This window comes from Salvelinus alpinus, chromosome 6 (genome assembly GCF_045679555.1).
Source record: "Salvelinus alpinus chromosome 6, SLU_Salpinus.1, whole genome shotgun sequence".
NCBI classification, from domain to species: domain Eukaryota; kingdom Metazoa; phylum Chordata; class Actinopteri; order Salmoniformes; family Salmonidae; genus Salvelinus; species Salvelinus alpinus.
Window position 1 is genome coordinate 61,115,090 of NC_092091.1, and position 144,179 is coordinate 61,259,268.

General features: G+C 43.0%; 7 protein-coding genes, 3 long non-coding RNA genes and 1 other non-coding gene across 13 annotated transcripts; 8 read left to right on the top strand and 3 right to left on the bottom strand.

Annotated features, from left to right (window-relative positions):
- Nucleotides 1-14,908: 14,908 nt before the first annotated feature.
- On the top strand, nt 14,909-31,551 carry LOC139577610 (uncharacterized). Of its 2 annotated transcripts, XM_071404747.1 has the most exons (7): nt 14,909-15,432; nt 25,519-25,649; nt 25,850-26,023; nt 29,472-29,624; nt 30,003-30,114; nt 30,317-30,438; nt 30,979-31,551. In XM_071404747.1, the coding sequence occupies exons 1-7, from the start codon at nt 15,150-15,152 to the stop codon at nt 31,270-31,272; spliced, it is 1,269 nt and encodes a 422-aa protein (XP_071260848.1). In that variant the 5' UTR covers nt 14,909-15,149; the 3' UTR covers nt 31,273-31,551. The 2 variants fall into 2 exon arrangements, with proteins under 2 accessions (XP_071260848.1, XP_071260846.1); XM_071404745.1 differs by having other exon boundaries at nt 14,910-15,432; nt 30,317-31,551.
- LOC139577613 (uncharacterized) lies at nt 30,142-37,691 on the bottom strand. Its single transcript, XR_011675345.1, has 2 exons — nt 37,516-37,691; nt 30,142-30,484 (listed from the first exon to the last, which is right to left on the bottom strand). It is a non-coding gene; the product is annotated as an uncharacterized lncRNA (long non-coding RNA).
- A 595-nt stretch (nt 37,692-38,286) lies between these two features.
- Nucleotides 38,287-42,159, top strand: LOC139577612 (uncharacterized). Its single transcript, XM_071404749.1, has 3 exons — nt 38,287-38,747; nt 39,137-39,264; nt 39,442-42,159. Exons 1-3 carry the CDS (start codon nt 38,495-38,497, stop codon nt 40,702-40,704), a joined length of 1,644 nt encoding a protein of 547 aa, XP_071260850.1. The 5' UTR covers nt 38,287-38,494; the 3' UTR covers nt 40,705-42,159.
- A 1,039-nt stretch (nt 42,160-43,198) lies between these two features.
- Nucleotides 43,199-52,554, bottom strand: LOC139577614 (uncharacterized). Its single transcript, XR_011675346.1, has 3 exons — nt 52,363-52,554; nt 45,018-45,162; nt 43,199-43,433 (listed from the first exon to the last, which is right to left on the bottom strand). It is a non-coding gene; the product is annotated as an uncharacterized lncRNA (long non-coding RNA).
- On the top strand, nt 48,488-63,269 carry LOC139577609 (uncharacterized). The gene is made up of 6 exons (XM_071404744.1): nt 48,488-48,988; nt 54,928-55,058; nt 55,242-55,403; nt 61,190-61,348; nt 61,520-61,631; nt 61,834-63,269. The coding sequence occupies exons 1-6, from the start codon at nt 48,709-48,711 to the stop codon at nt 62,886-62,888; spliced, it is 1,899 nt and encodes a 632-aa protein (XP_071260845.1). The 5' UTR covers nt 48,488-48,708; the 3' UTR covers nt 62,889-63,269.
- An 8,582-nt stretch (nt 63,270-71,851) lies between these two features.
- Nucleotides 71,852-85,781, top strand: LOC139577608 (uncharacterized). Of its 2 annotated transcripts, XM_071404742.1 has the most exons (7): nt 71,852-72,392; nt 72,766-72,896; nt 73,081-73,248; nt 76,920-77,084; nt 81,315-81,426; nt 82,472-82,599; nt 84,683-85,781. In XM_071404742.1, the coding sequence occupies exons 1-7, from the start codon at nt 72,110-72,112 to the stop codon at nt 85,595-85,597; spliced, it is 1,902 nt and encodes a 633-aa protein (XP_071260843.1). In that variant the 5' UTR covers nt 71,852-72,109; the 3' UTR covers nt 85,598-85,781. The 2 variants fall into 2 exon arrangements, with proteins under 2 accessions (XP_071260843.1, XP_071260844.1); XM_071404743.1 differs by lacking the exon at nt 84,683-85,781 and having other exon boundaries at nt 82,472-84,390.
- LOC139577615 (uncharacterized) lies at nt 82,284-87,353 on the bottom strand. The gene is made up of 2 exons (XR_011675347.1): nt 87,230-87,353; nt 82,284-82,645 (listed from the first exon to the last, which is right to left on the bottom strand). It is a non-coding gene; the product is annotated as an uncharacterized lncRNA (long non-coding RNA).
- LOC139577611 (uncharacterized) lies at nt 87,315-94,904 on the top strand. The gene is made up of 6 exons (XM_071404748.1): nt 87,315-87,597; nt 88,037-88,161; nt 88,360-88,536; nt 90,294-90,455; nt 90,821-90,932; nt 91,073-94,904. The coding sequence occupies exons 1-6, from the start codon at nt 87,315-87,317 to the stop codon at nt 91,939-91,941; spliced, it is 1,728 nt and encodes a 575-aa protein (XP_071260849.1). The 3' UTR covers nt 91,942-94,904.
- Nucleotides 94,905-96,697: 1,793 nt separating this feature from the next.
- LOC139579090 (uncharacterized) lies at nt 96,698-102,994 on the top strand. Its single transcript, XM_071407347.1, has 3 exons — nt 96,698-97,181; nt 97,358-97,485; nt 100,361-102,994. Exons 1-3 carry the CDS (start codon nt 96,911-96,913, stop codon nt 101,585-101,587), a joined length of 1,626 nt encoding a protein of 541 aa, XP_071263448.1. The 5' UTR covers nt 96,698-96,910; the 3' UTR covers nt 101,588-102,994.
- Nucleotides 102,995-114,538: 11,544 nt separating this feature from the next.
- LOC139577623 (uncharacterized) lies at nt 114,539-134,080 on the top strand. Its single transcript, XM_071404759.1, has 6 exons — nt 114,539-115,043; nt 126,346-126,476; nt 126,681-126,827; nt 130,536-130,700; nt 130,998-131,106; nt 131,290-134,080. Exons 1-6 carry the CDS (start codon nt 114,764-114,766, stop codon nt 132,246-132,248), a joined length of 1,791 nt encoding a protein of 596 aa, XP_071260860.1. The 5' UTR covers nt 114,539-114,763; the 3' UTR covers nt 132,249-134,080.
- LOC139579879 (U7 small nuclear RNA) lies at nt 117,306-117,358 on the top strand. The gene has a single exon (XR_011675890.1). It is a non-coding gene; the product is annotated as a U7 small nuclear RNA (small nuclear RNA).
- Nucleotides 134,081-144,179: the final 10,099 nt, after the last annotated feature.

A 144,179-nucleotide genomic window follows, 5' to 3' on the forward strand; every position in this document is an offset into this window, starting at 1 on the left:
CTTTGGGCTTCTTGCGGTCAATTTGCAGTTGAGAAATGATTTGTAATTCTGTTCTGGTCCCCTGACCATCCGCTCAAGAAAAATAAATGGGCCCGCGGCTGAATCTTTTTGATGATCCCTGCTGTATACACCTCCTTGTGTTAAATATACTATATGAGATGTTATTGCGTAACACTAAAAGTATGAATTACCTAACACTGACAAAGTGTAATGGCGTCAGCACTTAATTTAACACTGAAAAGTTTAGAGCCATTACACACTGGCTGATTTTTAAAATTGTAACAGTGTTGTTTCAACACCGGTGAATTTTCTGTGTATAAATACCTCATGGTCCAAGTGCTTTTAATTTTCCAGTGCATGGGACACAATAGCTGTTGTGGCTAGCACAGTGTGGGGCTAGACTAGACATTGTGTTAGCGGTGGAAGAGAATGGCTGAATAAGTTGGGTAGCTAGCTAACCCTCTTTTGATGTAAAAAGCCCATCTGTGAGTGCCTGATCATTCAACTGTCTCAAAGCAGAACCTTGCTGTGAGATCTGGTTGTCTTTCTGTAATCTCAGCAACCCAGAACCAAAATCTCCTGTAACTATGTCAGCGACTAAATATATCTGTTCATGAGAGATTAGTCTTTATGTTAAACAGCAGTAACCTTATGGAAACCTACAACTGCAACAACTTGAATACAAAGCATTTAAAAAAACAGAGGAAGTATGCTATAGGCTTTGCTGACAGTGAAACTAACTTGTCAAGGTTAAAGCATTGACTATTTTGTTCTGGCTCATACAAGTGATCCATAGACTTAATTGTTTGTTCCATGTGTTTAAAATTAGACGTTGGCTGGAATTCAATTGAAACCACACTTACAACAAATATTTCAGTTGAAAAAAATCTGCAGTAAAACTGCAGTAATTGCAGTTGACTGTGATATTTTGAACGCAGTAATTGGAGAATAACTGCAGTTGAACTGTACAAATGTTATTTTGGATGCAGTATTTGCAGCATACTGCAGTTATACTGCACTCTGACTGCAATTATTTTTTGTAAGGGCATGCTTATGCAGTGTGTTGTGCACACACACTCTTATATAAGCTATAGTAGCCAGTGGTGTAGTGGAGAGTAAACAAGTAAAAGCAGTTAACCCACGTGTTTTGTGCACGACAGTTTACCCACCTTTAACGAAAAGACGCATTGAAAGTATTTATCTTTAAAAAAAAATGTTTTTACCGCAACACGATTTCCCCCCCACTACATCACTGATAGTAGGCTAGTCTATTATTACAGAACCCCAAAACATATTTATTCGTAGGAGGAAGAGATGCTGCCTATTTACCACAATGCGGGTTTGATTGAATTAACATCCATCTTTCATTGGAGGAGCCCACAGTGGCGTTGCCCTTTTAAGAGCGAACAGTTGTGGTGGTCCATAGAGGGGGCTACTTGGTCTAGAGCAGAGAACCACATTCACAGAGGAAACCGCAGTCGAAATGATGCTGCACACTGAGTGCCTTTGGAAGAGTACACATTTGTTCAATTGTTTTGGCTTTATCTTTACAAATATGATAGGCTACTGACTTATTCAAAATATCAAAACACACGATGTACATGAGCATAGTGCCCATCATCTTGAATGATTAACATTCGCTCATTAAATTAGCCACAGAAAATGTTGACCATTGAAATGAATAACTTGCGTCGTCTTTATTTGGGGTTTGTACAATTGACTTTGCATCGATCTGCAATTAATTTCAAAATTTGGCAACACCACACAAACAATATTGTGCTTCCTCAATTGCCTAAATACCTAGGCAACTTCTCAAAGCCATAACCTATATATAGTAGACTGCCTGTCTGTACGTCCCCATTATCCTAAAATTACGTGTTACAGAATACAGAAACACAGTTGTGTTGAAAACAAAGGCACGCCTGCCTGCCGGTATGCAACGTAGACAGCATAGTTGATGAGCGGAGGAGGATGGTTTGTCCGATAGTAACCTCGGAGTGAGAAAAGGAGGGGGTTACGTGGTTTATAATCAGTTAGCTATATATAGAACGGCAAATCATTCATTTTTATATCTGTACCGTGCCCTGCAATTATTAAATTATACATTTCCCTCCTGGACCTGTGAAAGTGTCCCTTCTTGTCTCAAAATACGCATCACTCATTCCCTTCTCTCTGTCTGATATTTTTCATACAAAACCAGCCATCAATGATCAGAACAATTCCTCTGAATCGCACATCGTTTATCGGATAATTATAACCATATAAATATAATCTATGAAATAAAAATGTTGACGAAAACATAATGAAGCTAAACACAAATGTTCGAATGTTGAGAAACCATTGCATCTTATCGAAAAGATAACGCTAGAGAAGAGAAACATCAACTCAAGTCGAGACCACATCCGCTTTGCATGAAAAGCAGCTTTGACCGATAGTAACCTCGCTTCGTAGCCGGCAGGAACTCGGTGAAAGGGGAATGATGTCATTGGGCTGTGGAGGAGAATATCATTGCTCGAAACAGCAGAATATCACGATGGCTACTTGGTTTTAGGGTAATATTTATAAGAACATGGTCATGTGTGATTTACTGCACAGAATGCTGCAATATGTTACTTTTTGGGCAACCCGAACAAATTGACAGAAATGTGAGCTATAGATAAGAAGCGGTAGATCTGTTCTAGTTGCGCTATTTCTACTCGACCATTCTAAGTTTCGTTTTTACATATTTTACTTTTGGTTTTGTATACCAGCTTCAAACAGCTGAAAATACAATATTTTTGGTTATTGAAAATGTGTTTCACAGCGGTTTAAATGGTACAATGAATATCTATACTATACTTGCTGTGTCACAAACTGAAATTAGGTGAATTATTTCTCCAAAGTTTTGTACATTTATTTAAAAAAAATCACATTTACATAAGTATTCAGACCCTTTACTCAGTACTTTGTTGAAGCACCTTTGGCAGCGATTACAGCCTCGAGTCTTCTTGGGTATTACGCTACAAGCTTGGCACACCTGTATTTGGGGATTTCTCCACAGATCCTCTCAAGCTCTGTCAGGTTGGATAGGGATTGTTGCTGCACAGCTATTTTCAGGTCTCTCCGGAGATGTTCGATCGGGTTCAAGTCCGGGCTCTGGCGGGACCACTCAAGGACATTCAGCGACTTGTCCCGAAGCCAACGACTTAGAGTCGTTGTCCTGTTGGAAGGTGAACCTTTGCCCCAGTCTGAATTCCTGAGCACTCTGGAGCAGGTTTTCACCAAGGATCTTTCAGTACTTTGCTCCGTTCATCTTTCCCTCGATCCTGACTGTTCTCACAGTCCCTGCCGCTGAAAAACATCCCCACAGCATGATGCTGCCACCACCATCCTTCAGCATAGGGATGGTGCCATGTTTCCTCCAGACCATAAAGGCCTGATTGGTAGAGTGCTGCAGAGATGGTTGTCCTTCTGGAAGTTTCTCCCATCTCCACAGAGGAACTCTGGAGCACTGTCAGAGTGGCCATTGGGCTCTTGGTCACCTCCCTGACCAAGGCTCTTCTCCCCCGATTGCTCAGTTTGGCCAGGCGCCCAGCTCTGGGAAGAGTCTTGGTTGTTCCAAACTTCTTCCATTTAAGAATGACGTAGGCCACTGTGTTCTTGTGGAGGTTCAATGCTGCAGACATTGATTGGTACCCTTCCCCAGATCTGTGCCTCGACACAATCCTGTCTCGGAGCTCGACAGACAATTCCTTCGACCTCATGGCTTGGTTTTTGCTCTGACATGCACTGTCAACTGTGGGACATTATATAGACAGGTGTGTGCCTTTCCAAATCATGTCCAATCAATTGAATTTACCACAGGTGTACTCCAATCAAGTTGTAGAAACATCTCAAGGATGATCAATGGAAACAGGATGCACCTGAGCTCAATTTCGAGTCTCAAAATTATTTAATCCATTTTAGAATAAAGCTGTAATGTAACAAAATGTGAAAAAAGTCAAGGGGTCTGAATACTTTCCGAATGCACTGTATACCAACATTTCGATATGCATAGATTGTTGTGGAACTCATACACTTGTGCAAGACTCTTTAAAGCCAGTGTCAGTGTTTGACTTTAACACGTGATAACAATATAACAGAACAGATTAACAGGAATAACATTTACTCTCATGGGTGGCCAAAAATAAACATCTGAAAGCCACACCCCAACTAAACCATGGCTCTAGCCTCCTGAGCTGACCCGCTGGGTGATATCTCAATAACCCGGCATCAATAACCCTGAATTTTCTAAAGAAAACAACCCAACTAAGTGACCCAACACCTGCAACCCAGAAGTTGGGTCAACCAAACAACCCAGCATTTTTTTTAGAAGGTAAGCTTCCTGTACTAGAGAAAAACTATATGGAAAAAGTAACTGGATCTCCTATGGAAAAACTAGGGTCTTCAAGGGAAAAATAATGTCTACTAGGGATGACAAAAAAACGTTGATATTCTAGCGAAAACTGGATCCACTAGGGAAAACAGATTCCACTAGTGAAACTGGATCCACTAGGAAAAACAGATTCCACTAGGGAGAACTGGATCCACTAGTGAAAACAGATTCCACTAGTGAAACTGGATCCACTAGTGAAAACAGATTCCACTAGTGAAACTGGATCCACTAGGGAAAACTGGATCCACTAGGGAAAACTGGAAAACTGGATCCACTAAGGAAAACCTCTACCTCAGCAGAAAAACATGAATCATCTGGAGACTTAAGCATCACATGCTCTGTGGTCGGTGTCATGAGAGCTGACGTCTATAGAACCAATGACTCAGTATTTACTAAGCACCTCCACTATGTTACATCAGCACACAAAGTTACTCGTTTGGTGGTGTGTTCAAACGTGTGTTAATATGCTTGACAAATGATGTTTTACTTTCTCACTCGTTAGAATGATCTTGATTAATCCCCCCGCACCAACATTCATACAAATAGCTGCTTTATTGGGGGAAAATGTACTTCCTATGACTGACATGTGTTTGTCTCACCCAGCAGTCACTGTAAGCCTATGCATTGATAAAGTTGTCATGGGGGTGTTTGACGTTAGTACGGTTTTGGAATCCTATAGGTATTATGTTGTCCAACATGTTGATAGTTTACGCCAAGTAGTATGTTACATGGCACTGTAAGACTAATTTACAATGTGCAGTACAAGCCTCCTCTTGATGTGGCTGACATTTCTAAAAAAGATTAGGAGCTATGAGCTGCATTCAAATCTATTATAGAAGCTGTTTAATACTTAGTGTAAAAATGTTTTTATCCTTTCTGGTAAAAAGCTTTGTAGAATTAATTAATGTACAAGGGAATATTATAGGAAATTGCTAAATTAATATACCTTATCAAATAAAAGCTTATGGAACGACACTATATTAGTTACTTTAATTATGGAAAACAAAACTGTAAAAGTATGAGCGTTTTGCATGAGAATGTGGATTTTCACGAGTAGTCCAAAAACAACTGACAACAACATATTTCTTTAAATCAGAACAACAGTTTTCAGCTGTGCTAACATAATTGCAAAATGGTTTTCTAATGATCATTTAGCCTTTTAAAATGATAAACTTGGATTAGCTAACACAATGTGCCATTGGAGCACAGGAGTGATGGTTGCTGATTAAATGGGCCTCTGTACGCCTATGTAGATATTCCATAAAAAATCAGCCGTTTCCAGCTACAATAGTCATTTACAACATTAACAATGTCTACACTGTATTTTGCCTTTTCTTTCAAAAACAAGGACATTTCTAAGTGACCGCACACTTTTGAACAGTAGTGTACATGTCATTATCCTCCCCATTTAAATTTGATACACTCCTACATATGTGTTCTGCCTGCCTGTCTGTGTCTCGTGCTTGCTGACCAACCAACCACCTGCAGCCCACTGCCACATAAAGGCCCATTCAATCCCAACAGCTGGCTACAACACTATGCTCTCTCTCTTTCTCTTTCTCTCCATCTTTCATGGTCAGAGTGGTGGTTGCCCCCTCGGTTTCTCATGACTCTATATCTGCTTGGCCTTGAGTACTTTTCTCTTTCAGTTGCTGTTTGGTCTAAACAGACAGTTGCTGTTGTTTCTTCTACCCCAGTGTGTTGGAGGGTAGGTTACCGCTGTCCCAACATGGGCCCCTGACCAACACTTTCACTGCGCTGCTGACTGCTGATAACCGCATGTTTCACTTCACTAACTGTGTGTTGAGATCATGAAAAACAACCGGTTATGAACCACTGAGGTCTCTGGTTGGAATGTACTCACTTCTCCGTTAGTTAGGGCCAGGAGTTTATCTGACCATGTGACCTGATCGGGAAAAGCTCTAGGGCATAGTTAAAGGCTGTACCGTAGGAGTTTTCCTGGTTGGGTCACAATGCTCAGGAAAAACTCCTGGTCCCTAGCAGAGTTGTTAAAAAAAAATTATTGCATAAAAAGATATGAAATGCACTGTATAAAATAAAATAAATACTGAAAGACTGAGCGTTCATTCTGTTCCCAAAGGGATCACCCAGTCTATGTCAAGCAGGCCCTTTGAAGTAGTCAGATTCAGAGGCTGACGATGTATGTATGAAAGACCTATTTTAGTTACAAACAGGGTTTCAATTACAAGATTGCTGGGGGTAGCTTGGTTGCTACTCTGGACAACCCTTTGCCCACTGTAATATTAACATGGGCATCCCTATAGATGCTGGAAAAACTATGCCCTATTTTTAGAGCACCTCGCTACGTAAGTATGACTGTATGTAATTCAATCCGTAGTATGAAATTAGTCTGGCAATGGACCAATCCTCAATATAGGTTGAATATAAATCTCAGGTGCATTCGGGAAAGTATTCTGACCCCTTAACTTTCTCCACATTTTGTTACGTTACATTTTTATTCAATTCTTTTTTTTTTATCCTCATCAATCTACACACAATACCCCATAATGACCAGTGGTGGAAAAAATACTCAAATATCATACTTGAGTAAAAGTAAAGATACCTTAATAGAAAATGACTCAAGTAAAATTGCCCCAGTAAAATACTACTTGAGTAAAAGTCTAAAAGTATTCGGTTTTAATTCTAAAATGACTTAAGTATCAAAAGTGAATGTAGTTTCTAAAATATACTTAATTATCAAAAGTAAAAAGTACGAATAATACAAAAATCCTTATATTAAGCAAACCAGATCGCACAATTGTATTTTTTATTTATGGATAGCGAGGGTCACACTGCCTGATCAGAGGCAGTAGAGATGACCAGGGATGTTCTCTTGATAAGTGAATTGGACCATTTTCTGTCTTGCTAAGCATTCAGAATGTAACAAGTACTTTTGGGTGCCGGGGAAAATGTATGGAGTAAAAGGTACATCGTTTTCTTCAGGAATGTAGTGAAGTAAAAGTAGTCAAAAATATAAATAGTAAAGTACAGACACCCCAAAAACCTACTTAAGTAGTACTTTAAAGTATTTTTTACTTAAGTACTTAATACCACTGAGAATGACAAAGCAAAAAAAGTTGACATTTTTGCAAATGTATTAAAAATATAAAAACAAATACCTTATTTACATACATATTCAGACCCTCTGCTATGAGACTCGAAATTGAGCTCAGGTGCATCATGTTTCCATTGATCATCCTTCAGATGTTTATACAACTTGACTGGAGTCCACCTGTGGTGAATTCAATTGATTGAACATGATTTGGAAAGGCAGGCATGCAAGGACACATTCTAGAATTCTCTCATTCTTCTATGATAATTGGAATTCCGCTGCTTGCGTAAGTGTGACTGACTGTGACACTACTGAATAGCATTTTCTCAGCCCCTCGACCTTGGGGGCTGAGCAATGGTGATAATGACTTGAAGGAGATGAGGCACCGCCTCAAACCCACAGCTGCCTGATAGCAGGCGGATCAATCCCACTGGAGAGCAGTAGCAACACACTCCACTCACTGCAGACACGTGAGGGAGAGGAAGGGGGAGCCAGTGTGCTAATACCCACCCCTTCCTTTTCAGAACAATGTCTCCCCTTTGAACATCAACCCATATATACATACATGCACTATATATATATATATATATATATATATATATATATATATATATATATGCTATATATATATATATATATATAACTATATATATATATATATATATATATATATATATATATATAAAGAGAGAGAGAGAGAACCATCTAAAACAAAGAGTAAAAGCCTATTGGTTTCATTACAATGTTGAGAAATGTGGGTTATTAGGCCTATCCCAAAATAAGAAATAAGGCTGTTTGTTTGAAATAAACATACGTACCTAGAGTCATATGCAAGTCAACACAACACACAGACATAGATAAGTATTTGATGCCATTAAACTAAAATATTACTTTTTACATCACTCTTACTAAATGTTATCCAGCACACCATCAATTATTAAGCATTATGTAGGCATATAAACTGTCCTAAATATAGTAGCCTACTGTACTTAAGTAAAACGAAAACTGTCCAAAAAAAATGGCCTAATAACTGTATAAATCGGAAAGTCAGTGGGTGCAATGCTGCTTCAGTGGGTGCATGCTGCTTCAGTGGGTGCATGTGAAAGGTTGTCATTATGAAAACAAATATTGAAGAAAAAAGAGAAGGATGTGGAAGAAGGAAGTGGGGCTCACAAAACAGGAAGCGGTCTGTACATAGCGTGTCTTTAACTGTGACCATTAGCTGTTACCAGCCAAATGACTGGCGGTTCATCAACGCAACAACGACCAACCCATGCTCAAGTCAAGTCCCTCTTAACTGTTTCTGTTATGAAAAACCCCAGAGCTCACAAGCTGATCCATCTATCATCTGTGGTATGGGATCTTAACAAACTGAAACATTCATCCTGAAATTGATTACTCGCGTCATTTTACAACATATTTTTCACTGCATGCGTATGTTTACATGTAGCCTCCAAGCCCATACTCTTACGCAGGGAAAGGATTCTCATTTTGAGCCAGACACCTTCGTGGGGAAGGGAACGTTTGGGAAAAGAGTCAAGATTTTCTCATTCATTGTCCTTATTTCAATGTATTGGTCTCTCGTGTCTGTTTCATCGCTCCTGAGGAGACAGTTGTCTATGCATAAGCGTTCCGAGAAGTTGCAATGTTCCTGAATCTCCGGTGACTCATTTAGCTTCCCAACAGGAATACAAATAAAAACCCTGGACCATTGCACCATCTAGTGGAGTATAGGGATAAATGGATTTCGTTTTTTGTACATTCAAGACCATAAAGGGAGGCCCGCAGTGACTGAAAAGCAGTCTGGAGCTCTTCAACAGCCTGAACCAGAGAAGGAGCACATGAATATATGACTGTATCATCTGCATATAGATGTAACTTTGCTGGTTGCATCCCATTTCCCAAATCATTAATACTAATTGAGAACAACATTGGAGCACACCTATATTAATCTCAAGAAAGCTAGACGTGTGATTGTCAGTATATACACATTGTGTTCTGTCAGAAAGATAATTCCTAAACCAATTTACTGCCCCTTCACTGAGACCAATGTTTCTGAGTCTAGCTTGCAACAATTCATGGTCAACTGAATCAAAGGCCTTTAATAAATCCACAAACAGAGCAGCACAATGTTGCTTTTTATCAAGTGCATTAATGTTGTAATTTGCCACTGCCATAGCTGCAGTTGTGGAGCTGTGCCCCGATCTAAAGCCAGACTGAACCCAGCTCAGTATGTTCTTTTCAATTAAGACGTTTTTTTAAACTGTGAGTTCTCTAGGGATCCATAGACTTTGCTTGCTTGTACTATCATAATGATATTTAAAAACACATCAGATAAAAACAGATCGAAAACTGATATCTTTATTTATATCACTTCCACATAATTGTACACTGTACAAATGGATTACTTTATAATATTGAGAAAAGGGCCTCCCGAGTGGTGCAGCGGTCTGAGCTACTGCATCGCAGCGCTTGAGGCGTTACTACAGACCTGGGTTTGATCCCAGGCCGTGTCACAGCCGGCCGTGACGGGGAAACCCATTAGGCTGCGCACAATTGGCCTAGCGTCGTCCGGGTTAGGGGAGGGTTTGGCCGGCCAGGATTTCCTTGTCCCATTGCGCTCTAGCAACTCCTTGTGGCGGGCTGCAAGCTGCAAGCAGACTTCAGTCACCAGCTGGACAGGGTTTCCAGGTTAAGCAAGCAGTGTATCAAAAAACAGTGCTGCTCGGCAGGGTCGTGTTTCGGAGGACGCTTGGCTCTCGATCTTAGCCTCTCCCGAGTCCGTAGGGGAGTTACAGCAATGGGACAAGACTAACTACCAATTGGTGATTAAAAGTGGTCAAATAAATAAATTATAATAAATAATGTTGAGAAACAATGACTAGGCAACTTGAAAATTGACTTAGGCCTAAAATAAGAAAAGTCAAGTGATTCATTTAAACCAACTAATTTGAAGTGACCATTTTAGGATGCCACGTATCCTAGAACGTCCAGTAAGTAGCCCAGGGCTCTAAAGGTGACTAGGGTCTTGTTTTTTCTCTGTGTGAGTGTTCCTCCCATCTTGTGACCGTGGGCTGGAAAACAGAAAACATGGAATTCCCAGAAAGGAAGCCTTGACCTTTGCTCTGAATTGTTTGTGACTACATTTAAAACAAGGGTTAACTAAACCAACCATTGGAGGGAAGCCAGTTCTGCTGAGATGACATGGCCTTGAGGTCATGCTTTCATTGGGGAAGAGATCCAAAAACAACCCCTTCTGTGGTCATTTCCTCTATAACCCTCCCATGGCACTGGGTAGTAGGTAGGAGTTGTCCTTAAATCAGATATTTTTCATCATCTTCCAGACTGACTGGTCTCTACAAACTGGGTCAGAGTGTATAACCTGCTTACGTCTGTTTAAGGGGGTAATTTACCACATACCCCTCATTAACCATTTGTTAACTTGTCATTTGAAACGGGGTTGCAAATACCTGTTTTTAGAGAGACAGTAAACCTAGGCAAGATAAAGGACAGATTAATATTTACCTTACTGAGGCGATGTAGAAATAGTCATAATATTACTTTTCTTTCTAAAAAATAAATAAAATAAAGGTATTCTCTGAGCTTGAAAGTTACTGATCATGACTAAGAGATTGAATGTGATAAGAAATTATATATATATACATATACACACACACAGTGTTGTAATGATGTACAAATAGTTAAAGTACAAAAGGGAAAATAAATAAACATAAATAGTTTGTGGCGAGACACAAGGTGGCGGGACACAATGCAGATAGCCCGGTTAGCCAATGTGGGGGAGCACTGGTTGGTCGGCCCAATTGAGGTAGTATGTACATGAATGTATAGTTAAAGTGACTATGCATATATGATAAACAGAGAGTAGCAGTAGCGTAAAAGAGGGGTTGGGGGGGGGGGCACACAATGCAAATAGTTTGGGTAGCCGTTTGATTACCTGTTCAGCAGTCTTATGGCTTGGGGGTAAAAACTGTTGAGAAGCCTTTTTGTCCTAGACTTGGCACTCCGGTACCACTTGCCATGCGGTAGTAGAGAGAACAGTTTATGACTGGGGTGGCTGGGGTCTTTGACCGTTTTTAGGGCCTTCCTCTGACACCGCCTTGTGTAGAGGTCCTGGATGGCAGGCAGCTTAGCCCCAGTGATGTACTGGGCCGTACGCACTACCCTCTGTAGTGCCTTGCGTTCAGAGGCCGAGCAATTGCCGTACCAGGGCAGTGATGCAACCAGTCAGGATGCTCTCGATGTTGCAGCTGTAGAACCTTTTGAGGATCTTGGGAACCCATGCCAAATCTTTTTAGTTTCCTGAGGGGGAATAGGCTTGGACCATGTTATTTTGTTGTTGATGTGGACGCCATTTTAAGTCTGCTTGAAATGTTTAAATTTGATAGGGAAGCTGAGAGGTCAAATATACTGTTTAGGTTTTCTACTGCCAAGTTTACACCTTGAAATATTTTGTCCAGGAAATTGTCTAGAAGGGATTGAATTTGTTGTGGCATTATTTATTTATTTATTTTCCTTCAATCTATAACATTTCTTAATATTATTCAGTTCCTTTGGCTTTGATGCTTCATGATTGAGCATAGCTCTGTACAAGTAGACTGTGATTTTGCTGTGATCTGATAGAGCATTCACAGTCAGTCCACTGACACCCCTACGAGACTCTGGGTTGAGGTCTGTGATAAAGTAGTCTACAGTACTACTGCCAAGAGATGGGCTATAGGTGTACCTACCGTAGGATGACCATCAAAGCCTACCATTGACTATGTACATTCCCAGCGTCCTAAAGAGCTGCAGTTGTGACCCGTTTTTGTTGCTTATGTCGTCTTAGTTGTGTCAAGGGGGGCATATGGGGGAGGGAATGCTGTCCAGGTAGGTGTTTGTCCCCTGTGTGCTGACGGTGTCAGGTTCTTGTCCAGTTCTGGCATTGAGGTCGCCACAGACTAGTACATGTCCCTGGGCCTGGAAATTGTTGATCTCCCCCTCTAGGATGGAGAAGCTGTCATCGTTAAAGTATGAGGATTCTATTAGGGGGGCATATAGGTAGCACACGAGGACATTTTTCTCTTATTAATCTCAAGCCAAATGTGAAAAGATCCTGACTCATTTAATAGAGTGGGTTAGGTCTGCAATGTACCAAATTAGCATACCCCCTGAGTCTCTTCCCTGTTTCACACCTGGTGATTTGGTGGATGGGACTACCAGCTCTCTGTAACCTAGAGGGCAACCAGTGCTAGGGGTGGTCTTAGCTGGTTGGGGTGTGGCTGGTGATGCTGTGGTCTGGATGTAGGTCCTTTTGGTGTGGGTTCTCTCAGTGCAGTTCCTTCGGGAGGGAGTCTTGCACGTCTGGGACGGTGTCTCGCTGGTCTCGGCGGGTTGTCCGTTGCTCCTGTGTGAGGTGCTGGGGCTACGATTGAGGGTGATGTCCAAAAGTTGGGATTGCTGCCATGTAGAGGTGGACCTGGTCGTAGAGGCTGTTCAAGTCCAGGGTGGAGTTGTGGGCTAAGTAGACATTAGGTTTTGAGGTACAGTCTCGCGAAATGCTTGCATTCACCTGCTGTATGGTGGCAGGGTGAAAGTATTTGTGGTAGAAGGGTCTCTCTCGCCCGCTCTCTCTTTCTCCTTTGCCAAGATAATCCATCCACCTGACAGGTGTGGCATATCAAGCCGCTGATTAAACAGCATGGTCATTACACAGGTGCCTTGTGCTGGGGACAATAAAAGGACACCAAAATGCGCAGTTGTGTCACACAACACAATGCCACAGATGTCTCAAGTTGAGGGAGCGTGCAATTGGCATGCTGACTGCAGGAATGTCCACAAGAGCTGTTTCCAGATAATTTAATGTAAATTTCTCTACCATATGCCTCACAACTGCAGACCACGTCTATGGTGTCGTGGGGGCGAGCGGTTTGCTGATGTAAACGTTGTGAACAGAGTGCCCCATGGTGGCGGTGGGGTTAGGTTATGCACAGGCATAAGCTACGGACAACAAACACAATTGCATTTTATCGATGGCAATTTGAATGCACAGAGATACCGTGACGAGATCCTGAAGCCCATTGTCGTGCCATTCATCCCCAGCCATCACCTCACACAAGATACTGACTGGTTTTCTGATCCAGACCCCTACCTGTTTTTTCAAGGTATCTATGACCAACAGATGCATATCTGTATTCCCAGTCATGTGAAATCCATAAATTAGGGCTTAATGAATTTATTTCAATTGACTCTTTTCCTCATATGAACTGTAACTCAGTAAAATCTTTGAAATTGTTGCGTTTATATTTTTGTTCAGTATGTATGACTCTAAAGACTGAGGTATAGACTTGGGAGGAGTAATTTTACATTTACATGTTTTTTTTTGTCATTTAGGAGACTTGAGCAACTTGTCATTCAGAGCAACTTACAAGAGCAATTGGGGTTAAGTGCCTTGCTCAAGAACACATTTACAGATTTTTGACCTGGTCAACTTGGGGATTTGAACTAGCTCCAGAAAGATTCCCGAGTTTCTGACTTGGAATTCCTAGTTGTTTTGAATGCTGGCATAAGTGTTTAGACACCGGACGCTAACCAATAACACAATTTCTCTTATTAGCGTCATGGCAGCAGCACTAGTTTCCCGGCAGCAACATTAAGACTTCCAGCTTTTGCCTTCAAAATAAAAGACTGCGGTAAAACGCTGTGTGTATGATACGAAATCAATCATTTTTGCAGCTTTGCATAGTGGATAATGTTAAAATAATAATAAACTAAAAAGAGAATGACTACTTTATATAAGATACATCATATTATAATGTGGTGCACATTGAGAAATGCTTGGAACTTGAATAAATGAATGTAAAGAACATAATATTCTACAGACCCTATTGATCTAGTACTAGAGTCTATATATGGTGTTATTTCTTGGATGATACCCAGCAAGCCCTTTCTACTCCACTCATTTCATTGCTCCCAATGCAATACACTGTAGGCCTATAAATTACATTATTGGCTTAGAGAGAAAAAATATTCTATGTGCCAATGTAAAAGTGGGGTTGGAAATACTCAGTAGGGTCTGTAGAATGTATGGTGTTATTTCATGGGGGACTGAGGTTGGTCCCAATGGAATGGGTGGAGCAAAAGGCCAGCAACACTCTGTATTATTCAGAGCCCCATTGAAATGACACAGAGCCCCATTGAAATGCGGCACCCAAAATAGTTTTCGCTCTATAAGCCAATATGTATTCCATTAACAGTGATTCACATTGGGGGCATTCATATGACTTTGGAACATGGTGCAAATGTCACTTAAATATGAACAAATGTAAATACATTCATGTTATTGACAGTTTTCTACTATTACTTGAAGAACCTTTATTTTGAAAAATGTCTAAAACAATGTGACCCGGAAGTATTTTACGTGCTGCTGACGAGACACTGACGTTTATCGTCACAGTGAACGGAAGTAAACAGTGACGAAGAACAATTTCCACGTTAGCGGTTTGATTTAGACGTTTATTAACACCATGGACATCTAAATTTGACTCATTTAACTGCACAACATCACATACTTACCCCAGGTTGTCTTTCATTCGCGTTGGAGACAGGACTTGGTTGATACATGTTATCTATATAACGCTAGCTAGCTGCTAATGTTAGCTAACAATGGCCAACTGTATTGTTTTTCACACTCAAATAGCCTCCATCATGGAGGTGCTAGCGAATGCAGCCGTGGCAGAGATCTGTAAACTCGTAGACGACGACTATGCAGTGTTTCGTTTGGAAATAAGTCAAAGCCAGAAAGAAATCAGGACATTGCGAAGGAAACTACAGCTACAGGAACTTAAGGTGTCACGGGAGCGCGCAGAGGGGACAATGCGAGAGCGCGTCCTTGCCAGTCGTCCCAGAAGTGTCAAGATCATGGACCGATACAGGGGAATGGCAAGAGGTACATTTTGCATAAATGCGCTGCATTAGTTAAATAAAACTAAATTGAATGAACATGAAATTGATTTCTACAGTATAGGCCTATACTGACCTATACTGTAGGTAGGCTATATATTTTTAATGCATTTACGGTGATACGGCCGCTACAGAAGTCAGGGCATTCATACCTCTTGCGTTTCGCGGAGCAGCACAGAGCTGTTGTGAAGGAAGTTGTATTCTATGGTATATTGGCAATCGCACAATTTAATGTACATCCCACCACCTACTGTGAGGGATGGAAACAGGATTCCCATAAATGAATAAAAATACCCATAAAAAAACGAAACTAAATCAAACAACTTTGCTGTTTAAAAAATTTAACCGATCTGATCCCTACTCAGGCTCAAGGGAAACTGGGAGGGCAGGTCTTCCGGCGCCAGTACCCCTTGCAAGTCTTCAGATGTAAAATCTTTAAGTCCCAAAAACGTTTCTGCCACAGCCACAATAATGTCCAGTTTCTTAGTCTTCTACGAGACTTATGCCGTACAGTTAATAACTGTGGCAATGACTACCACAAAATCCACCCTTTTAACACACAGTATCTTTTGACTGGCAGCAAATATTTACTACAGGCTGTGGTGCGTCCACTAACATATCTTCACTAGCATCCCTTGTTTTCTCAATTATTTTAAATCACCTCTGCATAGGAGATTCGATTGGCCGCTTTAACTACATCGTTCTTCTGTCCGTCTGCACACACTTGAATCATGGCCAAATCCTTTACAATTCTTACACTGCAATGGTTTGGAGATTAAAGCTCTTACAGCGTATCTTACATAACCAAGCTTCACACGCATATGTTGCTCTTTATCAAAAAACAACAGGACCGACAGACTTTGAACGAAGTTGTCAAGCAAGTGAGTTTGTGTTTAAACAGGACCTCTCGCCCCCACCTATAGTCAACCAATCATGTCAGTGCGGAGCTATACAGAGCAGTACTGAGCTCAATTTGGCCTTTGCATGCCTCCCGAGACTCCGCGATTGCGTCACACCGTCCATACGGATCCTCCGACCACATTTTCGGATCATGCATAAATTGTCTTAAGTCGGTTTCCCAGAAGCATCGTAAGGCTAAGTATATCGTTAAAACCTTCGTAGGAGCATTGTTAAATCTCCTTGCTGTTTCCCAAAACCATAGTTAATGTTGCACTTAAACGCTCATAATTTAACGCCTGCCTTAGCCAACTCGTAGAACAGCTGAGTGGGTTGTTAGATGCTTTTTTGCTCTCCAGCGTCACTTTATACACAGAAGATATATGTTATCCGTGACCACCGATAACTTCACAACGAAGTTGCCTATGTCTTTGCAATTGTTAAAATTGAGATGACTGCATTAAAAATATATAGCCTACCTACAATGTTAGGCCTATATGTTTCAATGATATTGAAATACATGTTCACTCAATTGAGTTTTATTTGTCTACTGTTTAATTTTTGCCTCAATATATTTAATATAATGTAGCCTAATGTGCTCAATGATCTTGATTGTATTGTGGAATCATGTTTATGTTAAGGTATGATTTGAATGGAGAAAACTGACCCGAGAGCAGAGCTGCCTTTCTTTCGATTCTACCAGTATCTACAGTTGAAGTCGGAAGTTTACATACACTTAGGTTGGAGTCATTAAAACTCCTTTTTCAACCACTCCACAAATTTCTTGTTAACAAACTATAGTTTTGGCAAGTCGGTTTTAACATCTACTTTGTGCATGATACAAGTAATTTGTCCAACAATTGTTTACAGACAGATTATTTCACTTATAATTCAATGTTTCACAATTCCAGTGGGTCAGAGGTTTACATACACTAAGTTGACTATGCCTTTAAACAGCTTGGAAAATTTCAGAAAATGATGTCATGGCTTTAGAAGCTTCTGATTGACTCAAATTATGTAAATTAGCCTATTGGAGGTGTACCTGTGGATGTATTTCAAGGCCTACCTTCAAACTCAGTGCCTCTTTGCTTGACATCATAGGAAAATCAAAAGAAATCAGCCAAGACCCCAGAAAAAAAGACCTCAAGTTTGGTTCATCCTTGGGAGCAATTTCCAAATGTCTGAAGGTACCACGTTCATCTGTACAAACAATAGTACGCAAGTATAAACACCAGGCGCAGCCATCATACCGCTCAGGAAGGAGACGTGTTCTGTCTCCTAGAGATGAACGTACTTTGGTGCGAAAAGTGCAAATCAATTCCAGAACAACAGCAAAGGACCTTGTGAAGATGCTGGAGGAAACAGGTACAAAAGTATATCCACAGTAAAACAAGTCCTATATCGACATAAACGGAATGGCCGCTCAGCAAGGAAGAAGCCACTGCCCCAAAACCGACATAAAAAAGCCAGACTACGGTTTGCAACATGGGGACAAAGATCATACTTTTTGGAGAAATGTCCTCTGGTTTGATGAAACAAAAATAGAACTGTTTGGCCGTAATGACCATCGTTATGTTTGGAGGAAAAACGGGGATGCTTGCAAGCTGAAGAACACAATCCCAACCGAGAAGCACGGGGGTGGCAGCATTATGTTGTGGGGGTGCTTTGCTGCAGGAGGAACTGGTGCACTTCACAAAATAGATGGCATCATGAGGCAGGAAAATTATGTGGATTTATTGAAGCAACATCTCAAGACATCAGTCAGGAAGTTAAAGCTTGGTTGCAAATGGGTCTTCCAAATGAACAATGACCCCAAGCATACTTCCAAAGTTGTGGCAAAATGGCTTAAGGACAACAAAGTCAAGGTATTGGAGTGGCCATCACAAAGCCCTGACCTCAATCCCATAGAAAATTTGTGGGCAGAACTGAAAAAGCTTGTGCGAGCAAGGAGGCCATACAAACCTGACTAAGTTACACCAGCTCTGTCAGGAGGAATGGGCCAAAATTCCCCCAACTTATTGTGGGAAGCTTGTAGAAGGCTACCCGAAACGTTTGACCCAAGTTAAACAATTTAAAGGCAATGCTACCAAATACTAATTGAGTGTATGTAAACTTCTGACCCACTGGGAATGTGATGAAAGAAATAAAAGCTGAAATAAATCATTCTCTCTGTTATTATTATGACATTTCACATTCTTAAAATAAAGTGGTGATCCTAACTGACCTAAGACAGGGAATTTTTACTCGGATTAAATGTCAGGAATTGTGAAAAACTTGAGTTTAAATGTATTTTGCTAAGTTGTATGTAAACTTCTGACTTCAACTGTATATCACCTTGATCTACAGTACCAGTCAAATGTTTAGACACACTTATGCACTTACTCATGGTTTCTGTATTTTTACTATTTTCTACAATGTAGAATAATAGTGACAACATCAAAACTATGAAATAACACATTTGGAATAATGTAGTAACCAAAAAAGTTTGAAACAAATCAAAATATATTTGAGATTCTTCAAAGTAGCCACCCTTTGCCTTGATGACAGCTTTGCACACTTGGCATTCTCTCAACCAGCTTCACCTGGAATGCTTATCCAACAGTCTTGAAGGAGTTCCCACATATGCTGATCACTTGTTGGATGCTTTTCCATCACACTTCGGTCCAACTCATCCCAAACCATCTCAATTGGGTTGAGGTCGGGTAATTTTAGAGGCCAGGTCATCTGATGCAGCCCTCCATCACTCTCCTTCTTGGTCAAATAGCCCTTACACAACCTGGAGGTGTGTTGGGTCATTGTCCTGTTGAAAAACAAATGATAGTGGGACTAAGTGCAAACCAGATGGGATGGCTTATCGCTGCAGAATGCTGTGGTAGCCATGCTGGTTAAGTGTGCCTTGAATTCTAAATAAATCACTGACAGTGTCACCAGCAAAGCACCATCACACCTCCTCCATGCTTCACCGTGGGAACTAGAGGTCGACCGATTAATCGGAATGGCCGATTAATTAGGGCCGGTTTCAAGTTTTCATAACAATCGGAAATCGGTATTGTTGGACGCCGATTTAGCCGATATAAAAAATATATATATATATATATTTTTTTACACCTTTATTTAACTAGGCAAGTCAGTTAAGAACACATTCTTATTTTCAATGACGGCCTAGGAACGGTGGGTTAACTGCCTTGTTCAGGGGCAGAACGACAGATTTTTACCTTGTCAGCTAAGGGATTCAATCTTGCAACCTTACGGTTAACTAGTCCAACGCTCTAACCACCTGCCTCATGAGGAGCCCGCCTGTTACGCGAATTCAGTATGAAGCCAAGGTAAGTTGCTAGCTAGCAATAAACTTATCTTATAAAAAACAATCAATCAATCATAATCACTAGTTATAACTACACATGGTTGATGATTTACTAGTTTATCTAGCATGTCCTCCGTTGCATATAATCGATGCAGTGCGCATTCGCGAAAAAAGACTGTCGTTGCTCCAACGTGTACCTAACCATAAACATCAATGCCTTTCTTAAAATCAATACACAGAAGTATATATTTTTAAACCTGCATATTTAGCTAAAAGAAATCCAGGTTAGCAGGCAATATTAACCAGGTGAAATTGTGTCACTTCTCTTGCGTTCATTGCACGCAGAGTCAGGGTATATGCAACAGTTTGGGCCGCCTGGCTCGTTGCGAACTAATTTGCCAGAATTATGACATAACATTGAAGGTTGTGCAATGTAACAGGAATATTTAGACTTATGGATGCCACCCGTTAGATAAAATACGGAACGGTTCCGTATTTCACTGAAAGAATAAATGTTTTGTTTTCGAGATGATAGTTTCCGGATTCGACCATATTAATGACCTACGGCTCTTATTTCTGTGTGTTATTATGTTATAATTAAGTCTATGATTTGATAGATCAGTCTGACTGAGCGATGGTAGGCACCAGCAGGCTCGTAAGCATTCATTCAAACAGCAATTTTGTGCGTTTTGCCAGCAGCTCTTCGCAATGCTTCAAGCACTGTTTATGACTTCAAGCATATCAACTCCCGAGATTAGGCTGGTGTAACCGATGTGAAATGGCTAGCTAGTTAGTGGGGTGCGCGCTAATAGCGTTTCAAACGTCACTCGCTCTGAGACTTGGAGTAGTTGTTCCCCTTGCTCTGCATGGGTAACACTGCTTCGAGGGTGGCTGTTGTCGATGTGTTCCTGGTTCGAGCCCAGGTAGGAGCGAGGAGAGGGATGGAAGCTATACTGTTACACTGGCAATACTAAAGTGCCTATAAGAATATCCAATAGTCAAAGGTATATGAAATACAAATCGTATAGAGAGAAATAGTCCTATAATTCCTATAATAACTACAACCTAAAACTTCTTACCTGGGAATATTGAAGACTCATGTTAAAAGGAACCACCAGCTTTCATATGTTCTCATGTTCTGAGCAAGGAACTTTAACGTTAGCTTTCTTACATGGCACATATTGCACTTTTACTTTCTTCTCCAACACTTTGTTTTTGCATTATTTAAACCAAATTGAACATGTTTCATTATTTATTTGAGGCTAAATTGATTTTATTGATGTATTATATTAAGTTAAAATAAGTGTTCATTCAGTATTGTTTTAATTGTCATTATTACAAATAAATAAAAAAAATCGGCCGATTAATCGCTATCGGCCTTTTTTGGTCCTCCAATAATCATAATCGTTATCGGCGTTGAAAAATCATAATCGGTCGACCTCTAGTGGGAACCACACATGCATAGATCATCTGTTCACCTACAGTACTCTCCATCTCACGAAGACATGGCGGTTGGAACCAAAAATCTTACTTTTGGACCCATCAGACTAAAGGACAGATTTCCACCGGTTTAATGTCCATTACTCGTGTTTCTTGGCCCAAGCCAGTCTTCTTCTTATTGGTGTCCTTTAGTAGTGTTTTATTTGCAGCAATTTGACCATGAAGGCCTGATTCACCCAGTCTCCTCTGTACAGTTGATGTTGAAATGTGTCTGTTACTTGAACTCTGAAGTATTTTATTTGGGCTGCAATTTCTGATGCTGGTATCTCTAATAAACGTATCCTCTGCAGCAGAGGTAACTCTGGTTCTTCCCTTCCTGTGGCGGTCCTCATGAGAGCCAGTTTCATCATAGCGCTTGATGGTTTTACAACTGCACTTAAAGAAACTTTCAAAGTTCTTGAAATTTTCCATATTGACTGACCTTCATGTCTTAAAGTAACGATGGACTTCTGTTTCTCTTTGCTTATTTGAGCTGTTCTTGCCATAAAATGGACTTGGTCTTTTACCAAATAGGATTATCTTCTGTATACCACCCCTACCTTGTCACAACGCAACTGATTGGCTCATACGCATTAAGAAGGAAAGAAATTCCACCAATTAGCTTTTAACAAGGCATACCTGTTAATTGAAATGCATTCCAGGTGACTACCTCATGAAGCTGGCTGAGAGAATGCCAAGAGTGTGCAAAGCTGTCATCAAGGCAAAGGGTGGCTACTTTGAAGAATCTCAAATATAAAATATATTTAGATTTGTTTAACACTTTTTTGGTTACTAGATGATTCCATGTGTTATTTCATAGTTTTGATGTCTTCACTATTATTCTACAATATAGAAAATAGTAAAAAATAAAGAAAAACCCTTGAATGAGTAGATGTGTCCAAACTTTTGACTGGTACTGTACAATAAGGCCGTGACAACAAAAAGACCACACAGTGGTGGAATAAATTCAACTACACATATGTTTGTTTCATCACAAAACCGGAGAGCAACATCCATCCACTGAAGTCCACAAAACAAATATTGCATGTAACAAACAGTTATATCACCTGCAGTATGGTGAAGCAATTTAATGTTTTCGACAGTTTACTAAACAACTACTGATTTAGAACCACAGAGTTACCACAAGTCAGCACAAAGACAACAGGAGCACTGCCTCCGCTATTCCATCACCATTTCAACTTAAACATTTAAACATCATCAAATCAACGAAACTATATATGCTTAGTTTAATACACTGAAAACAAACTTAAAAATACAAAAAAAAATGATTTAGTTCTATCAATGTTGCTAAATATCATACTTGTAGACTAGTTAAATGCCTATGCCATCCTCCTCTCTTTGATGTTGGCAAAACGGTCTATGGCTCTCTCATACAGCACGCTTTTAGTGCTACATAGCTAAAACGCTTGCTAGCCTGACTTCCTCACATGGGCAACAATGAACCAGCTAAGTTAGCTAGCTAGTTAACGTGAGCCTTCTAGGCTACATCTAGACTACATATTGACCTTCAATCGTCTCAGGCCAGTGGTACAACATTAATTTATGGTTAGATCTGAATCGCCATCATAATCATTGGCCTGTACAGAGAATTAAGTCAAAACCACAAGTCAAAATCCCCATCTCCATCCATGGCCAGTTTAGCGAGCTAGCTACTGAAGACCAGAAACAATAATGACGTTTTGCTTAGGATGTGATTTGATTGGTGTGAAGCCGAATCCAAACTGGCCTCCCTTGGGACAACCTACTGACAACTTATGCTGATTGGCTAATTATTTTATAAAAATGTTTATCAAGGGAGGCCAAATGCTTGCTGGCATCAATCAATCAAATGCTCCGGCGACAACATGTCATACTCTTTTGTTCCAGACAGCATCAGATACATGGGCTTCACATACTGAGACAGAGGGTCGCTGATTCCCTCGCTCGAATGATTTCTCCCGTGAAATTCAGCCCCTTGCAAATAGATGGAACATTTTGAAAAAACAGAGATGAAAGAGACCTTATTTTAACATTTACATTTTTTTATTGGTCAAATGTTTGGGGAAGCCTGGCTTCCCTTGGCGTCCATGAAAACACAGCACTGTATTTAGGCTATTGTTTATATGTGTATTTCACGCTATGTTGAGGTAAAAATCTGAGTATAATGCTTATGTGGATGACAAGCCCCAATACATGTCGATGTCATTGTCAGTTAAAACTACTTTGACGACCACCACCACCGCTTTCTGTATGCTAGCTATGCTACCAGTTTATACGAATGGGAGCTAGCATTTAGCAGTCTTTTTTTCTAAACCTGAAAAGTGACAACCTCTAAATGTTATGCAGCGAAAAGAGCCAAACGTATTCAAATTGGATTTGAGTAACCACATTATGGGCCTGTTACAATATATCAATCATGATGGATTTGACAAATATCCACGTTGTTAGATCAGATTTGTTGAATGTGCGCCAATCCAACTTCCTTCTATCCCCTACGGTCTGCATTCCATTGACCTCTTTACCACGTCTATCCCCATTACCTTCCCGATCTCTTTCCAGGAGTTCAAACACATTTTTGTGTCTTTTGAAATTCCTACATGAGGTATCATAAATAGTTATTTTTATTTGTGAACTTCTTCTGATAGCCTTTCATCAAAGTTGATAGCCTTTCATTGGTTGTCAAGGAAGTTGTCAAGGAAGTGAGTTTGTGTTTATAGTGGATTTACCACCCCCACCTACCGGCAAACAATCATGTCAATGTGGAGCTATTCGGAGCCCTCCACGTTGTTACAAAATATAAGAGGCGCATGGCATCGCTGTACGGAGCTCGATTTGGCCTCCACAAGCCTCAGAAATGCTCCGCAATTGCGTCACACCCTGCGTACGGAGTGTGGTGGTTAATTTCTTTACTATCAAATGAGAGACACACTTATCACACAAGTCAGAGTTATACTTAAACTACATCTTTAATAATAAGAGCTTTGCAATGGCAATGACTTTCAACGATTCACTATTTCTAATGATCCGTTGAGAGTGACAACACAATGGCTACTGAGATCTTTTATAGCAAAGATCCACCCCCTAGTCGACATAACAAACCACATATATTAGGAACAGTTCACAAAGTGAGACTTTATAAAGGAGAAAGGAGTATCCCGTAGCCAGATAGCATTCGCTATAAATTATCGTTCAGTTTGGTCTCTAAAACAAGGTTCTAATCTCGTTCCTGGTACTTCATAGCACAAAAACATCAACTCATCCAATGGCATAACTCAATTGTCAACTCTAGATACTCCCATCTCAAGTAAAACCCCTTCTTGACCCCACTCCTGGACAAGCTCACTGAGGGGAGTGAGCCTCTAGGTCATACACTATCCCAGGATAAGTGCAACATCAGAGATGACATACAATGGTTCCAGACACTGCCATACACCTCCCCCCAATGGCAAAGGAGGGAGTGACTTGCGCACAGACATTGTGGAGACAAGTAATTGGTTCCCCATTAATCACGCCATCCCTTCACATAGTTTAAGAATAGGTAAAGACACATTCACATACGAAGACAATGTTCCATCCTGACCTCTCCCCTCTCTGGGCCCCAGGTGACTGAGCCCCAGCTGAGGGAAGAAGTGCAACTGCCAACACCAGAGTCCAAAGGGATACATTCTAATAACAAGTATATCACATAAGCATATTATGCAGATAAGACATCTTAATTGTCTATGTTACCCAACTAATTCTGATTCATCCACCACAGGAGCCTTTGGATCAAGCATAAATTGGCTTTAAGCAAAAGTTGTCTCTACTTGGTGTTTTGGGAAATATGTTACATGTTAGGCCGTTGTAGGAAAGATGAACCGTTAAATTCCATCGCTATCGGGAAACCGGGCCCAGATGTGTTACCCAGAATTGGGTCTTGGTCAGTTTTTGGATAGTGTGCAATAATTCCCCTATCTTCCGCAAAGACACAATAGTATATTCTAACCAGATTCTTGATTGGGGCTACAGGTAGCCTACCGGATAAGAGTGTTGGACCAGTAACCAAAAAGTTGCTTGCTCGAATCTCTGAGCCGACTAGGGGAAAAATCTGTTGATGTGCCCTTGCGCAAGGCACTTAACCCTAGTCGCTCCTGTAGGTCGTTCTGGATAAGAGTCTGATAAATTACTCAATGTAAAATGATTTTTTTTACTGCATTTCAAATGATTTACTCAATGAAAACAATGTGATGCATGGAAAATAATACATCAATTAATAAATAGTGTATCAAGAAGTTATGAGAAGTATTACCTTACACCCTGGCCAATTATAGACAGTGTCAATAGTGTACAATATACTGTTGAGCATTGACAATACCGAACTTTAGCCCATCTTTCCCCCAATCACTCTCTCAGGTGAAGGACATCTCACTGGAGGCCACAGGAGCTTTGTGAAGCCAGCGGGACACAATACTTGGAGAGATGACCAACCAATCACTGTTGATGAGGGGAGTGGAACCTCAAACCAGCACGTTATCGTGATAGAGGTTAGTGTAATAGTATTACATCAAAATTACAGTACATCAAATGTGGCCAGTTTATTTCAAAAAGGCTCCCCTCAGCTATTCACTTACTTACATGTACATCCTTATTTATCTGCCATAGGGGAGCTTGTGAGACTTCCCCATGACATTGTTATCCAATTCAACTCATGTACCGATAATAGCCTCCTCTCTTCTTGTGTCAGTCTGCAGATATAGAGGCTGCAGGTCCTGGGGTCAAGCTGGAGAGGTCTGAAGGAGAGGAGGACCCACGGCACAGCAGAGACATCCAGTCTGTAACTACAGGGGGAGCTCCTGCCGCTCCAGAGGATCCCACCGCCTCACCAGCACAGCCCAGGACCAGACGCAGCATCACGGAGGTCAGTGGAACGCTGAACGCCGTCCTCAAGTCAGAGACAGTCACAGAGACTTTAACTGTAACACAAAGGCTTTTACCCACAGGATCTGACCACAGATCAGACCCAGAAAGACTGGAGCCACTGGGCTGTCCTTCTGCTCTCGGCTCAGAGTATTTACTTTATGGTAACCTAAGCCCGAGGACGGTTCAATCCCATCGGGACTCAGGTGACGCGTTAGAGACCGGCAATGATCCGTCTTGTTCTTACACTAAAGAGATGGACCGTAGCAACATGCCCTTGGGTTTAGAGACACAGACTGATCTGTCTCGAGAGGACTGGAACCAGTACAGTAGTAGTGTATACTCTGAAGGGTGCCAAGATAAGAAAGGAGAGGGTCTGGTTGTAGAGGAAGTGACTGTGAAAGTGGAGGGCGACGTTTCTCCCACATGGAATGCAGATAGTCACCTAGGAGATGGAATCTCACAGGGAAGAGATTTCTTAGATTACAGTGAAAGCTTAGAAACAAATACAAATGTTGCTACCCACTCATTTACATTTTTACATTTAAGTCATTTAGCAGACCACTCCCCTTTACACGCGCTCAGGCATCACGACCCAGTGTCCACGTCGATGGGGCCTTCAGATTCACACGGCCACGTCTTTTTCGATCAGGTGTTGAACTCAAACAACAGGGCTAGAGCCCAGGCTCAGGGAGGGGGAGCCACATCAGGATATAGTAAAGAGAAACGGTTCCTCTGCATGTTCTGTAACAAAGGCTTCAGTTGCTCCCAGAAGGTGGAGAGGCACCAGAGGGTCCACACAGGGGAGAAACCATTCAGCTGTACCCAGTGTGACATGCGCTTCGCCCAGGCTGGCCACCTGAAGAGGCACCAGAGGGTCCACACAGGGGAGAAACCCTACAGCTGTACCCAGTGTCACATGCGCTTCGCCCAGGCTGGTGACCTGAAGAGGCACCAGAGGGTCCACACAGGGGAGAAACCCTATAGCTGCCCCCAGTGTGAGAAGAGGTTCTCAGAGAGGAGCTACCTCAGGATGCACCAGCAGAAAAACCATTCCACTCTATAACATAGAAAGTAATCATTCCACTCAATAGCTTCTGACGTTTAGATCAAATCCTGCATTAAAGACACATTTTCATTGTTTTCAGCAGAAAAGACCCACAGATGCATTTGGAATATTCCTTGGTAGAATATTGCATCCAGACATTGTGTGATATGATATGCACTGAGTGTACAAAACATTAGGAACACCTTCTTAAAATTGAGTTGCATCCCTTTTGTCCTTAGAACAGTCTCAATTCGTCAGAGCATGAACTCTACAAGGTGTCGAAAGCATTCCACAGGGATGCTGGCCCATGTTGGCTCTAATGCTTCCCACAGTTGTGTCAAATTGGTTGGATGTCCTTCGGGTGGTGGACCATTCTTGATACACACGGGAAACAGTTGAGTGTGAAAAACCCAGCAGTGTTGCAGTTATTGACACACTCAAACCGACTACCATACCCCGTTAAAAGGCATTTTCGTCTTGCCCATTCACCCTCTGAATGCCACACATACACAATCCATGTCTCAATTGCCTCAAAGCTTAAAACTCCTTCTTTAACCTGTCTCCTCCCCTTTATTTACACTGATCTAAGTACATTTAACAAGTGACATCAATAAGGGATCATAGCTTTCACCTGGATTCACCTGGTCAGTCTATGTCATGGAAAAAGCAGGAACGTGTTCCTAATGTTTTGTACACTCAGTGTATAAGCCACATAAGCCTAAAAAGTCTGTTACATATTGTGTTTGTACTGTGTAGGCTATATGATGTTCACAAATGCTTGTTTCATTACCTCCAATCAACTACTTCACCCCCCCCCCCCCCCCCCCAAGACATGTTTAATGGGAAATGAATGCAGTTTATCAACTTCATGCAGATTTTTAGTTGAGACGTGTGTATGTGTGGTTTTCATATGGTGTATTTAAAACTTGTTTATGTTTAATAAACACAAAATGGGACTTTTCATCCTAAGACTTTCATTGAGATTCTCTTTAGTATAAATCACATCTGGACCCGTATCCACAAAGCATCTCAGAATAGATCCCAGCAGTTAAAATCTGTTTTAAGACTAAAATAACTCCCAGCTCAGAGTAGGTTTTAGGATGACGTCGAGACACTGCCCAGACAAACTCTGAGCTAGGAGTAAAATCAACTCATAAAAGTTTATCTCAACTGATAATCACGACATCCTGCAAAGGAAAGATAGTGATGACGCTCATTGACGTTGTTTGCAAATGATAGGGAATAACCAATCACAATGAGGCATCACAAGCTGTGAACTCCATAGCACTCTTCTACATCAAATGTTGCAATGGTAAAATGTTTGATATAATATTCACCTGACACGATCACTTTGCCTACTCTTAATTATCGCCTAATATGTTGGCATGAATAACCTTTCAATTTTTTTTGACCAATTCCCCTTTAACAACTTTTCAACTTTGAACTCCCGTTTATCAAATCACTTGCCGATAATGTTGCATACATTTGAAAGGTTTTTCATCGGACACAATCAAAGTTAAAATAATCCCTAAATGCTTTCAGTTGCCCAACTCACAGGCATGCCCGATTTAGGCTTTTTTGTTGCACTCCAAAGGGATAACATGAAATAGCATGATGTAGGTAATTAAATAATCTAAAGAAACTCCTACTCATCAGAGTAGGAGTAAAATTTATCTTCTCAGCACTTACGACCAATTTTCTACTTTGAGAGGCTTTTGTTGATACGGCCCAACAAAGAGTCTCAGAGTAAAAGTGCTGATCGAGGATCAGGTTCCCACCTGTCTACATAGTCTTATTCATTATGATCTAAAAAGGCAAAACTGATCCTAGATCAGCACTCCTCTGAGAGGCTTTGTGGATACAGACCCCTGATTTCACCCTATTCTACATAGCCCGACAGAGCATTATAACCAGACTACTTACTAATGATACCTACACATCCCCACACACTAACAAACACCTACTGTACACGTCAAAATAGTTCAGTCAGGTTTGTCTGATGATGACGTCATAGCTGACTCATATTTACCCGCAACATGATATTTATGTCCACCATGATGGGCTTAACAACAATGAAGTCATTCTGTAATTACAGTATAGGACTCAAACGTAGAACGTACACACACACACGATAACAAGGATTTTGTGTTGTAGATATGTGATAGTAGAGTAGTGGCCTGAGGACACACACCTAATGTGTTGTGAAAGGTAATGTAATGTTTTCATTGTGCTGAACCCCAGGAAGTGTAGGTCCTCCCTTGGCAGCTGCTAATGGGGATCCTTAATACATACAAACATAGTGGGGATTGGTAAACACTCCATGTTGAAAGTGTGTTTATTATCTGTGTGTACGTACCTGTGTGCGTATGTCTGGGTAATCTGTATCACCTGTCTCTTCCAGGAGGAGGAGGGTCCAGAGGTGTTGCTGGTGAAGGAGGAGGGTCTGGGCAACCCTGAGGGGACCATGGTCATGGAGGACAACCAGACTACACCTCCTCCTGAACCCACAGAGGAACCAACTGAGCAGCACAGGACCACACACAGTCTCACTGAGGTGAAGCCCACTGAACTACTGTCTGAATGTTATTATTTCAGGGCCTGTATCCACAAAGCCTCTCAGAGTAGGAGTGCTGTTCTTGGATCAGTTTAGCCTTTTTGGTCATAATTAATATGATTATATGGAAAGATTCTAGATCAGCACTCCTACTCAGAGATTTTATGGATACAGGCCCAGGTGTTGATTAGTTTTGTTAAAGTGTGGGACCCTGCGTTTGAATTATCCAACCATTTAAGTGTCAGGTGATCAAATCAACTGACATGTTTGCAGAGTACTCATATCAATCCCTCATTTCCCAATCAGAAAATGCTCCAGAGCAGGGTGCTCATATCAGATTTCTTGATCCAACATCCTCTCACTCTGTATCTCTTACAGTCAGTAGACATGGAGGATGGGAAGCCTGATCTGCTGCTGGTCAAAGAGGAGACGATAGAGGACAGACAAGAGAGCATTGACCTGCTGAGTGGACTAAAGATGGGGGAGCAAGGTAAGGGAGAAATACATATAGCCTACGTACAGTATGAGTACTTTATTTCTAAAACAATATCAATACAATTTGTATGAAATAATGAAATACGATGTATATCAACATAACAGTCATAGATATCGCCAGGCAAATAACATGCACAAAATCCATGTCTATGATTTTTGTTCTGTTGCTAAGTCTGGATTGTAACATTTGCCTGAAGGTGGCTGGCTGGAGGCAAACAGAGAAGACTGGGTGGCCATCTTGGATTCCCAGACTGGTGCCGCCAAGGGCCCAGAGGATGACATCACCGAGCAGGCCAGGACGAGAGGTGACATAGTGGAGGTCAGTGGATGGGACCGTGTCCTCAACTCTGGGATGGGGATCAACACTGTTAACCACAACCAGAAACAGACTGTCAAATACAAAACAACAACCGAACTTAGTCTCCATGACAACAGACTGGCTGAGACCAGGACGAGGTTTAGATTTGGTCCGCGGGGACGGGGAGGTGTCCGTATGCGGCAGGAGAGAACAGACACAGACTCTGCTAGTGATGCTCCGTCCTGCTCCTATAGTTGTGATTCAGAGAGACTGATGGCGCCTCAGGTTACCCCCCTAACAGGTGCTGCCTTCAGCCTGCCTTCTTTAGGATCTATCAACTGGAACATGGACCCTGCAACAACACAGACACTCCCTGGCCGTCCTCCTCACACTCTCCTAATGTTAAACCAGACCTCAGACAATGCCAGTGCCTCAACACTAAATGGCTACACAAGCCCATTGACAAATGACAGTAGTAGTAACTCTATCAGCAGATCTGGTGGCAAAGAGAAGTGCTTCCCTTGTTCGTTCTGTTGGAAAGTTTTCAGTTTCCACAAACAGATGGAGAGCCATCAGAGGATGCACACGGGGGAGAAACCGTTTGGCTGCCACCTGTGTGAGAAGAAGTTCTCCCACCAGCACCACCTGAAGAGGCACCAGAGGGTCCACACAGGGGAGAAACCCTACAGCTGCCCCCAGTGTGAGAAGAGGTTCTCCCACCAGCACCATCTGAAGACGCACCTGAAGGTCCACACGGGAGAGAGGCCATTCACCTGTACGCACTGCGGGAAGAGGTTCTCAGAGAGGAGCTACCTCAGGATACACCAGCAGAAAATGCACATGGCCCATGTATAGTAACATGTTATGTAGTACTAGCTAGTTTGTTTGTAGTTAATTCTGCTGGTTTTGGATGTATAGGGAACTGGTTTAAGGTCAACTGAGGAAAGAATGAGTATGATGAGGCAGAGTAAATGATATGGTGATGGTTGGTGTGATGGTGTCTGTAAAAATGCTTTACTTATGAAGAGTGACAACCTTAACCTTGTCCTGTTGTTTGATAATAAAGAAATTATATGCCTTAATTCATGTTTACTTGACATGTATAATTGTGTGCAATAAAAGTACTGTACTTAACGTTATGTGAGTATGACCATTTTGTTTAAATGAAATACAAAATTGACTCTGTACTGACTGACTTGTATATTTTTGTATCATTGTAGGGACGGAGTTTCTCTTCTCTGTCGAACCAAAACATTATACTTAATTTAAAAAAATATATACATACAGTGGGGAGAACAAGTATTTGATACACTGACGATTTTGCAGGTTTTCCTACTTACAAAGCATGTAGAGGTCTGTAATTTTTATCATAGGTACACTTCAACTATGAGAGACGGAATCTAAAACAAAAATCCAGAAAATCACATTGTATGATTTTTAAGTAATTCATTTGCATTTTATTGCATGACATAAGTATTTGATACATCAGAAAAGCAGAACTTAATATTTGGTACAGAAACCTTTGTTTGCAATTACAGAGATCATACGTTTCCTGTAGTTCTTGACTAGGTTTGCACACACTGCAGCAGGGATTTTGGCCCACTCCTCCCTACAGATCTTCTCCAGATCCTTCAGGTTTCGGGGCTGTCGCTGGGCAATACGGACTTTCAGCTCCCTCCAAAGATTTTCTATTGGGTTCAGGTCTGGAGACTGGCTAGGCCACTCCAGGACCTTGAGATGCTTCTTACGGAGCCACTCCTTAGTTGCCATGGCTGTGTGCTTCGTGTCGTTGTCATGCTGGAAGACCCAGCCACGACCCATCTTCAATGCTCTTACTGAGGGAAGGAGGTTGTTGGCCAAGATCTCGCGATACATGGCCCCATCCATCCTCCCCTCAATACGGTGCAGTCGTCCTGTCCCCTTTGCAGAAAAGCATCCCCAAAGAATGATGTTTCCACCTCCATGCTTCACGGTTGGGATGGTGTTCTTGGGGTTGTACTCATACTTCTTCTTCCTCCAAACACGGCGAGTGGAGTTAGACCAAAAAGCTCTATTTTTGTCTCATCAGACCACATGACCTTCTCCCATTCCTCCTCTGGATCATCCAGATGGTCATTGGCAAACTTCAGACAGGCCTGGACATGCACTGGCTTAAGCAGGGGGACCTTGCGTCCGCTGCAGGATTTTAATCCATGACGGCGTAGTGTGTTACTAATGGTTTTCTTTGAGACTGTGGTCCCAGCTCTCTTCAGGTCATTGACCAGGTCCTGCCGTGTAGTTCTGGGCTGATCCCTCACCTTCCTCATGATCATTGATGCCCCACGAGGTGAAATCTTGCATGGAGCCCCAGACCGAGGGTGATTGACCGTCATCTTGAACTTCTTCCATTTTCTAATAATTGCGCCAACAGTTGTTTCCTTCTCACCAAGCTGCTTGCCTATTGTCCTGTAGCCCATCCCAGCCTTGTACAGGTCTACAATTTATCCCTGATGTCCTTACACAGCTCTCTGGTCTTGGCCATTGTGGAGAGGTTGGAGTCTGTTTGATTGAGTGTGTGGACAGGTGTCTTTTATACAGGTAACGAGTTCAAACAGGTGCAGTTAATACAGGTAATGAGTGGAGAACAGGAGGGCTTCTTAAAGAAAAACTAACAGGTCTGTGAGAGCCGGAATTCTTACTGGTTGGTAGGTGATCAAATACTTATGTCATGCAATAAAATGCAAATTAATTACTTAAAAATCATACAATGTGATTTTCTGGATTTTTGTTTTAGATTCCGTCTCTCACAGTTGAAGTGTACCTATGATAAAAATGACAGACCTCTACATGCTTTGTAAGTAGGAAAACCTGCAAAATCGGCAGTGTATCAAATACTTGTTCTCCCCACTGTATATATTTTTTTTACCCCAATTTCGTGGTATCCAATTGTTAGTAGTTACTGTCTCATCGCTACAACTTCCGTACGGACTCGGGAGAGGTGAAGGTCGAGAGCCATGCGTCCTCCGAAACACAACCCAACCAAGCCGCACTGCTTTTTAACACAGCGCGCATCCAACCCAGAAGCCAGCCGCACCAATGTGTCGGAGGAAACACCGTACACCTAGCAACCTGGTCAGCGTGCATTGCGCCCGGCCCGCCACAGGAGTTGCTAGTGCGCGATGAGACAAGGATATCCCTGCCGGCCACACCCTCCCTAACCCGGACGACGCTAGGCCAATTGTGCGCTGCCCCATGGGCCTCCCGGTCGCGGCCGGCTGCGACAGAGCCTGGGCTCAAACCCAGAGTCTCTGGTGGCACAGCCTTAGACCACTGCGCCACCCGGGAGGCCCTATTATACTTAATTATTGTATCAACACATACAATTTAAGTCAGAAGTTTACATAGGCCTTAGCCAAATTCATTTAAACTCAGTATTTCACTATTCCTGACATATAATCCTAGTTAGGATCACCACTTTATTTTAATAATGTGAAATGCCAGAATAATAGTAGAGAGAATTATTTATTTCAGCTTTTATTTCTTTCATCACATTGCCAGTGGGTCAGAAGTTTACATACACTCAATTAGTATTTGGTAGCATTGCCTTTAAATTGTTTAACTTGGGTAAAACATTTCAGGTAGCCTTCCACAAGCTTCCCACAATAAGTTGGGGGAATTTTGGCCCATTCCTCCTGACAGAGCTGGTGTAACTGAGTCAGGTTTGTAGGCCTCCTTGCTTACAAATTTTCTATGGGATTGAGGTCAGAGCTTTGTGATGGCCACTCCAATACCTTGACTTTGTTGTCCTTAAGCCATTTTGCCACAACTTTGGAAGTATGGGTCATTGTCCATTTGGAAGACCCATTTTGCAACCAAGCTTTAACTTCCTGACTGATGTCTTGAGATGTTGCTTCAATATATCCACATAATTTTCCTGCCTCATGATGCCATCTATTTTGTGAAGTGCACCAGTCCCTCCTTTAGCAAAGCACCCCCACAACATGATGCTTCATGGTTGGGATGTTGTTCTTCGGCTTGCAAGCCTCCCCCTTTTTCCTCCAAACATAACGATGGTCATTATGGTCAAACAGTTCTATATTTGTTTCATCAGACCAGAGGACATTTCTCCAAAAAGTACGATCTTTGTCCCCATGTGCAGTTGCAAACCATAGTCTGGCTTTTTTATTGTGGTTTTGGAGCAGTGGCTTCTTCCTTGCTGAGCGGCCTTTCAAGTTATGTCGATATAGGACTCGTTTTACTGTGGATATAAATACTTTTGTACCTGTTTCCTCCAGCATCTTCACAAGGTCCTTTGCTGTTGTTCTGGGATGGATTTGCACATTTCGCACCAAAGTACGTTAATCTCTAGGAGACAGAACGCGTCTCCTTCCTGAGCGGTATGACGGCTGCGTGGTCCCATGATGTTTATACTTGTGTACTATTGTTTGTACAGATGAACATGGTACCTTCAGGCTTTTGGAAATTGCTCCCAAGGATGAACCAGATTTGTGGAGGTCTACAATTTTTTTTCTGAGGTCTTGGCTGATTTATTTTGATTTTCCAATGATGTCAAGCAAAGAGGTACTGAGTTTGAAGGTAGGCCTTGAAATACATCCACATGTACACCTCCAATTGACTCAAATTATGTCAATTAGCCAATCAGAAGCTTCTAAAGCCATGACATCATTTTCTGGAATTTTCCAAGCTGTTTAAAGGCACAGTCAACTTAGTGTATGTAAACTTCTGACCCACTGGAATTGTGATACAGTGAAATAATCTGTCTGTAAACAATTGTTGGAAAAATGACTTGTCATGCACAAAGTAGATGTCCTAACCGACTTGCCAAAACTATAGTTTGTTAACAAGAAAGTTGTGGAGTGGTTGAAAAATGAGTTTTAATGACTCCAACCTAAGTGTATGTAAACTTCCGACTTCAACTGTATGGACATTTTTTATTTTTTTTTATAAAAAAATCTGATGGTCCATATTGTTTGGTACTTGAATCACGGTGTTAAGAGGCTGGGAATGGGACCGATCCGCAACGGACCGAGACTCCACCACCACCACCACCACACAGAACACAACCAGTGGAGACAAACGGGAGGACTGAACAACCTCAGACCTGGTGGCTTTCTCCTACAATGGGTTTTGAGAAGGAGATAAGGAGAGGGCCCGAGGAGTAAGATATTAAGATCTTGCCAGAGGCTCCAGTCAGTGTTCCAGTCTGCAGCCCAGACCCTTCTCTTCACACTCAGTGCAGGGATGAAGCAGGGCCTGGGGCTGATAGAGATAGACCCTCCTGTTCCTATTATACAAACACCACAGTATCCATGATGAACAGAGCAGGTCACCCTGGGATTCAGCCTTCACAGAGAGTGGTGGGAGACCCCTCTGGTGGTAGTCTATCAGCAAGTCTGTCTTCTCCTTCAGGATCTTGTCTAATGTCTGGTAAAAGCATTCATAGAAGGTCTGGGCCTAGCCTTCCTTAACCTTCTCCCCAGGCTATTGCGCACAGTGCATATAAGCCTGGGATATCAACCACTCAAAGTTGGTTTTAGTGGGAGTGACCTACTTGGTAAAATATTTGTCATCATTGAATTTTAGCGAATCACACGACTGCGTGACTCTGTGATTGTGGTGTGCTAGTATACGGGGGAGTGTTAGGTGGAAGGTGTTGAGGGAGATGATTGGTTGGTAAATTATGCAGATTAAGCCAATACTATTGGAACCGAGAGATTCTCAGGTTGAGTTTGACGTTTTGGTCCACCAGACTCTTCGCACATTGGGTGTAAGTGTCTGGGAATGACATTAAGCCTTCCTCAGTTACCTCAAGGTTACTCCACCAACACAGACATGTTCAAGATGGACGTTCACAATCCCAACAACACTCAAACAATGGCTTGAGGTCAAGGAGGGAGCTCAAAGACTAACCACCTGAGGGTTGTGGCTCCTACTTCTGCCTCCTCTGGTGTCATTGGGTTCAAAGTGGGAGGCCGAGCATTTGGATGGACGCAGACAAGCCGTATGCCAGCCCTATGTGTGGGAAGCGCTTTGCTGAGGCGAACTATGTGGAGAAGCACAAGACTGTTCACACCAAGAAGGGGCCCTTAAAGCAGGAAAATGCATGAAGACGAAAAGGGCTGCTCTCTGGAAAAACGAGCAGTTGTTTAATCTTCTCGGTATAACAGTTAAGATAATGGGACAATTCTGACTACAATGCAATATCTCATCCCTGGATTGAGGTACGTTTTTTCCCCGAGCCATCTCTCTCACCAGCTCTGCTGTGTCTTCATCTAAATCGGGAAGCCTGTCTGACCCCAGTGCAGCTGTTAGCAAGCATAGGGTCGGAATCTATTCCAACTTGGATCAACCTGTGTCATGCTTTGCGCTCCGGAGTAGGGCGCTGCTCAGCATTGAGTGTAGAGGTGGATGAAATGAAAAATAATATTCCTGGTGTTTGTGACGCCTGCCGTTTGGTGAGACGTACTGTAGACCCGGTGGCAATGGTGAGACTGAGAATACCCTGTCTGTCTGGTTGAGCTTTGACACAGTTTCTTACTTGATAAAATCAGGTTAGGTTATATTTACTATTCTGTGAGGGCCTATGTTCCGAACCCGCTACGGTGCTTTAGGTGCCAAGGAATCTGACATGTTGCAGCAGTGTGGAGAATGGAGATTCCACAATGTGAGAAATGTACAGGAGGATGTAGTCAGAGGGAGTGTAAAGTTGGGATAGAGAAAGCACTTTGTGCCAACTGTGGGGGCGCCCATGCGGCTGGGGATTCAAAGAGCCCTGTGAGAGAGACGGTTGAGATTGCCAGAGTTTGAGTGGGGAGGAAAGTTTCTGATGCGGAGGCAGTGAAGAGAGTAGAGTATAGGCCAAGGGTGAGTGATACGACTGGGAGCCCCCTAAACCTTGATCATGACTCTCACTCCCATTACACATAAGTCATTGGACAAAGGCGTCTTCTGTAAGGGGGGGATTTGTTAAAAGCCCCGACGCTCGATCTGAACATAAACACGCGTCGCTTGCGGTACCGTTTTGGAAGCATAAGGACCTTATCTTTCATATCAGCAAGAAATCATTTTCAAAGAACAAAAGGTTAAATTGATACACACCCTGGTAGTGTTAGGGTTCCCACACGGCCATATCGCCACGTTACAGCGCTTGTTTAGGGAAAACAGCCAGAAGACAGAGGCAACCATCTGTGCTAATTAGCAATCTAGCGTGCTCCCAACACGTGTGTGTGTAAGCGTAACTCGGGAAATGTAGTTTCGTCGGATGGAAGCACCCATAGCTGCATGGATCTGTGCAAAACTGCTACAGTAAGTGTATGTTTTTGTTTCGAACGCCGTATTGCAAGCGATGATTATTGACGTTTCTAAACGTTAAAACAAAGCGTCGGGATTGTAGTGCACATGAGCCAGTCGTGGGCGAAGCTAACAGCTGAGAACTTTAGGGAGAAGGACGCCTAGAGTTTGAGAGTTAGGAGCCTCCCAGTGAATAGGCCTGGAGAGAGAAATCCAGAGAGGATGAGTTTCAGTAAGGTAGGATTTCTTGCGTTTATGGCTATGGTTATTGAATTGTACTGCACTGATGGGGCGTAAATCCCTGTAAAAAAATATGTGGTAGTGACAGCAGCAGAGACAAGTTGGGGTGTAAGAGTTTTTTTTTTCTGAAGATCTACAGGGGGTTTTAAGAGAAGGGGCTCCATCCTTCCCAGGCTGGAGTAGGATCTGGTTGGGCTGGTGTGTTTTTGGGGTATAGTGGTGTATATGTGCAGGGTTAGATGGAGGTGAGATAAACATATTTTTTTTAATCCTTAACACTTTTTCCTGTCAATGTGCAATTCACACTCCAACCTGTGAAAGGCAGCAATACGTAACAAAGCTATTCTGCTGGAAACTCACACGAAGTAAACGGAAGTGAATAAAGAACAATTTCCACGTTAGCGTTTTTATTTAATGTTAAAATATGACTAATTTACCTGCACAGCGTCACATACTTAACCCATATAGTGTTTCATTCACGTTGGAGACGGGACTTGGTTGATAGATGTTATCTATGTATGTAACGCAGACTAGCTAGCTGCTAACAATGGCTAACTGTGTGGTTTTTCACACTCAAATAGCCTCCATTATGGAGGTACTAGCGAATGCAGCCGTGGCAGAGATCTGTAAACTCGTAGACGACGACTATGCAGTGTTTCGTTTGGAAATAACTCAAAGCCAGAAAGAAAACAGGGCATTACGGAGGAAACTACTGGAACTGAAGGTGGCACGGGAGCGCGTCCTCCCCAGTCGTCCCAGTAGTGTCAAGATCCTCGACCGATACAGAGGAATGGCAAGAGGTACATTTTTCAGGAAAAAGGCAGAGGCTGCGTGGCCTGTCGCTCGGTTCAGCCCTGCAAGTGTTAAGATGTGTTACCCATGATTGCGTCTTGGTCAGTGTTTGGATAGAATGCAATGATTCCCCAGATTACTTAGCTACCTTGCCCAAAGACAATAGCATATTGTAACCAGATCCTTGATTTACTGTATTTCTTATTATTTACTCATTGAAAACAATGTGACAAATGGAACATAATCAGCCTACATCAATCAATAAATAGTATATCAAGAAGTTATGAGAAGTGTTACATTACATCCTTGCCAATTCTAGAGCGTCAATAGTGTACCATATATCGTTGAGCATTGACAGTAGCTTACCTCACCATCTCTTTTCCCCCAACACTCTCAGGTGAAGGACATCTCACTGGAGGCCATAGGAGCTTTGTGAAGCCAGTGGAGCACAATACATGGAGAGATGACCAACCAATCACTGTTGAGGGGAGTGGAACCTCAACCCAGCACATTATCATGATAGAGGTTAGTGTAATAGTGTTACATAAAAATGTGTTACTTTGTAAATGAAATTTACAGAAAGGCTCCCCTCAGTTATTCAGCTATTCATTTATCTGCCATATGGGAGCTTGTGAGACTTTCCTATGACATTGTTATCCAACACAACTAATGTACCGGAATAACCTCCTCTCTCCTTGTCAGTCTGCAGAGGCTGCAGGTCCTGGGGTCAAGCAGGAGAGGTCTGAAGGAGAGGAGGACCTACGGCACAGCAGAGACATCCAGACTGGAGGGACTGGAGCGCTCCCTGTAGCCACAGAGGACTCCGCCCCAGCGCAGCCCAGGACCAGACGCAGCGTCACAGAAGTCAGTGGAACGCTGAGCAGCGTCCTCAAGTCAGAGACAGACACAGAGACTTTAACTGTAACACAAAGGCTTTTACACACAGGATCAGACCCAGAGAGACTGGGGCTGGGGCCACTGGGCTGTCCTGCTCTCGGCTCAGAGTATTTACTTTATGGTAACCCAAGCCCGAGGACAATTCAATCCCATCGAGACGCAGGTGACGTGTTAGAGACTGGCAATGATCCATCTTGTTCTTACACTACAGAGATGGACCGTGACAACATGCCCTTGGGTTTAGAGACACAGACTGATCTGTCTAGAGGGGACTGGAACCGGTACAGTAGTAGTGTATACTCTGAAGGGTGCCTAAATAAGAAAGGTGAGGGTTTAGTGTTAGATGAGGTGACTGTGAAAGTGGAGGGCGACATTCCTCCCACATGGAATGCAGATATTCACTTAGGAGACGGACACTCACAGGGCAGAGATTTCTTAGATTACAGGGGAAGCTTAAAGACTAATCCAAATGTTGCGACCCACTCCCCTTTAAACGAGCTCCAGGATCATAACGCAGTGTCCACGTCGATGGGACCTTCAGATTCACATGGCTGCATCCTTTTCGATCAGGTATTGAACTCAAACAACAGGGCTAGAGCCCAGGCTCAGGGAGGAAGAGCTACATCAGGCAATAGTAAAGAGAAACGGTTCCTCTGCATGTTCTGTAAGAAAGGCTTCAGCTGCACCCAGAAGGTGGAGATCCACCAGAGGGTCCACACAGGGGAGAAACCCTTCAGCTGTACCCAGTGTCATATGTGCTTCGCCCAGGCTTGTGACCTGAAGAGGCACCAGAGGGTCCACACAGGGGAGAAACCCTTCGGCTGTACCCAGTGTCACATGCGCTTTGCTGAGGCTGGCAACCTGAAGCGGCACCAGAGGGTCCACACAGGGGTGAAACCCTTCAGCTGTACCGAGTGTCGTATGCGCTTCGCCCAGGCTGGTGACCTGAAGAGGCACCAAAGGGTCCACACGGGAGAGAGGCCATTCGCCTGTAATCACTGCGGGAAGAGGTTCTCTGAGAGGAGATACCTAAGGATACACCAGCAGAAACACCATTCCACTCTATAACATAAAAGTAACCACTCGATGGCTAGCTAAGTAAACAACAGCTGGAACGATCTAGCTAGCTGTAAAGTTTACATGTATCCCCACTAGCTGGCTACTAGACGACCAATATAAAGCTTTTTTTTCTCTTCTTATTTCTCCTTTTTAAAAAGGTATCCAATTGTTAGTAGTTACTGTCTTGTCTCATCGCTACAACTCCCGTACTGGCTCGGGAGAGACGAAGGTCGAGAGCCATGCGTCCTCCGAAACACAACCCAACCAAGCCGCACTGCTTCTTAACACAGCGCGCAGCCAACCCGGAAGCCCGCTGCACCAATGTGTCGGAGGAAACACCGTACACCTAGCGACCTGGTCAGCGTGCACTGTGCCCGGCCCACCACAGGAGTCGCTAGTGCGCGATGAGACAAGGATATCCCTGCCGGCCTATCCCGGACGACGCTAGGCCAATTGTGCGTCGCCCCATGGACCTCCCGGTCGCGGCCGGCTGCGACAGAGCCTGGGCTCGAACCCAGAGTCTCTGGTGGCACAGCTAGCACTGCGATGCAGTGCCTTGGACCACTGCGCCACCCGGGAGGCCCGGGTGACCCGGGAGTCCCGCAAAATGCCTTTTGTAGGGACCCATGGAAAGCAACTCTTGCCTGTATCAGGGATGGACACTAGTTATAATGTAGACCAATACTTTTATAGCTAACTACTAATACAACAGCCTAATTTATTACACATTGTTTTAATAAACTGGTTAGAATATGGTCAAATCATAATCTGTACCAAATGGATTGCCTATCAATTAGGGCTGGGCGATTTATATCGAAATAATTAGATTAATTCAAATTCATCTTTTTGCGCGATATTACAAATGCTTGTATCGCAGAATCGAGTTTTGTATTTTCCGATTTTATGAGCGGTTCTTTAGTATGCTTGTTCGCATGTTGTCTTTTTGGTCTTGTTCGCTCCTTCTGTGCTGTGCACATCACCATTTATACCAATGATCTGTATATAATGACGAGATGCTCATGTCTCCGCCCTAACAATGGGAGTCTTTGTCCCAAAGGGGGGAATGCAGGGGGACAAGCTTAGGTTCCAAATAAGCGCATAGAAACCCATTGGGCTTATTTTGGATAGATTTTGGCGATAGTGAAACCTCTCGCTTTGCCTCTTTCTCCCAAGCCCCTCCCCTACCAAGCACAACAATAAAGATGAGAGGTCACTTCTTCCTCTCTGACGAACGGTTTCAATTTGCTATTTGCATTTGCTCCAACAGAATCGGTCATATGGACATCGCAACATTTGAACCCTGTTTATGTTTCAGCTGCTCACATTTTTAGCAGAGCAAGCACTGCTAAAACGGATGTACCAATGAACATTCATTCTGGAAAATGTATGCTCAGTTTGTCGTGCACATATTACGGTACCAAGTACCGCTAGCAGCATTTTTGTCAAATAAAGATTGTTATACTAGCTGTTTAGTCTGTTTTATACATGAGCAATAAGCATAACACAATTCTATAAGGAATTGGCAACTCGTCATTCTGAGAAATAAGGTAGGCCACTTGACCTCAACATCTGAACAAGGTGGACAGACTAGCATGCCGTTCAAACAGTTGGAGACGGACAGAAGAGTGTGTTCATAACAAATCAACTGTTCTACCTCGTTAGCTGAATTCAGAGCTTGTGAAGTGATACCTAGATCCAAGTTGGCTAAACTTGAAATAGAAATATTAGCTGGCTACTCGCTAGCACGTGGGCTTGTGCTTGAGAGATTGTTTGAGACCTGTGTTCATTTTCTATAATGCCTGCTACATTATTAGTGAATGTGCATTATGCATGGGTCTGGTTAAATTTGTAACAAAATCACATTTTTATAGACAGACCTGAAAGCCAGTGATTACTGCAAAAAAACAGCAGGTTAAACTATTTTGATAAAATAATTTAATTATTAGTGGGTCTTATGGTTGTGGAAGGCTTATATTCAGCCAAGGTATAATTTCACACCTCTGAATTCATTATATTATTGCTGACTGTTTTAAATGTATTTGACCTTTTTTAAATTGTACAACAAAGCTTATTTAGAGAATATTAAAAAATAATTGAGAGATGCGTTTTAGGCCATATCGCCCAGCTCTACTATCAATACACATCTTACAATGTACACATATCATGTACTTCTACTATGTTCCATGTTATTTACTTCATCTATATATTACACTGTTGATGTTTATGGAGTACAACATGACTAGTTAGCTTGTATTCTCCGAACAATAACACCTGTGTTCCTGTACCAGAATGTGTATACTGTATTAAAGGTTGTAGCCAAGAGAGGAGGAAGTGGCGGCTTGTTAGAGCACAGACATGGTTCTAATGTCAGTGGTGCTCATGAGGAACCCTGTAACAATGGAAATGTCAATGTGGCCTCTGTCAAACATTGTAGCATTGGGAACCCTCAGTAGTCAATGTGTGATAGGATGCTGAGTGCAGGAGTAGACTAATGAATGTGGGCTTTCTGTACATTGTAATTTATTTTCCATTACATTATTTGCTCATCTTGCAATTGGTTATATAAACATGATCAGAACAGTCATTGATTGATAAACTGAACAAAACGTGGACCCATTGTGATGTATTTGTTTTTTTACAATTTCATCCGCATCCTCACTTTCTGTCAATATTACAATATTGCTGCTTGCTCAGCCTCTGTCCTTGGTCTGCATCACACAGCCTGGGAGTCCTCAGTCCTGTAAGACCCATGAAACACATAGTTAGGTTGTTTAATGGTCATGTCTGTCATGGATCCGGTCCATACATGACCAGTTTGCTGTTCTCAGTTTAGCCCAGAGAAGTTAGAATCAGGCATCTCTCTCTGTATACAGTCAAGACAGTGCTGTCGCGTTCCTACAAACTGTGTACATCAACACCCGGGTCAAGCCACCGATGATTGCACAGCCTCGTTGTAGTCCTAACACGACTCTACCTATCCTGACTCGACTCTATTTCACCTAGGTGATGGAGGGATTTTAGCAGGGTTAGACAATCATGAACGGTGACCCGATTTGCATTTTGTGTGAGAGAGAATGCACTCTGTTTTCTGGGCGTGTGAGTTCTGATATTTAGAGTGACATAGGCCTACCTTCACAATAAGATACTCAAATTAATGTGTACACAGCATTTTTCTCAGACAAACTTCAGCGAGGCTGAATTGTCGGACTCCTGAAACAGACACAAAGGTGGAGTTAGTGAATAAGTCACATTGTCTGCCTGTCATGGATCAATGTATCGCCTCAATTCTATGAGCTTGACAATGACAAGACACTTAGAATAGTTGAGTCTGTCTGGTCATGGTGTCACTTCTGTAGCCATGCAGAGCAGAGGGGGCTGTGATGGGTAGCCTAACAAAATGGCAGGTAGGCAACTACAATGTTAGTTATCGCATGTGATGCCTGTTGGATACGATAGAATGTTACCATGCCTAACACAGATGTGCGAAATTGAGGGATAAATTAATTTCACTAGCTACATACACCAAATCTCTCAACTTTGAAATCAAGCATTTTAGCTAATTACAACTTTTGTCCTTTACACGTTTTTGAATAATTTGAGTTTAGAAAATTGACGTTAAAGGGTAAAAAATTAGAAGCAAAAAACAAGAAATTATCAAATAAAATTGTTTGACAACCCTGGCTTGTAAGCTTTTAAATGATATCAAACTCAACTGTTTATCTTTTCCAGTGATTAAGACATGGACGTCTCAGGGTATGGTGGGGGAAGCAAACTGGGTCAACTTTGAAAAAAGTCACTTTCTGACCACTTCTACCATGGGCAAGTATGTATGGAAAGTTTAGTTCAAATCAAAAGGGATGTGGTCAAAAAGTAATTGAAATCAAATGGAATAACCCCAAATCAATGAATACATTTGCATATTATCAAATCAACTAACATAAACCTCATGGCAATCCCTCATTGCCCAATCATCCTATCAGATGTCTTGATCCTACATCCTCTCACTCTGTATCTCTGACAGTCAGTAGACATGGAGGATGGGAAGCCTGATCTGCTGCTGGTCAAAGAGGAGACAATAGAAGACGAACCAGAGAGCATTTATCTGCTGAGTGGACTAAAGATGGGGGAGGGAGCAAGGTAAGGGAGAAATACATATAGCCTACATACAGTAATAGATCTTCAATGGGAATAGTGATGCGCCAGGCTGTTTTTCCTGAAACCAGTACAACTTATGTTTGCATAATGTATGAACTTGACCAGGTAATTGACTCAAACTTCATATGTAGTTTTTTCTGCCATGTTTGTAAAGTCTATTTTCTTACCTCTTCCTGCAGGTGGTTGGTTGGAGGAAAACAGAGGAGACTGGGCAGCCATCTTAAGGGCCCGGGGGATGACATCAGTGAGCAGGCCAGGACCAGACACGACATAGTGGAGGTCAGTGGATGGGACAGAGTCCTCAACTCTGGGCTATGGAACAACACTGTTAACCACAACCAGAAACAGACAGTCGCACAGAAAACAACAACCAAATGTAGTCGCCATGACAACAGACTGGCTGAGACCAGGGTGAGGTGTAGATTTGGTCTGCGGGGACGGGTAGGTGTCAGTATGCGGCGGAAGAGAACAGACACAGATTAAGCTAGCGATGCTCCGTCCTGTTCCTATAGTTGTGATTCAGAGAGACTGATGGTGCCTCAGGTTAATTACCCTCATAAACAAGTCATACAATCTGACCCAGTTTGAAGAGATCAGTCAGTCTGGAATAAAAAGTACAGGTGGACTTTTGTTCATGTTTAATATTTCACTGAAGAGAAGCTGCATGTAGGCCTACCAAATGCCAGAAATGATAAGCAGAAATGTATTTAAATTAGGAGTGAAAGTAGCCTTAACCACTCAGCCCAGTGCGGAATATCAACAAAATAAATTATGGTGGATCGAACTGCGCATGTAGCCTACTTTTTCCAAGTCATTTTTCAATCCGTTGAAAACGTCATCACACAACACTCATGATATGCGAAACTGAGCCTAGGCAAACCGTGAAAAATAACAACAAACGGGATCCCCCTAAGATTAGCATAACCCAGGCATTTTATCCGGGTTTCTCATAACCGGGATACAAGATTTTTCGGGTTATTGTAAACGGGATATGATGTTCATGGGTCAACGCAAAAGCAGAATACTTTAATATCAAAAATAAAAACAGGATATTGGTGTGCATGTGAACATGGTCAATGATTAAGAAAAATGGGTTAGATTACTGGCAGAGGCAATGGGGTGGAAGTAAGGTACTATAATATAATGAAATTGGAACAGAAGGGATGAGATTAGGGCATATGGGATTGAATTCTTATTTTGAAATTGATAGGGAAACATGGTACTGGAATTAGGTTTGTAGGGAATTCTTTTATTTTATTTGAAATTCTGGGTTAAGAGAATATAGTAGTATAGACACCCACAATGGAGGTGTCATAACCTAGTGGTCAAACAGGGAAATGGTTCCAAAAGTTTTTCCACCGTATTTTTTCCCCCCATAGGTGTTTTTAGAAACACTTACAATAAAGGCTGTGTTTCGTGTAGGCCTACTCGGCCGTGATGTTTTGATAACCATGTAAATCTCTCTCGAAACAAGGTGACTTGTCAATACATTCGGCTCCATTTACTCTGATTCAAACATGTTAATTAGCATCAAAGTAGATATGCAAAACTATAAATCCCTGCAAGCTCCTGCACATCATCTCTAGCTGACACCTTTGCTAACAGGTAGTGTCAATTTAAAACTTGCTCAAGACAGTTCACAGAATTTTCTATTTAAAGAAATGTTTCCAATATATTCATTACTACATTTAGCTAACATTAGATAGTTAACCCAGAGATTCTTTGCCTCAATTCGGCACTCTCATCCAGATCATCATGGCATTTATAGTTCTTTCTGATAGGCGCATTAGCAGTTAATTAGCATTTCATTTGGGGGGGGGGGGGGGGTAAATACAGGCAGATATTGATATGTCACCTTGTCCTAGAGAGATTTACACAGTTATCAAAATGTCGTGCCAGGGTAAGCCTGCACGAAACACAGACCATATTTTAAGTGTTTCTAAAATCCTCTAAGGGAAAAATGAATGGTGGAAAAACAATTGGAACCATTTCCTTGTTTGACTGCAAGGTTTTATGGGTATGACTCATACTATGGTCCTCTATGGCAGTGGCGTGTTTTAATGGACGCCAAGGGAAGCCAGGCATCCCCAAAAAATGAAATGTATTTTGTCTCTGTGTTTCATAATTTTCCTTCAATTCGCAAGAGGCTGAATATATCTCACAGGAGAAAGCATCCAAGCGAGCGAACAGCACCCCTCTGTCTCTCTATGTGTAGGCCATCTATCTGATGTTGTCTGGTCCAAACGAGTATGACATTGTTGCCGCCCGTAGCATTGAAAGCAAGGGAAGCCAGCGAGCATCTTGCCTCCCTGTGCCAATCAGCGTTGAGCTAAACTGAGTGAGCGCAACTGTGAATGTTCCTGGTGCACCAAAAAAAAAGTGTCAAGGGAAGCCCGGTTGGATTTTGGCATCACTCCTATCAAATTCCATTGAAAACGACAGAAAAACTTGAATTGTTGCATCTCTTTGTGTTGCTGTCCTCCGGTGGCTAGCTAGCCAGATAGCTAAAATTGTCCCTTTCCCTAAATTAGCCAAGGATGGAGATATGGATTTGGACTTGTGGTTTTACTTAGTTCTCCTTACTGGTCATTGATTATAACTGCAATTCTGATCCATTGTTGTTTGCCGCTTGCCCATGAATGGAAGTTCGGCTAGCGAGCAAGCATTTTAGCCAGGTGGTCTAGGGCAACAAAGCATAAATGCGTGTACTGTATGACAGAGTGATAGAGTGTTTCGTCAACATGAAAGAGAGGAGGATGGCATTGGTGTTTCTCTACAAGTAGAGTGAGTCAACATGTTTTTCTACTTGCATGAACGCACACACAGAAGTCAGAAGCATTGACAGCCACATCATATTTAGCTTACGTTGATTGGACTAAATTGTTTTTGTTATCTTTTAGTTGTCACTATATTAGACTAAGCATAGGTGATTTGATGATGTTGAAGTTGAAATGTTGCTGAAATAGTGGAGGCAGCTCCTGTTTTCTTTGCGACTTGTGGTAACTCTGTGGTTCTAAATCAATAGTAGTTTAGTGGTCTGAAAATGTCGTTAACATTAACTGTCTTAACCTTGTAACAAGGTCATGTAACTGGCTGTTACTGTACATGCAATATGCTTTGTGGACTGCACTGGACAGAGGTTGCTATCGGGTTTTGTGATAAAACAAAAGGTATGGTTGAATTTATTCTGCCACTGTGCCTTCTTATTGTCTCTGCCTTTAGGCCTACATATCACGGCTGCAAGGCATATGAACTACCAGGTTACAGAGCAAACACGATTATCACAACAGAGGGGGCGGGGCTAGGCTTGGAGAAGGGGCGGGGCTAGGCTTCCCCAGTGATATTTTGTTTTACATATGCACCACTACTGCTCTATGGCAGGGTTTCCCCAAACTAAATCCTGCCCCTACAAAGCTGATTCAAATAACCAACTCATCATCATGCTTTGACTATTTGAATCAGCTGTGATGTTCTATGGTAAAAAAAAAAAAAAAAACGTGCACCCAGGGGGGACCCCAGGAAGGGGTTTGGGAAAACCTGCTCTTTGTGGAGGCCGTGACCGACCTCACACTCCAGTACAGTAGGTGGCGGTGTATGTACCTTTCAGTTGATGGTGATCTGCCAATATACATTTGAAGAAGTAGTAGTAAACGGAAGTGAACTGCCCAATAATAATTTCCAAGTTAGCGTTTTTATTGTTGTTATTCAGACATTTATTTACGCCATGGAAAAAAAATATGACTCATTTAACTGCACAGCATCACATACTTGTCCTAGGTAGTCTTTAATTCGCGTTGGTGACCGGACTTGGTTGATGTTATCTAGGTAACGCTCACTAGCTACTAACGTTAGCTAACAATGGCTAACTGTATGGTTTTTCACACGCAAATAGCCTCCATCATGGAGGTACTAGCGAATGCAGCAGTGACAGAGGTCTGTAAACTCGTAGACGACGACTATGCAGTGTTTCGTTTGGAAATAACTCAAAGCCAGAAGGAAAACAGGGCATTGCGGAGGAAACTTCAGCTACTGGAACTGAAGGTGGCACGGGGGCGCGCAGGGACAATGCAAGACCGCGTCTTCGCCAGTCGTCCCAGTAGCGTCAAGATCCTCGACCTACACAGAGGAATGCCAAGAGGTACATTTTGCAGGAGGCCTGTTGCCCGGTTCCCCTCTGAGCATGTGACTTTAAATGTATTAACCACTTATGGTTAAAGGGACACTTCACCACCAGACACTATTTGGGGTGTTTAACCACTCAACCTACATAATTCTGAGTGATGAGGTGTTTCAGACATAATTATGCACTATAGCGGTGTTTTTAAATTTTAGTGCCGGACAGTTACACTGATGACGCTATCAGTTGATTGAGCCTGCTGTCTGATCTAAAAATGAACGGAGTCATGTTTTGTAGCAATTATTGTGGCACAATTGTGTTTAGCGAATTGCACGATCAGGAGTAGATAGGATTGTCCTTGTTCAAGAGCCATTGCAGGGCTTGACATTCAGGTAAATGTGCCAGTACCATGTGAAACCTACTGGCCCAAATGAGAAAATCACTGTTCCTAGCCAATATTACAGGAAAGCAAGTTGTACACGCAGAATTTCAATCATGGCTGATTTCATGTTTCATTTGCAGTCTTCGCAAGTACCTTTTTATAGCCTATTACAGCCAACCATACAATCTGATATTTACACTGATTGTTTGGAAAAGGCTTCCCGTGGTTACTTTATATATTGTCATGTCAGACACTCGGTGTAAAACTGAAAACCAGAAATAATTCAAGCAGCACTGGAAAGCTGGGATCCCGCTCTTCTCAATAATTGTCTTTGCCTGAGATTACATTTAGGAGTGTTGCGCAGTGACTGGGTTTACTGGCACACATTTCTTTCCATGCAGCAATCAGCTGTATGAGGAGTTGTGCCCTCTTGCCACCCAACAGTTGATATTCCGCTGATAAATAAATGACAGCTCATTAACAGCTTTGGGAATTAAGCTGTTTTTTAAACAATTATATAGACTACAGAATAGCATTATTACAATATTCAGTTTTATTTTGTTCATATTTTTTAACCAACAAGTGATGTGTAAATAACTGGTCTTAACAAGCAAGCAGCTACATAGTGAATGCCTTGGCCTACGTTAACCTTCCTTTGCTAATAATGGCATCCCTGTGTAGGATGTCTGATGGAGGACTTTTATTCTGTGATTGTGACATTCTTGCCTCAGCTTGGAAACCGAATGCTGGTTGATACCTGTGAAGCGTCAGACGTCGGGAAGATTGTAAAGGATTAAATATAAATTACTTTGTTTTCGAATTTGAAAATGTACTGGCCCGAGCAGGCCATATGAGAAAGCATGATTAACTGGCCTGGTGAGCTCAGCAGATGTTGTCGGGCCAACGGGCAGCCCTGAATGTCGAGCCCTGCATTGGACTTGTCTCAACGGTGTTCCTATCTGCCAGGACAGCTAGGTTTACTCAATTTCCCTGGCCTTGTAAAGAATACAGCGTGATAGGAGCCCTACTTCCTTGTCCAATTGTGTTCCCACTCACGAAGGCAGGCTCTTCAGAACCTCCTAGATCGGGCATGGGCAACTCGAGTCCTCAGAGCTGGAGTCACACCCCCCCAGACCAGTCCCGTACCCCTTAACATTCAACTTCCAGCTACGTACCCCCTCTAACACCAGGGTCAGTGCACTCAAATGGTTTTTGCCATCATTGTAAGCCTGCCACACACAATGATACATTTATTAAACATAAGAATGAGTTTGTCACTTCCCACGAGCTAGGTTGTGACAAAGAGCTCTTATAGGACCAGGGCACAAATAATCAATTTCTCTTTATTTAACCATCTTACATATAAAACCTTATTTGTTCATCAAAAATTGTGAATAACTCAAACCATGTTCATCTGTAAACAAAAAGGGTACAGTACACTGGTCTGTGTTGTTACACTCAGTCAATGACTTGTAGACAGTCTAGTGTCCTCAAACTTAACTATGGACCTCTAAGCCAGTTCCACTGTGTTTTCATTGTTCCCCTCTACTCAGGGACTGATTTAGACCTGGAACACCAGGGCTGGGTTTCACACAAGTATTGTAGCACTAAGAATCTTATCTCCATTTAGTTAATGGAATTAAGATGACCTCAGTGCTATGATGGTTTTGGGAAACCCAGCCCAGGTGGGTGCAATTAATGATCAGGTAGAACATTTAAACTAGTAGGCCCCAGACCTCGTAGGGTAAGAGTTGAATACCCCTGGGCTCGGTTTCCCAAAAGGTAAAGTTAATAGTTTGAACCTTTGTAGGAGCATCATACCTCAGAGCTGTATCCCAAAACCATTGTTAGTCAAGTTGAACTTAAACGCTTGTTATTTACCGACTGCCTCAGACCATTCGTAGAACAGCTAAGTGCATCATTGTTTTTTTTTCTCCCTTACGTGAGACCGGCAGTCTTATGCATGATAATAACAGCTGAGAAAATGTCATTACTGCCACAGCCCTGTGTGTAACCATAAGAAAATATGCTTTGTTTACAGATGGGGGGGGGGGGGATACAGTACACTGTTTTGTTACTGAGTCACTTTATACACATTACACCTCTAAACATAGAATCAAGCTGTTTACAAATCACATTGCCAGCTGGCTAATTACATTGATTTGCTTTGGAATGTCTAGCTAGATTTTGGTTTACATAAACACATGTAGTTCGCTCGCTAGTGACCTAAATCAAATATTTTATTTGTCACACACGAACAGGTGTAGACTTCTCCGTGAAAGAGTTAAAATCAAATGATTTAATGGTCATCTACACGTATTTAGCAGATGTTATTGCGGTTGTAGTGAAAAGCTTGTGTTACTACTGCACTGTCGGAGCTAGGATCTAACAATACACACATCTAAAAGAATGGAACTAAGAAATATTAGGACGAGCAATGTCGGAGTGGCATTGACTAAAATACAGTAGAATAGAATACAGTATATACATATGAAAGCAGTATGTAAACATTAAATTGAGGTGATATGTACATGAAGGTAGGGTTAACTTAGCTATCTCAGCTCGACCTCTTTTCTGCTGCACTGATCAGATGCCTTCCTCTGAAGTGAGAACGAGATGGAATTGTGTCACTTTTCAACGTTCGATGACCCGTTCTAACAAATGAGCTTGGAGTCAGGAAGCAGAAGGTGAGTTTAATAAACATGAACAAAACAGGAGAAGCGTACTGAACGTGAGCAAAACCACTACATAACCCAAACCGGCTGCGCGCGTGCACTATCGTGCATACATTTATTTTGTCCCCCCAAACCAAGCGCGATCACGACACGCAGGTTAAAATATCAAAACAAACAATGAACCAATGATATTAATTTGGGGACAGGTCGAAAAGCATTAAACATGTATGGCAATTTAGCTAGTTAGCTTGCACTTGCTAGCTAATTTGTCCTATTTAGCTAGCTTGCTGTTGCTAGCTAATTTGTCCTGGGATATAAACATTGAGTTGTTATTTTACCTGAACTGCACAAGGTCCTCTACTCCGACAAATTAATCCACACATAAAACGGTCAACCGAATCGTTTCTAGTCATATCTCCTCATTCCAGGCTTTTTCATCGTTTAATTTATATGGTGATCGCATCTAAACTTTCATAGTATTACCACGACTACCGGCAAAACAGTGGGTATAACCAATGAGGAGATGGCACGTGGGTACCTGCTTCTATAAACCAATGAGGAGATGGGAGAGGCAGGACTTGCAGCACAATCTGCGTCAGAGATAGGAATGACTTCTATTTTAGCCCGTGGTAACGCAGACGCAGTAATTGAATAACATGGATTTCTACATTTATTTTGCGACGCACGCAACGTGTCCGGTCTGGTCAGCATGTTGGCTACAGAGGGCTAAATAAATGGAGAGTAATCATGGTGATGAAGTCCAGGTGTGCGTAATGATGGTGCTTGGATTGGTGAGGGGGAGCGGGGTAGGCGTGACACCTGGCAACCCCATCAGTTGAGACTTCAGGTCTGTTTCGAAATCCTCGGGCTGAAAGTGCTGGCTACAAACACTGACTTTTAGATATTTCTCAAGGAGAGTATCCACCTCTACTACGTCTTGAAATCGCTATGAATTCTGGATATTGTGGTTCGCTTACAACCAAGAAATGTCGATGGCCCGTTTTAACCGGTGAAATGCAGAAACTCTCGATTTTTATGACATGCTATGTAAATAACATATTAATGAACATATAGAGCAGCAGTGAAATTGCCCTTTAGCCAGAAATGGATCTTGGTCAGTTTTTGGATAGTATGCAATAATTCCCCTGATTACTTATCTATCTTGAACAAAGATACAATATCATATTCTAACCAGATTCATGACTTACTGCATTTCTTATTATTTATTCAATTAAAACAATGTGATGCATGGAACATATCGATCTAAACTCAGCAAAAAAAGAAACGTCCTCTCACTGTCAACTGCGTTTATTTTCAGCAAACTTAACATGTGTAAATATTTGTATGAACATAACAAGATTCAACAACTGAGACATAAACTGAACAAGTTCCACAGACATGTGGCTAACAGAAATGGAATAATGTGTCCCTGAACAAGGGGGGGGTCAAAATCAAAAGTAACAGTCAGTATCTGGTGTGGCCACCAGCTGCATTAAGTACTGCAATGCATCTCCTCCTCATGGACTGCACCAGATTTGCCAGTTCTTGTTGTGAGATGTTACCAAACTCTTCCACCAAGGCACCTGCAAGTTCCCAGACACTTCTGGGGGGGACTGGCCATAGCCCTCACCCTCCGATCCAACAGGTCCCAGACGTGCTCAATGGGATTGAGATCCGGGCTCTTCGCTGGCCATGGCAGAACACTGACATTCCTGTCTTGCAGGAAATCACGCACAGAACGAGCAGTATGGCTAGTGGCATTGTCATACTGGAGGGTCATGTCAAGATGAGCCTGCAGGAAGGGTACCACATGAGGGAGGAGGATGTCTTCCCTGTAACGCACAGCGTTGAGTTTGCCTGCAATGACAACAAGCTCAGTCCGATGATGCTGTGACACACCGCCCCAGACCATGACGGACCCTCCACCTCCAAATCGATCCCGCTCCAGAGTACAGGCCTCGGTGTAACTCTCATTCCTTCGACGATAAACGCAAATCCGACCATTACCCCTGGTGAGACAAAACCGCGACTCGTCAGTGAAGAGCACTTTTTGACAGTCCTGTCTGGTCCAGCGCCAGTGGGTTTGTGCCCATAGGCGACGTTGTTGCCGGTGATGTCTGGTGAGGTCCTGCCTTACAACAGGCCTACAAGCCCTCAGTCCAGCCTCTCTCAGCCTATTGCGGACAGTCTGAGCACTGATGGAGGGATTGTGCGTTCTTGGTGTAACTCGGGCAGTTGTTGTTGCCATCCTGTACCTGTCCCGCAGGTGTGATGTTCGGATGTACCGATCCTGTGCAGGTGTTGTTATGCGTGGTCTGCCACTGCGAGGACGATCAGCTGTCCGTCCTGTCTCCCTGTAGCGCTGTCTTAGGCATCTCACAGTACGGACATTGCAATTTATTTCCCTGGCCACATCTGCAGTCCTCATGCCTCCTTGCAGTATGCCTAAGGCACGTTCACGCAGATGAGCATGGACCCTGGGCATCTTTCTTTTGGTGTTTTTCAGAGTCAGTAGAAAGGCATCTTTAGTGTCCTAAGTTTTCATAACTGTGACCTTAATTGCCTACCTAAGCTGTTAGTGTCTTAACGACTGTTCCACAGGTGCATGTTCATTAATTGTTTATGGTTCATTGAACAAGCATGGGAAACCGTGTTTAAACCCTTTACAATGAAGATCTGTGAAGTTATTTGGATTTTTACGAATTATCTTTGAAAGACAGGGTCCTGAAAAAGGGACGTTTTCTTTTTTTGCTGAGTTTATAAATAGTACTGTATATCAAGAAGTAATCTGAAGTATTACCTTACATCATTGCCAATTATACAGCGTCAATAGGGTACAATATACCGTTCAGCACTGACAGTAGCTAACCTAACCACCTCTTTTCCCCCAATCACACTCTCAGGTGAAGGACATCTCATTGGAGGCCACAGGAGCTTTGTGAAGCCAGCGGGACACAATACATGGAGAGAAGACCAACCAATCACTGTTGATGAGGGGAGTGGAACCTCAACCCAGCACGTTATCGTGATAGAGGTTAGTGTAATAGTATTACATCAAAATTACAGTACATCAAATGTGGCCAGTTTATTTCAGAAAGGCTCCCCGCAGCTATTCACTTGCTTACATATATATCCTCATTTATCTGCCATAGGGGAGCTTGTGAGACATTATCTAATTCAACTTATATGCACCCGTAATAACCTCTTCTTGTGTCAGTCGGCAGATGCTGCAGGTCCTGGGGTTAAGCAGGAGAGGTCTGATGGAGAGGAGGACCCATGGCACAGCAGAGACATCCTGACTGGAACGGCTGGAGTGCCCCCTGTAGCCAGGGAGGACCACGCCACAGTGCAGCCCAGGACCCAACGCAGCATCACGGAGGTCAGAGACAGACACAAGTCAGAGACAGACACAGAGACTTTAACTGTAACGCAAAGGCTTTTACCCACAGGCTCTGACCACAGATCAGACCCAGAGAGACTGGGCTGTCTTCCTGCTCCCCGCTCAGAGTATTTACTTTACAGTAACCCGAGCCCGAGGACGGTTCCTTCCCATCAGGATGCATTAGAGACTGGTAATGATTTGTCTTGTTCTTCTACTACAGAGATGGACCCTGGCAACATATCCTTGGGTTTAGAGACACAGACCGATCTGTCTAGAGGGGACTGGAACCGGTACAGTAGTAGTGTATACTCTGAAGGGTGCCTAGATAAGAAAGGTGAGGGTCTCGTCGTAGATGAAGTGACTGTGAAAGTGGAGAGTGACGCTCCTCCCACATGGAATGCAGATAGTCACCTAGGACACGGACTCTCACAGGGCAGTGATTTCTTAGATTACAGGGAAAGCTTAGAGACTAATCCAAATGTCACAAACCACTCTCCTTTACACACACTCGGAGATTACAAGCCAGTGTCCACTTCGATGGGGCCTTCCAATTCACATGGACGCTGCCTTTTCGATCAGGTATTGAACTCAAATGACAGGGTTAGAACCCAGGCTCCGGGAGAGCGATCCACATCAGGCAATAGTAAAGAGAAACGGTTCCTCTGTATGTTCTGTAACAAAGGCTTCAGCTGCCCCCAGAAAGTGGAGATCCACCAGAGGGTCCACACAGGGGAAAAACCCTTCAGTTGCACCCAGTGTCACATGTGCTTCGCCCAGGGTGGTGACCTGAAGAGGCACCATAGAGTCCACACAGGGGAGAAACCCTTCAGCTGCCCCCAGTGTGAGAAGAGGTTCTCCCGCCAGCACCATCTGAAGATGCACCTGAAGGTCCACACGGGAGAGAGGCCGTTCGCCTGTGCACACTGCGAGAAGAGGTACTCGGAGAAGAGCTACCTCAGGATACACCAGCAGAAAAACCATTCCACTCTATAACATAGACCGTAACCATTCCACTTGATAGCGTCTGATGTTTAGATAAAACCCTACTTTAACCCCTTACACTTGTGACAATTGGCCAATATGGATAGGGCTAAATTGAAATGTTTCTTACAGAAGAACTAGGGATTGCATAACCATGGTAGCAATCAAAAGGGAACAGTTTGGAGATTATGGGAAAATTATTAGACTATGGGTGGGGACACAACAGTTCTCCTGATACAACACTGCATCCAAACATTACACTGTTGATTTTATGCACATTTTACATTTACTGTACTTTGCCGCATTTGTTCAAAACAAAATCAGAACATACTCTGGATACTTTCAGTAACAAAATAAGAATATTCCTGGAAAATGTGGGGTTGGTGCAACATAAGACAAAAAAATGACCAGGGTTTGAGTGAGAGGACTAACTGGTGTTTCCAAGTGGCAACACACCTCTCCAAAGTGTACACAGTTATTAAGTAATTTCAATGCACTTTTATGACTTAAGGAAGTGTCTTCAACTTTAAGGTGATATTTATTTATTTATTTTAGCTCTCCTAGCTGTGCCGTTGAGGAACTAGAGCAATCACACTTGTTTATTATTTATTTATTTATTTATCCGTTATTTTACCAGGTAAGTTGACTGAGAACACGTTCTCATTTACAGCAACGACCTGGGGAATGGTTACAGGGGAGAATGAGCCAATCGTAAACTGGGGATTATTAGGTGACCGTGATGGTTTGCGGGCCAGATTGGGAATTTAGCCAGGACACCGGGGTTAACACCCCCTACTCTTACGATAAGTGCCATGTGATCTTGAATGACCTCGGAGTCAGGACACCCGTTTAACGTCCCATCCGAAAGACAGCACCCTACACGGCAGTGTTCCCAATCACTGCCCTGGGGCATTGGGATATTTTTTAGACCAGAGGAAAGAGTGCATCCTACTGGCCCTCCAACACTACTTCCAGCAGCATCTGGTCTCCCATCCAGGGACTGACCAGGACCTGTAGTGGTTTTGTTTGGAACACAGCCTGGCATCCCCGCCTTTACACAATTACTGTTTAAGAAATCCAAAAAGGTCCATTATAACTCACAATCTGGGCCAGGTGTTCATAATTTGAAACCTTGCTCTATTGCCAACATCAATTATAAAAGCTAAATTATAAAATACGATCTTACAGAGTGTTAGGTTTCACAAGGCAATTCACAGAAGCAGATCATACTTTTGGTACGCATAGAATGGAGTCATAAGTAAATTCAAATGCGTGGTCCGCGGCCAAAAAAATCACAATACAACAAACGGGCTCATTCTGTTCATAACAACTCAGGGTATAACCCCATGCCATCTTGTATCTAGGGCTGTTGCAGTGACTATATTACCGCCACACCAGCAGTCATGAGTCATGACCGCAGTAAAATGCCACTTGTCATGGTAATCTCCTTTTATGCACTCTGGACATGCTTTGGTAGTACCCAATTTGCTAATGACCATCAGGTCCTAATGACCTGGTACTCGGGGCTCTATTGTCCCTCACCCACTCTGACAGCAATGCAAATGCAACGGAAAATCACGTCAAACACTGATCATCAAAACAGAACGTCTATAGTACGTTTAAAACTCACCTGACTGATAATCAAAATTGAAGAAAGAAGTTCAACAGCAGGTTGAAGCAGTGTGAAACATGGTTGTTGTGGATGTTGTTTTAAATCCTAACACAACGACATGGACAGCACTTCCTACGGTGATGATTAAATCAAAACACCATAGAGTTTATGCGCCTAAACCCCCCCCCCCCCCCTCCCACACACACAAAAAAAAAAATACAACTGTATTAAAATTATGATTGTGCCTTTATCCTACTGCATATTACGCATGGCAGAAAAACATCAAACAAAACTGATTTAAGATGTCGTTGGTACATAATTGGTCTAGTTAGCCTATACTCCAAAATTAAACAAATTCGAGTAATCGCCTCGGAGTGTGGACTGTATTATAGATGGACTGGTGACCTTATGCTACGCTCCTATTTGTATATCCATGAGTCGAGGAGAGAATGTTTTAGTCCTAGGCGACGCTGTTGGTTCATTGTGCAGTGAGGCTTACAAGTTAGCTTACATTTATAGTGTATTTGATTTTGCATAGCCTAGTAATAGGGACATTTTTTATTTATTTTTTATAAATAATTGCGTCACACATGATCTTTTAGCTATACAGAATATCTCGCCGCCACGCGTTTCCATCTCGTCCTCGCTCTCCTTTATTCATTTTTTCGAGCGCGCAGACGGGCTGTCAACAGTTTAGTGAAATATGTTGCATTGCGAAAACATGTTACTATCGCTGATCCCGAACGGATTTCAGTTGGTTTACCAAATTAAGCGCTGGTTAGCTGCAGGAACACGGTTGGAGCGGACCCGAAGTAGCCTACAAAACGGACCCGTGGGAAAGCGCGCGGCCTCCATTTGCTATTCGAGTGCCTAAAGATGAATTATTTTTTTCTCTGCCGCTGTTCCTGCCCATTTGATAATGGGCCATTCTAAATCGACATTCTACATATTAGTAAAGATTAGATTAATTTCAGAATAGTCTAATGAGTGAAAATATGATCACTTGATGAGATAACAGCTGTGCAGCCTGAGGCAACAGGAGCACAATCTTTTTTTGTTGTTGCTACTTTCTCAAATCATCTATCCTATAGTCCCACCATGCAGCCCATATATATGTTTTGCTTTATAAGGTATTTGTTGCCAAGTAACTCAAACTAGCATATAGGACCTGTTTCAAATGCTAACTTTTACGCTCAACATAGCCACTTCATCTGCGCGGGAAAAATATCCTTTCTATTTTATTCAGCTGAGTTCAATTATATTATTCTTACTATGAAATAAAATGTCACGGGACATATACTGTCAGCCAAATGAACAAGAATACAGCCAATGTCATGGAGCATAGCCAGATAGCGTAGGCCTGAAATAAATGTTATTCATATCATGTTTATTTAGACCTGGTTAATATAAATAGATTTATTGTGAAGTTGTATATTCAATTGATTTATTATACTTTTTATTTTTTATTATGTAGATGTTCCAAAGTCCCGCATCAGCAGCTTGTATGGGCGGAGGCCTGGACATGCTAAACGTGTTTATGTTCATTAACGGTCAGTTACGGTGAGACCTAAAGTCTTTTGCATGACAATAACCGGCTGCCAACATTTCATGACCACAGCCCTCTTAGTTTTCAGCATTTCCCTCAATTTACATTCCCCTCACTCAGACAATAAAAACATTAGCAAAAGTTGCCCAATTAGCAGGAGGGACAGAGGCATCTTCTTGTCATGTGATGCTCAAGTTCAGAACGTCTGTCAGTCAAAACCCATCCAGCGCTGAGACCCTGAGCTCTGACGTCATGTATAGCATGTTACTGTACAGCCACTTTGTTCCAATTTAAGTGCTTATCAGTGTCAAAATCTGCCATTTTCAACCCGGGTAGGAGTGTAAAGGGTTAAAGAAAAACAATGAACAGAAACAAAAAAACATTGTCAACAGAAAAGATCCACGGATGCATTTGGAATAACGAGAGTAATATATTTCATTGTTGAATATTCCTGAGTAGAATATTGCCTCCAGACATTGTGATATACACTGAGTATACCAAACAGTACGAACACCTTCCCACAGTTGTGTCAAGTTGCCTGGTGTACCTTTGAGTGGTGGACCATTCCTGATGTACACAGGAAACTGTTGAGCATGAAAAACCCAGCAGCGGTGCACCTGGCACCTACGACCCAGTTCAAAGGCACTTAAATCTTTTGTCTTGCCCATTCACCCTCTGAATGGCACACATACACAATCCATGTCTCAGTTGTCTCAAGACTTCTTTAACCTGCCTCCTCTCCTTCATCTACACTGGATAATGTGGATTTATCAAGTGACAAAAATAAAGGATCATAGCTTTCACCTGGGTTCATTTCGTCAGTCTATGTCATTGAAAAAGTTCTGAATGTTTTGTACACTCAGTGTATGAGGCATATATAAGCCTAAAAAGTCTGTTCCATATTGTGGTTGTACTGTGTAGGATATATGATATTCACTACTTCCATTCATTACTTCCATTGACCTACTTCATTTTTTCCCAAGACACTTTTAATGAGATTTAATGTAGTTTATCAAGTTAATGCAGATTTCTTTGTTGTGTATGTGTGGTTTTCATATGGTGTATTTAAAACTTGTTTATGTTTAATAAACACAAAATGGGACTTTTCATTCTAAGACTTTCATTGAGACTCTTTTAGTATACATCACATCTGATCTCACCCTATTCTGCATACTCCTGACAGCACGTTATAACCAATATACACTTACTAAATATACCTACACACACCTACTGTACACATCATAGTTTAGTCAGGTTTGTCTAATGATGACTTATCATAGCCAACTTATTTTTTTACCAACAACATATTTATGTCTACCGTGATAATAATGCAATTTAAAATCACAGGACCAGACGAAACAGGATGGATAAAAAGAGGAGTATGGGGTAGAGGGTATGGTTTAGGGTATGGGTTTAGGTTGGGCGGACACAGGGGAACTAGGAAGGCACAAAAGGGGAGGGGGATGACAGAGTCAATCAGGGACGCTAGGCTTAACAACAATGAAGTCATTCTGTAACTACAGTATAGGACTCCAATGTAGTGGGGATGGGTAAACACTCCATGTTGAAAGTGTGTTTATTATCTGTGTGTACGTACCTGAGGGAGTGTATGTCTGTGTAATCTGTATCACCTGTCTCTTCTAGGAGGAGGGTCCAGAGGTGCTGTTGGTGAAGGAGGAGGGGTGTGAGGAGGGTCTGGGGAACCCTGAGGGGACCATGGTCATAGAGGACAACCAGACTACACCTCCTGAACCCACAGAGGAACCAGCTGAGCAGCACAGGACCACACACAGTCTCACTGAGGTGAGCCTTTGAATTATCAAACCATTAAAGAGTGTCAAGTAATCAAATCAACAAACATGTTTGCATAGTACTCATAGCAATCCCTCATTGTCCAATCAGAAGATGCTCCATAGCAGGGTGCTCATATCAGATTTCTTGATCCAACATCCTCTCACTCTGTATCTCTTACAGTCAGTAGACATGGAGGATGGGAAGCCTGATCTGCTGCTGGTCAAAGAGGAGACCATAGAAGATGGATCAGAGAACATTGATCTGCTGAGTGGACTAAAGATGGGGGAGCAAGGTAAGGGAGAAATACATATAGCCTTCATACAGTAATAGATCTTCAATGTGAATAGTGTTGCACCTGGCTTTTATTTCCTTTAAATGCAAAAAAACGAATTATAATATATTTACTTCACCAGGTAATTAAACTCAAGCAAAAATGTAATGTGTAGAGGTTTCTGACATGTTTGTGAAGTCTATTTTGTAACCTCTTCCTGCAGGTGGTTGGCTGGAGGCTAACAGAGGAGACTGGGTGACCATCTTGGATACCCAGACAGGTGCAACCAAGGGCTCAGGTGACAACATCACTGAGCAGACCAGGACCAGAGGCGACATAGTGGAGGTCAGTGGATGGGACAGCGTCCTCACCTCTGGGCTGGGGAACAACACTGTTAACCACAACCAGAAACAAACAGTCGAACACAAAACAACATCTGAACTTAGTCTCCATGACAACAGACTGGCTGAAACCAGGCGTAGATTTGGTCTGCGGGGAGGGGGAGGTGTCAGTATGCAGCAGGAGAGAACAGACACAGACTCTACTAGCGATGCGCCGTCCTGTTCCTATAGTTGTGATTCAGAGAGACTGATGGTGTCTCAGGTTAACCCTCTAACAGGTGTTGCCTTCAGCCTGCCTTCAAAAGGATCTATCAACTGGAAGATGGACCCTGCGACAACACAGACACTCCCTGGCCTTCGTCCTCCTCACACTCTCCTAATGTTAAACCAGACCTCAGACAATGTCAGTGCCTCAACACTAAATGGCTACACAAGCCCACTGACAAATTACAGTAGTAGAGACGCTATCAGTAAAGGTGGCAGCGCCATAGAGAAGCGATTCCCGTGTTCGTTCTGTGGGAAAGCCTTCAGTTTCCCCAAACAGGTGGAGATTCACCAGAGGATTCACACAGGGGAGAAACCATTCAGCTGCCACCTATGCCAGGTCAGTTTCTCCCACTCGTCCAGTCTGAAGAGGCACCAGAGGGTCCACACAGGGGTGAAACCCTTCAGCTGTACCCAGTGTCACGTGCGCTTCGCCCAGGCTGGTGACCTGAAAAGGCACCAGAGGGTCCACACAGGGGAGAAACCATACAGCTGTACCCAGTGTGAGAAGAGGTTCTCCCACCAGCACAAGCTGAAGATGCACCTGAAGGTCCACACGGTAGAAATGCTGTTTGCCTGTACGCACTGCGGGAAGAGGTTTTCAGAGAAGAGCTACCTCAGGATACACCAGCAGAAACACCATAACATAGAATTTATCCTTTCCACTCGTTAGACCTTTAGATCGAATCCTGCATTAAAGACAAAGATACATTTTCATTGTCAGCAGAAAATAGCCACAGATGCATTTGGAATCACAAGAGTAACAGATTTCAGTGTTAAATATTCCTGGGTAGAATATTGCATCCAGACATTGTGTGATATATAAGGCATATATAAGCCTAACGAGTCTGTTTCAGATTGTGTTTGTACTGTGTAGGCTATATGATGTTCACAAATGCCTATTTCATTACTTCCATTCAACTATTAAATGTTTTTCCCAAGACACTTTTTAATGAGAAAATTAATCAAGTTCATGAAGTTTATGCAGATTTAGTTGAGACGTGTGGTTTTCATATGGTGTATTTAACATAAATAAACAAACTGGGACTTTTCATTCTAAGACTTTCATTGAGACTCTTTAGTATACATCACATCTGATCTCACCCTATTCTGCATACACTGATAGCGCTTCATTACCATTATACACTTACTATACTAAATATACCCACACACTAACTAACACCAACTGTACACATCAAAATAGTTTAGTCAGGTTTGTCTGATGATGACTTTTGACTTATCATAGCTGACTTGTTTTTACCCACAACTGACTTGTTTTTACCCACCATGATGGGTTTAACAACAATGAAGTCATTCTGTAACTACAGTATAGGACTCAAACATAGTGGGGATGGGTAAACACTCCATGTTGAACGTGTATTTATCTGTGTGTACGTACCCAAAGGAGTGTACAAATACATTTTTTATTTGTCACATGCGCCGAATACAACAGGTGTAGTAGACCTTACAGTGAAATGCTTACTTACAAGCCCTTAACCAACAATGCAGTTAAGAAAAACAAGTGTTTTGTAAAAAATTGATAAATACGAAATAAAAGTAGAAAATAATTAAAGAGCAGCAGTAAATAACAATAGCGAGGCTATATACAGGGGGTACCGGTACAGAGGCAGTGTGTGTGGGCACCGGTTAGTCAAGGTAATATGTACATGTAGGTAGAGTTAAAGGGATTATGCATAGATAATATACAGAGTATCAGCAGCGTAGAAAAGTCTATGACTAGGGTGGCTGGAGAGAGACAATTTTTAGGGCCTTCCTCTGACACTGCCTGGTATAGAGGTCCTGGATGGCAGGTAGATTGGCCCCGGTGATGTACTGGGCTGTACGCACTAGTGCCTTGCGGTCGGAGGCTGAGCAGTTGCCATACCAGGCAGTGATGCAACCAGTCAGAATGCTCTCGATGGTGTAGCTGTAGAACTTTTTGAGGATCTCGGGACCCATGCCAAATCTTTTCAGTGTCCTGAGGGGGAATAGGACTTGTCGTGCCCTCTTCACGACTGTCTTGGTATGTTTGGACCATGATAGTTTGTTGGTGATATGGACACCAAGGAACTTGAAGCTCTCAACCTGCTCCACTACAGCCACGTCGATGAGAATTAGGGCCTGCTCGGTCCTCCTTTTCCTGTAGTCCACAATCATCTCCTTTGTCTTGATCACGTTGAGGGAGAGGTTGTTGTCCTGGCACCACACGACCAGGTCTCTGACCTCCTCCCTATAGGCTGTCTCACTGTTGTGTCATCAGCAAACGTACTATGATTGTGTTGGAGTCGTGCCTGGCCGTGCAGTCATGAGTGAACAGGGAGTACAGGAGGGGACTGAGCACGCACCCCTGAGTGGCCCCCGTGTTGAGGATCAGTGTGGCGGATGTGTTGTTACCTACCCTTACCACCTGGGGCCTGGGGGCGGCCCGTCAGGAAGTCCAGGATCCAGTTACAGAAGGAGGTGTTTAGTCCCAGGGTCCTTAGCTTAGTGATGAGCTTTGAGGGTACTATGGTGTTGAACGCTGAGCTGTAGTCAATGAATAGCATTCTCACATAGATGTTCCTTTTGTTCAGGTGGGAAAGGGCAGTGTGGAGTGCAATAGAGATTGATGCTCTCATGCATGTTACAGTGTTACTTGCCTCAAAGTGAGCATAGAAGTACTTTAGCTTGTCTTGTAGGCTCATGTCACTGGGCAATGAGTAATTCTGAGTATACCAAACATTAAAACAACTTCCTAATATTGAGTTGCACCCCCCCTTTTGCCCTCAGAACAGCCTCAATTTGTCGGGGCATGGACTCTACAAGGTGTTAAAAGCGTTCCACAGGGATGCTGGCCCATGTCGACTCCAATGCTTCCCTCATTTGTGTCAAGTTGGGTGGATGTCCTTTGGGTTGTAGACACTTCTTGATACACACAGGAAACTGATGAGTGTGAAAAACCCAGCAGCGTTGCAGTTCTTGAGACAAACCGGTGTGCCTGGCACCTACTACCATACTCCGTTCAAAGGCACTTAAGTATTTTGTCTTGCTCATTCACACTCTGAATGGCAAACATACACAATACATGTCTCAAGGCTTGAAAATCCTTCTTTAACCTGTCTCCTCCCCTTCATCTACACTGATTGAAGTGGATTTAACAAGTGACATCAATAAGGGATCATAGCTTTCACCTGGATTCACCTGGTCAGTCTGTCATGGAAAGAGCAGGTGTTCTTAATGTTTTGTAAACTCAGTGTATGTCTATCACCTGTGTCTTCCACCTGTGCTTCTGGTGAAGGAGGAGGGTCTGGGGAACCCTGAGGGGAACATGGTCATGGAGGACAACCAGACTACACCTCCTCCTGAACCCACAGAGTAACCAGCTGAGCAGCACAGGACCTCACACAGTCTCACTGAGGTGAGCCAACTGTAAACTACTGTCTGAATGGTATTAGGTCAGGGCTCGTATCCACAAAGCCTCTCAGAGTAGGAGTGCTGATCTAGGATCAGTTTGGCCTTTTAGATCAAAATGAATAAAGATTATATGTAAAGATCCTAAATCAAATTTTATTGGTCACATACACATGGTTAGCAGATGTTAATGCGAGTGTAGCGAAATGCTTGTGCTTGTAGTTCTGACCGTGCAGTAATACCTAACAAGCAATCGAACAATTTCAAAACAACTACCTTATACACACAAGTGTAAAGGAATGATTAAGAATATGTACATATAAATATATGGATGAGCGAGGGCTGAACGCCATAGGCAAGATGCAGTAGATGGTATAGAGTACAGTATATACAAATGAGATGAGTAATGTAGGGTATGTAAACATTATATCAAGTGGCATTGTTTAAAGTGACTAGTGATACATTTATTACATCCCGTTTTTAATTATTAAAGTGGCTAGAGATTGAGTCAGTATGTTGGCAGCAGCCACTCAATGTTAGTGATGGCTGTTTAACAGTCTGATGGCCTTGAGATAGAAGCTGTTTTTCAGTCTCTCGGTCCCAGCTTTGATGCACCTGTACTGACCTCGCCTTCTGGATGATAGCGGGGGGGAACAGGCAGTGGCTCGGGTGGTTGTTGATCTTTTTGGCCTTACTGTGACATCAGGTGCTGTAGGTGTCCTGGAGGGCAGGTAGTTTGCCCCTGGTGATGCGTTGTGCAGACCGCACTACCCTCTGGAGAACCTTGCAGTTGTGGGCGGAGCAGTTGCCGTAACAGGCGGTGATACAGCCCGACAGGATGCTCTCCATTGTGCATCTGTAAAAGTTTGTGAGTGTTTTTGGTGACAAGCCAAATTTCTTCAGCCTCCTGAGGTTGAAGAGGTGCTATTGCGCCTTCTTCACCACGCTGTTTGTGTGGGTGGACCATTTCAGTTTGTTCGTTATGTGTACGCCGAGGAACTTAAAACTTTCCAGCTTCTCCACTACTGTCCCGTCGATGTGGATAGGTGGGTGCTCCCTCTGCTGTTTCCTGAAGTCCACGATCATCTTCTTTGTTTTGTTGACGTTGAGTGTGAGTTTATTTTCCTGACACCACACTCCGAGGGCCCTCACCTCCTCCCTGTAGGCCGTCTCGTCGTTGTTGGTAATCAAGCCTACCACTGTAGTGTCGTCTGCAAACTTGATGATTGAGTCGGAGGCGCGCATGGCCACGCAGTCATGGGTGAACAGGGAGTACAGGAGAGGGCTGAGAACGCACCCTTATGGGGTCCCAGTGTTGAGGATCAACGGGGTGGAGATGTTAATTCCTACCCTCACCACCTGGGGGCGGCCCGTCAGAAAGTCCAGGACCCAGTTGCACAGGGCGGGGTCAAGACCCAGGGTCTCGAGCTTAATGACGAGTTTGGAGGGCACTATGGTGTTAAATGCTGAGCTGTAATCGATGAACAGCATTCTACTCTTAGACGCTTTGTGGATAAGGGCCCGGGTCTTGACTAATTTTGTGTTAAGTGTGGGACCATGCCTTATAAATATCAAACCATTAAAGGAATAGTTCGGGATTCTGGCAATGGATCCCTTTATCCACTTCCCCAGAGTCAGATGAACTCGTGGATACCATTTTTACATCTCTACATCCAGTATGCAGGAAGTTGGAGGTAAATTCACAAGCCAATGCTAACTATACTGAACAAAAATATAAACGGAACAATTTCAACGTTTTATTGAGTTACAGTTCATATAATGAAATAAGTAAATTTAAGTAAATTCATTAGACCCTAATCTATGGATTTCACATGAATGGGCAGGAGTGCAGCCATGGGTGGGCTTAGGAGGGCATAGGCCCACCCACTACCAGGCCTAGCCAATCAGAATGAGTTTTTATCCACAAAAGCGCTTTATTACAGACATTGTGTTGTGTGACAAAACTGCACATTTTAAAATGGCCTTTTACAGTGCATTCAGACCTTTTCCACATTTTGTTACATTACAGCCTTATTCTAAAATGGATTCAATAATTTTCCCCCTCGTCAATCTACACACAATACCCAATAATGACAAAGCAAAAACAGGTTTTTTGAGATTTTTGCATATGTATACCTTATTTAGATAAGTATTCATCCCTTTTGCTATGATACTCGAAATTGAGCTCAGGTGAATCCTGTTTCCATTGATCATCCTTGAGATGTTTCTACAACTTGATTGGAGTCCACCTGTGGTAAATTCAATTTATTGGACATGATTTGGAAAGGCACACACCTGTCTATATATATATATATAAGGTCCCACAGTTGACAGTGCATGTCAGAGCAAAAACCCAAGCCATGAGGTTGAAGGAATTGTCCTTAGAGCTCCGAGACAGGATTTTGCAGAGGCACAGATCTGGGGAAGGGTACCAAAAAATATCTGCAGCATTGAAGGTCCTCATGAATACAGTGACTTCCATCATTCTTAAATGGAATAAGTTTGGAACCACCAAGACTCTTCCTAGAGCTGGCACCCGGCCAAACTGAGCAATCGGGGGAGAAGTGCCTTGGTCAGGGAGGTGACCAAGAACCCGATGGTCACTCTGACAGAGCTCCAGAGTTCCTCTGTGGAGATGGGAGAAACTTCCAGAAGGACAACCATCTCTGCAGCATTCCACCAATCAGGTCTTTATTGTAGAGTGGCCAGACGGAAGCCACTCCTCAGTAAAAGGCACATGACAGCCCGCTTGGAGTTTGCCAAACGGCCCCTAAAGGACTCTCAGGCCATGAGAAACAAGATTCTCTGGTCTGATGTAACCAAGATTGAACTCTTTGGGCTGAACTTTTCCTACATTTTGTTACGTTACAGCCTTATTCGAAAATAACTGCTATAAAATAACAGTTATTTTTTTTGGTGTGGAACGAACAGCTGACTGAAGACGGAATTAGGGATTTTCTAATCGGACTTCTCTGTGGCCGTGTATGAAAATGGTCTTTCTGGGCCAGGTGTCAGTTAAACTACAGTACCAAAGCAATTCATATCTTGCAGTAAAATACTTTATCTTCGAGAAGACAGGTTAAATGTAAAAAAAAAAGTGTGTAATGTTCTCTTACTTAGAAAACAGTCCGGATCATACAGGCCTAGACAATATCCAAAACAACTAACAATACACTGAATTCATACATTTTCAGTAATTTATAACACAATACACAACATATTTTTTTTCAATCTGGTAGATAAACTCAGTAACGTATTCAATCATTTTGCTGTGTATTTCGGATGCCAATAGAATGTACCAGAGGCCTCCAAAATAGAGCTTGTTTGGCAAAAAGTTCTTAGCCAGGGGGATCCTGACTGGCTACTTTTTCTATTTAGCTGGCTACTCCATGTGCTTGTGGAAAAAACTGAGCCCTACCATGGACGTACGGTGTCGGTCAGTGCTCAGTGAGTGAGGATGCTTGTCACAGTAACTGGAAAGAGGGTAGGTGGTAGGAGACAGGAGAGGAGACATTAACTGGAGAGAGAGGCAGAGAGAGAGGGAGTGTGAGGGGTTGTCCAGATTGTTTTGCTTTAACCACCAGATAACAGAAAGATGATCTGAACATAACAGTATGCCAGTGGAAGGAAGGACAATAGCAGGTGACCCAACTGTGGTTTGTGACAACTATCATTTCCCATTGTCGCTAAGTCAATCGCAGTAATTCCGTTACCAATTTGGTAACAGAATTGCGAGTTTCAATCCCCTAATAATTCATAAACAAACTTGATATCAGTAAAAATAATAACTAATTGGTAGGTCTACCATGACATGTTACCTCTGACCTGTTGTTATCCTTCTTCCTCATGAGCGTAAACTGTGTTAGAAGAGTTTCTACTTCCTGAGTCACCTTATCCGATATGAGTGTCCACAACGGGGAGAAATCATAGCAGTGTGTCTTCAGATGTACGCAAGGAATATCTGGAAAACACTGTTTAGCTGACATAGTTATAATGTGAAATGTCTTGGGGTAAAAGGGTAATTAACCACATACCCCTCATTAACTCTTTGTTAACTTGTCATTTGAAACAGACTTGTGTAAACTGTTTTCGGAGAGGCAGTACCAAGGCTAGAACGAGGTCAGTTGAATATTTAACCTACTGATGTGATGTACACTGATCAAAAATATAAACGCAACATGTAAAATGTTGGTCCCGTGTTTTATGCTGAAATAAAATATCCTGGAAATTTTCCATATGCACAAAAAACGTATTTCTCTAAAATGTTGTGCACAAATGTTTACATCCGCATTAGTGAGCATTTCTCCTTTGCCAAGATAATCCATCCACCGGACAGGTGTGGCGTATCAAGAAGCTGATGAAACAGCATCATCATTACACAGGTGCACCTTACGCTGGGGACAATAAAAAAGCACTCTAAAATGTGCAGTTTTGTCACACAACACAATGCCACAGAAGTCTCAAGTTTTGAGGGAGCATACAATTAGCATGCTGACTGCAGGAATGTCCACCAGAGCTGTTGCCAGATAATTTTATGTTAATTTGTCTGCCATAAGCCACCTCCAATGTCGTTTTAGAGAATTTGGCAGTACATCCAACCGGCCTCACAACCACAGACCACGTGTAACCACTCCAGCCCAGGACCTCCACATCCGGCTTCTTCACCTGCGGGATTGTCTGAGACCAGTTATCCGGACAGCTGATGAAACTGTGGGTTTGCACAACCAAAGAATTGCTGCACAAACTGTCAGAAACGATCTCAGGGAAGCTCATCTGTGTGCTTGTTGTCCTCACCAGGGTCTTGACCTGACTGCAGTTTGGCATCGTAACCGACTTCAGTGGGCAAATACTCACCTTCGATGAACACTGGCACGCTGGAAACTGTACTCTTCAGATGAATCCCGGTTTCAACTGTCCCGAGCAGATGGCCGACAGCGTCGTGTGGGTGCCCCCATGGTGGCGGTGGGGTTATGTTATGGGCAGGCATAAGCTACAGACAACAAACACAATTGCATTTTATCTATGGCAATTTGAACGCGACGAGATCCTGAGGCCCATTGTCATGCTATTCATCCGTCACCATCACTGCATGTTTCAGTATAATGCAATGACCTCATGTCGCAAGGATCTGTACACATTTCCTGGAAACTGAAAATGTCCCAGTTCTTCCATGGCCTGCATACTCACCAGACATGTTGCCCATTGAGCATGTTTGGGATGCTCTGGATCAACGCGTATGTCAGCGTGTTCCAGTTCCCGCCAATATCCAGCAACATCGCACAGCCATTGAAGAGGAGTGGGACAACATTCCACAGGCCACAATCAACTGCCTGATCAACTCTATGGGAAGGAGATGTGTTGCGCTTCATGAAGTGGTCACACCAGATACTGACTGGTTTTCTGAACAATTCCCTACTTTGTTCTAAAAGGTATCTGTGACCAATAGATGCATCTGTATTCCCAGTCATGTGCAAGCCATAGATTAGGGCCTAATTTATTTATTTCAATTGACTGATTTCCTAATATGAAGTGTAACTCATATTTTTATTCAGTGTATATGGAATAAAGTATTTATATTATTTTGTACTCTATTCTTACTAACACTCTGTTCTTTCTAAACAAATCTGCTCTCAGCTTAAAAGATACTGATCATAGGAGATTTGATGTAATGTAATAAGCAGTACCGCATTTCAAAGGACAGCACGCATACCTTTTTAATTTAACCACACCCTTTGCGCTATGGCGTCATGTCGCCAACCAATAAGATCCTTTCTATTAAGTAAAGCAGAGGCCAAGAGATTAATAAGAACATTGGTAAAAAATAAAAAATAACTATTGGCAAGAGTTGTGGAACAGGGAGGGAAAAGGAAGACACGTAAAAGATCCAGGAAAATGTGGGGGAGGTCCGAGAGAGAAGGGAGGAAGATGGAACTGGGACACACAAGGCTTAACAGCACTTTGAAATCAGGGAAACATCCGACTGGGAAGTGTGATCAATGCCAGGAGATGGAGACAGTGGAACACATTCTATTTCAGTGCCAGGAATATGGGAGGGAAAGGGACAGTTTGTTATTAGTATCAAGGAATAATGGTATTGAACAGCCAAGTTTAATTGAATTGTTAAGGAAACCTTAAGGTGATATTGTATTTAATTATGTATTCCGATAGGAGGAATGGTTTAATTTTGTAGAGTTTAATTTGAGATTTTCTCCATCTCTGGTCCACAGTCCAGTAGGTGGCGGTAATGCATCACTAAAGCTGGTTGTCAAACGCGATGTACAAACCACTGAAGAAGAAGGGTAAACAGAAGTGACCAAGAACAATTTCCACTTTAGAGTTTTTGTTGTTATTTAGACGTTTATTAACACCGTGGAAATCTACATTTGACTAATTTAACTGCATAGCATCACATACTTACCCCAGGAAGTTTTTAATTCGCGTTGGGGAAAGGACTTGGTTGATAGATCTGTTATTTAGGTGACTAACGTTAGCTAGCTGCTAACAATGGCTAACTGTATGGTTTTTCACACTCAAATCGCCTCCATTATGGAGGTGCTAGCGAATGCAGCCGTGGCAGAGGTCTGCAAACTCGTAGATGACGACTATGCAGTGTTTCGTTTGGAAATAACTCAAAGCCAGAAAGAAAACAGGGGATTGCGGAGGAAACTACAGCTACTGGAACTGAAGGTGGCACGGGAGCGCGCAGAGAGGACAACGCGAGAGCGCGTCCTCGCCAGTCGTCCCAGTAGTGTCAAGATCCTCGACCGATACAGAGGAATGGCAAGAGGTACATTTTTCTGAAGGTTCAGGCTGCGGGGCCTGTCGACATCTGCACATGTGTGACTTTAGATGCGTTAACAACAAGTTAACCAGAATTGGGTCTTGGTCAGTTTTGGTATAGTATGCAATAATTCCACTGATTACTTAACTAACTTGCAGAAAGACACTAATTTTCTAACCAGATTCTTGATCTACTGCATTTCCTATTAATTGAAAACAATATGAAGCATGTAACAGTCAATCCATCTATAAATAGTATATCAAGAAGTTATGCTTAGTGTTACCTTACATTCTTAACAATTCTAGTGTCAAAACTGTACAATATAGCGTTGAGCATTGACGGTACCTAACCACCTCTTTTCCTCCAATCACTCTCTCAGGTGAAGGACATCTCACTGGAGGCCACAGGAGCTTTGTGAAGCCAGCGGGACACAATACATGGAGAGATGACCAGCCAATTACTGTTGATGAGGGGAGTGGGACCTCAAACCAGCACGTTATCGTGATAGAGGTTAGTGTAATAATATTACATCAAAATTACAGTACATCAAATGTGGCCAGTTTATTTCAGAAAGGCTCCCCTCAGCTATTCACTTGCTTACATGTACATCTTCATTTATCTGCCTGTGAGACTTCACTATGCCATTGTTATCCTGTTCAACTCATGTACCGGTAATAACCTCTTCTTGTGTCAGTCTGCAGATGCCGAGGCTGCAGGTCCTGGGGTCAAGCAGGAGAGGTCTGAAGGAGAGGAGGACCCACGGCACAGCAGAGACATCCCGGCTGGAGTGCCCCCTGTGGCCACAGAGGACCCCACCACCACCACCGCTGCGCAGTCCAGAACCCGATACAGCATCACGGAGGTCAGTGGAACGCCGAACGCCGTCCTCAAGTCAGAGACAGACACCGAGACTTTAACTGTAACACAAATGCTCTTACACACAGGATCTGACCGCAGGTCAGACCCAGAGAGACTGGGGCTTGGGAGACTGGGCTGTCCTCCTGCTCCCGGCTCAGAGTACTTATCGGTATTACACCAGAGCCAGAGGCCTGTTCATTCCCGTGGGGATGGTGATGGTGATGCGTTAGACGCTGGTGTTGATGATCCATCTTGTTCTTACACTACAGAGATGGACCCTGGCAACATATCCTTGGGTTTAGAGACACAGACTGATTGGTTTAGAGGGGACTGGAACCGGCGCAGTAATAGTGTATACTCTGAAGGGTGCCTAGATAAGAAAGGGGAGGTTATAGTCATAGATGAGGTGACTGTGAAAGTGGAGGGTGACGCTCCTCTGACATGGAATGCAGACGAGACTCATTTAGGAGAAGGACACTCACAGTGCAGCACCAATGACTTCTTAGACTACAGGGAAAGCTTAGAGACAAATCTAAATGTCGCAACCCACTCCCCTTTACACAAACTCAGGGATCGCGACCCAGTGTCCATGTCGATTGCACCTTCCGATTCACATGGCCATGTCCTTTTCGATCAGGTATTGAACTCAAACGACAGGGCTACAGCCCAGGCTCAGGGAGGGGCAGCCACATCAGGCAATAATAAAGAGAAACGGTTCCTCTGCATGTTCTGTAAGAAAGGCTTCAGCTGCACCCAGAAGTTGGAGATCCACCAGAGGGTCCACACAGGGGAGAAACCATTTAGCTGTACCCAGTGTCACATGTGCTTCGCCCAGGCTGGCAACCTGAAGAGGCACCAAAGGGTCCACACAGGGGAGAAACCCTACAGCTGCCCCCAGTGTGAAAAGAGGTTCTCCCACCAGCACCAACTGAAGATGCACCTGAAGGTCCACACGGGAGAGAGGCCGTTTGCCTGTAATCACTGTGGGAAGAGGTTCTCGGAGAGGAGCTACCTCAGGATACACCAAAAGAAAAACCATGCCACTCAATAACATAGAAAGAAACCATTCCACTTGATAGACGTACAAAGGAAACAACAGTAGTGGGTCAATTTGTGCAACAGCTAAACGTGAGGCTCAACTTCTCTGCGGTTTTGGTACCGTACGTACCACGTAGCAGCGTGAAGTGCACAGATACTTTGAAGTGCACAGATACATGCACAGATACTTTGTGACTGTGAGAGCAATGTCTTGCATCACGCTCATTTCAATTTCTGCAGTGCTGCTTGTGGCAACCTCATAACGCTGAGTCTTCCTTTAAAGACTAAGGTTAATTTTCATTGTTGTCAGCAGAAAAGATCCACAGATGCATTTGGAATAATGAGAGTAACAGATTTCAGTGTTGAATATTCCTGGGTAGAACATTGCATCAACACGTGTGATATATAAGGCATATATAAGCCTAATGAGTCTCTTACATAGTGTTTGTACTGTGTAGGCTATATGATGTTCACAAATGCCTGTTTCATTACTTCCATTCAACTACTTCATTTTTTGCCCAAGACACTTTTCATGAGGAAATGAATGCAGTTCATCAAGTTCATGCAGATTTCTAGTTGAGACGTGTGTATGTGTGGTTTTCATATGGTGTATTTAAAACTTGTTTATGGTTAATAAACACGAAATGGGACTTTTCATTCTAAGACTTTCATTGAGACTCTCTTTAGTATACATCACATCTGATCTCACCCTATTCTGCATACACCCAACAGTGCTTTATAACCAATATACACTTACTAAAAAGGCTGTGACGGTCATGGAATTTTGGATGAAGGTAATTGGCCTGCCACATTTTTTAAGGCACACTTTTTCTCCTCTCCTTTGCTCCTGGCTGCATGTTCTGCATAGAAATAGAATGAATAGAACAGGCGTCCCCATTCAAGTCAATGATGGTATAATACAACTCCATTCAAGTCAATGATGGCGTAATAGAACATGTTGCTTGTTTCAGCAAGGAGCTACAAAGTGTTATTGCCTTGTTAAGAGTCCATGTTACAGCAGAAAGGGACTCAACCACACGAATGCCCGACCGTCCCATCTTCAGTCCGCTGTTCGTTCCACAATTATATATATATATATACACACACACACTGAACAGAAATACAAACGCAACATGTAAAGTGTTGGTCCCATGTTTCATGAGCTGAAATAAAAGATTCCAGAAATGTTCCATATCCACAAAAAGCTTTTTCTCTAAAATGTTGTGCACATCCCTGTTAGTGAGCGTTCCTCCTTTTCCAAGATAATCCATCCACCGGACAGTTGTGGCATATCAAGAAGCTGATTAAACAGCATGATCCTTACACTGGTGCACCTTGTGCTGGGGACAATAAAAGGACACTCTAAAATGTGGAGTTTGGTTACACAACACAATGCCACAGATGTCTCAAGTTGAGGGAGCATGCAATTGGCATGCTGACTGCAGGAATGTCCACCACCGCTGTTACCAGAGAACTGAATGTTCATTTCTCTACCAACGTTGGTTTAGAGAATTTGGCAGTACGTCCAACCGGCCTCACAACCGCAGACCACTTGTATGGCGTTGTGTGGGCGAGTAGTTTGCTGATGTCAACGTTGTGAACAGAGTGCCCCATGGTGACGGTGGGGTCATGATATGGGCAGGCATACGCTACAGACAACGAAGACAATTGCATTTTAGCCACATCTTATTTATGTCCACCATGATGGGTTTAACAACAATGAAGTCATTCTGTTACAACAGTATAGGACTCAAACATAGTGGGGAAGGGTAAACACTCCATGTTGAACGTGTGTTTATTATCCATGTGTACGTACCTGAGGTGTATCCTACGAATCAGGTTTGAGGAGTTAGTGAGGTAACTTTGATCAACTCTTAGTTCAACTCGGGATAACCAGTCACCTTTTAGTCAGGTACATTTCTATGGCAACGAATCCTTCAGAACTAACCTGCTTCCGGGCAGGCTAACTCAGGGCTAACTCCATTTATCCTGAATGAAGTGTCTGAGCTGCGAGTTGAGAACTAATTAATTCAGATTACCTCCCTCTCGCAAAGACTGCATCATCACCCCTTCATTTGAGTAAGAAGATTTAAATATTTTATTGAATCAAACGGTTTTTTGCGTGTTAAAAAAAGAGTAACATGTTAAAATACCTGTGACATTATTTAGTAATGACAGAATGCATTTGAAACTTCACAGCACAGTAAAACTTCTGTTTGAAAAAAGACGGCATTAAGGCTAAGTAATAAAATGACGACGGCACTTCTAAAATCCACATTTCACACCATATCGTGCTGGATTTGCAAGATAACATTTTCCTTCGTTTGATTTTGGCATAAAATCTAAATGTGGCACTGACTTTCCCATGGATTGATGTTTTAGCATTGTCTCGATGAAGAGTTCGGCGTTCGACTAGCCATGAGCGACATTCACGTGCACTTACAAGCCTGCTAGAGTTAGCGGCGCGCGGATGGATGGATGGATGCGCAATATCCACCGCCGTAGTACTGATGAAGCCTGAGCTGGAATGTGAAGCTGGTTAGCTTTAGAAAACCCTGAGTAGATCTAGCTGGCTTCGTATGATACACCTCTGAGGGAGTGTATGTCTGGTTAATCTGCATCACTTGTCTCTTCCAGGATGAGGAGGATCCAGAAGTGCTGTTGGTGAAGGTGGAGGGGTATGAGGAGGGTCTGGGGAACCCTGAGAGGACCATGGTCATGGAGGACAACCAGACTACACCTCCTCCTGAACCCACAGAGGAACCAGCTGAGCAGCACAGGACCACACACAGTCTCACTGAGGTGAGCCCACTGAACTACTGTCTGAATGGTATTAGTTCAGGGCCTGTATCCACAAAGCCTCTCAGAGCAGGAGTGCCGATCTAGGATCAGTTTTACCTTTTAGATCGTAATGAATAAAGATTATGTAGACAGGTGGGGACCTGATCCTCGATCAGCACTACTCTGAGACTCTTTGTTGAGCCTGTATCAATAAAGCGTCTCCGTGTAGAAAATTGGTCGTACGTGCTAAGAGACATTTTACTGTTATGGGTAAAAATAAAAGCTATGCATGAAACCTCTCTAGTCATATGAATCCCACCCAGCCGACAAACATTTAGGACACCTCATGAGATGTCCTAACCAGTTAAGCGTTATCAGCAGGTGTCTTGATAATAGGAAAAGGCAGTGAGTCAAGGGTTCCTGCTCCATAGACAGGCAATTGCTTTAGAGTTGTTAATTTTGTTTGTTGATTTTTCTATATGATCAATCCATACATGATCTAGACTTACATGCAACAGTATCTCTTGTGCTTTTGACAATGATTTCACATGATATGCCTAAAGATGATTTAATTACCTACATTATGTTATTTCAAGTTATCCCTTTGGAGATTAACATCAAGCTGCTCAAAAATATGCCTGAGCCTTTAATGGAGGGAGCACTTGTGTTTGATAGTGTCAATCACTCGAGACTGACACTTTTTTGGGCTAATTGAGAATTGAGATGATCAGAGCGCACTTGTATCCCAATTGGAACTAGTCAATATTCTAAAACCAGTGCTTAATTTGAGGAACAGGATCCGGCATCTCTCCGTTTTGGACTGTTTTGTTCCAGAACCTTGAAGAGGAGTGAGACAATATTCCACAAATCAATCAATCAACAGCCTGATCAACTCTATGCAAAGGAGATGTGTTGCAAAGTTTATTCATGCCAACATATTAAGCAAGAATTATGTCATGACTCTCCTGACAGTGGATCAAAGGACCCGTCAGCTAGGCAAATGTTTGAAGATAGCCAGACCCCCTCTCTCCCACAGAAGAGGGGAAGGGGGGCTGTGCCGGTCTTGACACCTTAACACTGTCGTAAATTTAAGCAGGAGGGAACTTTCCCTCTCTGGCTTTCAGTATCCACCAAAGAAAGGCCTTTGTCCACAGAAGACCTTTTGGCCGCCGCCAAAAACTCGATTGGCCAAAGAGTGAACTTTGGAACAATAATCATAAGATAAGAATGGTCGGCGGGGATCTAAAGAATAATCATATTGTTTATTAGTTTGTGATGTCATTAAGGATGGTATAACAAAGTAACAGTAAATCTGAAAGTGTAAGCATTCTGTATCAACTTTACATCTAAATGTTGTATAAAATATATGATTACATATGAGAATACTTGTGAATATAGCAATGGGATTTTAGCCTTCTAAATGAGAATTGTTTTCATATAAACTTGTGCCCAGTCAGTAAGCACACCCAAGTGAGCACAGACATTGTGTCTGCGTGATGGAACGCCCCCTTTTTACCCGAGGATAAAAGCCTTGGTAACGAAATGTACATTATGCCGAGTTGTTGCTGGCGTGTAAAGTGGTCGGGAGCCTGAACCTGAATAATCAATCTTGAGACCAAGTAGACGGACGGTGAGCCGGACGTTACGAATGGTTGAAACTACCAGACCAGACAGCGTTGAGCGGTGGCTACACGGCTGAAAATGGTGAGACCAGTACATTGACGGGTTACTACTGGCGTGTAAAGTGGTTGGGAGCTGAACCCTGAATAATCAACCATTGAGACCATAAGACGTGAGACCGTGGTCCACATGTTGAAATAGTTAGAAACTCTCAACCTAAACACAAGATGAGAAGATAACCTCCACTACGCGACCAGAAACATTCACAATCTGCAGCTGTGCATGTAAAGGTGGTCCTAGAACTTTGACTAAAGACACGCGGTTGGAAGGAAGAAACCCCATCCCAGACGATCGTTGGTACTTCTGAAGTATCTGATCTAACAACCACTCCACTACCAGATAAGCTCTACAAAGGACATTGTGACCTCTGGTGGACAAACCAGAGTCTTATATCCCTCGACAACTTCACCATAGGACCCATCGAGTTCAACAGAGATAGACGACGATCAAGGACAGCTATGCGTAAATATATTGCATTTCTAATCTGAATGAGCGGTAGTCAGGGTGCTAGGTATTCGTATTTCCGTGAGCATAGCTTCCAAATGTAACAATGATAGTTGACTCTCCCTTTCCCTCTCTTTCCATCCCTCCATCTTTTATAACCAAACGGTAATGCTTTTGTTAGTCCACTAGGGACCTGTTTTCATTGTATTACGTTAGTAATCAATAACCTATACCGTGTGTGTTTGTTTATGTATGTGTTATTATTTAGTTAGTAAATAAATAATTAAGCCAATTTGTGTATTGCTGATTCATCAATAAGGTTAGGGTTCTTGCAGATATCAAGGAGTATGCGACTGTCACATGTGCTCCTTCTCCGGCCTCTAGGTCACCAGGCTGCTCGTTGTGGCGCACACCTGCCACCATCATTATGCGCACCTGCACATCTTCAGACTCACCTAGACTCCATCACCTCCCTGATTACCTTCCCTATATGTGTCACTCCCTTTGGTTCCTTACCCAGGTGTTTTCCTTACCCAGTTTTTGTTTCTATTCCAGTGTCATGTTTGTGTTTCTTGTTTTGTATTTAGTTGCATTTATTTACTAAAACACTCACTCCCTGAACTTGCTTCCCGATTCTCAGCGCACTCGTTACATAAACACGCCTCACCTAAGGGAAGCATCAGGGAGTGTTTTTTGTGTCAGGTGGAATGATGTTGGGTCCGGGAGCCTCTACGGGCTCCTCAGCCGGTTTGCCGGGCTTCTCAGCCGGTTTGCGGGGCTCAGCCAGCTCGCCGGGCTCCCCTCCCTCCTCGCCGGGCTCCCCTGCCTCCTCGCCGGGCTCCCCTGCCTCAGCCGGTCTGTCGGGTTCCCGCGACCCAGCCGGCAACAGGTACCCGCGCATCAGCAGGGGTGACTGGTCCGCTCCTGATCGCTGGGATCGTCCCTTGAGTTGGCGTTCTGCGGCTGGAGCCGAACGGGGAGGGGAGGGGGTACATCGGGGAGGGGGTACTGTCACGTGTGCTCCCTCTCCGGCCTCTAGGTCACCAGGCTGCTCGTTATGGCGCACACCTGTCACCATCGTTACGCGGAACTTCAGACTCAACTGGACTCCATCACCTCCCTGATTACCTTCACTATATGTCATTCCCTTTGGTTCCTTACCCAGGCGTTTTTGTTTCTGTTCCAGTGTCATGTCTGTGCATTGTTTGTGTTTCTTGTCTTGTATTTAGTTGCGTTTATTTAATAAATCACTCACTCCCTGAACTTGCTTCCCGACTCTCAGCGCACTCGTTACAGTGACATTCAGAATGAGACTGATGAGGTAATGATTAATAAACGGCTGTTATTGATATATAGATATCTTTAGAGTTTAAGTCGGGAGATAGTAACTCGTTAAACAACTTTTCCCATGGTGCCCCAAATTCCTAATGAGTTAATGGTTACATGATTAATTTAATTGAGTAACAATTAAACATAGTTATTTGATTCAATAAATAACAGTCATCACATTAATGATAGTTACGTCACGACAATTAAGAGTAGGCAAAGTGATTGCGTCAGCCGGAAATTATACCAAACATTTTACATTTGCAACATTTGATGTACAGTCACATTCACCGTGGTTTTCTGAAGCTTGCTATAGAGTTCAAAACTGGCGATGCCTCATCACGATCGTTTCAAATGATGGGGAATAAGCATCGTCAATAAGCATCATCACTATCTTTCCTTTGCGGTAACTCAAACTGTCGTGATTACCAGCTGAGAAACTTTTATGAGTTTATTTTACTCCTGGCTCAGAGTTTGTCTGGGCAGTGTCTTAACATCATCCTTAAACCTACTCTGAGATGTTTTCTGTTGTTGTTGTCTTAAAACAGGTTTTAACAGGAGTCCTAAGACCTTTTCTGAGATGGTTTGTGGATAAGGCCCTGTTCTTGATACATTTTGTCTTAAGTGTGGGACCATGCCTTTGAATGATCAAACAATTAATGAGTCAAGTAATCAAATCAACTAACATGTTTACATAGTACTCATAACAATCCCTCATTGCCCAATCAGAAGATGCTCCATAGCAGGGTGCTCACATCAGATTTCTTGATCCAACATCCTCTCACTCTGTATCTCTTACAGTCAGTAGACATGGAGAATGGGAAGCCTGATCTGCTGCTAGTCAAAGAGGAGACGATAGAGGACGGACCAGAGAGCATTAACCTGCTGAGTGGACTAAAGATGGGAGAGCAAGGTAAGGAAGACATACAGTTTATTAGGTAAACCACCCCATTCACAAAATGGTTTGCTCCTACAGACAGTGATTCACGTGGCCGTGGCTTGCTATATAAAGCAGGTAGACAGGCACCGAGGCATTCAGTTACGGTTTGATTGAACGTTAGAATGGGAAAAATGAGTGACTTAAGTGTGGTATGATTGTCAGGCCAGGTGCGCCGGTTCCAGTATCTCAGAAACATCCGGCCTCCTGGGCTTTTCACGCACAACATTGTCTAGGGTTTACTGAGAATGTGCGACAAAGAAAAAACAGCCAATCAGTGGTAGTCCTGTGGGTGAAAAAACGGCTTGTCGAGGGAGAACGTCAAGAATCGTGCAAGCTAGCAGGCAAAAAATGCTGCAGTACAACAGTGCTGTGCAGAACGGCATCTCGGAACGCACAACAGGCTATTACAGCAGATTACCACACCAGGTTCCACTCCTATCAGCTAAAAACAAGAAGCGGCTCCAGTGGGCATGCGATCACCTACACTGGACAATTGAGGAGTGAAAAAACATTGGCTGGTCCGCCGATTCCCGGTTCCTGTTGCGTCAGGATTTGGCGTAGGCAGCATGAATCCAGGGCCCCATACTGCCTGGTGTCAATTGTACAGGCTGGTGTTGTAATGGGGTAGGGAATGTTTTCCTGGCACGTTAGGTCCCTTGATGCCAATTAAGCAATGTTTGTACGCCACAGCGTATCTGTAGCTGTTCTGGAGGAAGAGGTGGGTCCAACCCGGTACTAAATGGGTGCACCTAATAAACTGGCCAATGAGTATATAGCCTACATATAGGAATAGATCTTCAATGGGAATAGTAATGCGCCTTTTAAAAATATTTGTTTATATATCGTTTATTCGCCGTTAGTCAGCACCTCCTCTCAAAATATGTTTTCTGGGTGTGCTGCAGCTCATGTTTTTTATTCTACATAATGTATGAACTTGACCAGGTAATTGACTCAAACGCCATATGTAGAGTTTTCTCTGCCATGTTTGTAAAGTCTATTTTCTAACCTCTTCCTTCAGGTGGTTGGCTGGAGGCTAACAGAGGAGACTGGCCGACCATCTTGGATTCCCAGACCCAGACGGGTGCAGCCAAGGGCCCAGGGGACGACATCACTGAGCAGGCCAGGACCAGAGGCGACATAGTGGAGGTCAGTGGATGGGACAGCGTTCTCAACTCTGGGCTGGTGAACAACCCTGTTAACCACAACCAGAAACAGACAGTTGAACACAGAACAACAACCAAACTTAATCTCCATGACAACAGACTGGCTGAGACCAGGGCGAGGCGTAGATTTGGAGGTGTCCGTAAGCGGCAGGAGAGAACAGACTCCGACTTGGCTAGCGATGCTCCGTCCTGCTCCTATAGTTGTGATTCAGAGAGACTGATGGCATCTCAGGTTAACCCCCTAACAGGTGCTGCCTTCAGCCTGCCTTCTATAGGATCTATCAACTGGAACATGGACCCTGGGACAACACAGACACTCCCTGGCCGTCCTCCTCACACTCTCCTAATGTTAAACCAGACCTCAGACAATGCCAGTGCCTCAACACTAAATTGCTACACAAGCCCATTGACAAATTACAGCAGTAGAGATGGAATCTGTGGGAAACCCTTTAGTTTCCCCAAACAGGTAGAGATTCACACAGGGGAGAAACCGTTTGGCTGCCAACTGTGCCGGGCCAGTTTTTCACACTTGTTCAACCTGAAGAGGCACCAAAGGGTCCACACAGGGGAGAAACCCTTCAATTGCCCCCAGTGTGAGAAGAGGTTCTCCCACCAGCACCAGCTGAAGATGCACCTGAAGGTCCACACGGGAGAGAGGCCGTTTGCCTGTACACACTGCGGGAAGAGGTTCTCAGAGAGGAGCTACCTCAGGATACACCAGAAGAAAATGCACACAGCCCATGTATAGAGTATAGTGACTTGTAATGTAGTACTAGTTAGTTTGTAGTTAGTTATGTTGGTTTAGGATGTAGTAGGAAACTGGATGAGGTGAACTGTGGAAAGAATGATTATGATGTGGCAGAGTAGATGATATGGTGATGGTTGGTGTGATGGTGTCTGTAAAAATGATTCACTAATGAAAAGTGACAACCATGTCCTGTTGTTTTATAATGAGATGATAGTGCCTTAATTCAGGTTTATTTGACATGAAGCAATGTGTAAATATGTTCATATTTAGTTATTTTTGTGTTTTTAATATTTACTTTATCAGCTCTTTTGTTTTTGATAACATCAAGTTTTTTATTGCAAATGTCAAGCACTTTAGAGCCAAGGATTTGCAGATCGACTGACAGGTTAACACTTTTAGGCTTAGCCAGCTTTTGTTTGAAAAATGCATCCGGACACAGTACAATCTTTTTGGTTTCACCTGGTATGCTAATTCCAGATCCTTTGAGAACAAATTTCAGTCGTCGCCTGAAGCGTGAGAGGAATGGGAGACAAAGGAATCCAACAGTGCTGAGGCAGAGGGCTCGTAAAGAGGACGACTGGCTACTATTCTGAACTGTGTGTGGTGCGCTTTCTGGCGCCCAGAGCTGCTGAAGCATCAGCCAAGTGGGTGTTACACAGAGTGGATGAGGGGAAAGGCTTACCCTTTACAAGATCATCAGCAGACACCATTCTCTGACCAGCTCTCTCTGATCAAGCCATGAACTGACCCTCTCCATCTTCAGAGGATGCCGCTTTCAAAGACTTGGTTGACCCGTCATGATATATTGCGTGGTTGTTTTTTTGCTCTTGAAGCGCTTTGAGATTCTATGAAAAGTGCTCTAGAAATGTAATACATTATTATTAATGCTGAACCTTTTACAAAGTATTCTAAAATGAATTGCGTCAAAGCGATGTGTACCAGATTTACAGAAAAGTAAATATAGTGAAGTTATTCTACTCATCACATGTATTGTTTTGTGCAATAAAAGTAATGTACTTCACGTTATGTGAGTGTATGACCATTTTGTTGAAATTAAATACCAAATTGACTGTGATTGACTTGGTTATTTTTTTAATCATTTCAGGGACTGAGTTTCCCTTATGTCAGTCGAATCAACACATTTGGATTTTTTTTTTTACTCCAATGGCTTCATATTGTTAGGTACTTGAATCACAGTGTTAGAGATGGGCTTGACTGTGGTTAACATTTTATAATATCATGTCTTGTTTCTGTGTCTACAGTAAAGAGTTTCTTATATAAACCTTTACATGTTCTTCTGTTCAATTTGTGTTTACAGTCTGCAGTCCATGAGGACCTGCTGATATCCGGTGTTGCTGGCGGGAGAGACTGGACCTCTGAAGCGGCTGGTCACAAACCCTGGCCCCAGATTAGAACTCTGGATCAGGAGCCATCGCTCTTCCTTCCCGAGTCAGAACCAGGACCGAACAGTGAGGGACAGACACTCCAGCACAATCAGTGGACAGGGGGATTGAACAACCTCAGTCCTGGTGGTCATCAGAGAGACAGAGGCTCCAGTCAGGGATCCAGCCTGCAGCCCAGACTTTTCTCTTCACAGTCTCAGTGCAGGGATGAAGCAGGGCCTGATAGAGATAGACCCTCCTGTTCCTATGATACAAACCCCACAGTATCCATGATGAACAGAGCAGGTCACCCTGGGCTTCAGCCTTCACACAGAGTGGTGGGAGACCCCCCTGGTGGGAGTCTAACAGGAAGTCTGTCTTCTCCTTCAGGATCTTGTATAATGCCTGGTGACTGGGTTCATAGAAAGCCTGGGTCTAGCCTTCCTCAGTTACCTCAGGGTTACCCCACCAATACAGACAGGGTCAGGATGGGTGTTCACAACGATAGGTACCTAGCCTATAACACAGCACACAATCCCAACAACACCCAAACAATGGCTAGAGGTCAAGGAGGGAGCTCAAAGACTAACCACCTGAGGGTGACTCCTGCTTCTACCTCCTCTGGTGTCATTGGGTCACAACGTGGGAGGCTGAGCGTTAGGACAGACGCTGATAAGCCGTACGCCTGCCCCACGTGTGGGAGGCGCTTTGCTAAGGTGAAATATGTCAAGCAGCACCAGACCGTTCACACCAATGAGAGGCCCTTCAAGTGCAAACTATGTTACAAGAGCTTCTCCCGCCTGAGTAACCTTATCAGACATAGGAGTGTTCACAACGAGGAGAAATCGTAGCAGTGTGGCTTGAGACATACACAGGGAACCATTTTTTTGCTGAAATATTAAAGTTATGTAAAGTAGTGCCTGGCTGTATATCATATTTTACTATATACCGGTATTGATGCATGGACTGGTTTGAGTTTTTACTTTGTATAACGGTGTTTCAATGTTTGGTTTGATAAACGTGTTAAGCCACTCTGTTGAGTGTAATGTCCGTTTATAGTTTATTCCGTTTGCTACTTGAGTTGTCTCCCTCAACTTCCACACACCAAGTCCTGCACTCGGTGACACTTAATGAGAGCATTGCTGCTACCACGAGTCACAACCACTTACAGTGACAGTCTGCGTGGTCAATGCTGCAGCGCATTCTATAATTGCACTATTAGTTTGTATCTTACTGACTGCAAACAGTTATTTTGTATTTTCTTAGCAAGCTGTGGCTAAAATAAATCGTTTTAGCTAATGCTAATCGCTAGCGAAATGTACCTAGTCAGAGCAAACGTAGCTATCTAGCTAATACAGCCTGATACCTGGTGTAGGCCTAGGTCAGCATGTTTGTGCAACGGTATATCCTAAATCAGAGAGGAATAGACAAAGCATAAATATTTTATCTACATCCAAGCTACAGTAATAGAAAACATTTAATGTAACATTAATTAGGGTTCAATGGGAAACACTGATTCCTACCCTGTCACAATAACCCCTCCCTGGCTTTTTCATTCGTTATGTCAACCACTGCATTCAGTGACCACTATATTCCAGCTTTTGTTGACGTTTCATTAAACAGTTTAAAACCATCAGAATGGACAAAGCCCCATTTAAAAAGGGGCTGCAGGGTAGCGTTGGACTAGTAACCGAAAGGTTGCAAGTTCGAATTCCCGAGCAGACAAGGTACAAATCTGTCGTTCTGCCCCTGAACAAGGCATTTAACCCACTGTTCCTAGGCCGTCATTGAAAATAAGAATTTGTTCTTTAACTGACTTGCCTATTTAAAAATTAAACACTTAAAAGCCCCCCCATAATAAGTGATAAAATGTTAATGACAAATCATGTCCTATTTATACGTTTCCATCTTATTTGTTTGTCATTTAGAATTAAACATTTTCTTCGAACCGATAGGTTTCTGTTCTTGCCACCGATAGGATCTAGCCAACCATTCTTTTAAGGCAATTTACTGCTTTGAGTTTGAAATGGTTTTCACTAGATTCCACAAACACAAAGTCAAAATTGTCTCTATCATAAAAATGCCTGAAAACGTGCTTTTGGTCTTAATTTAAGGTTAGGCATAATGTTAGCGTTGTGGTTAGGTTGAAAATCAAATGTTAAGAGAAATAGGCAGCTTTCAACCATAATTATGACTTTGAAGCTGTGTACGCTAGTGAAGACCCCTTGAAATATACTAATTGTGAATAGGTTTGATGTGTAACGTAATAAGCATTACCGTATGTCAATGAACAGCACGCATACCTTTTTCATTTTGCCACACCCTTTGAGCTATGACGCCAACCAATAATATCCTTTCTCTTCAGTGAAACGAAAGTAAACAGTGACCAAGAACACAATACATTGTTTTTAATTGATAGACGTTTATTAACGACATGGAACTCAAAATTTGACTAATTTAATTGCCCCGCATCACATACTTACCCCATGTAGTCTTTCATTCGCGTTGGAGACAGGACTTGGTTGATAAGGGTTATCTAGGTAAGGCTAGCTACTTTACCTGCTAACAATGGCTAACTGTATGGTTTTTCACACTCAAATAGCCTCCATCATGGAAGTGCTAGCGAATGCAGCCGTGACAGATATCTGTAAACTCGTAGACGACGACTATGCAGTGTTTCGTTTGGAAATAACTCAAAGCCAGAAAGAAAACAGGGCATTGCGGAGGAAACTACAGCTACTGGAAATGAAGATGGCACGGGAGCGCGCAGAGAGGACAACGAGAGAGCGCGTTCTCGCCAGTCGTCCCAGTAGTGTCAAGATCCTCGACCGATACAGAGGAATGGCAAAAGGTACTTTTTGCAGAAGACTGCGGGGCCTGTCGCCCGGTTCCCTTCAGCACTTACGTTCCGATGTGTTACCCAGAACTGGGTCTCGGTCAGTTTTGGGATAGTAGGCAATACTTCCCCTGATTACTAAGCGATTTTGCACCATTTTTTGTATTTTACCAGCAGGCAGATCAATTAAGAACAAATTATTCTTGCACAAAGACAAACACTATTCTAACCAGATTCTTGATTTAATGAATTTCATATTACTTTATACAATTAAATAATGTTTTGCATGGAACATAATACATTGATCGATAAATATAATATCAAGAAGTTATGACAAGTGTTACCTTACATCCTTGCCAATTGTAGACGGCCAATAGTGTACAATATAATGTTGAGCATTTATAGTACATAACTTAACCACCCCTTTCCCCCCCAATTACTCTCTTACATGAAGGACATCTCACTGGAGGCAACAGGAGCTTTGTGAAGCCAGCAGGACACAACGCGTGGAGAGATGACCAACCCATATCTATAGATGAGGGGAGTGGAACCTCAACCCAGCATGTTATCGTGATAGAGGTTAGTGTCATAGTGTGACATAAAACATTTAAGGACAGCAAATGTGGCGTGTTTGTTTAAAAGCTCCCCTCAGCTATTCACTGTCTTACATGTACATCCTTATTTATCTGCCATAGGGGAGCTTATGAGACTTCCCTATGACATTGTTATCCAATTCAACTCATGTACTGATAATAACCTCCTCTGTTCTTGTGTCAGTCTGCAGATGCAGAGGCTGCAGGTCCTGGGGTCAAGCTGGAGAGGTCTGAAGGAGAGGAGGACCCACGGCACAGCAGAGACATCCAGACTGGAGCAGCGGCTGGAGTAGTGCCCCCTGTAGTTAGGAAAGACCTTGCTGCCGCGCCCCAGGCCAGGACACGACGCAGCATCACAGAGGTCAGTTCAACGCCATCCTCGAGACAGACCCAGAGACTAACTTTAATACACAGGCTCTTACACACAGAATCTGACCACAGATCAGACCCAGAGAGATTGGGGCCGGGGAGACTGGGCTGTCCTCCTGCTCCTGGCTCAGAGTATTTACCGCTATTTCACCAAAGCCAGAGGACGGTTCATTCCCATGGAGATGGTGATGGTGACGATCTGTCTTGTTCTGACACTACAAAGATGGACCCTGGCAACATATCCTTAGGTTTAGAGCAGAGATGGGCAACTGCCGGCCAGCATATCAATTTCCAAAAACGGATAAATAAAATAAAAAATGCTAACTCAGTCTGGGTCTCAACTTAATGTTGCGATTTAGAATACACAAGATGCAATTTCGAAATTTGGTTGTGCATCAGCAGTTTCTCTTATGTCAGTCACTGACAGCCGCTCAATCAGCCAATGTCAGCTGACATTTTTAAGAGTGGACTAAGATTGGTAAATTACTCCAGCCAGCTATCTAAACGTGTAGCAATCATGGTCAAATTACCGTCCAGGGGGCCCCCATTGATTTTGTTAGTCACGTTCAATCGGATATCATATTAAAAACTGCAAACATTTCTCTCCACCCTATGGCAAAATGAGTAGAATTGCATGAAATTAGTTATACAATTGCAAAATCTTCTCTCCACCCCATCGCAAAATGTGTAGAGTCAGGGATCGAGACCCAGTGTCCACGTCAATGGTACCTTCCACAGCCCTGTCGTCTTCATTTCGATATTGAACTACAATTTTCATTGTTGTCAGCTGAAAAGTAAGATTTCAGTGTTGAATATTCATGGATAAAATGTTGCATCCAGGTATTGTGTGATGTATATAAAACATTAGGAACACCTTTGCACCCCCTTTTGCCCTCAGAACAGCCTAAATTTGTCTGGGCATGGACTCTACAAGGTGTCGAACAGGGCGTTGGCCCATGTTGACCACAGTTGTGTCAAGTTGGCCGGTTGTCCTTTTGGTGGTGGACCATTCTTGATACACATGGAAAACTGTTGAGCATGAAAAACCCAGCAGCATTGCAGTTCTTGACACTTAAACTGGTGCGCCTGGCACCTACTGTCATACCCCGTTCAAAGGGACTTAAGTATTTTGTCTTGCCTATTCACACTCTGAATGGCTCACATACACTATCCATGTCTCAGTTGTCTCAGAGCATACGATTCCTTCTTTAACCTGTCCCCTCCCCTTTATCTACACTGATTGAAAGGGATTGAAACAAGTGACGTCAATAAGGGATCAGACTGACCAGGTGAACGCTATGATCCCTTATTGACGTCACATGTTAAATACACTTCAATCAGTATAGATCAAGTGGAGGAGGCAAGTTAAAGACATTCATAAACACTCTTTAGTGTCCATCACATCTGATCTCACCCTATTCTGCATACAGCTGACAGCGCTTTATAACCAATATACACTTACTAAATATACCCACACATACCCACACACTAACACCTACTGTACACGTCAAAATAGTTTTGTCAGGTTTGTATGATGATTTTTGACTTTTGACTTATCATAGCTGACTTATTTTAACTCACAACATCATATTTATGTCCTCCTTGATGGGTTTAACAACAATTAAGTAATTCTGTAACTACAGTATAGGACTCAAACATAGTGGGGATGGGTAAACACTCCATGTTGAAAGTGTTTACGTACCTGAGGGAGTGTATGTCTGTGTACTCTGTATCACTTATCTCTTCCAGGAGGAGGGTCCAGAGGTGTTGCTGGTGAAGGAGGAGGGGTGTGAGGAGGATCTGGGGAACCCTGAGGGGACCATGTTCATGGAGGACAACCAGACTACACCTCCTCCTGAACCCACAGAGGAACCAGCTGAGCAGCACTGGACCACACACAGTCTCACTGAGGTGAGCCCACTGTGAACTACTGTCTGATGGTATTAGGTCAGGAGTGCTGATCTAGGATCAGTTTAGCCTTTTAGATAATGATGAATAAGGCTATGTAGATGGGTGGGGAACTGATCCTGTATCAGCACTCCTACTCTGAGACTCTTTGTGGATACGGGCCCAGGTCTTCAGTAATTTAGTCTTAAGTGTGGGACAATGCCTTTTGAATTATCAAACCATTAAAGAGTGTCAAGTAATCAAATCAACTAACACGTTTGCATAGTACTCATATCAATCCCTCATTGCCCAATCAGAAGATGCTCCATAGCAGGGTGCTCCTATCAGATTTCTTGATCCAACATCCTCTCACTCTGTATCTCTTACAGTCAGTAGATATGGAGGATGGGAAGCCTGATCTGCTGCTGGTCAAAGAGGAGACAATGGAAGATGAACCAGAGAGCATTGACCTGCTGAGTGGACTAAAGATGGGGGAGCAAGGTAAGGGAGAAATACATATAACCTACATACAGTAATAGATCTTCAATGGGAATAGTGATACACCTGGCTACTATTTTATATTTTTCTTCATTCATAAAATTCAATCAATACAACTTATGTTTACATACAAAAACATACAGGTGGTTGGGCGGAGGCTAAAAGTGGAGACTGGGCATCCATCTTGGATTCCCAGACCGGTGCAGCCAAGAGCTCAGGGGACAACATCACTGAGCAGGCCAGGACCAGAGGTGACATAGTGGAGTCCAGTGGATGGTACAGCATCCTCAACTCTGGGCTGGGGAACAACACTGTTAACCATAACCAGAAACAGACAGTCGAACACAAAACAACAACCAAACTTAGTCTCCATGACAACAGACTGTCTGAGACCAGGACGAGGCGTAGATTTTGTCAGTGGGGACGGGGAGGTATTGGAATGCGGCAGGACAGAACAGACACAGACTCGGCTAGCGAGGCTCCATCCTGCTCCTATAGTTGTGATTCAGAGAGACTGATGGCACCTCAGCTTAACCCCCTAACAGTTGCTGCCTTCAGCCTGCCTTCTATAGGATCTATCAACTGGAACATGGACCCTGCGACAACACAGACACTACCTGGCCTTCGTCCTCCTCACAGTCTCCTAATGTTAAACCAGACCTCAGACAATGCCAGTGCCTCAACACTAAATGGCAACACAAGCCCATTGACAAATGACAGTAGTAGTAATGCTATCAGTAGATCCAGTGGCAAAGAGAAGCGCTTTCCGTGTCCATTCTGTGGGATAGCCTTCAGTTTCCCCAAACAGGTGGAGATCCACCAGAGGATGCACACAAAACCGTTTGGCTGCCACCTGTGCCGGGCCAGTTTCTCTGACTCATCCAACCTGAAGAGACACCAGAGAGTCCACACAGGGGAGAAACCGTACAGCTGCCTCCAGTGTGAGAAGAGATTCTCCCACCGGCACCATCTGAAGAATCACCTGAAGGTCCACACGGGAGAGAGGCCGTAGGCACTGTGGTAAGAGGTTCTCAGAGAGGAGCTACCTCAGGATACACCAGCAGAAAATGCACACGGCCCATGTATAGAGTATAGTGACATGTAATGTAGTACTAATTTGTTTGTAGTTAATTCTGTTGGTTTTGGATGTATTAGGGAACTGGATGAGGTGAACTGAGGAAATAATGAGTATGATGAGGCAGAGTAGTGAAGATGATGAACCTTTTACAGAGTATTCTAAAATGTATTTTATCAAAGCGAGGGTACCAGATGTACAGAAAAGATATAGTGATAACAGTGAGAAGTTATTCTACTTGTCATAGATCGTTTTTTCAAGTAGGGAAGAGTAGAGTAAGTTGAACCATTTTTTACATTCAGCATCACTCTGTCAAGGCAAATATAGTATTATTTTTAACAAATATATCTACATATACCCTGAAGAAAAATATAAATGCAACATGTAAAAGTGTTGTTCCCATGTTTCATGAGTTGAAATAAAACATGTTTCGGGGGACGCATGACTCGACTATCGCCTCTCCCAAGCCCGTTGGGGAGTTGCAGCGATGAGACAAGATCGTAATTGAAATTGAGAGATGAAGGGGGTAAAAATAAATAAAAATACACATGTGCACCTTGTGCAGGGGACAATAAAAGGCCACTTTAAAATGTGCAGTTTTGTCACACAACACAATGCCACAGATGTCTCAAGTTTTGAGGGAGCGTGTAATTGGCATGCTGACTGCAGGAATGTCCACCAGAGCTGTTGCCATTGAATGTTAATTTCTCTACCGTAAGCTGCCTCTGTTGTTTTTGTGAATTTGTCAGAATGTCCAGCCGGCCTCGCAACCGCAGACCACGTGTATAGCGTCCTGTGGGCAAGCGGTTTCTGATGTCAATGTTGTGAACAGAGTGCCCCATGGTGGCAGTGGGGTTATGGTATGGGCAGGCATAAGCTATGGACAACAACACAATTGCATTTTATTGATGGCAATATGAATACAAAGAGATACCGTGAAGGTATCCGTGACCAAACATCTGTATTTCCTGTCATGTGAAATCCATAGATTAGGGCCTAATGAATTTTTCAATTGACTGATTTCCTTATATGAACTGTAACTTTATGAAATTGTTGCATGTTGCATTTATATTTTTGTTCAGTATATTTCAGGATGTTGTGTATCTCTGGAAATAATCTGAATTTATTTAAACATTACATTTTTGAAAACATAACTTGTCGAAAAAAAGTGGTCTCGTGGCACAACTTACAGTGCCTTGCAAAAGTATTCATCCCCCTTGGCGTTTTTCCTATTTTGTTGCATTACAATCTGTAATTTAAATTGATTTTTATTTGGATTTCATGTAACGGACATACACAATAGTCCAAATTGGTGAAGTGAAATGAAAAAAATACCTTGTTTCAAAAAAGTTTATTTTTATTTTTTTTAAATACGGGAAAGTGGTGCGTGCATATGTATTCACCCCCTTTGCTATGAAGCCCCTAAACAAGATCTGGTGCAACCAATTACTTTCAGAAGTCACATAATTAGTTAAATAAAGTCCACCTGTGTGCAACCTAAGTGTCACATGATCTGTCACATGATCTCAGTATATATACACCTGTTCTGAAAGGTCCCAGAGTCTGCAACACCACCAAGCAAGCGGCACCATGAAGACGAAGGAGCTCTCCAAACAGGTCAGGGACAAAGTTGTGGAGAAGTACAGATCAGGGTTGGGTTATAAAAAAATATCAGAAACTTTGAACATCCCACAAATCCATTATTAAAAAATGGAAAGAATATATCACCACAACAAACCTGCCAAGAGAGGGCCGCCCATCAACTCACAGACCAGGCAAGGAGGGCATTAATCAGAGAGGCAACAAAGAGACCAAAGATAACCCTGAAGGCGCTGCAAAGCTCCACAGCGGAGATTGGAGTATCGGTCCATAGTATCACTTTAAGCCGTACACTCAACAGAGCTGGACTTAACGGAAGAGTGGCCATAAAAAAAGCCATTGCTTAAAGAAAAAAATAAGCAAACACGTTTGGTGTTCGCCAAAAGGCATGTGGGAGACTCCCCAAACATATGGAAGAAGGTACTCTGGTCCGATGAGACTAAAATGTAGCTTTTTGGCCATCAAGGAAAACACGATGTCTGGTGCAAACCCAACAGCTCTCATCACCCCGAGAACACCATCCCCACAGTGAAGCATGGTGGTGGCAGCATCATGCTGTGGGGATGTTTTTCCCATCGGCAGGGACTGGGAAACTGGTCAGAATTGAAGGAATACAGGGAAATTCTTGAGGGAAATCTGTTTCAGTCTTCCAGAGATTTGAGACTGGGACGGAGGTTCATCTTCCAGCAGGACAATGACCCTAAGCATACTGCTAAAGCAACACGAGTGGTTTAAGGGGAAACATTTAATGTCTTGGAATGGCCTAGTCAAAGCCTAGACCTCAATCCAATTGAGAATCTGTGGTATGACTTAAAGATTGCTGTATACCAGCGGAACCCATCCAACTTGAAGGAGCTGGAGCAGTTTTTCTTTGAAGAAGGGGTAAAAATCCCAGTGGCTAGATGTGCCAAGCTTATAGAGACATACCCCAAGAGACTTGCAGCTATAATTGCTGCAAAAGGTGGCTCCTCAAAGTATTGACTTTGGGGGGGGGGTGAATAGTTATGCACGCTCAAGTTTTCTGTTTTTTTGTCTTATTTCTTGTTTGTTTCATAATATTTATTTTTTTAGCATCTTCAAAGTGGTAGGCATGTTGTGTAAATCAAATAATACAAACCCCCCAAAAATCAATTTTAATTCCAGGTTGTAAGGCAACAAAATAGGAAAAATGCTAAGGGGGTGAATACTGTCGCAAGCCACTGTACTCCGGGGTATGGGGTAAGTTGAGCGGCGGGACAGAGTAAGCCATACATTTTTGTTCTGTACCATCATTATTTACCAAAAAATAAATAAATAAATTCAACACAATTGCTTTTTGGTATTTTAATTATTTTAAGCATCTTTTAACACAAGCTTAACACCTAATATAGTGCCCTCCAAGCTCATCACTAAGCTAAGGACCCTGCGACTGAACACCTTCCTCTGCAACTGGATCCTGGACTTCCTGACAGGCCGCCCCCAGGTGGTGAGGGTAGACAACACATCCATCACACTGATAATTAACACGGGGGCCCCACAAGGGTGCGTCCTCAGCCCCCTCCTGTACTACCTCTATACCCACTACTGCGTGGCACAGTTCCAACTGCATCATCAAGTTCGTTGACGACACGACAGTAGTAGGCCTGATTACCAACAATGATGAGATGGCCTACAATAGAGGAGGTAGGCACTCTGATGGCGTGGTGCCAGGTAAACAACCTCTCCCTCAACATCAGCAAAACAAAGGAGCTCATTGTAGACTTCAGGAGGAGCCAGGCTGGACACACCCCCATCCTCATCAATGGGACCGCCGTGGAGACGGTCAAAAATGTTAAGTTTCTCGGCGTGCACATCTCTGAGAACCTGAAATGGTCAAACCACACAGACACTGTGGTGAAGAAAGCAAGAGAACGACTCTTTAACCTCAGGCGGCTGAAGAAATTCTGCCTGTCCCAGAGGGCCCTTGAAGTGTTCTACAAGAGCATATTGTCGGGCTGCATCACAGCCTGGTACGGCAACTCCACCCCCGCTGACCGCAAGGCTCTACAGAAGGTGGTACGCTCAGCTGAACACAACATTGGGTTCACATTGCCTGTCCTCCAGGATACCTACAACACCAGGTGTCGCAGGAAGGCCAAGAAGATCATCAAGGACCTCAGCCACCCAAGCCATGCCCTGTTCTCCACGCTTCCATCACTCAGACGTGGGCAGTATGGCAAAAACTGTCAGATTGGTCGATAGCTTCTACACCCAGACCATCAGGCTGCTGAATAGTAATGCCTAGTAACTGAGTTCATAAGAAGCCTAGAGTTGGACCTAGGTCTAGCCTTCCTCGGTTACCTTATTTTTACCCCACCAATAGAGATCGTGTTAGGATGGGCATTCACCACAAGAGGTACCTAGCCTATAACACAGCACACAATCCTAACGACACCCAAACAATGGCTAGAGGTCAAGGAGGGAGCTCAAAGACTAACCACCTGAGGGTGGTGACTCCTGCTTCTACCTCCTCTGGTGTCATTGGGTCACAATGTGGGAAGCCGTGCGTTAGGACAGACGCGGATAAGCGCTTCACGGAGGCAACTTATGTGAAGAGGCACCAGATCGTTCACACCAAGGAGAGGCAAATCAAGTGCAATTTATGTCACAAGAGCTTCTCCTTTCTGAGTTACCTAATCAGACCTAGGAGTGTCCACAATGGGGAGAAATCAGAGTGGCTGAGATGTACAAAGGGAACCATTCTTTATTTGACATATTATAGTCATCATGTGAAGTGTCTTGGGGTGAGGGTAATTAACCACATACCCCTCATTAACCCTTTGTTAAATTGTCATTTGAAACAGGATTGTGTAACTTGTTTTTATAGAGACAGTAAACCTAAGCTAGATCAAGGACAGTTGAATAGTTACCTTACTGAGCTGAAAAGTAACATTATTTTGTACTCTTACTAACACAGTTATTTCTAAACATGAGCTTAAAAGATACTGATCATAGGAGAATTGATGTGTAACGTAATAAGCAGTACCGTATTTCAAAGAACAGCACGCATCCTTTTTTTTTTCTTCACCACACCCTTTGACCTATGACTATATACCAATACAATTCTTTCTATTCAGTGTAGGCAGAAGTGAACAGCGACAACGAACAATTTCCACATTAGCATCGTCATTTAGACGTTTATTAACACCCTGGACCTCAAAATATGACAAATTGAACCGTACAGCATCGCATACTTACTCCAGGTAGTGTTTAATTTGCGTTGGAGACAGGACTTAGGTTTATAGATGTTATCTAGGTAACGCTGCTAACGTTAGCTAACTGTAACGTTATGATTTTTCACACTCAAATAGCCTCCATTATGGAGGTGCTAGCGAATGCAGCTGTGGCAGAGATCTGTAAACTAGTAGACGATGACTATGCAGTGTTTCGTTTGGAAATAAGTCAAAGCCAGAAAGAAAACGGCGCATTGCGGAGGAAACTACAGCTTCTGGAACTGAAGGTGTCACGGGAGCGCGCAGAGAGGACAATGCGAGAGCGCATCCTCGCCAGTCGTCCCAGAAGTGTCAAGATCCTCGACCGATACAGAGGAATGGCACGAGGTACATTTTGCCCCGTCCCCGTATGTGTTTGGATAGTATGCAGTAATTCCTCTGATTACATAGCGATCTTGCAAGAAGTTATTAAAAGTGTTACGTAACATCCTTGACAATTCTAGACATTGTCAGTAGTTGACCATTGACGATAGCTAACCTAAGCACCCCTCAATCACTCTCAGGTGAAGGACATCTCACTGGACGCTACAGGAGCTTTGGGAAGCCAGCTGGACACAATACATGGAGAGAAGACCAACCAATCACCTTTGAGGGGAGAGGAACCTCAACCCAGCACATTATCATGATAGAGGTTAGCATAATAGTGTGTCCCTTGGCTTATTACACATTTTGTTGTGTTATACCCTTAATTCAAAATTGATTAAATTGCTTTTTTTCTCACCCATCTACACACAATACCTTATAATGACAAAGTGAAAACATGTTTTTAGAAATGTTAGCAAAGTTATTGAAAATATATACATAAATATCTCATTTAGATACACTACTGTTCAAAAGTTTGGGGTCACTTAGAAATGTCCTTGTTTCTGAAAGAAAAGCAAAAGATATTGTCCATTAAAATAACATCACATTGATCAGAAATACGGTGTAGACATTGTTAATGTTGTAAATGACTATTGTAGCTGGAAACAGCTGATTTTTATATCTACATATATCTACATAGGCGTGCAGAGGCCCATTATCAGCAACCACCACTCCTGTGTTCCAATGGCACGTTTTGTTAGCTAATCCAAGTTTATAATTTTAAAAGGCTAATTGATCATTAGAAAACCCTTTTGCAATTATGTTAGCGCAGCTGAAAACTGTGCTGATTAAAGAAGCAATAAAACTGGCCTTTTTAGACTAGTTGAGTATCTGGAGCATCAGCATTTGTGGGTTCGATTACAGGCTCAAAATGGGCAGCAATAAAGACCTTTCTTCTAAAACTCGTCAGGTGAGAAATTGCCAAGAAACTGAAGATCTTGTACAACGCTGTGTACTACTCCCTTCACAGAACAGCGCAAACTGGCTCTAACCAGAATAGAAAGAGGAGTGGGAGGCCCCGGTGCATAACTGAGCCAGAGGACAAGTACATTAGTGTCTAGTATGAGAAGCAGGTGCCTCACAAGTCCTCAACTGGCAACTTCATTAAATAGCGCCCGCAAAACACCAGTCTCAACGTCAACAGTGGAGAGGCGACTAAAGGATGCTGGCCTTCTAGGCAGTTGCAAAGAAAAAGCCATATCTCAGCCTGGCCAATAAAAAGAAAAGATTGAGATGGGCAAAAGAACAGACACTGGACAGAGGAACTCTGCCTAGAAGGCCAGCATCCCGGAGTCGACTCTTCACTGTTGACGTTGAGACTGGTGTTTTGCAGGTACTATTTAATGAAGTTGCCAGTTGAGGACTTGTGAGGCGTCTGTTTCTCAAACTAGACACTCTAATGTACTTGTCCTCTTGCTCAGTTGCGTACCGGGGCCTCCCACTCCTCTTTCTATTCTGGTTAGAGACAGTTTGGTTTAAATAATGCAAAAACACAGTTTTGGAGAAGAAAGTAAAAGTGCAATATGTGCCATGTAAAAAAGCTAACGTTTAAGTTCCTTGCTCAGAACATGAGAACATATAAAAGCTGGTGGTTCCTTTTAACGTGAGTCTTAAATATTCCCAGTTAAGAAGTTTTAGGTTGTAGTTATTATAGGAATTATAGGACTATTTCTCTCTATACCATTTATATTTCATATACCTTTGACTATTGGATGTTCTTATAGGCACTATAGTATTGCCAGCCTAATCTCAGGAGTTGATGGGCTTGAAATCATAAACAGCGCTGTGCTTCAAGCATTGCTGAGAGCTGCTGGCAAACGCAGGAAAGTGCTGTTTGAATGAATGCTTATGAGCCTGCTGCTGCCTACCACCGCTCAGTCAGACTGCTCTATCAAATAATAAATCATAGACTTAATTATAATATAATAAACACACAGAAATGCGAGCCTTAGGTCATTAATATGGTCAAATCTGGAAACTATCATTTCGAAAACAAAACGTTTATTCTTTCAGTGGAATATGGAACCGTTACGTATTTTATCGAACGGGTGGCAACCCTAAGTCTAAATATTGCTGTTACATTGCACAAACTTCAATGTTATGTTGTAATTATGGAAAATTCTGGCAAATTAATTACGGTCTTCGTTAGGAAGAAATGGTCTTCACACAGTTCGCAACGAGCCAGGCGGCCCAAACTGCTGCATATACCCTGACTCTGCTTGCACTGAACCCAAGAGAAGTGACACAATTTCCCTAGTTAATATTGCCTGCTAACATTAATTTCTTTTAACTAAATATTCAGGTTTAAAAATATATACTTGTGTATTGATTTTAAGAAAGGCATTGATGTTTATGGTTATGTACATTGGTGCAACGATTGTGCTTTTTTTGCGAATGCGCTTTTATTAAATCATCACCCCTTTGGTGAAGTTGAAGTAGGCTGTGATTCGATGATAAATTAACAGGCACCGCATTGATTATATGCAACGCAGGACAAGCTAGTGAAACTAGTAATATCATCAGCCATGTGTAGTTAACTAGTGATTATGTTAAGATAGATTTTTTTTTATAAGACAAGTTTAATGCTAGCTAGCAACTTACCTTGGCTCCTTGCAGCCACCAGGTCCTTTTGATGCTGCACTCGCGTAACAGATGGTCAGCCTGCCACGCAGTTTCCTCGTGGATTGCAATGTAATCGGCCATAATCAGCATCCAAAAACAACGATTACCGATTGTTATGAAAACTTGAAATCGGCCCTGATTAATCGGTCAACCTCTAGTGCACACTGCCAGATAGTGTGTTGTTTGAACAGGTATTAAGTTAATGTTGACGATTTACTGCCACCTGCACTTATGGAATGTTTACTCACGAGTATAATTCATTTGCTGATCAAAGATCCTTCCTGATGACCTGAAAAGAATTATGTGATCCTTCCTTGTCCCACCGTGTTGACTGCTTCAAAACGGTGTACGTCCTCAATAGCTTTGCCCATGCTAAAACAGGATTTTGGGCACTAGAGTCCTCTATCTATCTCTGTGGTACATCCTCATTTATCGGTCATAACGGAGCTTGTGCGACTTCCCTGTGATGTTATCCAATTCAACTCATGTACCTGTAATAACCTCCTCTCTTTTTGTGTCAGTCTGCAGATGTTGTGGCGGCAGGTTCTGGAGGATCGTCTCTGGTCAAGCAGGAGAGGACTGAAGGAGAGGACCCACAACACAGCAGAGACATCCAAACTGGAACAGCGGCTGGAGTGGCGCCCCTTGTTACCACGGGGGACCACGCGACCGCCGTGCAGCCCAGGACCCGACGCATCATCACAGAGGTCAATGGAACGCTGAACGCCATCGTCAAGTCAGAGACAGACACAGAGACTTTAACTGTGACACAAAGGCTCTTACACACAGGATCTGACCACAGATCAGACCCAGAGAGACTGGGACCACTGGGCTGTCCTCCTGCTCCCAGTTCAGAGTATTTACTTTACGGTAACCCAAGCCCGAGGACAGTTCATTCCCATCAGGTCTCAGCTGACGCGTTACAGACTGGCAACGATCCGTCTTGTTCTTACACTACAGAGATGGACCCTGACAACATGCCCTTGGGTTTAGAGACACAGACTGATCTGTCTAGAGACGACTGGAACCGGTACAGTAGTAGTGTATACTCTAAAGGGTGCCTAGATAAGAAAGGGGAAGGTCTGGTCGTAGATGAGGTGACTGTGAAAGTGGAGGGCGACGTTCCTCCCACATGGAATGTAGATGGTGACCTAAGAGATGGACACTCACAGGGAAGAGATTTCTTAGATTACAGGGAATGCTTAGAAACTAATCTAAATGTCACAACTCACTCCCCTTTAAGCGCGCTCAGAGATCGCGACCTCGTGTCCACATCGATGGGGCCTTCCGATTCACACAACTGCCTTTTTGATCAGGTATTGACCTCAAATGACAGGGCTACAGCCCAGGCTCAGGGAGGGGCAGCCACATCAGGCAATGTTAAAGAGAAACGGTTCCTCTGCATGTTCTGTAACAAAGGCTTCAGCTGCCCCCAGAAAGTGAAGATCCACCAGAGGATCCACACAGGGGAGAAACGCTTCAGGTGTACCCAGTGTCATATGCGCTTTGTCCAGGCTGGTGACCTGAAGAGGCACCAGAGGGTCCATACAGGGGTGAAACCCTTCAGCTGTACCCAGTGTAATATGCGCTTCGCCCAGGCTGGCCACCTGAAGAGGCACCAGAGGGTCCACACAGGGGAGAAACCCTACAGCTGCCTCCACTGTGAGAAGAGGTTCTCCCGCCAGGACCAGCTGAAGATGCACCTGAAGGTCCACACGGGAGAAAAGCTGTTTGCTTGTACACACTGAGCTACCTCAGCATACACCAGCAGAAAAAACATTCCACTATAGAGCATAGAAAGTAACCATTCCACTCGATAGCTTCTGACGTTTAGATCAAACCCTGCATTAAGACTAAGATACATTTTCATTGTTGTCTGCAGAAAAGATCGACAGATGCGTTTGGAATAACGACAGTAACAGAATCAGTGTTGAATATTCCTGGTACAATATTGCATCCAGAAATTGTCTGACATATAAGGCATATTTAAGCCTAAAAAGTCAAATCAAATTGTATTTGTCACATGCTTCGTAAACAACAGGTGTAGACTAACAGTGAAATACTTACGGATCCTTTTCCAACAATGCAGAGTTAAAGATGATTTTTTTTTTAAGTAATAAGAGTAAAAAATAGACAGAGAATAACAATAACGAGTAAAATAACATGGCTAAATACAGGGAGTACCAGCACCGAGTCGATGTGCAGGGGTACGAGGTAATTGAAGTAGCTATGTACATATAGTTAGGTACTAGGCCTTACAGATAATTATGTGTGGGGCACAGAGATGGGGTAGTAATTTAAAAATCATGTTAAACACTATTATTGCACAAAGTGTCCACACACAGTGTCTGTATTATGTGACTTGTTAAGCACATTTTTTGTCCTGAACTTATTTAGGCTTGCCATAACAAAATGGTTGAATACTTATTGACTCAAGACATTTAAACTTTAAATTTTTCTAAAATGTGTAAACATTTCTAAAAACATAATACCCATTGCCATACCAAGCGTTGAGGCAGCCAGTCAAGATGCTCTCAATGGTGCAGCTGTAGAACTTTGAGGATCTGAGGGGTCCATGCCAAATCTTTTCAGCCTCCTGAGGGTGAAGAGGCATTGTCGTGCCCTCTTCACAACTGTTGGTGTGTTTGGACCATGATTGATCAGCAGCATACCACCCTGCATACCACTGCTGGCTTGCTTCTGAAGCTAAGCAGGGTTGGTCCTGGTCAGTCCCTGGATGGGAGACCAGGTGCTGCTGGAAGTGGTGTTGGAGGGCCAGTAGGAGGCACTCTTTCCTCTGGTCTAAACAAAGATCCCAATGCCCCAGGGCAGTGATTGGGGACACTGCTCTGTGTAGGGTGCCGTCTTTCGGATGGGACGTTAAACGGGTGTCCTGACTCTCTGAGGTCATTAAAGATCCCATGGCACTTATCGTAAGAGTAGGGGTGTTAACCCCGGTGTCCTGGCTAAATTCCCAATCTGGCCCTCTACCATCACGGTCACCTAATAATCCCCAGTTTACAATTGGCTCATTCATCCCCCTCCTCTCCCCTGTAACTATTCCCCAGGTTGTTGCTGCAAATGAGAACGTGTTCTCAGTCAACTTACCTGGTAAAATAACGGTAAAAAAAAATAAAAAAAAAATAAAAAATAGATCCTTAGTGATTTGGACACCGAGGAACTTGAAGCTCTCGACCTGCTCCACTACAGCCCCGTCGACGTGAATCGGGGCTTGCTCGGCAATCCGTTTCCTGTAGTCCACGATCAGCTCCTTTGTCTTGCCGACGTTGAGGGAGAAGTTGTTGTCCTGGCACGACACTGCAAGGTCTATGACCTCCTCCCTATAGGCTGCCTCATCGGTGATCAGGTGTACCACCGTCGTGTCGTCAGCAAACTTAATGAGGGTGTTGGAGTTGTGCACGGAAGTTGTGGGTGAACAGGGAGTAAAGGAGGGGACTAAGCATGCACCCCTGAGGGGCCCCCGTGTTGAGATCAGTGTGGCGGATGTGTTGTTACCTACCCTTCTGGTTGGGATATGTACGTACGGTCACTGTGGGGATGACGTCGTCGATGCACTTATTTATGAAGCTGGTGATCAATGTGGTAAACTCTTCAAACAGTCCTGTAGGTTAGCATGCCCTTCATCGTACCACTTCCCGGACCACTTGCACTTGTAGTTCCCGTTTGAGTTTTTGCTTGTGTGCAGGTATTAGGAGGATAGAGTTATGGTCAGATTTGCCAAATGGAGGGTGAGGTAGAGCTTTGTGTTTCTGTGTGTGGAGTAAAGCTGATCTAGAGTTTTTTTCACCTCCAGTTGCATTAGGTAAAACGGATTTCAGTTTCACTGCATTAAAATCACCGGCCACTAGGAGCGCCGCTTCTGGATGAGCATTTTCTTGTTTGCTTATGGCCCTATACAGTTTGCATCGGTTTGTGCTGTTGAATAGACAGCTACGAAAAATATAGATGGAAATTCTCTTAGTAAATAGTATGTTCTACAGCTTATGAGGTATTCTAACTCAGGCGAGCAGAATCTTGAGACTTCTTTAATATTAGAGATCACGCACCAGCTGTTGTTAACAAAGACACACCTCCCCCCTGAGTTTACCCGAAGCTGCCGTTCTGTCCTGCTGATGCATAGAAAAACCAGCCAGATGTATATTATCCATGTCCTTGTTCAGCCAGGACTCAGAGAAACATAGGATATTACAGTTCTTCAGGTCCCGTTGATAGGATAGTCTCGAACAGAGCTCGTCCAGTTTGTACTCCAGTGATTGTACGTTCGCCAATAGAACAGAGAGTAGATGCGGTTTATTCACTCGGCGACGCAGTTTCATCAGGGTGCCTGCAAATCAGCCTGGCTTACGCCGCCGCCTCTTTCTCCTCTGAGTCTCTGGGATTATGGCCTGGTCAGGGGTAAGCAATATGTCCCGTGCCGCTGACTCATTGAAGTAGAAATCTTCATCAAAATCAAGGTTAGTGATCGCTGTTCTGATGTCCAGAAAACTATTTTCGATCATAAGAAATAATGGCAGAAACATTATGTACTAAAAAAGGTAAGGTCAGCTAAAAGAAAAACACAAAATAGCGCAATTGGTCAGGAGCCCGTAAAACGGCATCAATACAATCCAGTAGGGCTGTAATGGTATTGTATTCGTACACCTCGGTTCGGTCTGCACTGTGAACCCGAACGAATACATAGGCCTAATGGCTTCACAGTCGATTATAACTGCGATGGACAGAGATTGTGGATAAAAAGTTAATAGTATGTTCTCAACTGGAATAGCCTATGCAGAGTGGCGGATGTAGCTTGTTGGCCAATCACAAGTCATTAAAGCGCCACAACAGTCATAGAGTCTCCTTGTGGGGCTAAGCAAATTAAGTAAGCACTCCTTACTTGCCACTGACAGGGCGACATGGGGACGGCGGAACATAGCTGGTCGAGGAGGGCTCCCAGCTGACTTTGTTGACACTCCTCAATCCTTCTTTCTGTAAATATGTTACCCATATTTAGTGGTGGCTGTTACAGATTTCCCTGCCTGTGAGTTTTATAACTCCACCCCATCCCCCAGACTGTGCCAGAGAGACTTAGGGATCATAAACTGTCTCCCCAAACTCCCAGTGACTTCTGCTACCAGGCCACCGATAGGTTGCTAGGGGGCAGGACACCTGACAGTCCTTCTGCCTGCTCAGGTCAGAGTCTCCTTAGTATCTCTTCAAGTGGACAAGAGTGATGTATTGCAGGGACAGAAAAGCACATCCATCTCATATGTCCTCTGGAAATAAAAGTTATTTAGTGTGTGTAACTCTGTGGGGTTGCCTTATTCCTCTGACTGGGAAAATCTACAGAGCGCATCACAGGTACTTCCTGTTTTAGCTTCTGTTTGTAAACAGGAAGCAGGAGCATAGTTATCATCTGATTTGCAGAAGGGGAGACGAGGGAGGGCCTTGTACGCTTGCTTGTGGGTTGAGTAACAGTGGTCTAGGACTTTATCGCCATGAGTGGCAAAGGACAAGTGTTGGTAGAAGTTGGATATGGGGAATATCTTGTCCGAAAGCCATGTTTCAGAAAAAGAGAATATTGCAGTTACGAGAGTTACGTTGGTAGCAAATCCATGATCGGAGTTCATCCATCTTATTATCAAGTGACTGGCCAATAGAATTGAGGGAAGTGGTGGCCGGTTTTCCCTTCGCCTTAGTCTCACCAGGGCGCCCGCTCTCATGCCTCGAGCCCGAAGATTGGGTCTTAGGTACACAAAGAGCCCTGGGCAGATGAGTCGAAGTCCGGAATTGAGGTTAATAACTGCCAATCTGATGTTCAAAAGTTCTTGTCAATCATAAGAAATGATAGTGAATACATTTAGTGTAAAAATGTAACAATTAACGCCAAAAGAATCACAAAATAGCAAAGTGAAAGTTGGAGCTTGCAAGACGGCAATCATACAGTACAGTACGGCACCATCTTTCATATTTTGGGCCTTCTTCTGACACCGCTTGATACAGAGGTCCTGGATGACGGGGAGCTCGGCCTCAGTCTGTTACATATTGTGTTTGTACTGTGAAGGCTATATGATGTTCTCAAATGCCTATTTCATTTTCTTCCATTCAACTACTTTATTTTTTCCCAAGACATTTTTAATGAGAATTTATGCAGTTTATCAAGTTCATGGAGTTGTGTAGTTTTCATATGTTGTATTTAACTTGTTTATGTTAAATAAACACAAAATGGAACTTTTCATTCTAAGACTCATTGAGACTGTGTTTATTATACATCTTTTGTGGATTTTTTTTTACACCGGGACACCAAATGAATCATTGTTTGTTGTCAGCGCGCTGGAGAGGTTTCAACCAACTCAATGAACCATAGTACACATGTCAATCAGGAGCTCTCCCTGGGCAGACCCAGCAGTTGTCTTATATACGGTTATACACAGACAAGTTATATTAGCATGATTTAGCATAATTAATTAATCATTACTGTTTTGTTTCATAATGTGACAGACCAACACCTCACGAAGCTTCTCTCTAAGCTGCGACCTTGAAACTGAGATATCTTTAGTTTGTTCTCAAAACAAGGTCTGGGTGTACTGCCAAATTGCAACTCCTGATAAGAGGAGGATTTGTTCAGTCAACCACTTGCATGAGCACAGAAATTGGTTTATAGAACAGCACATGAATAGAATACAGAAATGTGTTATATGAAAAGCACAAACATTAAAATTCCCATTACACATCACATCTGACCTCACCCTATTCTGCATACACCGACAGTGAGTCTTAACTTAACGTTACTTTCATAACCCCGGTTCTCTTTGAAATACTTGTTTCGATATCACATATGGGGATTCGTCAGGATCACCAATACTCTTGGAAGGACCTATCAAAAGCGTCTATTGGAGACAGACAGGTGTAGTGGCGAATAAGGTGAGGCCCTAACCTCCTTTATAAGGAGCCACTCTCCCACCCTTGGGTCATTCACAAGCATGCTTCTCTTCTGCCTTTGCGAGCAGGGAAATGCGATATTACATCTTACTCATATTATCAGGGAAGCAGGGTTATGAAAGTAACCTTACTTTCTCTTTCAAATACTTGTTTCGATGTATCTCCTATGGTCAACTCCCATATGGCAAAACATGCTTTCTGAGGCCAGGGTAGTCCTTTTTTTTGTTGTTGAATTTTTTACCCCTTTTTCTCCCCAATTTCATGGTATCCAATTGGTAGTTACAGTCTTGTCTCATCGCTGCAACTCCCGTACGGATTCGGGAGAGGCAAAGTTCGAGAGCCGTGCGTCCTCCGAAACACAACCCAACCAAGCCGCACTGCTTCTTGACACAATGCCCGCTTAACCTGGAAGCCAGCAGCACCAATGTGTCGGAGGAAACACTGTACACCTGGCGACCACGTCAGCATGCACTGCGCCCTGCCCGCCACGGGAGTTGCTAGTGTGCGATGGGACAAGGACATCCCTGCCGGCCAAACCCTCCCCTAACCCGGACGACGCTGGGCCAATTGTGCGCCGCCCCATAGGTCTCCCAGTCGCGGCAGAGCATGGACTCAAACCCAGAATCGCTTGTGGCACAGCTAGCACTGTGATGCAGTGCTTTAGACCACTGCACCACTCGGGAGGCCCAGCCAGGGTAGTCCTAACATCAGCAACCCTCAGAGGCTCCGAAACTAAGGGAGTACGCACCAAGAAAATGCAAGAACAACCAGTCTGGAAAAACCTCATAAAGTGAGGGGAAGCCCAATAAGTGATGCACAAAATCTAAGTTTAATGATGTCCCAAAAACAGTGACTAAAAGGTAAACTTCCCTGTATGAGAGGCCCCTTTTGGGCCCCTCCAATGACTGTCACCCTCACCATTATAAATCAGTACAATAGTTCCGGCAGGATACCGTTGAAGAGAGACCTTTCGAGGGTGGCAAGCCCAATGAGCGAAAAGCATAACACCCTTGCCTGAGCTCTCGTTCAATCCGAGAAGATGCGCAATGCGCATACTGGACAATGATGGGAACGCCCTTCTGGGGAAGGTGACAAGCGAAAAGCCATAGGCTCCAAGGTGTCGACAATGAGAAAATGTCGACCTAGGCCAAAGGATGGGGTTAAGTACATTAACCTGAAAGACCCTGGGCATTCTGCAGGCTCAAACAGTGGCTGGTAGAGCACAGTCCACACACTCGCTTAGGGACACCAGAAAGTATCTTAAACACAATAGACATGTCCCAAGATGACCTAAAGGCTTAGAGACTGTGAGTTAGCAACGTGCCCCCCTAAAAACGACATAACAGTTATGGATAAACTCTATTACTGTTCGTACCTTGGCTAGCCGAGAAAAGCGACTAGAGGACCTTAACAAACCATCTCTCCATCCTTGAAAAGTCCTGCAGGGAACATAAGACCATTGGAAACAGAGTGTAGGAAGGAACAATCTGTTTAGTCATACCACTAAACAGATAGTCATACCACTAAACTCAACAACTGTAAAACAGAGAGCGTGCATAAGGGAGCTGGCACTTACTTCCTTTAAAAAAAAAATATTACTGGCTCTGCCCTGAGGGCTAAAGCATCTGGGTGAGGTAAGAAAATTGCTTTGATCTCTTTGGTAAAAACCCTGCATGACGATAGGTGCCAGGACTGGTCGTGAGCAGGGTGTAGCCCCCGACCGGAAAGTCACTGGTCATCGAGGGGGAGGCACTATTACCTTGCTCCGTTTATACGGGAAAAGGAGGGTAGGCAACATAGGAGGAAAAGCATACAACATCACCCTATTTTCATGGGTGTGTCAGCTCTCTTACCCCAAATGGCGTGGTCACCGGTTTGGGGATGGGGTCTCCCAGGGCCATCACAGGGTCATTGCTTCTACCAGGCTGCAGCAAGTCAGTCCGGATAAATGCGGGAAGCAGGCTTACTCGGGACAGAGCAGCCAGCGGCTGACCTACAACGTCAGGCAGTATAGCCGGAGGAAAAAGGAAACGACTGCTAAGTAACTGGTAAGTCTTGGCCCTGCTCCATGGAGGAGGGTTGTCAAGAGGAAAAAGGAAACGACTGCAGCGCAGTATTCCTAATCCTGGGCGGTAGGACAGCTAAGTAACTGCTATTTCTTGGCCCTGCTCCATGGAGGAGGGTTGTCAAGAGCGAAGATACTTTTGCATATATAGTGTATGTAGACACCTCTTCAAATTAGCAAAGTGGTAGGCAACACAAGTGGTAGGTGGTAGGCAACACAAGCTCACAGAACGGGACTGCCGACTGCTAATGGCCGTAGCATGTCTGTCCTCGGTTGCAACACTCACTACCGAGTTCCAAACTGCCTCTGGAAGCAACGTGAGCAACCACACACAAGCTTAAGATCACCATGCGCAATGCCAAGCGTCAGCTGGAGTGGTGTAAAGATGGCCGCCATTAGACTCTGGAGCAGTGGAAAGTCAGACAAATGAATCTCAGTTTTGTGAATTGCCAGGAAAATGCTACCTGCACGGTGCGGAAGAACTTGACTGGCCTGCACAGAGCCCTAACCTGAACCCCATCGAACAACTTTGGGATGAATTGGAACGCCGACTGCAAGCCAGGCCTAATCGGCTAACATCAGTGCCCAACCTCCCTAATGCTCTTGTGGCTGAATGGAAGCAAGTCCCCGCTGCAATGTTCTAACATGTAGTGGAAAGCCTTCCAAGAAGAGTGGAGGCTGATATAGCAGCAAAGGGGGACCAACTCCATATTAATGCCCATAATTTTGGAAGGAGATGTTCTACGAGCAGGTGTCCACATACTTTTGGTCATGTAGTGTATATCCTCAGCCACTAACTCCCGTAAAATGGGTAGGCAGAGCAGGCAGTGGCACGGTTGCGTGAACCAATCGCAGTAAATTCAGAACGAGGAAAATCTGAAGCTTTGTGGACTAGAGTACCAGATAGTTGTTTGGGGCTCTGGCGCCAGGTGAGGGAGCCGTCCCGTCCCCCTTCTTCTCTAAAACCCAGAAAGTAAAGTAAATAATTATTATATTGACTGATCTCTAGTTAAATGGAGAGGGTTCTCCATAACAGATCCAAGTCTCCTTTGCCATGTAGAGGAAAAACACATCTCAGAACCTAAAAAGGTCTGAGAGGGTTTCACAGTGAGCCCTGGAACTATGTTCTCCCATTGGACAGGGATGAAAATATGGTTAGGGTTCCCCTGCCTTGCAGTCCAGAGCAGTGGTTTTCAACTGGTGTGCCTTGAGGAACCCTCAGGTGTGCCCCAAAACTTTTCCTAATCTTGAAAAAATAATGGAACACTCACTTATAAACGTGACCTGTGGAATGCAAATGTAATTTTGACTTGAGGGCACCAGTGCTGCTCAGATAATATTTTGAATGGCACATAGTTACATCAGCATCGTTGTTTCAAGTCCAGTGTGGTCAGGCTGTTATATTTGAATCATTCATGAGCAAAGTAATTGCGAGAACCATTATTAGCACAGGCAAGTCTGATAATTAGGCTTAGCTCTACCAGAGCCTCTGCCATAGAAACAAACGGAGCATGGCTTTGTGTCGGTGGTTTCACCGACTCCAGCTCAAACCATTAAAAACTAAAGACCTATTTTACCAGAGCTACATTAATTGATTTATTCTTAAAGGGGTACACACAAATTAATCATTATGAGTAAGGGAACTATACAAACTATGACAATTGTTCAAACAAGCCCCATTTAATCTATAATGGGGATGGTTAAACACTCCATGTTGAAAGTGTGTTTATTATCTCTGTGTGTGTGTGTGTGTGTACGTACCTGAGGGAATGTATGTCTGTGTAATCTGTATCACCTGTCTCTTCCAGGAGGAGGGTCCAGAGGTGCTGCTGGTGAAGGAGGAGGGGTGTGAGGAGGGTCTGGGGAACCCTGAGGGGACCATGGTCATGGAAAACAATCAAACTAAACCTCCTCCTGAACCCAGAGGAACCAGCTGAGCAGCACAGGACTACACACAGTCTCACTGAGATGATCCCCATTAGCCGACGCCAATGCGCGACATGTAATCTTAATGGGATCCGACACTTAAAAAAAAAAAAAAATTTAACCAGGAAAGTCAGTTAAGAACAAATTCTCATTTACAATGATGGCCTACACCGGATGACGCTGGGCCAATTGTGCGCCGCCCTATGGGACTCCTAATCATGGCCTGTTGTGATACAGCCTGGAATCGAACCAGGGTGTCTGTAGTGACGCCTCAAGCACGGAGATGCAGTGCCTTAGACCGCTGTGCCACTCGGGAGCCCATAACGAAAAAGACTACAATTTACATACATTTAAAAACATTAACATGTAATGTATGTGTGTGCATCTATCAGTTACACATACATGTTCAGTACATACACACAACAAGTAGGTCACATGAGGTAGGCGTCATGCCATAAGGTGTTGCTTCATTCGTTTTTTGATCATCTAGACAGGTGGAGACCTGTTCCTCGATCAGGACTTCTACTCAGAGACTCTTTGTGGCTACGGGCCCAGGTCTTGAATCATTTTGCATTAAGTGTGGGACCATGTCTTTGAATGATCAAACCATTAAAGTGTCAAGTAATCAAATCAACTAACATGTTTGAATAGTATCAAATCAACTAACACATTTGAATAGTATCAAATCAACTAACACGTTTGAATAGTATCAAATCAACTAACATGTTTGCATCGTACTCATAGCAGTCCCTCATTGCCCAATCAGAAGATGCTCCATAGCAGGGTGCTCATATCAGATTTCTTGATCCAACATCCTCTCACTCTGTATCTCTTACAGTCAGTAGACATGGAGGATGGGAAGCCTGATCTGCTGCTAGTCAAAGAGGAGACAATAGAAGATGGACCAGAGAACATTGACCTGCTGAGTGGACTAAAGATGGGGGAGCATCTTAGCTTCCCGCCAACCATCTGCAGGAAGAGGTTTAACCCATAACAGGTGCTTCCTTCAGCCTGCCTTCTATAGGATCTATCAACTGGAACATGGACCCTGCGACAACACAGACACTCTCTGGCCTTCATTCTCCTCACACTCTCCTCATGTTAAACCAGACCTCAGACAATGCCAGTGCCTCAACGCTAAGTAGCTACACAAGCCCTTTGACAAATAACAGTAGTAGACACGGAATCATTGAAGGTGGCAGCACCAAAGAGAAGCGAATTGGCTGCCACCTGTGCCAGGCTAGTTTCTCCCACTTGTCCAACCTGAAGAGGCACCAGAGGGTCCACACAGGGGGGAAATCCTACAGCTGGCCCCAGTGTGAGAAGAGGTTCAGCACCAGGTGATGATGCCCCCGAAGGTCCACACGGGAGAGAGGTCGTTTACTTGTACTCACTGCGGGAAGAGGTTCTCAGAGAGGAGCTACCTCAGGATACACCAGCAGAAAATGCACAAAGCCCATGTACAGAGTATAGTGACATGTAATGTAGTACTAGCTAGTTTGTTTGTAGTTAATTCTGTTGGTTTTGGATGTAGTAGGAAACTGGATGAGGTGAACTGAGGAAAGAATGAGTATGATGAGACAGAGTAGATTATATGGTGATGGTTGGTGTGATGGTGTCTGTAAAGATGCTTCACTGATGAAGAGTGACAAACTGTGGCTCTTTAGATTGATACTGGTGTTTTATAGTCAGATAATGATAGTGCCTTAATTCATGTTTACTTGACATTAATTAGTGAAGCTGTGTGTAATGTAATGTTGAACCTTTTCCAAAGTATCCTAAAACTAATTTTATCAAAGCGAGGGTACCAGATTTACAGAAAATAGTGTTACCATAGTGAGAAAAGTTCTTCTTGTCACGTATCATTTTGTGCAATAAAAGTACTGTACTTCACGTTATGTGAGTGTATGACTATTTTGTTTAAATTAAATACAAAATCAACGTACTTTTTTGTTGTTGATAATTTTAGGGACTGAGTTTCCCTTCTCTCAGTCGAACCAAAACATTATACTGCATTCTTAAATCAACACATATGGAAAAAAAATTATATTAAACTCCAATGTTATGTACTTGAATCACAGTGTTAGAGATGGGCTTGAGTGTGGTTAACATTTTATAATATCATGTTTGTGTGTAGAGCAGAGTTTCTTATATAATCCTTTATGCTTTTCTGTACAATTTGTGTTTACAGTTTGCAGTCCATGAGGATCTGCTGATATCCAGTGTTACTACTGGGAGAGACTGGACCTCTGAGGTGGCTGGTCACAAACCAGGACCCAACCGCGAGGGACAGAGACTCCACCACAACCACCACACAGAACACAACCAGTGGACAGGTGGACTGAACAACCTCGGTCTCTCTGATGACCGCCAGGACAGAGGTTCCAGTCAGGGATCCCGTCTGCAGCCCAGACCCTTCTCTTCACAGTCTCAGTACAGGGATGAAGCAGGGCCTGGGGCTGATAGGAACAGGAGGGTCTATCTATATGATACAAACACCACAGTATCCATGATGAACAGAACAGGTCACTCTGGGCTTCAGCCTTCACAGAGTGTGGTGGGAGATCCCCCTGGTGGTAGTCTATTAGCAAGTCTGTCTTCTCCTTCAGGATCTCATCTAATGTCTGGTGACTGGGTTAATAGAAGGCCTGGGCCTGGGTCTAGCCTTCCTCAGCTACCTCACCAATACAGACAGGGTCAGGATGAGCGTTCACCATGAGAGGTACCTAGCCTATAACAAAGCACACAATCCCAACAACACCCAAACAATGACTAGAGGTCAAGGAGGGAGCTCAAAGACTAACCACCGGAGGGTGGTGGCTCCTGCCTCTACCTCCTCTGGTGTCATTCACAACGTGGAGAGGCCCTTCAAGTGTAAGCTGCATTTAAAAGATCTTCTCCTTCCTGAGTAACCTTATCAGACATAGGAGTGTCCACAAGGGGAAGAAATTGTGGCAGTGTGGCTTGAGATTATTTAATTTAACTAGGCAAGTCAGTTAAGAACAAATTCTTATTTACAATGACGGCTTACCCCGGCCAAACCCTAACGACGCTGGGCCAATTGTGCACCACCCTATGGGACTCCCAATCACGGCCGGATGTGATACAGCCTGGAATCGAACCAGTGCTAGAGGCGTCAACCGTTAATATTTTCTAGTGATGAAGACATGGATGTCCCAGGGTGGGGGGAGCAAAATGGGTCAACTTTGAGCATCTCTATCTCCTGAATGTTCTGGCATTCAGGTCCAAAAAGTCACTTTCTGACCACTTGGGCAAATATGTATGGTAAGTTATATTCAATCAAAAGGGGTGTAGTCAACAAGTGATTGAAATCAAATGGAACAACCCCTTTGTTTAGGATGGTAATAGAGCTCACCAGCTTGTAGTCCTAAAAAACGGAAATTAGTTACCTCTGGTTCGTTCAGCCATTCCTATGGGGGGGAGGAATGGGGTTTTGGGATAAAAGGTGAAAATATGGTCTGAGGTTGATAAGTTTTGGAGATATTTTACATTTTGTTCTATGAGATATCATCTGTCAGGTAATATGACCTTTATGAATCCTTTGTGATTGTTTTGATTACATAAATGCTTCAGAATTCCCCAAAAGTGATGTTAGCTGATGAATCAGATCTCCTAAGCCTCAAGTCTGCTCTGATCTTGAAATATACTGATGAATGTGTAATGTCACAAGGAGTACCGTATTTAAAAGAACAGCGCGCATACGCTTTTCATTTAACCACACCCCTGAGCTATAACATCCTTTCACCTCAGTGTAAACGGAAGTAAACAGTGACCAAGGAAATTTCCACGTTACAGTTTTTATTTTTGTTATTTATACGATTTTTGACACCATGGAACTCTAAATATGACTCGTTTAACTGCACAGCATCACATACTTACCCCATGTAGTCTTTAATTCGCTTTGCAAACAGGACTTGGTTGTTAAATGTTATCTAGGTAACGCTAGCTAGCAGCTAAGGGTTAACTAACAATGGCTAACGGTATGGTTTTTCACACTCAAATAGCCTCCATTATGGAGGTGCTAGCGAATGCAGCCGTGGCAGAGGTCTGCAAACTCGTAGATGACGACTATGCAGTGTTTCGTTTGGAAATAACTCAAAGCCAGAAAGAAAACAGGGGATTGCGGAGGAAACTACAGCTACTGGAACTGAAGGTGGCACGGGAGTGCGCAGAGAGGACAATGCGAGAGCGCGTCCACGCCAGTCCCAGAAGTGTCAAGATCGTCGACGCATACCGCGGAATGGCAAGAGGTACATTTAGCTGAATAGTCCGGGAGCAGAATAGTCCAGGCGATATATGAAAATTATGTTCACTTTTTCATAAAGCATATAATTTGCAACACTTGTACAATTTGGGGCCCAGAACATTTCAATACTATCCAGCTGCAGCCCTAAAGTATAGACTGTGACTAAAACTAGCCTGTCAACAAAACCAATACTATCGCCATCTACTTGTATGTGGTAGGGATTAAGGATGATTCTACATCAAAAAAAAATTATTCGTATTTTATGACTACAGAAGTAGAAAACAAATTCATTAAAAAAAACACCCATTTACTAGGGACACCATCGCGTTTGATCACAATCACGTATATTTATGCAATACATTTTCCAAAATGGATGTATAGAAAACTTACAATGATGTGTATGTCCAAAATAATCCGTTTGAAGTACTGAAAATGACAAAAACAAACACATAAAAATTAACTCAGTGGAAACGTATCTGAGTTCTTGATATATTGATGAGGACATTCAATTATTAATCATGTAGAACAGTGGTATGATATGCCATAACAATTTTAGCAATTGTATTTCTCTTGCAGTGTAGACAATTGGGTTCATATGAGAAAAATAAGTCTGAAAACAGTTTCTGCATGAGTAAATATTTACACTTAAAGATGATGATAACAGGTTATAGCTATAAACATGCCAGTCTAGTGGTTTTAAAGGCAGCGGTAGGGCTGAAATGTTAAACCTACAGTAACAGTGAGGTTTTCCCTTTTGCCTCTAAAACAGAATCAAAGTTACAACAATACCTAAAAAACGAATCAGAAAACTGTCACATACTGACAATGTATCAATGTATCTTACCGCTATGACAAACATAGCTCACTTTTTCGATCCACAAAATCTTACAGTATGAACATGTATATGTTAACCCTAATGTCCATTTTTAAAATACACTCAATCCTTCTTCAACAAAAAGAATGAAGATAAGATACATGACAGAGATGATAGAATCCATCTTCTCTTTTCTTCCCTTACCATTCACAGCAAAGATTATTCCTACTGTTCAATCAATCAGGGACGGGTGAGAACAAAAGGACAAACTAAAGAGCTCTCAAACAATATAGTTTTGGCCGTGGAGAAAGGAGACGGGGCAGAGATGAGTTTAGCTTCTGAAGACACCACTGCACTGCGTTCCGGCCTGGCTGGCTAATTGCCTCCTGCTATGCGGAACCAATCTACTTGATTTTGTGGTAGAGGGTGAGGGAGGAGGAGAATGCGTGGATGTCGTCAATGAGCGTTGCGTTGGCCAGCATGGGCGAGGTGGGAAGGTCAGCTTGGACACTTCTCTGTAGGATAAAGTGGAGGTCTTAGGGGTCTTGGTCCTCTTCCCCCTATGCAGGGCTCGGGTTGGGGCCACAGCTGCTCTGCCTGGTTGTTCTCCTCTCCAAAGCCTACCACCTGACAGAAAGAGAGAGAGACACACACATACTTAAAACAGGAAATAGAGATTTCAAACTTAAATGGGACATTCTGGTGCACTGAATTTAACAGACAATTTTAAGTTATTTAATATTCTAATGACTTATCAGCCAAGATCCATAATCACAAAAGGAGGTTAGTGTCCACATGAAGCACAAGAGAAGTTGCATGTGTTGTCACAAAGGGCCTTGAAGTAAGCATGTAGACAGGTGTCTGCCCACATGAAAAAATACTACAGTTTACTGTACAGTAAACAACCTTTTTTTAACTAGGCAAGTCCAGTTAAGAACAAATTCTTATTTACAATGACAGCCTACCGGGGAACAGTGCCTTGTTCAGGGGCAGAGCGACATATTTTTACCTTGTCAGTTCGGGGATACGATCCAGCAACCTTTTGGTTACTGGCCCAACGCTCTAAACACTAGGCTATCTGCCGCCCACACTTAGAATAGACTTCTATAGTAAACGTTAGTATACACACAGTAGTATCCCTCAATCATGTGTGTTACGTACTATAAAATATTGTAGTATACTGTAGAATACTATAGTAAATACTACAGTATTATTCGGCAAAAAAAATCACTGCAGTAAATACAACAATAATGTCCACAAAAACACGACACTTTTTTTTTACTATAGTAAATACTACAGTATTTAATTTGCATATACCCTACCCATTCCCCTCCCCATATCCCAATCTGTTCCACCCATAAGTGAGAAACCTACATGCCAAATATAGACCATATTGTTCAATATAGGTTATAGAAAATCTGTTCAGACCCCAGTCCTACCTACAGGTCTGTAAAATGTGCTCTTTTAGTATTTCTCCAGTAGGTTTCCTCAAGGAGAAAGCCTCCACTTTTATGTCAAAGATAATAAAAACAAAAACACAAGAGTAAATACTTTGGTAATGACAGTAAATACTACAGTCCGCGAAAACACTACAGTATACAACAATCCACAAAAATACTAATTACTATACTATATACTACTGTTTTTTTTCACTACAGTATTTATACAAGAGTTAACAGTAAATATTACAGTATTCCCTGTTGTGGTTTTGCAGCCTTTTTAAAAAGATGAAGATGGCACCGAAGAACATGGCTGACATTTTACATTGTCCCAACCAATTGTGCAATAAAAAAAAAAAGGTGTTTTGTGTAACTTATTTTTTAACTTATTGTGTACATAATGTTGCTGCTATGTGTTGCTGCTATTGTGTACATAATGTTGCTGCTATGACCAAAAATAACTTCTGGACATCAGAAAAGTAATTACTCACCGCGGACTTGAATAAACTTTTTCCTTTAATGAGTCTGACGAGAAGGATATCCTGCTTTCAGTGGAACAGGCCCAGATCGACACTTTTTGCGTGAAGACAAGACGCTGGAAAAGGGGACGCGGATCGGGGATCCTTCTGGGAAGCCGGAGGCGAGCGAGTAAACTCCCAATGCCTTCCATTCTCCTTGCTAACGTGCAATCGTTAGAAAATAAAATTGATGACCTACTATTAAGATTATCCTACCAATGGGACATTAAAAACTGTAACATCTTATGTTTCACCGAGACTTGGCTGAACGAAGAAACGGACAATATAGAGCTGGCGGGATTTTCCATGCACCGGCAGAACAGAGACGCTACCTCTGGTAAGACGAGGGTTGTGGGTGTGTTTTTTTGTCAATAACAGCTGGTGCACGATGTCTAATATTAAAGAAGTCTCGCTCGCCTGAGGTAGAGTACCTTATGATAAGCTGTCGACCACACTATCTACCAAGAGAGTTCTCATCTGTATTAATTGTAGCCGTCTATTTACCACCACAAAGCGAAGCTGCCACTAAGATCGCTCTCAACCAATGCTATAAGGCCATAAGCAAAGAAGAAAATGCGCTCCTAGTGGCCAGGGACTTTAATTAATGCAGGCAAACTTAAATCAGTTTTACATAATTTTTACCAGCATGTCACATGTGCAACCAGGGGAGAAAGAAAATCCTGGACCATCTTTACTCCACACACAAAGATGCATACAAAGCTCTCCCCCGCCCTCTATTTGGCAAATCGGACCACAATTCTAAGGAAGTACCAGTGAATCGCTCAATACGGAAGTGGTCAGATGACATGGATGCTACACTACAGGACTGTTTTGCTTGCACAGACTGGAATATATTCCGGGATTCATCCAATGGCATTGAGGAATACATCACCTCAGTCATCGGCTTCATCAATAAGTGCATCGATGATATCGTCCCCACAGTGACTGTACGTACATATCCCAACCAGAAGCCATGGATTACAGGCAACATCCGCATTTAGCTAAAGGCTAAAGCTGCCACTTTCAAGGAGCGAGAGATGAATCCCGCTATGCCCTCAGACGAACCATCAGACACGCAAAGCGTCAATACAAGATTAATATTGAATCCTACTACACCGGCTCTCACGCTCGTCGGATCTGGCAGGGCTTGAAAACTATTGCGGACCACAAAGGGAAACCCAGATGCGAGCTGCCCAGTGACGCGAGCCTACCAGACGAGCTAAATGCCTTTTTATGCTCACTTCGAGGCAAGCAACACTGAAGCATGCACGAGAGCACCAGCTGTTCTGGATGACTGTGTGAAAAAGCTCTCGGTAGCCGATGTGAACAAAACCTTTAAACAGGTCAACATTCACAAATCCGCTGGGCCAGACGGATTACCAGGACGTGTACTCAAAGCATGCGCGGACCAACTGGCAAGTGTCTTCACTGACATTTTCAACCTCTCCCTGACTGAGTTTTTAATACCTACATGTTTCAAGCAGACCACCATAGTCACTGTGACAAGGAAGCGAAGGTAACCTGCCTAAATGATTACCGCCCCATGGCACTCACGTCGGTAGCCATGAAGTGCTTTGAAAGGCTGGCCATGGCTCACATCAACAGCATCCTCCCGGACACCCTAGACCCACTCCAATTTGCATACCGCCCCAACAGATCCACAGATGATGCAATCTCAATTGCACTCCACACCGCCCTTTCTCACCTGGACAAAAGGAACACCTATGTGAGAATGCTGTTCGACTACAGCTCAGCGTTCAACACCATAGTGCCCACGAAGCTCATCTCTAAGTTAAGGACACTGGGACTAAACACCTCCCTCTACAACTGGATCCTGGACTTCCTGACGGGCCGCCCCCAGGTGGTTAGAGTAGGAAACAACAAGTCTGCCACGCTGATCCTCAAAAGTGGGGCCTCTCAGGGGTGTGTACTTAGTCCCCTCCTGTACTCCCTGTTCACCCACGACTGCGTGGCCAAACACGACTCCAACACCATCATTAAGTTTGCTGACGACACAACAGTGGCCTGATCACCGACAACAATGAGATGGCCTATAGGGAGGAGGTCAGAGAACTGGCAGTGTGGTGCCAGGACAACAACCTCTCTCTCAATGTCAGCAAGACAAAGGAGCTGATCGTGGACTACAGGAAAAGGCGTGCCGAACAGGCCCCCATTAACATCGACGGGGCTGTAGTGGAGCGGGTCGAGAGTTTCAAGTTCCTTGGTGTCCACATCACCAACTACTATCATGGTCCAAACATACCAATACAGTTGTGAAGAGGGCACGACAAAACCCTTTCCCCCCTCAGGAGCCTGAAAAGATTTGGCATGGGCCCCCAGATCGTCAAAAGGTTTTACAGCTGCACCATCGAGAGCATCCTGACCGGTTGCATCACCGCCTGGTATGGCAACTGCTCGGCATCTGAACGTAAGGTGCTACAGAGGGTAGTGCAAACGGCCCAGTACATCACTGGGGGCAAGCTTCCTGCCATCCAGGACCTATATAATAGGCGGTGTCAGAGAAAAGCCCTAAAAATTGTCAGAGACTCTAGTCACCCAAGTTATAGACTGTTTTCTCTGCTACCGCACAGCAAGCGGTACCGGAGCGTTTGCCGTCTAGGACCAAAAGGCTCCTCAACAGCTTCTACCCCCAAGCCATTAGACTGCTGAACAATTCATAAAAATCACCACCGGACAATTTACATTGACCTCCCCCCTCCCCCTTGTACACTGCTGCTACTCGCTGTTTGTTTGTTACCTCACTTCGCCCCCACCTACAAGTACAGATTACCTCAACTAGCCTGTACCCCTGCACACTGACTCGGTACCGGTGCCCACTGTATATAGCCTTGTTATTGTTATTCTTATTGAGCTTCAGGCACTCAGACATTTTGTCTCCAAACCATTTATTTTCTACCATCTCCGGCAAAACATCTTCCCTCATGTTTTCACTTTCCGCTGTAATGTACAATAGTCCACTAACTATTTGAAAGAAAATAACACTTGATTGTTGTGCTAGTTCATGGTTAGACTGGCATTGAGGTGACTCGCAGTACACTTCATGTGCCTCCTCCTTTCTCTGTATGTGAAAAGGCACACTTGAACCGTGCATTGTTTTGACAACAGCAAATAATCAATTTGCCTTAGTTGGATCCAGGAACTGGCTGGGCAGGTTTGAAGTTGAAGTGACATCCCCACTGTGAACACCTGAGTACTTACTTAATACATGCTTGGACAGATTTTTCCATTTTTTTTCATGTTACATTTGGGGCGTACTACCGTTTGCTAGTTTTTACAGTTGAAGTCAGATGTTTACATACACCTTAGCCAAATACATTTAAACTCCATTTTTCACAATTCCTGACATTTAATCAGAGTAAAAGTTCATTGTATTAGGTCAGTTAGGATCACCACTTTATTTTAAGAATGTGAAATGTCAGAATAATAAGAGTGATTTATTTCAGCTTTCATTTCTTTCATTACATTCCCAGTGGGTCAGAAGTTGACATTTACATTTACATTTAAGTCATTTAGCTGACGCTCTTATCCAGAGCGACTTACAAATTGGAAAGTTCATACATATTGACATACACTCAATTAGTATTTGGTAGCATTGCCTTTAAATTGTTTAACTTGGGTCAAACGTTTCGGGTAGCCTTCCACAAGCTTCCCACAATACGTTGGGGGAATTTTGGCCCATTCCCCCTGACAGAGCTGGTGTAACTGAGTCAGGTTTGTAGACCTCCTTGCTCGCACATGCTTTTTCAGTTCTGCTCACAAATTTTCTATGGGATTGAGGTCAGAGCTTTGTGATGGCCACTCCAATACCTTGACTTTGTTGTCCTTAAGCCATTTTGCCACAACTTTGGAAGTATGCTTGATGTCATTGTTCATTTGGAAGACCCATTTGCAACCAAGCTTTAACTTCCTGATTGATGTCTTGAGATGTTGCTTCAATATATCGACATAATTTTACTTTCTTATGATGCCATCTATTTTGTGAAGTGCACCAGTCCCTCCTGCAGCAAAGCACCCCCACAACATGATGCTGCCACCCCCGTGCTTCATGGTTGGGATGATGTTCTTCGGCTTGCAAGCCTCCCCCTTTTTCCTCCAAACATAACGATGGTCATTATGGCCAAACAGTTCCATTTTTGTTTCATCAGACCAGAGGACAATTTTTCAAAAAGTACGATCTTTGTCCCCATATGCAGTTGCAAACTGTAGTCTGGCTTTTTTATGGCGGCTTTGGAGCAGTGGCTTCTTCCTTGCTGAGCGGCCTTTCAGGTTATGTTGATATAGGACTCGTTTTACTGTGGATATAGATACTTTTGTATCTGTTTCCTCCAGCATCTTCACAAGGTACTTTGCTGTTGTTCTGGGATTGATTTGCACTTTTAGCACCAAAGTACGTTCATCTCTAGGAGACAGAACGCTTCTCCTTCCTGAGCGGTATGACGGCTACGTGGTCCCATGGTGTTCATTCTTGCGTACTAACTATTGTTTGTACAGATGAACGTGGTACCTTCAGTAATTTGGAAATTGCTCCAAAGGATGAATCAGACTTGTGGAGGTCTACACATTTTTTCCTGAGGTCTTGGCTGATTTCTTTTAATTTTCCCATGATGCCAAGCAAAGAGGTACTGAGTTTGAAGGTAGGCCTTGAAATACATCCAGAGGTACACCTCCAATTGACTCAAATGATATCAATTAGCCTATCAGAAGCTTCTAAAGCCATGACATAATTTTCTGGAATTTTCCAAGCTATTTAAAGGCACAGTCAACTTAGTGTATGTAAACTTCTGACCCACTAGAATTGTGATACAGTGAATTGTAAGTGAAATAATCTGTCTGCAGACAGTTGTTGGAAAAATTACTTGTGTCATGCACAAAGTAGATGTTCTAACCAACTTGCCAAAACTATAGTTTGTTAAAACTAAATTAGTTGAAAAAGTTTGATTAAAACCAAATTATGGTAGGTCTACTATATTACGTATTGGATCACTAAAAAAAAAATCTACTTTTACATTACTGTGTAGTTTACCAATAAAATGGTCTTTAGGGGATGTGGACATACTCGGTAGACATATCCCGAAAGAAAGAAATGATCTCACTCCAATACATTTTTATAGAAAATTAGCAAGATAGTATCTTGCTAGTAGATAATATCTTGCTACTATGGAAAGGAAAATACCTATTTGTGGAAAAATCGCCCTGATTAACTCTTTAGTCATATCACAGTTTACCTACAGTGGGGAGAACAAGTATTTGATACACTGCCGATTTTTCAGGTTTTCCTACTTACAAAGCATGTAGAGGTCTGTAATTTTTATCATAGGTACAAAAAATCCAGAAAATCACATCGTATGATTTTTAAGTAATTAATTTGCAATTTATTGCATGACATAAGTATTTGATACATCAGAAAAGCAGAACTTAATATTTGGTACAGAAACCTTTGTTTGCAATTACAGAGATCATACGCTTCCTGTAGTTCTTGACCAGGTTTGCACACACTGCAGCAGGGATTTAGGCCCACTCCTCCATACAGACCTTCTCCAGATCCTTCAGGTTTCGGGGCTGTCGCTGGGCAGTACGGACTTTCAGCTCCCTCCAAAGATTTTCTATTGGGTTCAGGTCTGGAGATTGGCTAGGCCACTCCAGGACCTTGAGATGCTTCTTACGGAGCCACTCCTTAGTTGCCCTGGCTGTGTGTTTTGGGTCGTTGTCATGCTGGAAGACCCAGCCACGACCCATCTTCAATGCTCTTACTGAGGGAAGGAGGTTGTTGGCCAAGATCTCGCGATACATGGCCCCATCCATCCTCCCCTCAATACGGTGCAGTCGTCCTGTCCCCTTTGCAGGAAAGCATCCCCAAAGAATGATGTTTCTACCTCCATGCTTCACGGTTGGGATGGTGTTCTTGGGGTTGTACTCATCCTTCTTTTTGTGGAGTTTAGACCAAAAAGCTCTATTTTTGTCTCATCAGACCACATTACCTCCTCCCATTCCTCCTCTGGATCATCCAGATGGTCATTGGCAAACTTCAGACGGGCCTGGACATGCGCTGGCTTGAGCAGGGGGACCTTGCGTGCGCAGCAGGATTTTAATCCATGACGGCGTAGTGTGTTACTAATGGTTTTCTTTGAGACTGTGGTCCCAGCTCTCTTCAGGTCTTTGACCAGGTCCTGCCGTGTAGTTCTGGGCTGATCCCTCACCTTCCTCATGATCATTGATGCCCCACGAGGTGAGATCTTGCATGGAGCCCCAAACCGAGGGTGATTGACCGTCATCTTGAACTTCTTCCATTTTCTAATAATTGCGCCAACAGTTGTTGCCTTCTCACCAAGCTGCTTGCCTATTGTCCTGTAGCCCATCCCAGCCTTGTGCAGGTCTATAATTTTATCCCTGATGTCCTTACACAGCTCTCTGGTCTTGGCCATTGTGGAGAGGTTGGAGTCTGTTTGAGTGTGTGGACAGGTGTCTTTTATACAGGTAACGAGTTCAAACAGGTGCAGTTAATACAGGTAATAAGTGGAGAACAGGAGGGCTTCTTAAAGAAAAACTAACAGGTCTGTGAGAGCCGGAATCCTTACTGGTTGGTAGGTGATCAAATACTTATGTCATGCAATAAAATGCAAATTAATTACTTAAAAATCATACAATGTGATTTTCTGGATTTTTGTTTTAGATTCCGTCTCTGAGTTGAAGTGTACCTATGATAAAAATTACAGACCTCTACATGCTTTGTAAGTAGGAAAACCTGCAAAATCGGCAGTGTTTCAAATACTTGTTCTCCCCACTGTATTTGCTTGTGGTTTTTCCTACACCTAGTGACCTGCTTTTTTAATTATATTAACAAAAAATATTCCATTTTATTTGGAATGGCAAGCCAGACAAAATTTAAAGGGCCTATTTATATAATGAATGTGAATTCAGAGGGCAGAAATGATTTAATATTAAAGCATTAGACCTTTCACTAAAGGCATCAGTCATACAAAAGTTATACTTAAATCCGAAATGGTTCTCTAGTAAATTAGTAAGAATGTCTCACCCCATGTTCAAGATTGGCCTTTTTCCCTTTATTCAGATTACAACTGCTCACTTTCGGTTATTTGAAAACGAAATCATCTCCAATATATTGTTATTTTTTAGACAAGCCTTAGAAAGTTGTTTGCAATTTCAGTTTAATCCACCTGAAGACTGAACAAATAATACAACAAATATTGTGGTTAAACTCAAATATACTAATAGATTTTTTTAAATGTATTTTTCAATAAAATCTTTTAAAAAAGGTATACTTTTTGGTAATTATATCATAAATAGGACATGGTGGAGTTATGTTACACATGCAGCTAACACAGACATATGGAAATGTCTGCTCTACCCAAAATTACAACCAACTAATTGCAGCATTACCACAAAAATGGAAGAGGCAAGTGGAAGGGGGAAAAAGTAAGGAACTTGCCTGCATTAAAGACCAAAAGTGAAATAAAATTGTGATAAATAAAAATATATACCAGTTTCATTTAAGGACCAAAAAATGTACAGCTGTGCCATTTAAATTGCAAAATAGTTGGGAAGAGATTTTCAATGTACCGATTCCATGGCACATGGTCTATGAATTGACACGCAAAATGACGCTGGATTTAAAACGTCACATTTGAAAATTTAAATGATTATACAAAATTCTTGCAACCAAATATATATATATGGGGGATACAATGGGGGATACAATCTTCCCAGCTCTGCAGATTTTGCTGCGAGGAGGCAGAGTCATTAGATCATTTATTTTGGTACTGTCGTGTAGCTCGTTTTTGGTCACAGGTCCAGGAATGGCGGAAGAATTGCAACATTTACCTAGAACAAACGCTGCAGATAGCAATACTGGGTGATTTGAAAAGTCATAGTCAATGGATCAATAATTATTTTAGCATTTTTTTTTATCTTTAATTTACAATCTGTAGAAGCTATGAGAATAGAAAGGTTTAGTACTTTTGTGAAGCATCACAGCACAGTTGAAAAATATATGACAAATACAAATACAAAATGGATGGTGTTAAGAGATAGATGGGAGGGGTTGAATGGACCTGAAGGATGGGACTAATAACAAGATAACAAATGTAAAACATACGGGGTCTGTAAAATGTATATAGGTTCTGAAATGTTATCAAATAGCACAGTTACAAATAGAAATCAAACTGGATGGACATCAGAAATAGAGGAAGGCCAGGACTAAAAACAAACAAAATATAACTATTGTAAAATAGATTGTCTGTAAAATGTGTATAGTATGTATAAACTGAAGGTAGAAGCGTAAGTGTTATTGTTTATTTGTTTACTCCAATTGGGGGAGGGGTGGTAGGGTTTGCGGGGAATAATTAAGGTATATTCAAAAAAAAAGTGTGTGTGTGTGTATATTAAAAAAATATGGGATAAAACATTTAAAAACATTTAATTTTTTAATTTTACAAAATACCATTGAGCATTGACAGTAGCTAATCTAACCACCTCTTTTCCCCCAATTTATTTTAGGTGAAGGACATCTCACTGGAGGCCACAGGAGCTTTGTGAAGCCAGGGGGACACAATACATGGATAGATGACCAACCAATAACTGTTGATGAGGAGATTGGAACCTCAACCCAGCACATTATCTTGATAGAGGTTAGTGGAATAGAGTTGCATAAAAAATATGTTACTTTGTAAATCAGATGTGGCCTGTTTTTCAGAAAGGCTCCCCCCAGCTATTCACTGTCTTACATGTACATCCTTATGCATCTGCCATAGAGGAGCTTGTGAGTCTTCCCTACGACATTGTTATCCAATTCAACTAGTTACTGGTAACAACCTCCTCTCTTCTTGTGTCAGGCTGCAGGTCCTGGGGTCAAGCAGGAGAGGTCTGAAGGAGAGGAGGACCCACAGCACAGCAGAGACATCCAGACTGGAGCGCCCCCTGAATCCACGGAGGACCTCGCCGCCACGCCCCAGCCCAAGACCCGACGCAGCATCACGGAGGTCAGTGGAATGCCGAACGACGTCCTCAAGTCAGAGACAGACACCAAGACTTTAACTGTGACACACAGGCTTTTACACACAGGATCTGACCAAAGATCAGACCCAGAGAGAATGGTGCTGGAGAGACTGGGCTGTCCTCCTGCTCCTGGCTCAGAGTATTTACCGGTATTTCACCAGAGCGAGAGGACGGTTAATTCCCGTGGAGATGGTGATGGTGACACGTTAGACACTGGTGGTGATCTGTCTTGTTCTTACACTACAGCAACGGACCCTGGCAACATGCCCTTGGGTTTAGAGACACAGACTGATCTGTTTAGAGGGGACTGGAACCGGTACAGTAGTAGTGTATACTCTGAAGGGTGCCTAGATAAGAAAGGGGAGGGTCTCGTCGTAGATGAGGTGACTGTGAAAGTGGAGGACGACACTCCTCTGACATGGAATGGCGACAAGACTCACTTAGGAGAAGGACACTTGCAGGGCAACAACAGTGACTTCTTAGACTACAGTGAAAGCTTAGAGACAAATCTGAATGTTGCGACCCACTCCCCTTTACACGCGTTCAGGGATCGTGACCCAGTGTCCACGTCATTGGGGCATTCCGATTCACAAAGCCGCATCCATTTCGATCAGGTATTGAACTCAAACAACAGGGCTAGAGCCCAGGCTCAGGGAGGAGGAGTCACATCAGGCAATATTAAAGAGAAACGGTTCCTCTGCATGTTCTGTAACAAAGGCTTCAGCTGCTCCCAGAATGTGGAGATCCACCAGAGGGTCCACACAGGGGAGAAACCCTTCAGCTGTACCCAGTGTCACATGCGCTTTGCCCAGACTGGAACCCTGAAGCGGCACCAGAGGGTCCACACAGGGGTGAAACCCTTCAGCTGTACCCAGTGTCACATGTGCTTCGCTCAGGCTGGTGACCTGAAGAGGCACCAAAGGGTCCACACGGGAGAGAGGCCATTCACCTGTAATCACTGCGGGAAGAAGTTCTCACAGAGGAGATACCTCAGGATACACCTGCAAAAAAAACATTCCACTCTTTAACATAGAAAGTAACCATACCACTTGATAGCTTCTGACATTTAGATCCTGCATTAAAGGAACACTCATCGAGATGATATAGATGCAAAAAGTAAACAGCAGTAGTGGGTCAATTTCTACAACTAAGAGCGTTGAAGTGCAAGGCCCAGGCATTGTGGGAAATACAGTAACTTCAGAAAGTATTCACACCCATTGACTTTTTCCACATTTTGTGTCACTGGCCTACACACAATAACCCATAATGTGAAAGTGGAATTATGATTTTACAAATGAATAAAAAATTCTAAGCTGAAATATCAATAAGTAATCAACCACTTTTGTTATGGCAAGCCTAAACAAGTTCAGGAGTAAACATTTGCTTAACAAGTCACATAATAAGTTGTATGGACTTTCTCTGTCTGCAATAATAGTGTTTAACATGATTTCTGAATGACTACCTCATCTCTGTACCCCACACATACAGATAATTGTAAGGTCCCTCAGTTGAGCAGTGAAAACACAGATTCAACCACAAAGACCAGGGAGGTTTTGCAATGTTGCACAAAGAAGAACACCTAAAAATATAGAAATACTGTACATTGAAATATCCCTTTGAGCATGGTGAAGTTATTAATTGCACATTGGATGGTGTTTCAATACACCCAGTCACTACAAAGATACAGGTGTCCTTCCTAACTCAGTTGCCGGAGAGGAAGGAAACTGCTCAGGGATTTCACCATGAGGCCAATTGTGACTTTAAAACAATTACAGAGTTCAATGGCTGTGATAGGAGTAAACCAAGGATGGATCAACAACATTGTAGTTATTCCACAATACAAATCGAATTAACATAGTGAAAAGAATGTACAGAATAAGAATATTCCAAAACATGCATCCTGTTTGCAATATGGCACAAGTAAAACTGAAAAAAATGTGGCAAAGAAATTAACTTTATGTCCTGAATAAAGTGTTATGTTTGGGGCAAATCCAACACAACATGTGCCACTCTTCATATTTTCAAGCATGGTGGTGGCTGCATCATGTTATGGGTATGCTTGTCATCAGCAAGGACTAGAATTATTATTTATTTTTTTAATCATAAAAATAATAGAGCTAAGCACAGGCAAAAAAAATGAAAACCTGTGTCAGTCTGCTTTCCAACAGACACTGGGAGACAAATTCACCTTTCAGCAGGACAATAATCTCAAACACAAGGCCAAATATACACTGGTTGCTTACCAAGACGACATTTAATGTTCCTGAGTGGTCTAGTTACAGTTTTGACTTAAATCGGCTTGAAAATTCTATGGCAAGACTTGAAAATGGCTTTCTAGCAAAGATCAACAACCAACTTGACAGAGCTTGAATGATTTAGTAAATATGTTTTTTAAAGAATAATGTACAAATATTGTACAATCCAGGTGTGCAAAGCTATTCAAGATTTACCCAGAAAGACTCAGTTGTAATCGCTGCCGATTGTGATTCTAACATGTATTGACTCAGGAGTGTGAATACTTATGTAAACTACATATTTCTGTATTTCATTTTCAATGCATTTGCCAAAATTTCTGAAAACATATTTTCACTTTGTCATTATGGGGTATTGTGTTGGGGTATTGTGTGTAGAATCTATTTTGAATTCAGGCTGTAACACAACAAAATGTGGAATAAGTCAAGGGGTATGAATCCTTTCTGAAGGCACTGTATAAGGCATATACAGTGTAAGCCTAAAACGTCTGTTACATAGTGTATGTACTGTGTAAGCAAGTTTTTACCAACTCCAGTCCTCAAGTCCGCCAACAGTACACATTTTCGTTGTAGCCCCGGACAAACACCTCATTTAACTCAGAGGGCTTGATTAGTTGACAAGTTGAATCAGGTAGCCTAGTGGTTAGAGCTTTGGACTAGTAACCGAAAGGTTGCAAGATCGAATCCCCGAGCTGACAAGGTAAAAATCTGTCGTTCTGCCCCTGAACAAGGCAGTTAACCCACTGTTCCTAGGTCGTCATTGAAAATAAGAATTTGTTCTAAACTGACTTGCCTAGTTAAATAAAGGTTAAATAAAAACATTAAAGGTGTGCTTGTCCAGTGCTACAATAAAAATGTGTTCTGTTGGGGGACATGAGGACTGGAGTTGGGAAACACTGTTATATGATATTCACCCATGCCTAGTTCATTACTTCCATTCAACTACAAAAGAAAATTCCCTGGGCACTTTTAATGAGAAAATGAATACACATTATCAAGTTCATGCAGATTATTTGTTGAGACGTGTATGTGTGGTTTTCATATGGTGTATTTAAAACTTGTTTATGTTTAATAAACACAAAATGGGACTTTTCATTCTAAGGCTTTCATTGAGACTCTCTTTTGTACACATCACATCTGATCTCATCCTATTCTGCATACACACAACAGCGCTTTATAACCAATATACACTTACTAAATATACCTACCCACACACTAACACCTACTGTACACCTCATAGTTTAGTAAGGTTACCTGATGATGACTTGTTTTTACCCACCATGATGGGTTTAACAACAATGAAGTCATTCTGTTACAACAGTATAGGACTCATGTAGTGGGGATGGGTAAACACTCCATGTTGAACGTGTGTTTATTATCTGTGTGTACGTACCTGAGGGAGTGTATGTCTGTGTAATCTGCATTACCTGTCTCTTCTAGGAGGAGGAGGGTCCAGAGGTGCTGCTGGTAAAGGAGGAGGAGGGGTGTGAGGAGGGTCTGGGGAACCCTGAGGGGACCATGGTCATGGAAGACAACCTGACTACACCTCCTGAACCCACAGAGGAACCAGCTGAGCAGCACAGGAACACACACAGTCTCGCTGAGGTGAGCCCACTGAACTACTGTCTGAATGGTATTAGGTCAGGGCCCGAATCCACAAAGTGTCTCAGAGTTGATCATAGATCATAATGAATGAGAGTATGTAGGTGGGGAGCTGATCCTTGATCAGCACTTCTACTCTGAGAATCTTTATGGATATGGCCCCTGGTCTTGATAAATTCTGTCTTAAGTGTGGGACCATGCCTTTCAATTATCAAACCATTAAAGAGTGTCAATTAATCAAATCAACTAACACATTTGCATTTCTTGGTCCTACATCCTCTCACTCTGTATCTCTAACAGTCAGTAGACATGGAGGATGGGAAGCCTGATTTGTTGATCAAACAGGAGACAATAGAGGACGGACCAGAGAGCATTGACCTGCTGAGTGGACTAAAGATGGGGGAGCAAGGTAAGGGAGAAATACATATAGCCTACATACAGTAATAGATCTTCAATAGGAATAGTGATGCACCTGGCTATTGTTTTAAAGACATTACAATGTATGAACTTGACCAGGTAAGTGACAAACAAACTCCATATGTCGAGTTCTCTGCCATTTTTGTAAAGTCTATTTTGTAACCTCTTCCTGCAGGTGGTTGGCTGGGGGCTAAAAGAGGAGATTGGGCGGCCATCTTCGATTCCCAGACCCAGACAGGTGCAACCAAGGGCCCAGGGGACGACATCACTGAGCAGGCCAGGACCAGAGGCGACATAGTGGAGGTCAGTGGATGGGACAGCGTCCTCAACTCTGGGCTGGGGAACAACACTGTAAACCACAACCAGAAACAGACAGTCGAACGCAAAACAACAACCGAACTTAATCTCCATGACAACAGACTGGCTGAGACCAGGGCGAGGCGTAGATTTGGTCTGCGGGGACAGGGAGGTGTCCGTATGCGGCAGGAGAGAACAGTCACAGACTCGGCTAGCGATGCTCCATCCTGCTCCTATAGTTGTGATTCAGAGAGACTGATGGCACCTCAGTTTAACCCCCCAACAGATGCTGCCTTCAGCCTGCCTTCTATAGGATCTATCAACTGGAACATGGACCCTGCGACAACACAGACACTTCCTGGCCTTCATCCTCCTCACACTCTCCTAATGTTAAACCAGACCTCAGACAATGCCAGTGCCTCAACACTAAATGGCTACACAAGCCCATTGACAAATGACAGTAGTAGTAGTAATGCTGTAAGCAGATCCGGTGACAAAGAGAAGCGCTTCCCATGTTCGTTCTGTGGGAAAGCCTTCAGTTTCCCTAAACAGGTGGAGATCCACCAGAGGATGCACACGGGGGAGAAACCATTCAGCTGCCACCTTTGCCAGGCTAGTTTCTCCCACTCCTCCAACCTGAATAGGCACCAGAGGGTCCACACAGGGGTGAAACCCTTCAGCTGTACCCAGTGTCACATGTGCTTCACCCAGGCTGGTCACATGAAGAGGCACCAGAGGGTCCACACAGGGGAGAAACCCTTCAGCTGCCTCCAGTGTGAAAAGAAGTTCTCCCGCCAGAACCAGCTGAAGATGCACTTGAAGGTCCACACGGGATAGAGGCCTCCTACGCACTGCAGGAAGAGGTTCTCAGAGAGGAGCTACCTTAGGATACACCAGCTGAAAAACCATTCCACTCTTTAACATAAAAGTAATCATTCCACTCGATAGCTTCTGACTTTTAGATCAAATCCTACATTAAAGACAACAATTCATTTTAATTGTAGTCAGCAGAAAAGATCCACAGTTGCATTTGGAATAATGAGAGTAACAGATTTCAGTGTTGAATTTTCTGGGTAGAATATGGCATCGAGACAATGTGACATATAAGGCATTTAAGCAATTCAAAAACGTTCCATTATAAATCTCAATCTGGGTCAGGTGGGCATCATTTGAAAGCGTATTATATTTCCAACATGACTTGCTAAGTTCTAAAATACAATCTTACAGTGTTAGGCTTTGACAAGGCACATTAGACAAACAGATCGCATTTTGGTGCGCATAGAATGGAGTCATAACTGCATTCAGGTGCGTGTTCCGCTTCTAATTTTCTTCACAATACGACAAACATGCTCATTCTGTTCAGGACAACCCAGGGTGTGACACATGACATCCTTGTCACTGTATGGCGGCCTTCGGCATCTGCGGCGGAAGGTGGCCGAGCTACAGCGGTGTTTGTCAGGCCATGAGACAGCCCGAAAATCGGACGTCTCACAAAAACGTCTGTAGCGTCCGAACGGTTTGTCGTACAAAACTAATATCACCACTCTATGGCAAGATGGGGCTCTCTCAAACACGATGTTCTCCGTTTTGCTCTACGACCCCCATAAGTGTCACAGGTAACCGGTGCCGAATAAAACAATGAATGGAAGTATGGAGGTAGTTTTGTGCCTACCCAGAAAAAGAAGAATACACTAAGATCATATTTTCTAACTTAGTTAGTCATGTTGGAAATAGAATAAGCTTTAAAATGATGCCCACCTGACCCAGATTGAGATTTATAATGGAACATTTTGCATTGCTTAAACAACAATAGTAATTGTGTTATGGTGGGAATACAGGGCTGTGTAAAATAAAAAATACAGTGTGCTTGCTTCAGTTCCTCAATTTCGAAGCTAGGAGAGCTCAAAAAGCATCTTATATTTGAAGGCTCTTTCCTTGAATCATAAAAGTGCATTGAAATGATGTGGGAACTGCACAGTTTGGAGAGGTGTGTGGCCACTTAGACACCAGTTAGACCTCTCACTCAAACCCTTGTAATTTTTGTAACCCCACATTTTCCAAGAAAATTATTTTCATGTTACTGAATGCATCCAGAGTATTTTGAGATTTCGTTATCAACAAATGCGGCAAAATCCAGTAAAAGTAAAATGCACATAAAATCAAGTGTTATGTTTGGATTCAGTCTTATCAGATGAACGGTTGTGTCCTCACCTTTGGAGATTATGGGGAAATGATCAGACAAGTGGGGCGCCAGGTATGCTAGTGGTTAGAGTGTTGGGCCATTAACCAAAAAGTTGCTAATTCGAATCCCCGAGCTGACAAATTAAAAATCGGTCGTTCAGCCCCTGAGCAAGGCAGTTAACCCACTGTTCCTAGGCCACCATCTTAATTGACTTGCCGAGTTAAATAAAGGCTAAATAAATAAATAAAGTGTCCCCTTTGAACTGTTACCATGGTAATGCATATACTTTTATATTTCTTCTGTAGGAAACATTTCAATATGGCCTTTTCCATATAGGCCAATGTCCACAAGTGTAAAGGGTTAATGAGAAAGGAATGTACTTAATCAAGTTCATGACGATTTTTTTGTTAAGACGTGTATGTGTGGTTTTCTTATGGTGTATTTAAAAATGGTTTATGTTTAATAAACACAAAAATGGGACTTTTCATTCGAGGACTTTCATTGAGACAATTTTGTATACATCAGGGCCTGTATCCACAAAGCCTCTCAGAGTAGAACATTTGTCATAAGGGCTGAGAGTAGATACATTTTTCTCCTACTTTGATGGGTAAAAATAAAAGCTATGTGTGAAGCTTCTTTAGTGATAAGAGCCATACCTAGTTGACAGATACAGTATTTAGGAGACATCATGAGGTGTCCTAACCAGCTAAAAGTTACGAGCAGGTGTCTTGATAATAGAAAAAAGCAGCATTTCAGTGGTACCTGCGCCACATGCAAATGCTTTGGAGTCTTTGGAGTGGTTAAAAGAATGTTTTGATAATTCGAAATGAACAATCCATAAATAATCTAGACCTACATGCAACAGTATCTCTTGCAGTTTTTGTATGTATAAACTGGAAGTAGAAGCCAAAATGTTGTTATTCAATAGTTTACACCAATAAGGGGAGGGGTTGTAGGGTTAGTGGAAAATAATAAAGTAAAATATATTTTCAAATATGTCTATATGTATTTTATATGTGCAGTTGAAGTCCGAAGTTTACATACACCTTAGCCAAATACATTTAAACTCAGTTTTTCACAATTCCTGACATTTAATCCTAGTAAAAATTCCATGTCTTAGGTCAGTTAGGGTCATCACTTTATTTTAAGAATGTGAAATGTCAGAATAATAGCAGAGAGAATTCTTTCATCACATTCCCAGTGGGTCAGAAGTTTACATACACTCAATTAGCATTTGGTAGCATTGCCTTTAAATTGTTTAACTTGGGTCAAATGTTTTGGGTAGCCTTCCACAAGCTTCCCACAATAAGTTGGGGGAATTTGGGCCCATTCCTCCTGACAGAGCTGGTGTAACTGAGTCAGGTTTGTAGGCCTCCTTGCTTGCACACACTTTTTCAGTTCTGCCCACACATTTCCTGTAGGATTGAGGTCAGGGCTTTGTGATGGCCACTCCAATACCTTGACTTTGTTGTCCTTAAGGCATTTTGCCACAACTTTGGAAGTATGCTTGGGGTCATTGTCCATTTGGAAGACCAATTTGCGACCAAGCTTTAACTTCCTGACTGATGCCTTGAGATGTTGCTTCAATATATCCACATAATTTTACTTCCTCATGATGCCATCTATTTTGTGAAGTGCACCAGTCCCTCCTGCAGCAAAGCACCCCCACAACATGATGCTGCAAACCCCGTGCTTCACGGTTGGGATGATGTTCTTCGGCTTGCAAGCCTCCCCCTTTTTCCTCCAAACATAACGATGGTCATTATGACCAACAGTTCTATTTTTGTTTCATCAGACCAGAGGACATTTCTCCAAAAAGTACGATCTTTGTCCCCATGTGCAGTTGCAACCTCCTAATGTTAAACCAGACCTCAGACAATGCCAGTGCCTCAACACTAAATGGCTACACAAGCCCATTGACAAATGACAGTAGTAGTAGTAATGCTGTAAGCAGATCCGGTGACAAAGAGAAGCGCTTCCCATGTTCGTTCTGTGGGAAAGCCTTCAGTTTCCCTAAACAGGTGGAGATCCACCAGAGGATGCACACGGGGGAGAAACCATTCAGCTGCCACCTTTGCCAGGCTAGTTTCTCCCACTCCTCCAACCTGAATAGGCACCAGAGGGTCCACACAGGGGTGAAACCCTTCAGCTGTACCCAGTGTCACATGTGCTTCACCCAGGCTGGTCACATGAAGAGGCACCAGAGGGTCCACACAGGGGAGAAACCCTTCAGCTGCCTCCAGTGTGAAAAGAAGTTCTCCCGCCAGAACCAGCTGAAGATGCACTTGAAGGTCCACACGGGATAGAGGCCTCCTACGCACTGCAGGAAGAGGTTCTCAGAGAGGAGCTACCTTAGGATACACCAGCTGAAAAACCATTCCACTCTTTAACATAAAAGTAATCATTCCACTCGATAGCTTCTGACTTTTAGATCAAATCCTACATTAAAGACAACAATTCATTTTAATTGTAGTCAGCAGAAAAGATCCACAGTTGCATTTGGAATAATGAGAGTAACAGATTTCAGTGTTGAATTTTCTGGGTAGAATATGGCATCGAGACAATGTGACATATAAGGCATTTAAGCAATTCAAAAACGTTCCATTATAAATCTCAATCTGGGTCAGGTGGGCATCATTTGAAAGCGTATTATATTTCCAACATGACTTGCTAAGTTCTAAAATACAATCTTACAGTGTTAGGCTTTGACAAGGCACATTAGACAAACAGATCGCATTTTGGTGCGCATAGAATGGAGTCATAACTGCATTCAGGTGCGTGTTCCGCTTCTAATTTTCTTCACAATACGACAAACATGCTCATTCTGTTCAGGACAACCCAGGGTGTGACACATGACATCCTTGTCACTGTATGGCGGCCTTCGGCATCTGCGGCGGAAGGTGGCCGAGCTACAGCGGTGTTTGTCAGGCCATGAGACAGCCCGAAAATCGGACGTCTCACAAAAACGTCTGTAGCGTCCGAACGGTTTGTCGTACAAAACTAATATCACCACTCTATGGCAAGATGGGGCTCTCTCAAACACGATGTTCTCCGTTTTGCTCTACGACCCCCATAAGTGTCACAGGTAACCGGTGCCGAATAAAACAATGAATGGAAGTATGGAGGTAGTTTTGTGCCTACCCAGAAAAAGAAGAATACACTAAGATCATATTTTCTAACTTAGTTAGTCATGTTGGAAATAGAATAAGCTTTAAAATGATGCCCACCTGACCCAGATTGAGATTTATAATGGAACATTTTGCATTGCTTAAACAACAATAGTAATTGTGTTATGGTGGGAATACAGGGCTGTGTAAAATAAAAAATACAGTGTGCTTGCTTCAGTTCCTCAATTTCGAAGCTAGGAGAGCTCAAAAAGCATCTTATATTTGAAGGCTCTTTCCTTGAATCATAAAAGTGCATTGAAATGATGTGGGAACTGCACAGTTTGGAGAGGTGTGTGGCCACTTAGACACCAGTTAGACCTCTCACTCAAACCCTTGTAATTTTTGTAACCCCACATTTTCCAAGAAAATTATTTTCATGTTACTGAATGCATCCAGAGTATTTTGAGATTTCGTTATCAACAAATGCGGCAAAATCCAGTAAAAGTAAAATGCACATAAAATCAAGTGTTATGTTTGGATTCAGTCTTATCAGATGAACGGTTGTGTCCTCACCTTTGGAGATTATGGGGAAATGATCAGACAAGTGGGGCGCCAGGTATGCTAGTGGTTAGAGTGTTGGGCCATTAACCAAAAAGTTGCTAATTCGAATCCCCGAGCTGACAAATTAAAAATCGGTCGTTCAGCCCCTGAGCAAGGCAGTTAACCCACTGTTCCTAGGCCACCATCTTAATTGACTTGCCGAGTTAAATAAAGGCTAAATAAATAAATAAAGTGTCCCCTTTGAACTGTTACCATGGTAATGCATATACTTTTATATTTCTTCTGTAGGAAACATTTCAATATGGCCTTTTCCATATAGGCCAATGTCCACAAGTGTAAAGGGTTAATGAGAAAGGAATGTACTTAATCAAGTTCATGACGATTTTTTTGTTAAGACGTGTATGTGTGGTTTTCTTATGGTGTATTTAAAAATGGTTTATGTTTAATAAACACAAAAATGGGACTTTTCATTCGAGGACTTTCATTGAGACAATTTTGTATACATCAGGGCCTGTATCCACAAAGCCTCTCAGAGTAGAACATTTGTCATAAGGGCTGAGAGTAGATACATTTTTCTCCTACTTTGATGGGTAAAAATAAAAGCTATGTGTGAAGCTTCTTTAGTGATAAGAGCCATACCTAGTTGACAGATACAGTATTTAGGAGACATCATGAGGTGTCCTAACCAGCTAAAAGTTACGAGCAGGTGTCTTGATAATAGAAAAAAGCAGCATTTCAGTGGTACCTGCGCCACATGCAAATGCTTTGGAGTCTTTGGAGTGGTTAAAAGAATGTTTTGATAATTCGAAATGAACAATCCATAAATAATCTAGACCTACATGCAACAGTATCTCTTGCAGTTTTTGTATGTATAAACTGGAAGTAGAAGCCAAAATGTTGTTATTCAATAGTTTACACCAATAAGGGGAGGGGTTGTAGGGTTAGTGGAAAATAATAAAGTAAAATATATTTTCAAATATGTCTATATGTATTTTATATGTGCAGTTGAAGTCCGAAGTTTACATACACCTTAGCCAAATACATTTAAACTCAGTTTTTCACAATTCCTGACATTTAATCCTAGTAAAAATTCCATGTCTTAGGTCAGTTAGGGTCATCACTTTATTTTAAGAATGTGAAATGTCAGAATAATAGCAGAGAGAATTCTTTCATCACATTCCCAGTGGGTCAGAAGTTTACATACACTCAATTAGCATTTGGTAGCATTGCCTTTAAATTGTTTAACTTGGGTCAAATGTTTTGGGTAGCCTTCCACAAGCTTCCCACAATAAGTTGGGGGAATTTGGGCCCATTCCTCCTGACAGAGCTGGTGTAACTGAGTCAGGTTTGTAGGCCTCCTTGCTTGCACACACTTTTTCAGTTCTGCCCACACATTTCCTGTAGGATTGAGGTCAGGGCTTTGTGATGGCCACTCCAATACCTTGACTTTGTTGTCCTTAAGGCATTTTGCCACAACTTTGGAAGTATGCTTGGGGTCATTGTCCATTTGGAAGACCAATTTGCGACCAAGCTTTAACTTCCTGACTGATGCCTTGAGATGTTGCTTCAATATATCCACATAATTTTACTTCCTCATGATGCCATCTATTTTGTGAAGTGCACCAGTCCCTCCTGCAGCAAAGCACCCCCACAACATGATGCTGCAAACCCCGTGCTTCACGGTTGGGATGATGTTCTTCGGCTTGCAAGCCTCCCCCTTTTTCCTCCAAACATAACGATGGTCATTATGACCAACAGTTCTATTTTTGTTTCATCAGACCAGAGGACATTTCTCCAAAAAGTACGATCTTTGTCCCCATGTGCAGTTGCAACCCGTAGTCTGGCTTTTTTATGGCGGTTTTGGAGCAGTGGCTTCTTCCTTGCTGAGCGGCCTTTCAGGTTATGTCGATATAGGACTCGTTTTACTGTGGCTATAGATACTTTTGTACCTGTTTCCTCCAGCATCTTCACAGGGTCCTTTGCTGTTGTTCTGGGATTGATTTGCACTTTTCGCACCAAACTACGTTCATCTCTAGGAGTTGCGTGGTCCCATGGTGTTTATACTTGCGTACTATTGTTTGTACAGATGGACGTGGTACCTTCAGGCGTTTGGAAATTGCTCCCAAGGATGAACCAGACTTGTGGAGGTCTACAATTTTTTTTCGGAGGTCTTGGCTGATTTCTTTTGATTTTCCGATGATGTCAAGCAAAGAGGCACTGAGATTGAAGGTAGGCCTTGAAATACATCCACAGGTACACCTCCAATTTACTCAAATTATGTCAATTAGCCTATCAGAAGCTTCTAAAGCCATGACATCATTTTCTGGAATTTTCCAAGATGTTTAAAGGCACAGTCAACTTAGTGTATGTAAACTTCTAACCCACTGGAATTGTGATACAGTGAATTATAAGTGAAATAATCTGTCTCTGTAAACAATTGTTGGAAAAATTACTTGTGTCATGCACAAAGTAGATGTCCTAACCGACTTGCCAAAACTATAGTTTGTTACAAAGAAATTTGTGGAGTGGTTGAAAAACGAGTTTTAATGACTCCAACCTAAGTGTATGTAAACTTCCAACTTCGACTGTATGTGTGTGTATGTATATGTGTGTGTATGTATTTGTGTGCATGGTGGTGGCATTCGGAAAATATTCAGACCCCTTAACTTTTTCCACATTTTCTTACGTTACAGCCTTATTCTAAAATTGATTACATTTATTTTTCCCTCAATCTACACATAATACCCCATAATGTCGAAGCAAAAACAGGTTTAGACATTTTTGTAAATATATTACAAATACAAAACTGAAATATCACATTTACATAAGTATTCAGACTCTTTACTCAGTACTTTGTTGAAGCACCTTTGGCAGCGATTACAACCTCAAGTCTTCATGGGGATGACGCTACAAGCTTGGCACACCTGTATTTGGGGAGTTAATCCCATTCTTCTCTGCAGATCCTCTCAAGCTCTGTCAGGTTGGATAGGGAGCGTTGCTGCACAGCTATTTTCAGGTCTCTCCAGAGATGTTCGATCAGGTTCAAGTCCAGGCTCTGGCTGGGCCACTCAAGGTCATTCAGAGACTTGTCCCGAAGCCACTCCTGCGTTGTCTTGGCTGTGTGCTTAGGGTTGCTCAATGATGAGACAGCCCATAGCTAGGAGGTCAGAGACCTGGCAGTGTGGTGCCAGGACAACAACCTCTCCCTCAACGTGATCAAGACAAAGGAGATGATTGTGGACGACAGGAAAAGGAGGACAGAGCACACCCCCATTCTCATTGACGGGGCAGCAGTGGAGCAGGTTGAGAACTTCAAACACACTAAGACAGTTGTGAAGAGGGCACGACAAAGCCTATTCCCCCTCAGGAGACTGAAAAGATTTGGAATGGGTCCTCAGATCCTCAAAAGGTTCTACAGCTGCACCATTGAGAGCATCCTGACTGGTTGCATCACTGCCTGGTATGGCAACTGCTTGGCCTCCGACCGCAAGGCACTACAGAGGGTAGTGCGTACAGCCCAGTACATCACTGTGGCCAAGTTTCCTACCATCCAGGACTTCTATACCAGGCGGTGTCAGAGGAAGGTCCTAAAAATTGTCAAAGACTCCAGCCACCCTAGTCATAGACTGTTCTCTCTGCTTACGCACAGCAAGCAGTACCAGAGCGCCAAGTCTAGGTCCAAAAGGTCCAAAAGTCCAAAAGGCTCCTGAACAGCTAATCAAAGGGCTACCCGGACCCCTATTTTACACTGCTGCTACTCTCTGTTTATTATCTATGCATAATCACTTTAACTCTATCTACATGTACATATTACCTCAATTACCTTGACTAACCGGTGCCCCCGCACATTGACTCTGTACCAGTACCCCCTGTATACCCCCTCCCAGCTGCCCACTGCACTGAGGATAGGAAACTCTGTCACCACTGATAAATCCACTATAATTGAGAATTTCAATAAGCATTTTTCTATGGCTGGCCATGCTTTCCACCTGGATACCCCTACCCCGGTCAACAGCACTGCACCCCCCACAGCAACTCGCCCAAGCCTTCCCCATTTCTCCTTCTGCCAAATCCAGTCAGCTGATGTTCTGAAAGAGCTGCAAAATCTGGACCCCTACAAATCAGCCGGGCTAGACAATCTGGACTCTTTCTTTCTAAAATTATCTGCCGAAATTGTTACAACCCCTATTACTAGCCTGTTCAACCTCTCTTTTGTGTTGTCTGAGATTCCCAAAGATTGGAAAGCAGCTGTGGTCATCCCCCTCTTCAAAGGGGGGGACACTCTTGACCCAAACTGCTACAGACCTATATCTATCCTACCCTGCCTTTAAGGTCTTCGAAAGCCAAGTCAACAAACAGATTACCGTCCATTTTGAATCGCACCGCACCTTCTCCGCTATGCAATCTGGTTTCAGAGCTGGTCATGGGTGCACCTCAGCCACGCTCAAGGTCCTAAACGATATCTTAACCGCCATCGATAAGAAACAATACTGTGCAGCCGTATTCATTGACCTGGCCAAGGCTTTCGACTCTGTCAATCACCACATCCTCATCGGCAGACTCGATAGCCTTGGTTTCTCAAATGATTGCCTCGCCTGGTTCACCAACTACTTCTCTGATAGAGTTCAGTGTGTCAAATCAGAGGGCCTGTTCGACACATACAACAACACAGAGTTACACATGGAGTAAAATCTTGTTTCTTATGGTCTGAGTCCTTAATGAGCCTTTTGGCAAACTCTAAGCGGGCTGTCATGTGCCTTTTACTGAGGAGTGGCTTCAGTCTGGCCACTCTACCATAAAGGCCTGATTGGTGGAGTACTGCAGAGATGGTTGTTCTTCTGGAAGGTTCTCCCATCTCCACAGAGGTTCTCTGGAGCTCTGTCAGAGTGACCATTGGGTTCTTGGTCACCTCCCTGACCAAGGCCCTTCTCCCCTGATTGCTCAGTTTGGCTGGGCGGCTAGTTTTAGGACGATTCTTGGTGGTTCCAAACTTCTTCCATTTAAGAATGATGGAGGCCGGGCCTCCTGAGTGGCGCAGTGGTCTAAGGCGCTGCATCGCAGTGCTAGCTGTGCCACTAGAGATTCTGGGTTCGTGTCCAGGCTCTCTCGCAGCCGGCCGCGATCGGGAGACCCATGGAGCAGCGCACAATTGGCCCAGCGTCGTCCGGGTTAGGGGAGGGTTTGGCCGGCCGGGATGTCCTTGTCCCATCGCACATTAGCGACTCCTGTGGCGTGCCGGGCACAGTGCACACTGACACAGTCGCCAGGTGTACAGTGTTTCCTCCAACACGTTGGCGAGGCTGGCTTCTGGGTTAAGTGGGCATTGTGTCAAGAAGCAGTGCGGCTTGGCTGGGTTGTGTTTCGGGGGATGCACGGCTCTCGGCCTTTGCCTCTCCCGAGTCCTTACGGTAGTTTCAGCGATGAGACAAGACTGTAACTACCAATTGGATACCACAAAAACTGGGGAGAAAAAAGGGGTAAAAAAATAATGGAGGCCACAGTGTTTTTGGGGACCTTCAATGCTGCAGACATTTTTTGGTACCCTTCCCCAGGTCTGGCCTTGACACAATCCTGTCTCGGAGCTCTACGGACAATTCCTTAGACCTCATGATTTGGTTTTTGCTCTGCCATACACTGTCAACTGTGGGACCTTCATATTCAGGTGTGTGCCTTTCAAAATCATGTCCAATCAATTGAATTTACCACAAGTGCACTCCAAGTTGTAGAAACATCTCAAGGATGATCATTGGAAATAGGATGCACCTGAGCTCAATTTTGAGTCTCATAGCAAAATGTCTGAAACCTGTTTTCGCTTTGTCATTATGGAGTATTGTGTGTAAATTGATGAGGCTAAAAAATAATTTAATACATTTTAGAATAAGGCTGTAACGTAACAAAATGTGGAAAAAGTCAAGTGTTCTGAATACTTTCCGAATGCACTGTATGTACAGTGTGCATGACAAGTAATTTTTACAACAATTGTTTACAAACCACACAGCCGTCATACTACTCAGAAAGGAGACACGTTCTGTCTCCTAGAGATGAACGTACTATGGTGCGAAAAGTGCAAATCATTCCCAGAACAACAGCAAAGGACCTTGTGAAGATGCTGGAGGAAACAGGTAAAAAGTATCTATATCCACAGTAAAACGAGTCCTATATCGTCATAGCCTGAAAGGCCGCTCAGCAAGGAAGAAGCCACTGCCCCAAAACCGCCATAAAAAAGCCAGACTACGGTTTGCAACTGCACATGGGGACAAAGCTCGTACTTTATGGAGAAATGTCCTCTGGTTTGATGAAACAAAAATAGAACTGTTTGGCCATAATGACCATCGTTATGTTTGGAGGAAAAAGGGGGGAGGCTTGCAAGCTGAAGAACACCATCCCAACCGCGAAGCACGAGGTGGCAGCATCATGTTGTGGGGTGCTTTGCTGCAGGAGGGACTGGTACACTTCACAAAATAGATGGCATCATGAGGAAGTAAAATTATGTGGATATATTGAAGCAACATCTCAAGACATCAGTCAGGAAGTTAAAGCTTGGTCGCAAATTGGTCTTCCAAATGGACAATGACCCCAAGCATACTTTCAAAGTTGTGGCAAAATGGCTTAAGGACAACAAAGTCAAGGTATTGGAGTGGCCATCACAAAGCCCTGACCTCAATCCTATAGAAAATTTGTGGGCAGAACTGAAAAAGCGTGCGCGAGCAAGGAGGCCTACAAACCTGACTCGGTTACACCAGCTCTGTCAGGAGGAATGGGCCAAAATTCACCCAACTTACCGAGGGAAGCTTGTGGATGGCTGCCCGAAACGTTTGACCCAATTTAAAGGCAATGCTACCAAATACTAATTGAGTGTATGTAAACTTCTGGCCCACTGGGAATGTGATGAAAGAATTAAAAGCTGAAATAAACAAT

Bases quoted from the DNA above. Each gene is read 5' to 3' on its own strand.
- LOC139577611 (XM_071404748.1), top strand. From the start codon at position 87,315: ATGGCTAACTGTATGGTTTTTCACACTCAAATAGCCTCCATCATGGAA. The intron at 88,162-88,359 runs GTTAGTGTCATA...TTCTTGTGTCAG, and splicing joins AGCATGTTATCGTGATAGAG to TCTGCAGATGCAGAGGCTGC. The intron at 90,456-90,820 runs GTGAGCCCACTG...TATCTCTTACAG, and splicing joins CCACACACAGTCTCACTGAG to TCAGTAGATATGGAGGATGG.
- LOC139577610 (XM_071404745.1), top strand. From the start codon at position 15,150: ATGGCCAACTGTATTGTTTTTCACACTCAAATAGCCTCCATCATGGAG. The intron at 25,650-25,849 runs GTTAGTGTAATA...TTCTTGTGTCAG, and splicing joins AGCACGTTATCGTGATAGAG to TCTGCAGATATAGAGGCTGC. The intron at 30,115-30,316 runs GTAAGGGAGAAA...ATTTGCCTGAAG, and splicing joins ACTAAAGATGGGGGAGCAAG to GTGGCTGGCTGGAGGCAAAC.
- LOC139577609 (XM_071404744.1), top strand. From the start codon at position 48,709: ATGGCTAACTGTATGGTTTTTCACACGCAAATAGCCTCCATCATGGAG. The intron at 61,349-61,519 runs GTGAGCCTTTGA...TATCTCTTACAG, and splicing joins CCACACACAGTCTCACTGAG to TCAGTAGACATGGAGGATGG. The intron at 61,632-61,833 runs GTAAGGGAGAAA...CTCTTCCTGCAG, and splicing joins ACTAAAGATGGGGGAGCAAG to GTGGTTGGCTGGAGGCTAAC.
- LOC139577612 (XM_071404749.1), top strand. From the start codon at position 38,495: ATGGCTAACTGTGTGGTTTTTCACACTCAAATAGCCTCCATTATGGAG. The intron at 38,748-39,136 runs GTACATTTTTCA...CAACACTCTCAG, and splicing joins ATACAGAGGAATGGCAAGAG to GTGAAGGACATCTCACTGGA. The intron at 39,265-39,441 runs GTTAGTGTAATA...TCTCCTTGTCAG, and splicing joins AGCACATTATCATGATAGAG to TCTGCAGAGGCTGCAGGTCC.
- LOC139577608 (XM_071404742.1), top strand. From the start codon at position 72,110: ATGGCTAACTGTATGGTTTTTCACACTCAAATCGCCTCCATTATGGAG. The intron at 72,393-72,765 runs GTACATTTTTCT...TCACTCTCTCAG, and splicing joins ATACAGAGGAATGGCAAGAG to GTGAAGGACATCTCACTGGA. The intron at 77,085-81,314 runs GTGAGCCCACTG...TATCTCTTACAG, and splicing joins CCACACACAGTCTCACTGAG to TCAGTAGACATGGAGAATGG.
- LOC139579090 (XM_071407347.1), top strand. From the start codon at position 96,911: ATGATTTTTCACACTCAAATAGCCTCCATTATGGAGGTGCTAGCGAAT. The intron at 97,182-97,357 runs GTACATTTTGCC...AATCACTCTCAG, and splicing joins ATACAGAGGAATGGCACGAG to GTGAAGGACATCTCACTGGA. The intron at 97,486-100,360 runs GTTAGCATAATA...TTTTTGTGTCAG, and splicing joins AGCACATTATCATGATAGAG to TCTGCAGATGTTGTGGCGGC.
- LOC139577623 (XM_071404759.1), top strand. From the start codon at position 114,764: ATGGCTAACGGTATGGTTTTTCACACTCAAATAGCCTCCATTATGGAG. The intron at 126,477-126,680 runs GTTAGTGGAATA...TTCTTGTGTCAG, and splicing joins AGCACATTATCTTGATAGAG to GCTGCAGGTCCTGGGGTCAA. The intron at 131,107-131,289 runs GTAAGGGAGAAA...CTCTTCCTGCAG, and splicing joins ACTAAAGATGGGGGAGCAAG to GTGGTTGGCTGGGGGCTAAA.